General features: G+C 47.1%; 2 protein-coding genes and 1 non-coding gene across 4 annotated transcripts; 1 reads left to right on the top strand and 2 right to left on the bottom strand.

The window, feature by feature from the left end:
• Positions 1–29,355: 29,355 nt before the first annotated feature.
• Positions 29,356–56,395, bottom strand: C12H17orf58 (chromosome 12 C17orf58 homolog). 2 transcript variants are annotated; one of them, XR_011025176.1, is made up of 6 exons: positions 56,226–56,395; positions 45,316–45,864; positions 43,512–43,595; positions 41,261–41,452; positions 30,554–31,287; positions 29,356–30,369 (listed from the first exon to the last, which is right to left on the bottom strand). XR_011025176.1 is itself a non-coding variant. In XM_068262801.1 (5 exons), the coding sequence occupies exons 1-5, from the start codon at positions 56,383–56,385 to the stop codon at positions 31,097–31,099; spliced, it is 1,176 nt and encodes a 391-aa protein (XP_068118902.1). In that variant the 5' UTR covers positions 56,386–56,395; the 3' UTR covers positions 29,356–31,096. The 2 variants fall into 2 exon arrangements, 1 of the variants encoding a protein (XP_068118902.1); XM_068262801.1 differs by having other exon boundaries at positions 29,356–31,287.
• Positions 56,396–72,850: 16,455 nt separating this feature from the next.
• TRNAR-CCG (transfer RNA arginine (anticodon CCG)) lies at positions 72,851–72,923 on the bottom strand. The gene has a single exon. It is a non-coding gene; the product is annotated as a tRNA-Arg (tRNA).
• Positions 72,924–95,532: 22,609 nt separating this feature from the next.
• On the top strand, positions 95,533–117,572 carry KPNA2 (karyopherin subunit alpha 2). Its single transcript, XM_068264312.1, has 11 exons — positions 95,533–95,632; positions 101,248–101,353; positions 101,433–101,573; positions 103,083–103,171; positions 104,885–105,153; positions 108,423–108,517; positions 111,646–111,909; positions 112,532–112,765; positions 115,313–115,495; positions 115,578–115,727; positions 116,978–117,572. The coding sequence occupies exons 2-11, from the start codon at positions 101,285–101,287 to the stop codon at positions 117,068–117,070; spliced, it is 1,587 nt and encodes a 528-aa protein (XP_068120413.1). The 5' UTR covers positions 95,533–95,632; positions 101,248–101,284; the 3' UTR covers positions 117,071–117,572.
• Positions 117,573–120,960: the final 3,388 nt, after the last annotated feature.

The raw sequence follows: 120,960 nt of genomic DNA, 5'->3' as shown, positions 1-120,960 counted from the left end.
CTCTTCAAACTGATCATTCTTTCTGCTTTCCGCTCTGCACTCTGATCATTCTTTCTGCTCTGCAGTCTGACTTTTTATTCGGCTCTGCACTCTGATCTTTCATTCGGCTGCCCACCCTGCATTCTGATCATTCTTTCTGCTTTCCGCTCTGCACTCTGATCATTCTTTCTGCTTGCCGCTCTGCACTCTGATCATTCTTTCTGCTTTCCGCTCTTCACCCTGATAATTCTTTCTGCTTTCCGCTCTGCACTCTGATCATTCTTTTTGTTTTCCGCTCTCTGCACTCTGATCATTCTTTCTGATTTCCGCTCTGCACTCTGATCATTCTTTCTGATTTCCGCTCTGCACTCTGATCATTCTTTCTGCTTTCCGCTCTGCACTCTGATCTTTCATTCTGCTTTCCGCTCTGCACTCTGATCATTCTTTCTGCTCTGCACTCTGATCATTCTTTCTGCTTTCCGCTCTGCACTCTGATCATTCTTTCTGCTTTCCGCTCTGCACTCTGATCATTCTTTCTGCTTTCCGCTCTTCACACTGATTATTCTTTCTGCTTTCCGCTCTGCACACTGATCATTCTTGCTGCTGCCCACCCTGCACTTTGATCTTTTATTCGGCTGCCTGCCCTGCACTTTGATCTTTTATTCGGCTGCCCGCCCTGCATTCTGATCTTTCATGCGGCTGCCCGCCCTGCACTCTGATCTTTCATGCTGCTGCCCGCCCTGCACTCTGATCTTTTATGCTGCTGCCCGCCCTGCACTCTGATCTTTCATGCTGCTGCCCGCCCTGCACTCTGATCTTTCATGCTGCCGCCCGCCCTGCACTCTGATCTTTCATGCAGCTGCCCGCCCTGCACTCTGATCTTTCATGCTGCTGCCCGCCCTGCACTCTGATCTTTCATGCTGCCTCCCGCCCTGCACTCTGATCTTTCATGCTGCCTCCCGCCCTGCACTCTGATCTTTCATGCTGCCTCCCGCCCTGCACTCTGATCTTTCATGCTGCCTCCCGCCCTGCACTCTGATCTTTCATGCTGCTGCCCGCCCTGCACTCTGATCTTTCATGCTGCTGCCCGCCCTGCACTCTGATCTTTCATGCTGCTGCCCGCCCTGCACTCTGATCTTTCATGCTGCTGCCCGCCCTGCACTCTGATCTTTCATGCTGCTGCCCACTCTGCACTCTGATCTTTCATGCTGCTGCCCACCCTGCACTCTGATCTTTCATGCTGCTGCCCACCCTGCACTCTGATCTTTCATGCTGCTGCCCACCCTGCACTCTGATCTTTCATGCTGCTGCCCACTCTGCACTCTGATCTTTCATGCTGCTGCCCACCTTGCACTCTGATCTTTCATGCTGCTGCCCACCCTGCACTCTGATCTTTCATGCTGCTGCCCACCCTGCACTCTGATCTTCTATTTGGCTGCCCACTTTGCACTTTCTTTCCTTAAGGCAAATTCCTCGGGCAGTAAATCCTGACTCCGGCGACCCAGAAGAGGGCCCGGGGGGGCTTTTAGGCATAATTCTGGGGGCAGAAATGAGAACGGGGGAGTGACAAGCATCAAGAAAGTTTCTCTTACTATTTTCACATCTGGTATCCTTTAAGAAGATGGACTAGTTCTGAAACCTGTTGGTAAGAGGTTCAGGGTGTCAAAATCGTAATTTTGTGGTGGCTGCATAGAAAAAGAAAGTATTTTATAGTATATTCTACTCTGGGGCAAAGGTATTTCTATATATGGTCGTGTATACAGGGATTTTAAATTTAGCAGAATTTTGTGATCATGGTCCATTAAATGGTAAATCCTGGTTACTACCATAGAAAACCCTCCTGGTGCAAATTCCTGGCCCTCTGCCAGTGAGGGCCCATGTAAAAACTTCAAAAATAAAAAACTGCAGATGTTTTAAAAATAGCTTTGATGATATTGTTTTAGCCACATGGGACCCCTCTACCAGTAAGGCTGTTAAAGGGAACTGAGCAGAAGGGTTTTTTAATTAAATGAACCTCCCTATAAGGGACATAATAGAGTGTGCCGTTTGGTTGAGTCTCACCATTTACATAAATATGGGATGCGCTATCTTCTCCATCCGACCGGCCACATCCGCTGAATTTTGTAGTTCCTAGCAATGTCTCTTGTCTGCCGTAGTGCATGGTGGGAGATGTAGGCCTTTAACGTGAGAGCATCTCTGTACTCGCATCCACGGACTACATCTCCCAGCGTGCATTACGGTGCCTGAGTCACAGCTGGGAATTAAAAAAACCAGCAGATGCAGCCTGTCTGGCGGAGTAGATAATGCGTCCCATACTGGGCGGGGGCCAGAGCAGCTGCACCCTGTAGGTAAGTAGGGAGGCTCACCCCGAGTCGTCTCTGCAGTGCAACATACACTGTACAATTATTATTTCGTATTTATATATTATTATTATTTAGGATTTATATAGCGCCGACATATTATGCAGCGCTGTACAGTGTGTATATATATATATATATATATATATATCTTGTCACTAACTGTCCCTCAAAGGAGCTCACAATCTAATCCCTACCATTGCCATATATCTATATTATGTAGTGTAAGTACTGTAGTCTAGGGCCAATTAACTTATCCATATGTTTTTGGAATGTGGGAGGAAACCGGAATGTCCGGAGGAAACCCACACAGACACGGGGAGAACATACAAACTCTTTGCAGATAGTGCCCTGGCTGGGATTCGAACCAGGGACCCAGCGCTGCAAGGCGAGAGAGCTAACCACTACGCCACTGTGCTACCCAAATGCATTAGCATTTAGCACATCACACAAGCATAAGGTAATCTGGCCCTAGCTCACTCCTGTTTTCATAACAGTACAGGGTTTGTGGCCATATTGATTTTTGCATTTCAGTAGCTTCAGCAGGAAGTTACAACAGCCAACACAGAAGTAAAGGTACAAAAATATATTCAATATACACCCTATGTTCCTTAGATATTGCTGCAACAACTGCTGTGTACACAGTTTGTAAGGATGAAGACTGCATGTTGTGCCTATGAGAAGCACTTTAAAGAGACACTGTAACGTCAAAAAGATCCCCTGGGGGGTACTCACCTCGGGTGGGGGAAGCCTCCGGATCCTAATGAGGCTTCCCACGCCGTCCTCTGTCCCACGGGGGTCTCGCTGCAGCCCTCCGAACAGCCGGCGACAGAGCCGACTGTCAGTTCAATATTTATCTTTGCAGGCTCCAGCGGGGGCGCTGTGGCTGCTCTCGGCTCCGAACTACACGGAAATACCCGATCTCAGTCGGGTCCGCTCTACTGCGCAGGCGCCGGAAACTTGCGCCTGCGCAGTAGAGCAGATCCGACGGCGATCGGGTATTTCCGTGTGGTTTGGAGCCGACAGCCGTCGGAGCGCCTGCGCAGGAGCCAGGAAGGTAAATATTGATGTCATTATTCTCGGAGGGCTGCAGCGAGACCCCTGAGGGACGGAGGACGGCGTGGGAAGCCTCATTAGGATCCGGAGGCTTCCCCCACCCGAGGTGAGTACCCCCCAGGGGATGTTTTGATGTTACAGATCCTCTTTAAAGGGACACTGTAGGGGGGGTCAGGGGAAAAATGAGCTGAAGTTACCCGGGACTTCTAATGGTCCCCCGCAGGCATCCTGTGCCCGCGCAGCCACTCACCAATGCTCCAGCCACGCCTCTGGTTCACTTCTGGAATTTCAGACTTTAAAGTCTGAAAACCACTGCGCCTGCGTTGCCGTGTCCTCACTCCCGCTGATGGCACCAGGAGCGCACAGCGCAGGCATAGATCATACTGGGACTGCGCAGTACGCTCCTGGTGACATCAGGGGAAGCGAGGACACGACAACGCAGGCGCAATGGTTGTCAGACTTTAAAGTCTGAAATTCCAGAAGTGAACCAGAGGCGGGGCCGGAGCATTGGGGAGTGGCTGCGCGGGCACAGGATGTCTGTGGGGGACCATTAGAAGTCACGGGTAACTTCAACTCATTTTCCCTACAGTATCCCTTTAAACGGGAGTCCTATGTGAGGGAGAAGAGTACACTTCCGGAAAGACATTTTCTGAACTCTGCAAAAAACAACCAATTGTAATTTGGGGTAACAAAGTGGAATTTAGAAAAGTGTTTCCTCTCTCCTTAGTTCTAATGATCAGCAGCAGCACTCTTGAAGAAATATCTCTATTCAGACACGTAATCAAAATCTAATTACGTGTCTGAATAAAGAGCTTTTTCTTCAAGAGTGGTGCTGCTGATCTTTGTTACTTGAATTGGCGACACTTAGGCATCAGGGTCATATCAGCTTTAGCACACTCTATCTCCACTGTGTGTTCTAATGTAAAGTCTCAGTTAACATGTTAATCAGCGTCAATTTTAAATATTATTATTTTTGCGGTTTACCAATTTTCTTCCAAAATATGTATTAACAAACCACTCCAGCAAAAAAAAAAAAAAAAAAGTAAGCAGTTAAAATCTGGCAAAACCGAGAGGTTTTGGACTAGTTCATCTCCTCATGGGAGATTCTCAGGGTTTTCTTTGTTTTCAAACCATTTCCTGAATGGCAGTTGCTCAGTCTGACAAAATAGTGCGGGGGAGAAGGGAGGCCGGCTGGTGTTTTACTATTTTAGCCGTTAAAACTGACATTCCGGAAAAACCCTGAGAATCCTCCAAGAAGAGATGGACTAGTCCAAAACCAGTTGGTTCTGCCCGATTTTAACTGCTTACTTTTTACAGCTGGAGGGGTCCTTTAACCACCTTAGCGGTATGGACGAGCTCAGCTCATCCATTACCGCCAGAGGGTGCCGCTCAGGCCCTGCTGGGCCGATTTTGATTAAGTAAAGTGCAGCACACGCAGCCGGCACTTTGGCAGCCGCGTGTGCTGCCTGATCGCCGCCGCCTGAGCCCTGCGCAGCCGGAACAAATAGTTCCGGCCAGCGCTAAGGGCTGGATCGGAGGCGGCTGACGTCAGGACGTCGGCTGACGTCCATGACGTCACTCCGCTCGTCGCCATGGCGACGAAGTAAGCAAAACACGGAAGGCCGCAATGAGTTACTTTTGGCCGCCGGAGGCGATCACAAGAACGCCTCCGGAGCGCCCTCTAGTGGGCTTTCATGCAGCCAACTTTCAGTTGGCTGCATGAAATAGTTTTTTTTTTATTTAAAAAAAACTCTCCCGCAGCCGCCCTGGCGATCTTAATAGAACGCCAGGGTGGTTAACTAAACTTTTCAAACTGAGAAACCCATTGTGTATCCTTGGTTTCCTACAGCTGTGCACCTGTACAGACAGGCTTGAGGCCTGGAATCCACTAGAGCGATTCTGTGAGAGTTTAGTGAGCGATTCAAACCGCTAGCGATTTCCCTAAACGCTCAGCTAATGTTAATGAATGGTCCAAATGCCACTGGAGCGATTGGGATTACCAAATCGCAAAACGCAGGACATGCAGCATTTTTAACGTTAGCGTTTCTGCAATGTAAAGTATATAAACGCTGGCATAATTGCTCATCAAAACAGAGCGATTTTGCTAGCGTTTTGAAGTTACTGCACACTGTAAAATAATTAAAATTAATTGAAAGGAACAATCAGAATTAAAAACGCTAATCGCTACACAATTGCTGGCAAAAAACTTGCACTTTTTAAAATCGCTGCCAAAAACGCTCATGAAATGGCTTACAAAACGCTAGCAATAGCGATTTGTAGTGGGTTCCAGGCCTAAAGCAATCTTGAAAAGGCATAAAAAGGTTTAAACGATACCTCGTTAGTGGGAAACCTGGATAACGCAGTCTTCCTGGATCCCTCTCCATGTCAAGCCTTGGGTCAAATAGGCTTCTTCTGGCTAGAACTGCGGCGTGAACAAGCACAGCCGTACTAAGCATGCATGACTAAGGTTTGGGCATGCCTAGTAGAGGGAAGCACTTGTGCACAAAGGAAGAAGAATCTGTACACAAGCTCCTCCTGGGCATGTGCGGACCATACTAGTGCATGCCCAGTGTGGATTCACTCGTCCTCTGCTGCGCTCCCAGCCAGGGCGTACATTTGAATACGGCGCTGGTAGACTTGGGCGCAGGATCCAGCTGTTAAATGGCTGGTCCTGCTTCTGCACAAGTCCGGGGCGTTTTAATTACTATTCCCCCTCCAGGCCGACATGGATAGTGGGGGAATGAAATAATTCGGCTTCCAGCGATTGCTGGAGGCCGAATTATTGTGTTTTTTAAACAACTTCGGCTCCGTCTTCTGACGGAGCCGACCTTCCTCACTGAGCGCCGCTATAGACTGATTCCCATTACAGTCTATGGCGGCGCTGGCTGCGCCCAAAGCTAGCAGCGCTGAAAAGCACTGCTCCGCAGCCAGGAGATAACGAGTGACCCAGGGCTGGTATGGTTACCTGGGAAGGATTCGGGAAGCCTCTAGGATATCCAGGAGCTTCACATTAATAAGGCAAGTATCTAACATTTACTTTATGAACTGCTTGAAACCTATAGTAGTTACCTGTAGGAAGAATTAGGTGTTATCACTTATTTTCAGTGAACCTCAAGTCCCCTGCTTCCTCCTGTAGACACATGGTTTATTTAAAGCGGATCCGAGATGAAAAACTAACTATAACAAGTAACTTGTCTCTATATGTTATCTAAAGTTTACATCGTTTACTCAGCAAATTTAGCTGCAAACAGCTTCAACAGTTTATGATTATTTATTCCTGTGATACAATGAGGGCAGCCATGTTCTGTTTGTCACAGGCTGAGGGCTGGAGATGCTATCAGCTTGCCTGTGTGTAAATTCAGCCTCTGAAGCGGCGGTGGGGTAACAGAGGATTGATGAGGACCAGCGGGGGGGGGGGGGGGGGGGGGGGGGGGTTGTTGGCTGGTAGAAGCCTCAGATAACTGAAACTCTTTATTTACGACCATTTAGATTCACTTTAAGGGCCCTTTTCCACTAGCAATCGCTAGCGTTCACGCTGAACGCTAGCGATTGCTGAATCGCAATTAGCGGCGATAACCCCGACGTTCGCGGCCGCGATTTTGCTATGCTATGCATTGCATAGCAAAATCGCGGCAAATATCGCTCCGCCGCACGTTCGCGTTCCCGACAAAAACGAATCGCGGTAGTGGAAATGACCTACCGCGATTCCTATGTTAAAAAGCAAACCGTAGCGATTGTAAAATCGCTAGCGGTTTGCGTTTTTGCGATTCAGCCAGCGCAAACGCGCTGGTGGAAAAGGGCCCTAAAGCAGTAGGATCAGCCATACTATTCCAGGGAAAAAAAAACACATATATAAGTAGATAAATACTTGATCTTACATGACACATGTATTGTACTGTCCACATTTTGATTTCAGTGATTGTTCTAAAGTAAATGACGAGAATTCTGTTCCTGGTGGGGGCCATGTCTTTTGCCCACAGTTAAGGCTAACTCGTGATGTCATTTCTGCCCTTTACTTTTTTTCTTTTCTCCTCCAATTGCTGAGTCACCTCAGCCTTGCTTGTAAACACAAGTGAGAAAAGGATCGTGTTTCAGATAGGCAACTAGGCAGGGAAATAAAGGGAAGAGGAGGAATATATTATAGATAAAAAGAACCCCCAGCATGCAATTCTTTGGCACCGACTACTAAAGAGCCAGGGATACTGTAGGGTGGTCGGGGGAAAATGAGTTGAACTTACCCGGGGCTTCTAATGGTCCCCCGCAGACATCCTGTGTTGGCGCAGCCACTCCCCAATGCTCCGGCCCCGCCTCCAGTTCACTTCTGGAATTTCTGACTTTAAAGTCAGAAAACCACTGCGCCTGCATTGCTGTGTCCTTGTTCCCGCTGATGTCACCAGGAGTGTATTGCGCAGACACAGACCATACTGGGCCTGCGCTGTGCGCTTTTGGTGACATCAGCGGGATCGAGGACATGGCAACGCAGGCGCAGTGGTTTTCTGACTTTAAAGTCAGAAATTCCAGAAGTGAACTGGAGGCGGGGCCAGAGCATCGGTGAGTGTGATAACTCCAAATCATAACAGCAGAAAACGTTTTGAATGCAGAATTAGCATCTTTATCACTTAATACACTCAGACCAGTTGCTGTTGAAATTTGATTTTTATGGTGACTATACCGCTTTAACCTCTTGACGACCAGCTAACGGCGATTGGCGTAAACTGGTCGTCTGCGGGTTACCATGGAAACGGCCGCTCGATCGAGCGGCCTTTCCATGTCAGTTCACGGAGGGTGTCTCCGTGAACAGCCGGAGAGCCGCCGATGGCGGCTCGCCGGCAAAATGTAAACAGGCGGGGAAGAAATCCCCGCTGTTTACATCATACGGCGCTGCTTCGCAGCAGCGCCGTAAGGCAGATCGGCGATCCCCGGCCTCTGATTGGCCGGGGATCGCCGGCATATGATAGGCTGAAGCCTATCCTTCAATGCGCAGGACGGAAATTCGTCCTGCGCAGCACACAGGGGAAGGGAGAGGGATCAGACCCCCCCAGCAGGACATCCCCCTAGTGGGAAAAAAAGGGGGGGTAGTCTGATCGCCCTGCTGCACTCCTGATCGGTGCTGCGGGCTGTAGAGCCCACGCAGCACCGATCAGTGTAAAATCCCCTGGTCGGCAAGTGGTTAAAGCACACCTGTAGTATGAGATATGGAGGCTGCCATATTAATTTCATTTTTAACACAGAAGATTGTCTGGCTTGTCCTGCTGACCCTCTGTGCCTGTGGCTAATACTCTTGACCATGGACCCTGAACAAGCATGCAGATCAGGTGTTTCTAACTGATGTGTGATTGGATTAGCCACTTGCTTGTTTCAGGTGTGTTATTCAGACACTACTGCAGCCAAAACGATCAACAACTGGTATGAATTCAAAGGAAATGAATATAGCAGCACCCGTATCCCTCTCACCTCGGGTTCCCTTTAAGTTTCACATGGTAACACCTGATCCACCTGCCCTCTAGCTGACATGGATGGGAGTCAAAATGAGCAGTAGGAAATAAAGCTATTGTCAACCATTTTGCTTTTATAAACTTTATATTGTTATCAACTTAATTCCTTTTAGAATGTCTTGAGTGTTTAGGTTTTTCTGAATATTGCACAATGAATTCCATTGCTTATCTTGCGATATACATTTATACCCTATTTTAGTTATTAATTGGCCATGGCAAAATCTTACCTTACCTTGATTGACATTCTTAAAGGATACCCGAACTGACGTGTGACATGATGAGGTAGACGTGTATGTACAGTGCCTAGCACACAAATAACTAGGCTGTGTTCCTTTTTTTCTTTCTCTGCCTGAAAGAGTTGAATATCAGGTATGTAAGTGGCTGACTCAGTCCTGACTCAGACAGGAAGTGACTACAGTGTGACTCTCACTGATAAGAAATTCCAACTATAAAACACTTTTCTTGCAGACAATGTCTTCTGAGAGCAAGAAAGAGATAAAAATGGGAATTTCTTATCAGTGAGGGTCACACTGTAGTCACTTCCTGTCTGAGTCAGGACTGAGTCAGCCACTTACATACCTGATGTTTAACTCTTTCAGGCAGAGAAAGAAAAAAAGGAACACAGCCTAGTTATTTGTGTGCTAGGCACTGTACATACAAGTCTATCTCATCATGTCGCTTCGGGTATCCTTTAAATGTATCAGACGCTGGCATCTTTATTGCTGGCAAGGTGAATCCTGGTGGAATAGTTTTTATTTCCTTAGTGAAGTGAGCAGGAATATCACGTGATCTCCCAGGGTGCACTGGGGAGAAGGCTGTGTGACCCCCTAGACGCAGTGTTTCCCAACCCTGTCCTCAAGGCCCACCAACAGTGCATGTTTTGTAAGAATCCACAGAGGCAGTTAATCAGCTCTGCTGAGACACTAATTACCTCACCTGTGAATGTTTGTGGTTTTCTGCAAAACATGTACTGTTGGTGGGCCTTCAGGACAGGGTTGGGGAACTCTGCCCTAGAGACTATACATTGCTGGGAGTGCAGGGCTACACACCAATATACAGCAATTTGTAGAAGAAAGAAGTAGCTCTGATGCCGAAACCATGAACGTTAAAGTAAAAATGGGTATCCTGCTTGATTTATTACTTTTTGCTATATGTCATTAGGTTTAGGCCAGTCCATCTCCTCATGGGAGATTCTTAGGATTTTCTTTTTCAGCAGCATTTCCTGAACAGCAGTTTAAATGCCAAAATGGTAAGATACCAGCCGGCCTCCCTAATCACTTGCATATTATTTTGTCAGTTAGACTTTGCAATTGCTGTTCAGGAAATGCTGTTGAAAACAAAAAAAAAACCTGAGGCCTGGAACCCACTACAAAACACTATCGCTAATCGCAATCGCTAGCATTTTTCTATGAGCAGTTTGTAAGAGATTTCATTAACGTTTTAGGGAGCAATTTTAAAAAGTGTAATCAATTTGCCAGCGGTTGTGTAGCGATTAGCGTTATAAAGTCTGATTGGTCCTTTCAATTAATTTTGTTACTGTGTGCAGTAACTTTAAAACGCTAGCAAAATCTCACCGTGCAGGTTTTGATGAACGATTACGCCAGCGATGATATACTTTACATTGAAGCGCAAACGCTAACAAAATGCTGCATGTCCTGCGTTTGCGATTTTGCTAATCGCAATCGCTTCTGTGGAATTTGCACCATCCATTTACATTGGCCGAGCGTTTAGGGAAATCGCTAGCGATTTCTCACGCTCCCTAAACGCTCAAAAAATCGCTCTATTCGGTTCCAGCCCTGAGACTCCCCCATGATGAGATGCACTAGCCCAAAACCTGTTGGTTCTGTCAGATTTTAACTGCATATTTATTTTGGTCCTTTTTAAAGCGGGATTGTCACCATAAAAATCAAATTTCAACAGCAACTGGTCTGAGTGTATTGGGTGATAACGATGCTAATCCTGCATTCAAAACTTTTTCTGCAGTTATGGTTTGGCGTTATCACATACCTTAGGAGCACTGGCCCTTTAGTAGCCATTGCCAAACAGTTGCATGCTGGGAGGGGGGGGGGGGGGCTTTTCATCTATGATATATTCCTCCTTTTCCCATTACAGTATATTCTGGTGTATAAGACTACTTTTGAAACCTTGAAAATCATCTGAAGAGTCAGGGGTCGTCTTATACGCCGGGTGTCATTGATGCCGGGTGATGCGCCCTGTCTTGTTACCGACTCTAAAATCTTGCTGCTGAGGACTGTAGTGAAGCAGCGCAGGCACACATGTGCGAGATCTGAGAGGCAGAGAAGGAGGTAAATAGGATACAAGGGCGGGCCAGATGGGTGAAAGAGGCGTGTTTTATGGACACTGCGCAATCTATTCTTCCATACCGCTCTGATAAAAAGGGAGACACGGAGAGTTGACCTTAGGAAGAGTTGACCAATCCAACCAGTCAATTGACTATATACTGTTATATACTAGGTACCACATACAGTACAGCACCGGTATCTGTGCATACATAGCACCAGTATATGATGATTTTTTTTATTTGGTGTGCGTTGGAAGAGGGGTAGTCTTATACAGCGAGTATATCCCAAACTCTATATTTTAAATGGAAAGTTGGGGGGTCGTCTTATACGCCCAGTCGTCTTGTAAGCCGGAATATACGGTATTTCCCTGCCTAGCTGAATCATGATCCTCTGATCACTTGTGTTTACAAGCAAGGCTGAGGTGACTCAGCGATTGGAGGAGAAAAGAAAAAAAAGTTAAAGGAAGAAATTACATCAGGATTTAGCCACAAACTATGTGGGCAAAAAGACATGGTTCCCACCAGGAACATAATTCTCTTCATTTACTATATACAATTCACTGAAATCAAACCGTGGACAGTACAATACATGTGTTATGCAAGTAGATCAAGTATTTATGTACTTATAGTGTATGTGTTTTTTTTCCCTGGCAGTATGGCTTATCCTCCTGCTTTAAGCAGGGCTAGTGTGCAATCTTGTTGACTCTCTTGTTATTATTGGCTGTTGCAGCCAACGATCCTGTTTGCTGATTGGAGGATGACTGCAGTCTCATTTCCTGTTCTGTGTCACAGGCTGATGAAAGCTTCCGTTGCAGAAACCTTTCTGAAAATTTGTCATGCTGATCCTCTACTTTGTGTCAACAGGTCACCTGATCTGCGTGATTGTTCCAGATGAGGCTGGGAGCACACTCGGATGTGCACAAATCCATGTGTTTTCCGCATTTTACATTCCTGCATTTTTCAGTGTGTTTTTTTGAATGCTTTGGCCATTGTTGTTTTTGGTGTGTTTGCGGTTTGCGCCTTTTCAATATTTTTCCCTTTTCAATGAAGTAAACTGCAATATCAGGTTAATTTAATAATAATTGCATTAAAAACGCATGTAAAATACATGGAGTTTTAGACGCATTTTACAGAAATGTGCAGCAAGTTGTGCATTTTGAAAAAACATGTTGTCAAATGCATATATATGCATTTTTTGGGAGGGGGGGTGTTATATGGTCCATAGACCTTCATTAAGGGAAATAGGAGTAGGTTGGGTACGGTAGCCTCTGTATATGTCACACTAGCAGCACTCTGTAGCCTGGGAGTAGGTTGGGTACGGTAGCCTCTGTATATGTCACACCAGCAGCACTCTGTAGCCTGGGAGTAAGTTGGGTAAGTTAGCCTCTGTATATGTCACACTAGCAGCACTCTGTAGCCTGGGAGTAGGTTGGGTATGGTAGCATCTGTATATGTCACACTAGCAGCACTCTGTAGCCTGGGAGTAGGTTGGGTACGGTACCCTCTGTATATGTCACACTAGCAGCACTCTGTAGCCTGGGAGTAGGTTGGGTACGGTAGCCTCTGTATATGTCACACTAGCAGCACTCTGTAGCCTGGGAGTAGGTCGGGCACGGTAGCCTCTGTATATGTCACACTAGCAGCACTCTGTAGCCTGGGAGTAGGTTGGGTATGGTAGCATCTGTATATGTCACACTAGCAGCACTCTGTAGCCTGGGAGTAGGTTGGGTACGGTAGCCTCTGTATATGTCACACTAGCAGCACTCTGTAGCCTGGGAGTAGGTTGGGTATGGTAGCCTCTGTATATGTCACACTAGCAGCACTCTGTAGCCTGGGAGTAGGTTGGGTACGGTAGCCTCTGTATATGTCACACTAGCAGCACTCTGTAGCCTGGGAGTAGGTCGGGCACGGTAGCCTCTGTATATGTCACACTAGCAGCACTCTGTAGCCTGGGAGTAGGTTGGGTACGGTAGCCTCTGTATATGTCACACTAGCAGCACTCTGTAGCCTGGGAGTAGGTTGGGGATGGTAGCATCTGTATATGTCACACTAGCAGCACTCTGTAGCCTGGGAGTAGGTTGGGTATGGTAGCCTCTGTATATGTCACACTAGCAGCACTCTGTAGCCTAGGAGTAGGTCAGGTATGGTAGCCTCTGTATATGTCACACTAGCATCACTCTGTAGCCTGGGAGTAGGTTGGGTACGGTAGCCTCTGTATATGTCACACTAGCAGCACTCTGTAGCCTGGGAGTAGGTTAGGTATGGTAGCATCTGTATATGTCACACTAGCAGCACTCTGTAGCCTGGGAGTAGGTTAGGTATGGTAGCCTCTGTATATGTCACACTAGCAGCACTCTGTAGCCTGGGAGTAGGTTAGGTATGGTAGCATCTGTATATGTCACACTAGCAGCACTCTGTAGCCTGGGAGTAGGTTGGGTATGGTAGCATCTGTATATGTCACACTAGCAGCACTCTGTAGCCTGGGAGTAGGTTAGGTATGGTAGCCTCTGTATATGTCACACTAGCAGCACTCTGTAGCCTGGGAGTAGGTTAGGTATGGTAGCATCTGTATATGTCACACTAGCAGCACTCTGTAGCCTGGGAGTAGGTTAGGTATGGTAGCATCTGTATAGGTCACACTAGCAGCACTCTGTAGCCTGGGAGTAGGTTGGGTATGGTAGCATCTGTATATGTCACACTAGCAGCACTCTGTAGCCTGGGAGTAGGTTAGGTATGGTAGCCTCTGTATATGTCACACTAGCAGCACTCTGTAGCCTGGGAGTAGGTTGGGTATGGTAGCATCTGTATATGTCACACTAGCAGCACTCTGTAGCCTGGGAGTAGGTTGGGTACGGTAGCCTCTGTATATGTCACACTAGCAGCACTCTGTAGCCTGGGAGTAGGTTGGGTACTGTAGCCTCTGTATATGTCACACTAGCAGCACTCTGTAGCCTGGGAGTAGGTCGGGCACGGTAGCCTCTGTATATGTCACACTAGCAGCACTCTGTAGCCTGGGAGTAGGTTGGGGATGGTAGCATCTGTATATGTCACACTAGCAGCACTCTGTAGCCTGGGAGTAGGTTGGGTATGGTAGCCTCTGTATATGTCACACTAGCAGCACTCTGTAGCCTGGGAGTAGGTCAGGTATGGTAGCCTCTGTATATGTCACACTAGCATCACTCTGTAGCCTGGGAGTAGGTTGGGTATGGTAGCATCTGTATATGTCACACTAGCAGCACTCTGTAGCCTGGGAGTAGGTTAGGTATGGTAGCATCTGTATATGTCACACTAGCAGCACTCTGTAGCCTGGGAGTAGGTCGGGTATGGTAGCCTCTGTATATGTCACACTAGCAGCACTCTGTAGCCTGGGAGTAAGTTGGGTAAGGTATCCTCTGTATATGTCACACTAGCAGCACTCTGTAGCCTGGGAGTAGGTTGGGTACGGTAGCCTCTGTATATGTCACACTAGCAGCACTCTGTAGCCTGGGAGTAGGTCGGGCACGGTAGCCTCTGTATATGTCACACTAGCAGCACTCTGTAGCCTGGGAGTAGGTTGGGGATGGTAGCATCTGTATATGTCACACTAGCAGCACTCTGTAGCCTGGGAGTAGGTTGGGTATGGTAGCCTCTGTATATGTTACACTAGCAGCACTCTGTAGCCTGGGAGTAGGTTGGGTATGGTAGCATCTGTATATGTCACACTAGCAGCACTCTGTAGCCTGGGAGTAGTCGGGTACGGTAGCCTCTGTATATGTCACACTAGCAGCACTCTGTAGCCTGGGAGTAATTTGGGTACGGTAGCCTCTGTATATGTCACACTAGCAGCACTCTGTAGCCTGGGAGTAAGTTGGGTAAGGTATCCTCTGTATATGTCACAACAGCAGCACTCTGTAGCCTGGGAGTAGGTCGGGTGCGGTAGCCTCTGTATATGTCACACTAGCAGCACTCTGTAGCCTGGGAGTAAGTTGGGTACGGTAGCCTCTGTATATGTCACACTAGCAGCACTCTGTAGCCTGGGAGTAGGTCGGGTGCGGTAGCCTGTGTATATGTCACACTAGCAGCACTCTGTAGCCTGGGAGTAGGTTGGGTATGGTAGCATCTGTATATGTCACACTAGCAGCGCTCTGTAGCCTGGGAGTAGGTCAGGTACGGTAGCCTCTGTATATGTCACACTAGCAGCACTCTGTAGCCTGGGAGTAGGTTGGGTACGGTAGCCTCTGTATATGTCACACTAGCAGCACTCTGTAGCCTGGGAGTAAGTTGGGTAAGGTAGCCTCTGTATATGTCACAACAGCAGCACTCTGTAGCCTGGGAGTAGGTTGGGTACGGTAGCCTCTGTATATGTCACACTAGCAGCACTCTGTAGCCTAGGAGTAGGTCAGGTATGGTAGCCTCTGTATATGTCACACTAGCATCACTCTGTAGCCTGGGAGTAGGTTGGGTATGGTAGCATCTGTATATGTCACACTAGCAGCACTCTGTAGCCTGGGAGTAGGTTGGGTATGGTAGCCTCTGTATATGTCACACTAGCAGCACTCTGTAGCCTGGGAGTAGGTTGGGTATGGTAGCATCTGTATATGTCACACTAGCAGCACTCTGTAGCCTGGGAGTAGGTTAGGTATGGTAGCATCTGTATATGTCACACTAGCAGCACTCTGTAGCCTGGGAGTAGGTCAGGTATGGTAGCCTCTGTATATGTCACACTAGCAGCACTCTGTAGCCTGGGAGTAGATTGGGTACGGTAGCCTCTGTATATGTCACACTAGCAGCACTCTGTAGCCTGGGAGTAGGTTGGGTGCGGTAGCCTCTGTATATGTCACACTAGCAGCACTCTGTAGCCTGGGAGTAAGTTGGGGATGGTAGCATCTGTATATGTCACACTAGCAGCACTCTGTAGCCTGGGAGTAGGTTGGGGATGGTAGCATCTGTATATGTCACACTAGCAGCACTCTGTAGCCTGGGAGTAGGTTGGGTACGGTAGCCTCTGTATATGTCACACTAGCAGCACTCTGTAGCCTGGGAGTAGGTCGGGCACGGTAGCCTCTGTATATGTCACACTAGCAGCACTCTGTAGCCTGGGAGTAGGTTGGGGATGGTAGCATCTGTATATGTCACACTAGCAGCACTCTGTAGCCTGGGAGTAGGTCGGGTGCGGTAGCCTCTGTATATGTCACACTAGCAGCACTCTGTAGCCTGGGAGTAAGTTGGGTACGGTAGCCTCTGTATATGTCACACTAGCAGCACTCTGTAGCCTGGGAGTAAGTTGGGTACGGTAGCCTCTGTATATGTCACACTAGCAGCGCTCTGTAGCCTGGGAGTAGGTTGGGTACGGTAGCCTCTGTATATGTCACACTAGCAGCACTCTGTAGCCTGGGAGTAAGATGGGTATGGTAGCCTCTGTATATGTCACACTAGCAGCACTCTGTAGCCTGGGAGTAGTCGGGTACGGTAGCCTCTGTATATGTCACACTAGCAGCACTCTGTAGCCTGGGAGTAGGTTGGGTATGGTAGCCTCTGGATATGTCACACTAGCAGCACTCTGTAGCCTGGGAGTAGGTTGGGTATGGTAGCCTCTGTATATGTCACAACAGCAGCACTCTGTAGCCTGGGAGTAGGTTGGGTACGGTAGCCTCTGTATATGTCACACTAGCAGCACTCTGTAGCCTGGGAGTAGGTTGGGGATGGTAGCATCTGTATATGTCACACTAGCAGCACTCTGTAGCCTGGGAGTAGGTTGGGTACGGTAGCCTCTGTATATGTCACACTAGCAGCACTCTGTAGCCTGGGAGTAGGTCGGGCACGGTAGCCTCTGTATATGTCACACTAGCAGCACTCTGTAGCCTGGGAGTAGGTTGGGGATGGTAGCATCTGTATATGTCACACTAGCAGCACTCTGTAGCCTGGGAGTAGGTCGGGTGCGGTAGCCTCTGTATATGTCACACTAGCAGCACTCTGTAGCCTGGGAGTAAGTTGGGTACGGTAGCCTCTGTATATGTCACACTAGCAGCGCTCTGTAGCCTGGGAGTAGGTTGGGTACGGTAGCCTCTGTATATGTCACACTAGCAGCACTCTGTAGCCTGGGAGTAAGATGGGTATGGTAGCCTCTGTATATGTCACACTAGCAGCACTCTGTAGCCTGGGAGTAGTCGGGTACGGTAGCCTCTGTATATGTCACACTAGCAGCACTCTGTAGCCTGGGAGTAAGTTGGGTAAGGTAGCCTCTGTATATGTCACACTAGCAGCACTCTGTAGCCTGGGAGTAGGTTGGGTATGGTAGCCTCTGTATATGTCACACTAGCAGCACTCTGTAGCCTGGGAGTAAGTTGGGTAAGGTAGCCTCTGTATATGTCACAACAGCAGCACTCTGTAGCCTGGGAGTAGGTTGGGTACGGTAGCCTCTGTATATGTCACACTAGCATCACTCTGTAGCCTGGGAGTAGGTTGGGTATGGTAGCATCTGTATATGTCACACTAGCAGCGCTCTGTAGCCTGGGAGTAGGTTGGGTACGGTAGCCTCTGTATATGTCACACTAGCAGCACTCTGTAGCCTAGGAGTAAGTTGGGTACGGTAGCCTCTGTATATGTCACACTAGCAGCACTCTGTAGCCTGGGAGTAGGTTGGGTATGGTAGCATCTGTATATGTCACACTAGCAGCACTCTGTAGCCTGGGAGTAGGTTGGGTATGGTAGCCTCTGTATATGTCACACTAGCAGCACTCTGTAGCCTGGGAGTAGGTTGGGTATGGTAGCATCTGTATATGTCACACTAGCAGCACTCTGTAGCCTGGGAGTAGGTTGGGTATGGTAGCCTCTGTATATGTCACACTAGCAGCACTCTGTAGCCTGGGAGTAGGTTGGGTATGGTAGCATCTGTATATGTCACACTAGCAGCACTCTGTAGCCTGGGAGTAGGTTAGGTATGGTAGCATCTGTATATGTCACACTAGCAGCACTCTGTAGCCTGGGAGTAGGTTGGGTACGGTAGCATCTGTATATGTCACACTAGCAGCACTCTGTAGCCTGGGAGTAGGTTGGGTGCGGTAGCCTCTGTATATGTCACACTAGCAGCACTCTGTAGCCTGGGAGTAGGTTGGGTACGGTAGCCTCTGTATATGTCACACTAGCAGCACTCTGTAGCCTGGGAGTAGGTTGGGGATGGTAGCATCTGTATATGTCACACTAGCAGCACTCTGTAGCCTGGGAGTAGGTTGGGTACGGTAGCCTCTGTATATGTCACACTAGCAGCACTCTGTAGCCTGGGAGTAGGTCGGGCACGGTAGCCTCTGTATATGTCACACTAGCAGCACTCTGTAGCCTGGGAGTAGGTTGGGGATGGTAGCATCTGTATATGTCACACTAGCAGCACTCTGTAGCCTGGGAGTAGGTCGGGTGCGGTAGCCTCTGTATATGTCACACTAGCAGCACTCTGTAGCCTGGGAGTAAGTTGGGTACGGTAGCCTCTGTATATGTCACACTAGCAGCGCTCTGTAGCCTGGGAGTAGGTTGGGTACGGTAGCCTCTGTATATGTCACACTAGCAGCACTCTGTAGCCTGGGAGTAAGATGGGTACGGTAGCCTCTGTATATGTCACACTAGCAGCACTCTGTAGCCTGGGAGTAGTCGGGTACGGTAGCCTCTGTATATGTCACACTAGCAGCACTCTGTAGCCTGGGAGTAGGTCGGGTAAGGTAGCCTCTGTATATGTCACACTAGCAGCACTCTGTAGCCTGGGAGTAAGTTGGGTAAGGTAGCCTCTGTATATGTCACACTAGCAGCACTCTTTAGCCTGGGAGTAGGTTGGGTATGGTAGCCTCTGTATATGTCACACTAGCAGCACTCTGTAGCCTGGGAGTAAGTTGGGTAAGGTAGCCTCTGTATATGTCACAACAGCAGCACTCTGTAGCCTGGGAGTAGGTTGGGTATGGTAGCCTCTGTATATGTCACACTAGCAGCACTCTGTAGCCTGGGAGTAGGTTGGGTACGGTAGCCTCTGTATATGTCACACTAGCAGCACTCTGTAGCCTGGGAGTAAGTTGGGTGTGGTAGCCTCTGTATATGTCACACTAGCAGCACTCTGTAGCCTGGGAGTAGGTTGGGTATGGTAGCCTCTGTATATGTCACACTAGCAGCACTCTGTAGCCTAGGAGTAGGTCAGGTACGGTAGCCTCTGTATATGTCACACTAGCATCACTCTAGCCTGGGAGTAGGTTGGGTATGGTAGCATCTGTATATGTCACACTAGCAGCGCTCTGTAGCCTGGGAGTAGGTTGGGTATGGTAGCCTCTGTATATGTCACACTAGCAGCACTCTGTAGCCTAGGAGTAAGTTGGGTACGGTAGCCTCTGTATATGTCACACTAGCAGCACTCTGTAGCCTGGGAGTAGGTTGGGTATGGTAGCATCTGTATATGTCACACTAGCAGCACTCTGTAGCCTGGGAGTAGGTTGGGTATGGTAGCCTCTGTATATGTCACACTAGCAGCACTCTGTAGCCTGGGAGTAGGTTGGGTATGGTAGCATCTGTATATGTCACACTAGCAGCACTCTGTAGCCTGGGAGTAGGTTGGGTACGGTAGCATCTGTATATGTCACACTAGCAGCACTCTGTAGCCTGGGAGTAGGTTGGGTGTGGTAGCCTCTGTATATGTCACACTAGCAGCACTCTGTAGCCTGGGAGTAGGTTGGGTACGGTAGCCTCTGTATATGTCACACTAGCAGCACTCTGTAGCCTGGGAGTAGGTTGGGGATGGTAGCATCTGTATATGTCACACTAGCAGCACTCTGTAGCCTGGGAGTAGGTTGGGTACGGTAGCCTCTGTATATGTCACACTAGCAGCACTCTGTAGCCTGGGAGTAGGTCGGGCACGGTAGCCTCTGTATATGTCACACTAGCAGCACTCTGTAGCCTGGGAGTAGGTTGGGGATGGTAGCATCTGTATATGTCACACTAGCAGCACTCTGTAGCCTGGGAGTAGGTCGGGTGCGGTAGCCTCTGTATATGTCACACTAGCAGCACTCTGTAGCCTGGGAGTAAGTTGGGTACGGTAGCCTCTGTATATGTCACACTAGCAGCGCTCTGTAGCCTGGGAGTAGGTTGGGTACGGTAGCCTCTGTATATGTCACACTAGCAGCACTCTGTAGCCTGGGAGTAAGATGGGTACGGTAGCCTCTGTATATGTCACACTAGCAGCACTCTGTAGCCTGGGAGTAGTCGGGTACAGTAGCCTCTGTATATGTCACACTAGCAGCACTCTGTAGCCTGGGAGTAGGTCGGGTAAGGTAGCCTCTGTATATGTCACACTAGCAGCACTCTGTAGCCTGGGAGTAAGTTGGGTAAGGTAGCCTCTGTATATGTCACACTAGCAGCACTCTGTAGCCTGGGAGTAGGTTGGGTATGGTAGCCTCTGTATATGTCACACTAGCAGCACTCTGTAGCCTGGGAGTAAGTTGGGTAAGGTAGCCTCTGTATATGTCACAACAGCAGCACTCTGTAGCCTGGGAGTAGGTTGGGTACGGTAGCCTCTGTATATGTCACACTAGCATCACTCTGTAGCCTGGGAGTAGGTTGGGTATGGTAGCATCTGTATATGTCACACTAGCAGCGCTCTGTAGCCTGGGAGTAGGTTGGGTACGGTAGCCTCTGTATATGTCACACTAGCAGCACTCTGTAGCCTAGGAGTAAGTTGGGTACGGTAGCCTCTGTATATGTCACACTAGCAGCACTCTGTAGCCTGGGAGTAGGTTGGGTATGGTAGCATCTGTATATGTCACACTAGCAGCACTCTGTAGCCTGGGAGTAGGTTGGGTATGGTAGCCTCTGTATATGTCACACTAGCAGCACTCTGTAGCCTGGGAGTAGGTTGGGTATGGTAGCATCTGTATATGTCACACTAGCAGCACTCTGTAGCCTGGGAGTAGGTTGGGTACGGTAGCCTCTGTATATGTCACACTAGCAGCACTCTGTAGCCTGGGAGTAAGTTGGGTACGGTAGCCTCTGTATATGTCACACTAGCAGCACTCTGTAGCCTGGGAGTAGGTTGGGTATGGTAGCATCTGTATATGTCACACTAGCAGCACTCTGTAGCCTGGGAGTAGGTTGGGTGCGGTAGCCTCTGTATATGTTGCACTAGCAGCACTCTGTAGCATTGAAGTAAGTTGGGTACGGTAGCCTCTGTATATGTCACACTAGCAGCACTCTGTAGCCTGGGAGTAGGTCGGGTAAGGTAGCCTCTGTATATGTCACACTAGCAGCACTCTGTAGCCTGGGAGTAAGTTGGGTAAGGTAGCCTCTGTATATGTCACACTAGCAGCACTCTGTAGCCTGGGAGTAGGTTGGGTATGGTAGCCTCTGTATATGTCACACTAGCAGTACTCTGTAGCCTGGGAGTAGGTTGGGTACGGTAGCCTCTGTATATGTCACACTAGCAGCACTCTGTAGCCTGGGAGTAGGTTGGGTACGGTAGCCTCTGTATATGTCACACTAGCAGCACTCTGTAGCCTGGGAGTAGGTCGGGTGCGGTAGCCTGTGTATATGTCACACTAGCAGCACTCTGTAGCCTGGGAGTAGGTTGGGTATGGTAGCCTCTGTATATGTCACACTAGCAGCACTCTGTAGCCTGGGAGTAAGTTGGGTACGGTAGCCTCTGTATATGTCACACTAGCAGCACTCTGTAGCCTGGGAGTAGGTTGGGTATGGTAGCCTCTATATGTCACACTAGCAGCACTCTGTAGCCTGGGAGTAGATCGGGTGCGGTAGCCTCTGTATATGTCACACTAGCAGCACTCTGTAGCCTGGGAGTTAGTTGGGTACGGTAGCCTCTGTATATGGGCTCCCTGTCATCCTACACTGACCCCGAGTCAGCATCCATCTACTACTCCACCACAGTCACCGCTGTCCTGAACACAGCCGCCCCTCTCACCAACTTCCGCCCCCGCCGCATCAACAGACAGCCCTGGCTGACTGATCCCATCAAACAACTGAAAAGACAGTCCAGGGCAGCAGCACGGCAGTGGAGGAAAAGCTCCAATGCAGATGACTTCGCCCACTATAAAAACACGCTGCTGCAGCTCAGGGACGCTCTTTCACTTGCAAAGCAGTCATACTTCTCTACACTCATTTCTTCACAATCCCATAACCCTAAACAACTTTTCAACACTTTCAGCTCTCTTCTCCACCCCCCGCCTCCCCCTACAACCACAAGCTTGTCTGCAGAAGACTTTGGCCTCAATTCACGGAGTATTATCAAATGTTTATCAAACACTTTATCAAACGTTTGATAATTTACCTCATGGGTAAAATCTCATTTTAAATTCACTAAGGTGTTATATATTTATCGAATGTTTTACTGATAAAATGTTTAACAAATATATAACACCTTAGTGAATTCAAAATGAGATTTTACCCATGAGGTAAATTATCAAACGTTTGATAAAGTGTTTTATAAACGTTTGATAATGCTCTGTGAATTGAGGCCAGTGCAGCATATTTTGTGAGCAAAATTGAAACACTACAGAACAGCTTTCAAAAGCAACCCTCTTCACCTGTCCAATCACCTCTTCCTTTTTCCTCTCTGCCCGGCAGCTCCCCTACTACCAACTATCCCTCTCCTTTTAACCACTCACCCACTCAAACCTCCTCACCGCTAACAATCTTCTCAGCCTTAACTGAACAGCGTCTTTCTTCACTAATCTCTAAAGCTAATCTTACTACATGCGCCTCAGACCCTATTCCCTCTCATCTTCTCCCCCAGCTCTCCTCCCCCCCTCATTCCTGCTTTAACAACACTGTTTAACCTTTCCATCTCTACTGGCATTTTTCCTTCTTCATTTAAACAAGCTATCATAACACCACTAATCAAAAAACCCTCTTTAGACTCTACTGCCCTTTCTAATAACCGCCCAGTCTCTCTCCTTTCCTTTGCCTCCAAAGTTCTGGAACGCCACATTTACTCAGAGTTGTCTAACTTTCTCTCTGCTAATTCCCTGTTGGACCCCTTCCAGTCTGGCTTCCGCCCTCAACACTCTACGGTAACCGTTCTCACTAAGGTTGCCAATGACCTCCTAGCTGCTAAAGCCAAAGGCAGATTTTCTGTACTAATACTCCTAGATCTGTCCTCTGCCTTCGACACTGTTGATCATACCCTACTTCTCCAGACCCTCTCAACACTGGGAATCAAGGGCCTAGCACACTCATGGCTCAACTCTTACCTGTCTGGACGTTCTTTCATGGTCTCCTATGCCAATACCAACTCCTCTCCACGCCCACTGTCTGTGGGAATACCACAAGGGTCAGTCCTTGGACCCCTCCTCTTTTCCATTTACACCCATGGCCTGGGACAGATAATAAGCTCTTTTGGGTTTCAATATCACCTCTATGCTGATGACACCCAAATGTATTGTTCTGCCCCAGACCTCTCCACACTACTATCAAAAATCCCAGAATGTCTATCTGCTGTATCTACATTTATGTCATCCCGCTTCCTTAAACTCAATATGAGCAAAACGGAGATTGTGATATTTCCACTTTCGCTCTCTGTTCCACCTCCCATTGTCACAATCAATGTAGATAACACCCCAATAGCATCAACCCCTAAAGCTCGTTGCCTAGGGGTAACTCTGGACTCTGAGCTTTCCTTTAAACCACATATTAACACTTTAACTACCTCCTGCTACTTCCATCTCAAAAACATTTCCAGAATCCGTCCCTTCCTTTCACAAGAAGCAACTAAAATGCTTGTGCATGCCCTAATCATCTCCCGTCTTGACTACTGCAACACCCTACTCTGTGGTCTACCAAAAAGCAGACTGGCACCTCTCCAATCCCTACTAAACTCTGCGGCCCGTCTCATCCACCTCTCTTCTAGATCCTCTGAGGCAGCCCCTCTCTGCCAATCCCTCCATTGGCTACCAGTTGCCCAAAGGATCCAGTTTAAACTTCTCACACTTGCATACAAAGCTCTACACAAGCTATCACCTCCATACATTTCCTCTTTAATCTCTAGATACCTCCCCGCCCGGACCCTCTGTTCCTCACAAGAGACCCTGTTGTCCTCCAGCCTAGTCACCTCCTCTCACTCTCGCATCCAAGACTTCTCACGGGCTGTCCCTCTCCTTTGGAACTTCCTCCCTCAGCCGGTTTGTCATGCCACGAGTCTGGAAACCTTCAAACGTACTCTGAAAACACACCTGTTCAGACAAGCCTTTAATTTGCTCTAGGCAGCACTGAAGGCACACTGGCTCACCCACTAATCCTTGTGTTTCCTTCCCTGTTGTTTTCTCCCCACTACCCTCTAGATTGTAAGCCAGCAAGGGCAGGGACCTCCTCCTAGTGTTTCTCATACTGCTGTAATTATAACATATGTACATGTACCAACTACATATCAACTATGTATTTATCTATATTTATTCTATACAATGTCATGACTGTACAGTGTCTTGTATTTCTTATGTATATTTGTTCCCCATTATTTGTTTGTATTATGTACAGCGCTACGGAAGATGCTGGCGCTATATAAATAAAAAATAATAATAATAATATGTCACACTAGCAGCACTCTGTAGCCTGGGAGTAGGTCAGGTATAGTAGCCTCTGTATATGTCACACTAGCAGCACTCTGTAGCCTGGGAGTAGGTTGGGTACGGTAGCCTCTGTATGTCACACTAGCAGCACTCTGTAGCCTGGGAGTAGGTTGGGTACGGTAGCCTCTGTATATGTCACACTAGCAGCATTCTGTAGCCTGGGAGTAGGTTGGGTGCGGTAGCCTCTGTATATGTCACACTAGCAGCACTCTGTAGCCTGGGAGTAGGTCTGGTGCGGTAGCCTCTGTATAAGTCACACTAGCAGCACTCTGTAGCCTGGGAGTAGGTTGGGTACGGTAGCCTCTGTATATGTCACACTAGCAGCGCTCTGTAGCCTGGGAGTAGGTTGAGTACGGTAGCCTCTGTATATGTCACACTAGCAGCACTCTGTAGCCTGGGAGTAGGTTGGGTGCGGTAGCCTCTGTATATGTCACACTAGCAGCACTCTGTAGCCTAGGAGTAGGTTGGGTACGGTAGCCTCTGTATATGTCACACTAGCAGCACTCTGTAGCCTGGGAGTAGGTCTGGTACGGTAGCCTCTGTATATGTCACACTAGCAGCACTCTGTAGCCTGGGATTAGGTCTGGTACGGTAGCCTGGGAGTAGGTTGGGTACGGTAGCCTCTGTATATGTCACACTAGCAGCACTCTGTAGCCTGGGAGTAAGTTGGGTACAGTAGCCTCTGTATATGTCACACTAGCAGCACTCTGCAGCCTAGGAGTAGGTTGGGTACGGTAGCCTCTGTATGTCACACTAGCAGCACTCTGTAGCCTAGGAGTAGGTTGGGTACGGTAGCCTCTGTATGTCACACTAGCATCACTCTGTAGCCTGGGAGGAGGTTGGGTACGGTAGCCTCTGTATATGTCACACCAGCAGCACTCTGTAGCCTAGGAGTAGGTTGGGTACGGTAGCCTCTGTATGTCACACTAGCAGCACTCTGTAGCCTGGGAGTAGGTTGGGTGCGGTAGCCTCTGTATATGTTGCACTAGCAGCACTCTGTAGCCTGGGAGTAAGTTGGGTACGGTAGCCTCTGTATATGTCACACTAGCAGCACTCTGTAGCCTGGGAGTAGGTTGGGTACGGTAGCCTCTGTATGTCACACTAGCAGCACTCTGTAGCCTGGGAGTAGGTCAGGTACGGTAGCCTCTGTATATGTCACACTAGCAGCACTCTGTAGCCTGGGAGTAGGTCGGGTGCGGTAGCCTCTGTATAAGTCACACTAGCAGCACTCTGTAGCCTGGGAGTAGGTTGGGTATGGGAGCCTCTGTATATGTCACACTAGCAGCACTCTGTAGCCTGGGAGTAGGTCGGGTGCGGTAGCCTCTGTATATGTCACACTAGCAGCACTCTGTAGCCTAGGAGTAGGTTGGGTACGGTAGCCTCTGTATATGTCACACCAGCAGCACTCTGTAGCCTGGGATTAGGTCTGGTACGGTAGCCTCTGTATATGTCACACTAGCAGCACTCTGTAGCCTGGGATTAGGTCTGGTACGGTAGCCTGGGAGTAGGTTGGGTACGGTAGCCTCTGTATATGTCACACTAGCAGCACTCTGTAGCCTGGGAGTAAGTTGGGTACAGTAGCCTCTGTATAGGTCACACTAGCAGCACTCTGCAGCCTAGGAGTAGGTTGGGTACGGTAGCCTCTGTATGTCACACTAGCAGCACTCTGTAGCCTGGGAGTAGGTTGGGTACGGTAGCCTCTGTATATGTCACACCAGCAGCACTCTGTAGCCTGGGAGTAGGTTAGGTATGGTGGCCTCTGTATATGTCACACTAGCAGCACTCTGTAGCCTGGGAGTAGGTCGGGTACTGTAGCCTCTGTATATGTCACACTAGCAGCACTCTGTAGCCTGGGAGTAGGTCGGGTGCAGTAGCCTCTGTATATGTCACAACAGCAGCACTCTGTAGCCTGGGAGTAGGTTGGGTATGGTTGCCTCTGGATATGTCACACTAGCAGCGCTCTGTAGCCTGGGAGTAGGTTGGGTACGGTAGCCTCTGTATATGTCACACTAGCAGCACTCTGTAGCCTGGGAGTAAGTTGGGTACGGTAGCCTCTGTATATGTCACACTAGCAGCACTCTGTAGCCTGGGAGTAGGTTGGGTACTGTAGCCTCTGTATTGTCACGCCAGCAGCACTCTGTAGCCTGGGAGTAGGTCTGGTACAGTAGCCTCTGTATATGTCACAACAGCAGCACTCTGTAGCCTGGGAGTAGGTCGGGCACGGTAGCCTCTGTATATGTCACTAGCAGCACTCTGTAGCCTGGGAGTAGGTCGAGTACGGTAGCCTCTGTATGTCACACTAGCAGCACTCTGTAGCCTGGGAGTAGGTTGGGTATGGTAGCCTCTGGATATGTCACACTAGCAGCACTCTGTAGCCTGGGAGTAGGTTGGGTACTGTAGCCTCTGTATATGTCACGCCAGCAGCACTCTGTAGCCTGGGATTAGGTCTGGTACAGTAGCCTCTGTATATGTCACACTAGCAGCACTCTGTAGCCTGGGAGTAGGTTGGGTATGGTAGCATCTGTATATGTCACAACAGCAGCACTCTGTAGCCTGGGAGTAGGTCGGGCACGGTAGCCTCTGTATATGTCACACCAGCAGCACTCTGTAGCCTGGGAGTAGGTTGGGTACGGTAGCCTCTGTATATTTGACACTAGCAGCACTCTGTAGCCTGGGATTAGGTTGGGTACGGTAGCCTCTGTATATGTCATACTAGCAGCACTCTGTAGACTGGCGAGCTGTGTTGTGAATGTGGATTATACATAAACTCATACACCATTTGATATAAGTAACTGGTGTCTTTTATTACATTTAGGAACATAAACATACATTTTAATGGGATGTATTCATTCTGCTGCCAGCCTTTGATTCTCTAAAACTGGTGCGATTTTTTTCAAATATCACTTCCTTCCAGCTGAGTTATTATTAATATGCTATGTACAGGAATTCCAAGACTTCTCACCTCTCTGCTTGTGTAATTGGAGGTTTGCTTTTACATTTGTTGCACTGAGGACTCCATTTATGCCGAGCAATTAGGATGCACATCAAATCTAATACTGCAGGTCATCTGACAGGCCTTCCCGTTTGGAGCTTTCTCTTCCATTTTTGGACCTATATATATTGCCAGCCACAGCTCCAATGCTGGGAATACACATGTCGATTCTGCGCCTGAGCATTCTGCCTGCTGGATTCTCTTATCTTCTGCTCATTTTTCTTATCTTTTTTTCAATTCATTTAAATGATGAATCGAGCAGCACAACGATCGAACGGTGATCGGACATGTTGAAAATGATCTATCGAGCCATCTTAATGGCTCAAAATCAAGCCATGCATTCCCAGCATAGGACTGCACCGCAATCTCTATAGCCAGGCTGGCATTCAGTGCTATGCCCTGACACAAATCTACAGCTTGCATAGCTACTGAAAGAGCATGTCAGAAACCCCGCTATCCAACTGCTACACAAGTGTTTCTTTACGTGCATCACTTGTGCAGAGGAAGGAGCCTGTGCGGGTGATATCTGACGCTGAATGTGGGAGAAAGTGATTATAGACACGCCCGGCTGACTGATACAAGGGAGTTTTGGAAACGGGCACACATGTCATGTGACAAGCTTTTATGTTCTGCAGAAATCTAATTGGACTTTATTATTATTATTATCAATGAGGACTGTGGGAAGTGGGGGAGCAGATTTGCAGGAACTTTACAAACACCTTAAAGCGAACCCGAGGTGGGTTTGAAGAATATTATCTGCATTCAGAGGCTGGATCTGCCTATACAGCCCAGCCTCTGTTGCTATCCCAAACCCCTCTAAGCTCCCCCTGCACTCTGCAATCCCTCATAAATCACAGACGCGCTGCTGACGAACAGCTTGTCAGAGCTGGCTGTGTTTATCTCTATAGTGTCAGTCTGCTGCTCTCCCCGCCTCCTGCAGAACTCCAGTCCCCGCCTGCATCCCTTCCCTCCCTGCTGATTGGAGGGAAGGGACGGGGGCAGGGACCGGAGCTATGCAGGAGGCGGGGGAGCAGCTGAGACTGACACTACAGATGTAAACACAGCCTCACAGCACGACTGTGATTTATGAGGGATTGCAGAGTGCAGGGGGACCTTAGTGGGGTTTGGGATAGCAACAGAGGCTGGGCTGTATAGGCAGATCCAGCCTCTGTATGCAGATAACATTCTTTAAACACACCTCGGGTTATCTTTAAGTATGCTAAAATGCTCACAATATATAATGTGTTTAGTACTACAGTATTACCCCTTGTGAATACTGTACCATTCACAGCACCCTCTATGGCTTGGGAGTACTAGCGGCATCTCACGCAGATTCTTGTTTTGGCTGTAGGAAATATTTTTTTGTTGACTTTATAGAACGCTGTAGGGCATTTAATCCTATTATATGGTCTTGGCTACAGTGTCCCGTCTAGAGTCTGGGTTATAGTGACCTCTTCCCTCCTGTGTAATGGTAGTGGCAGGATACGTGAGCAGAGTCTGGGTTATAGTGACCTCTTCCCTCCTGTGTAATGGTAGTGGCAGGATGTGTGAGCAGAGTCTGGGTTATAGTGACCTCTTCCCTCCTGTATAATGGTAGTGGCAGGATGCGTGAGCAGAGTCTGGGTTATAGTGACCTCTTCCCTCCTGTGTAATGGTAGTGGCAGGATGTGTGAGCAGAGCCTGGGTTATAGTGACCTCTCCCCTCCTGTGTAATGGTAGTGGCAGGATGTGTGAGCAGAGTCTGGGTTATAGTGACCTCTTCCCTCCTGTGTAATGGTAGTGGCAGGATGCGTGAGCAGAGTCTGGGTTATAGTGACCTCTCCCCTCCCGTGTAATGGTAGTGGCAGGATGCGTGAGCAGAGTCTGGGTTATAGTGACCTCTTCCCTCCTGTGTAATGGTAGTGGCAGGATGTGTGAGCAGAGCCTGGGTTATAGTGACCTCTCCCCTCCTGTGTAATGGTAGTGGTAGGATGTGTGAGCAGAGTCTGGGTTATAGTGACCTCTCCCCCTCCTGTGTAATGGTAGTGGCAGGATGCGTGAGCAGAGTCTGGGTTATAGTGACCTCTCCCCTCCTGTGTAATGGTAGTGGCAGGATACGTGAGCAGAGTCTGGGTTATAGTGACCTCTCCCCTCCTGTGTAATGGTAGTGGCAGGATGTGTGAGCAGAGTCTAGGTTATAGTGACCTCTTCCCTCCTGTGTAATGGTAGAGGCAGGATGTGTGAGCAGAGTCTGGGTTATAGTGACCTCTCCCCTCCTGTGTAATGGTAGTGGCAGGATGTGTGAGCAGAGTCTGGGTTATAGTGACCTCTTCCCTCCTGTGTAATGGTAGTGGCAGGATGTGTGAGCAGAGTCTGGGTGATAGTGACCTCTCCCCTCCTGTGTAATGGTAGTGGCAGGATGTGTGAGCAAAGTCTGGGTTATAGTGACCTCTTCCCTCCTGTGTAATGGTAGTGGCAGGATGTGTGAGCAGAGTCTGGGTTATAGTGACCTCTCCCCTCCTGTGTAATGGTAGTGGCAGGTTTGGTGAGCAGAGTCTGGGTTATAGTGACCTCTTCCCTCCTGTGTAATGGTAGTGGCAGGATGTGTGAGCAGAGTCTGGGTTATAGTGACCTCTCCCCCTCCTGTGTAATGGTAGTGGCAGGATGTGTGAGCAGAGTCTGGGTTATAGTGACATCTCCCCTCCTGTGTAATGGTAGTGGCAGGATGTGTGAGCAGAGCCTGGGTTATAGTGACCTCTCCCCTCCTGTGTAATGGTAGTGGCAGGTTTGGTGAGCAGAGTCTGGGTTATAGTGACCTCTTCCCTCCTGTGTAATGGTAGTGGCAGGATGCGTGAGCAGAGTCTGGGTTATAGTGACCTCTTCCCTCCTGTGTAATGGTAGTGGCAGGATGTGTGAGCAGAGTCTGGGTTATAGTGACCTCTTCCCTCCTGTGTAATGGTAGTGGCAGGATACGTGAGCAGAGTCTGGGTTATAGTGACCTCTCCCCTCCTGTGTAATGGTAGTGGCAGGATACGTGAGCAGAGTCTGGGTTATAGTGACCTCTACCCTCCTGTGTAATGGTAGTGGCAGGATGTGTGAGCAGAGTCTGGGTTATAGTGACCGCTTCCCTCCTGTGTAATGGTAGTGGCAGGATGCAAGAGCAGAGTCAGTGTTATAGTGACCTCTCCCCTTTTGTGTAATGGTAGTGACCGGTTTTATGAGCAGAGTCTGGGTTATAATGACCTCTCCCCTCCTGTTTAATGGTAGTGGCAATTTTGGTGAGCAGAGTCCAGGTTAAAGTGACCTCTCCACTCCTGTACAATGACAGTGACAGTTTTCAGGGACAATATGCAGTATTGTCATTTACATTTGGAGTGGGCAGCCGCCAGCACCTTGCGGTCCTTCTTGCGGTTATATCTCCTCACAAAGCTGCTGCTGCTGGTCACCAGTCCATCTCCAGGCCTCAGCCGTCCATTCACTGTCCTCTGTAAGGATGGCGGCAGCTCCATTCTCTTGTGATAGATCTGTCCCATGATGATGTAGCGACCCCCTATTTACAAGATAACAGTTTACTAAACTGGGCAAAATGATACACAATAACAAAACAGTGCACTTCTATGTGGTCATTTCCTACACATTTTGCTATCTGAAATTCTATATACATGTATTAAAATATGCGCCATCCAGAGCTGATGTTTAAAAAGGTAAATCATTTAATGCATTTTTTCTTTCTTTAGGGGTCTAGTGATGTTCCCAGGTCTTGATACCTGCTGTGCTCCGTAGCAATGATCAGGTCTAGGAGAACACAAGGAGAAGCATGTGATCAGTTTGGTCAGGTGATCAATATTAGAAACCGTTTTGATCCTTCTCAAGTCTCATTGAATGATAGAGATCAGGGCCCGTATGCAATTCATTTTTTCACCTTCTCTGTAAATATACATTTTCAGCATTTTACAATGGAAGACATACCCAAATGTTGGGGGAAAAGTACTCTAGAATATATTTTGAGTATTTTCTTGCTTACTGGTGGTTTAAAAGGCATTTTATTGACAAGGTGTGAAAATATCAACTTAGAGAAAACTAAAAAGTGAATTGCATATGGGCCCAGGAGAGCAATGATGCAGAATAGTTAGACAAAAGGATGTAAGCACACGTGTATTAGTATTATACTCACAAGAGAGGGTTGCAAAACATGCAACTGCCTGCTGGAGTGTTACCGTCCTAGCTCGGAGTCCCAGGTCTGTTGGTGCAGATGCTGGTCGGTCGCTATCCTGGATTAGTTGTGAGGACTAAAGGGCCTCGTGTCTTAACCACTTGCCTCAGGACTGCCTAACACCGATCGGCGGAAGGTCCTTGGGGTATGGTTTGCAGGAGATTGCGTGCACCGATGCATGCTTCCCTGCTTGGATGGCAGAGCTCTGCTCCGCCTTCAGTCTCTCAGTGGCGATCGCGGCTAGGAGACTGTTAGCAAAACCGTCAGGGGTCGAGTGGGGCGTGGACGCAGGTGGACGACGTCCACGTGCTTTTTTCAGAGGGTGGACGCCGTCCACCCTGGCATGTGTGGAGGGGAGCAGCGCAGTGGAAGGAGAGCTGTGCGGACATTGGGGAAGGGTGGACATCTCCCCCCCCCCCCCTTCCCTCACCGTAGGGCTCTCCATCCCTCGCTGTCCCCTCCAGAACTAATGTGCGGTGGCTGGCAGTGGGCGGGACTTACCTCTTCCTAGATCCAGGTAAGATCTGCATGCCGCTACTCTGGTCTAGACCAGACTAGCGGCAGTAGATAGCTCCCTCTTGCGCCGGAACAATGAAGAGGTAAGTCCCGCCCGCTGCCAGCCGCCCACACATTAGTTCTGGGGGGGAGAGCGAGGGATGGAGAGCCCTAAGGTGAGGGAAGGAGAGGGGGAGATGCCCCCCCCCCCCTTCACCGCATAGCTCTCCTTCCACTGCACTGCTCCCCTCATGCTGGGGGGACACCTGACTACCTATTCTGGGGACATATACCCCTGCCTACATATACTGGGCACATATACCCCTGCCTACATATACTGGGACATATATCCCTGCCTACATATACTGGGACATATACCCCTGACTACATATACTAGGCACATATACTCCTGACTACATATACTGGGACATATACCCCTGACTACATATACTAGGCACATATACCCCTGACTACATATACTAGGCACATATACTCCTGACTACATATACTGGGACATATACCCCTGACTACATATACCCCTGACTACATATACTGGGGACATATACAGCTGCCTAAATATACTGGGACATATACCCCTGCCTACATATACTGGGCACATATACCCCTGACTACATATACTGGGCACATATACCCCTGACTACATATACTGGGCACATATACCCCTGACTACATATACTGGGACATATACCCCTGCCTACATATACTGGGACATATACCCCTGCCTACATATACTGGGACATATACCCCTGCCTACATATACTGGGACATATATCCCTGACTATATATACTGGGCACATATACCCCTGCCGACATATACCCCTGCCTACATATACTGGGACATATACCCCTGCCTACATATACTGGGACATATACCCCTGCCTACATATACTGGGACATATACCCCTGACTACATATACTGGGCACATATACCCCTGACTACCTATACTGGGCACATATACCCCTGACTACATATACTGGGCACATATACCCCTGAATAGATATACTGGGACATATACCCCTGCCTACATATACTGGGACATATACCCCTGACTACATATACTGGGCACATATACCCCTGACTACATATACTGGGCACATATACCCCTGGCTACATATACTTGGGACATATACCCCTGCCTACATATACTAGGCACATATACTCCTGACTACATATACTGAGACATATACCCCTGACTACATATACCCCTGGCTACATATACTGGGCACATATACCCCCTGGCTACATATACTGGGACATATACCCCTGCCTACATATACTGGGACATATACCCCTGCCTACATATACTGGGCACATATACCCCTGACTACATATACTGGAACATATACCACTGACTACATATACTGGGCACATATACCCCTGACTACATATACTGGGCACATATACCCCTGACTACATATACTGGGCACATATACCCCTAACTACATATACTGGGAACATATACTGGCTACATATACTGGGGACTACTATACTCCTGACTACATATACAGGGAGTGCAGAATTATTAGGAAAATTAGTATTTTGACCACATTATCCTCTGTATGCATGTTGTCTTACTCCAAGCTGTATAGGCTCAAAAGCCTACTACCAATTAAGCATATTAGGTGATGTGCATGTCTGTAATGAGAAGGGGTGTGGTCTAATGACATCAACACCCTATATCAGGTGTGCATAATTATTAGGCAACTTCCTTTCCTTTGGCAAAATGGGTCAAAAGAAGGACTTGACAGGCTCAGAAAAGTCAAAAATAGTGAGATATCTTGCAGAGGGATGCAGCACTCTTAAAATTGCAAAGCTTCTGAAGCGTGATCATCGAACAATCAAGCGTTTCATTCAAAATAGTCAACAGGGTCGCAAGAAGCGTGTGGAAAAACCAAGGCGCAAAATAACTGTCCATGAACTGAGAAAAGTCAAGCGTGCAGCTGCCAAGATGCCACTTGCCACCAGTTTGGCCATATTTCAGAGCTGCAACATCGCTGGAGTGCCCAAAAGCACAAGGTGTGCAATACTCAGAGACATGACCAAGATAAGAAAGGCTGAAAGACGACCACCACTGAACAAGACACACAAGCTGAAACGTCAAGACTGGGCCAAGAAATATCTCAAGACTGATTTTTCTAAGGTTTTATGGACTGATGAAATGAGTGAGTCTTGATGGGCCAGATGGATGGGCCCGTGGCTGGATTGGTAAAGGGCAGAGAGCTCCAGTCCGACTCAGACGCCAGCAAGGTGAAGGTGGAGTACTGGTTTGGGCTGGTATCATCAAAGATGAGCTTGTGGGGCCTTTTCGGGTTGAGGATCGAGTCAAGCTCAACTCCCAGTCCTACTGCCAGTTTCTGGAAGACACCTTCTTCAAGCAGTGGTACAGGAAGAAGTCTGCATCCTTCAAGAAAAACATGATTTTCATGCAGGACAATGCTCCATCACACGCGTCCAAGTACTCCACAGCGTGGCTGGCAAGAAAGGGTATAAAAGAAGAAAAACTAATGACATGGCCTCCTTGTTCACCAGATCTCAACCCCATTGAGAACCTGTGGTCCATCATAAAATGTGAGATTTACAAGGAGGGAAAACAGTACACCTCTCTGAACAGTGTCTGGGAGGCTGTGGTTGCTGCTGCATGCAATGTTGATGGTGAACAGATCAAAACACTGACAGAATCCATGGATGGCAGGCTTTTGAGTGTCTTTGCAAAGAAAGATGGCTATATTAGTCACTGATTTGTTTTTGTTTTGTTTTTGAATGTCAGAAATGTATATTTGTGAATGTTGAGATGTTATATTGGTTTCACTGGTAAAAAATAAATAATTGAAATGGGTATTTATTTGTTTTTTGTTAAGTTGCCTAATAATTATGCACAGTAATATAATATTCAAAAATATTCAGCTTTGATATTAAAGAGGATCTGTAACATGAAAAGATCCCCTGGGGGGTACTCACCTCGGGTGGGGGAAGCCTCCGGATCCTAATGAGGCTTCCCACGCCGTCCTCCATCCGTCAGGGGTCTCGCTGCAGCCCTCCGTGGAGTCCGGGCAGCGGTGACGTCAATATTTACCTTCCTGGCTCCTGCGCAGGTGCTCTGACGGCTGTCGGCTCCGAACTACACGGAAATACCCGATCGCCGTCGGGTCCGCTCTACTGCGCAGGCGCAAGTTTCCTGCGCCTGCGCAGTAGAGCGGACCCGAATGAGATCGGGTATTTCCATGTAGTTCGGAACGGAAAGCCGCCACAGCGCCCCCGCTGGAGCCAGCAAAGGTAAATATTGAACTGACAGTCGGCACAGTCGCCGGCTGTTCGGAGGGCTGCGGCGAGACCCCCGTGGGACAGAGGACGGCGTGGGAAGCCTCATTAGGATCCGGAGGCTTCCCCCACCCGAGGTGAGTACCCCCCAGGGGATCTTTTTAATGTTACAGAGTCTCTTTAATGAGTTTTTTGGGTTCATTAAGTACATGGTTGTTCAATAATAAAATTATTCCTCAAAAATACAACTTGCCTAATAATTCTGCACTCCCTGTACTGGGCACCTATACCCCTGGCTACATATACTGGACACCTATACCTCTGGCTACATATACTGGGGACTACTATACTCATGACTACTTTTACTGGGGACACCTATAGACCTGGCTACCTATGCTGGGGGTACCTATTTTGGGGGAACTGCTGTTAGATTATCTGCATTTTTGTGGAACCGCTGTTATGTATTTTGGGGAACAGCTGCCAGATTATGTGTATGTTAGGGAAACGGCTGCTGCCATATTACGTGTATTTTAGGGAACTGCTGCCAGATTGTGTATGTTTGGGGGACCACTGCTGCCAGAGTATATGTATTTTGGGTGTTGCGTGTATTTTGAGTGATGCACTGCCAGGTTTTGCGTATTTTGGGGAACTGCTTCCAAATTATGTGTATGTTGTGGGAACTGCTGCTGCTACATTGTCTATTTTGGGGGAACCATTGCCATATTATCTGTATTTTGGAGGAACTTCTACCAGATTATGTGTCTTTTTGGTGAAATGCTGTCAGATTACATCTATTTTTGGGGGACACACTACGGCAGAGCTCAAACTTCCCTGGCAGACCTTTTACATCACTGTTAAGGTCATATATATTTGGCTCCACCCACGACCACACCCACATTATGCTTGCCCACGCCTATTTTGGGCACACCGCAGGGGTTTTTAGGGTGAGTCCACTCACCTCTTTTTCCAGGACTAGACCCCTGGAAACCATCGTCTATTTACTAGGTACAGCGCTGCAATCTAAGGCAGCGCTGTACAGGCAACAGCCGTGTCACTCGGCTTTCCCCTCTAGAGTCACAGAAGCGATTGTGCTGATAGGCTGACGAGGTGAGGGAGGGAGGTAGATAAAAATATATTTAAAAAAAGACTACATTTATTTAAAAATAACAAAAATATTTGTTAAAAAAAACAACACTGGGGGAACGATCAAACCCCTTAACAGTAAGGAATCACTTGTGTGCTGTGTTGTGCGGCCCTGCAGCAAGGACTTAAAGCTGCAGTTGCCAATTTAGAGAATAATGGCTTGGTCTTTAGGGTGGTTTAACACTGCGGTCCTCAAGAGGTTAAAAAACCCTATGGGGTATGGACTATACTAACAAAACAAACAAAAAAAAACACTGGTGGAGGAGCCTTTGATGATATGACACTATTAGATGTTGTATATATGAGAAGCGTGAATTCTTACCTTCCCAGAAGGGCAGACCATTATTTAATGGTAACAGTTATGTTTATTCATGCACAGTAGACAACCCGTTTCACTTTCCCTAGTGTGTTCCAGGGCTTTATGGTGACTTCGCTGCTTGAGATGGTCAGTGAGATGCTAATTATTTATTACAAACTTGTATAATAGCTCACCCGTTAAACCAGTACTAGGCCACTGCTGCGCCTCCCCATCCGCAATGTGGCCACAGCCGCCTGTCCATGACCGTTGCCCGATGTCCACTTGCGTGCTGCGCATGCGCACCTGGCACAATGGACACAGGAGGATGCGGGGACAGTGGTTTTATTATATAGAACTAGTGACTTAACCCGTTTAAATATGGGCTAGGTCTATCACTAATACCGCTGCGCACGCGCGCTCGCCTGCCGCACGCATCCGTCGCGCACACGCACGACCGCCCCTTCTGGTCCCGGCCTCCTTTGGCTCTCCGCAGTTTCTCTGCGCATGCACAGTGCAAAAAATCACTGACACAGGGACGGATGCAGGGACATTAGGGTTTTATTAGGTAGGATTGTATGCAGAAGCAAACACACACGTTATTCCACTGCGCTCAAACAATGATCCAACCACAGTGATGCGTCAGGTCGTCCACCAGAAGCTGCTCCAATATACTCTGGGACCAAAGTATTATGCTAGTGAAAAAATAGAACAAGAGAAGAGAAAGAGCGCTCTCTGGTGCATTAACCTTTTTAATCTTTCTCTCTTTCGCAAGATAAAAAATAAAACGTACACAAATTAAATATCAATAAAACTTGTCACACTCAAGGTGTATATCACCATGTCCTGGAGGTGGTATCGCCTGCTAGTTCGCCTCCACTCTATGGCCAGTAGCAGCAGGGATCCGGAGGTCCGGTAGCACCAGCGGGGCCAGGAACACGGGAAGTATCGGCAGCTGCCCTGCGCCTAGTACGTCATGACGCGTTTCGGCGCTCTACGCCTTCGTCAGATGAAAGATTAAAAAGGTTAATGCACCAGAGAGCGCTCTTTCTCTTCTCTTGTTCTATTTTTTCACTAGGATTGTATGCAGCCTGGAATTGAAACCAATTCCACACGCTTCCTGCCATTTTTGATCGGCCCAAGTCCAGTCTGCCTGCAAAATTAGCATCTTGTTGGCGGTCTCTTGTAGCTGGTGTCACATGATTGATTGAGTTGCTGTGCTGGATGGAAGATGCCAGCAGCTGTCACACCAACACAGGAAGTGTTGCCGTATTGTATTTCCAGCAACATCTGTATGGATACAGAGATGGATTAGGATGTAATGGGGGCCCTGGGCAAGGTAGTAGATTTGGGACCTCCTTGTGGGCCTTTTGGTAATGCTGAAGTGGAGAGAAGTCGCAGAAGGTGGCAGGTGGGGCCCCTTAATGCTAACTGGGGGGCCCCAAGCAATTGCCTAGGTTGCCTGGTGGATGATCCTGCTCTGCATGGATATACAGTAGGTAGCCAGTATGCAAGTAGATAAGGAGACAGCCGGCACCATCAGTAGTAAAATTTCTGCTCTTTTATTGCATATGAGACTCCAGCAGTCATAGCAACGTTTCAGGGTAGCAAACCCCTTTGTCAAGCTCACTGGAAATCAAGATACATATTGACTAGTAACAGACATCTTTATATAGTACACATGGTTGGCAGCATCCAATAAAATTCAAACCTGTCAGCCCCAATCATAATGGTCCGTTTCTAGTGGACCTGATGGGGAACTTAAATGTAGCTGCCACGATAGGCTGCTTGAACATGAAACCACCCACCTTGTATATTCCCCACTGTCTGGCCAGCCACCGTCCCCCTTGGTCCGCCGGAACTCACAGCGGGTGCCGCCCTGCACGACCAGCGTTGCCGGCGGATTCCCTACGTGGATACACGCAATGGGCGGAGCCAATGCTCCGTCCCAGCGTGACTCGGCGGACTCTAAGGGGACGCCAGCGGCTCTCAGCCGCTGACGTCACCAGTGATATTCAGGGGGAGCGGCGCCGTCAGCCAATCAGGAACCTCCCAACTCCTATCCAATCCTAAGAACGTGGTCGTCGCCTGGCAACCATGGTAAACATGTAGCCAGTGCGGCGCCACCATAGTATCAGAACACTACGTAAGCATACCATTATTTGTCATAAGAATCACAGGCTTCAATATTAGCACAGGAAAGAAGCATCTAGGCAGGAGAAAAACGGCAGAGGGGGGAGAGAGGAAAAGTTTTTTAAAAGTAGTGGACAGCAGCTAGGGGAAGAGAGGAGGGGAAAAAAAGGGGAAAAAAAGGGGGGAGTGATCAGCTAAAGTGTATATAAGACACAGAGAATTACCCAGATCTCACAGAGACAATATATATACTAACCACAGCCCAGATTATATCACAATAAAATATACCAAATACATTAAGGCTGGGCACAATAGGGCCTCCCAGAGGAGAACAGAAACTATAATGCACATCTATAGAAAGGGTAATAAATCCAGTTCCCTATTAAGTCCTCTTGGCTCCATTGTGTCCAGCCTCTTAATCCAATATGCCTCCCTCCAGAGTAGTTTTTTAATACGGTCACCAGGTAGCCAGTATGCAAATATACATCAATAACTTTAGAATAAATAAACAAATTTTGTATGTAGAAACATTTTGTTCAAGAGTTCCTCTTTAATTTCATATTTAACCGTCTAAGCACGGTGGGAGTAGTATTGCATCCTGTATGAGGAATGGTGAGCGGAGCTTTGGAAAAGACAGAAGTCTTCTCACTCTTAGTTTTCCCTTATTCTCTAATAATGCAGCTGAGTCATCTGTTCTTTCTGCTACTCATTCACAGTTGGTTTATTTTTGTGAAAGTCCTGCGGTTCAGGTCACCGCCTCCCATCAACAATCCTCCTGTCTGGCCGGCAGCTCCGCACCCTTCTTGGAACTATTTGTCCAAATAATATTCCCAATGACTGCACTTGGCATGTGTGTGAAATAGCTGCCATCCTTGAGGCCAGGAGGGGAGGGTACTTTTTTAGATTCAGTTAAGAGAATTACAGGCAACTGTATTGAAAACTAACAGTTGTGTAAATGTCTGGACTGGTATAATTAAAGTACACCTGTAGTATTAAAAAGTTACATACCTACCTCAGTAGTTGGAACCCTCTGGTTGCTCCAGACACTTCCTGGATCCTCCTGGAGACCACCGATCCAGTGTAGGGACCCACTACCATTTTAAATATAGTGCAAGGCGAATTGTTTTTTTCCTGGCCAGGGATAAGCGCATTTGTAGTGGGCATGCATGAGTAATGAGTATTTCTCATGCATGGAGGAAAACAGCATGAAGCTCAAGCTGCTTCATCTTGATGGACATGTGAGGACCTTATTTGTGCAAGTCCAATATGGGTGTGTTTGTCCACAGCCAGAATCGTGGACAGAGAAAAACGATTCATCTCACGCTGAGTCAAATTTCTAAAGAGGGTGCCTATGCTAGGAAGCTTCTGGACAGAGCAGTCACAGGGCCAGATTTATCAAAGCATTACCGACAGTTTTTTCTTCTAAAACTGTTCTAACCAGCAGAACAGTTCTGCATGATAATAAGAAACTTTCCAAAGCCTATGTAATAGCGGCAGTTTAGCGAGGATTTCTAGAGCTACACTGCAGTTAAGAAAAGTGTAAATCCATTCCTTAACTGCTGCAGATTAAGAAGTGCTCATTAGCAGATGATAGTGCTGGCTAGATGTGATTTGTGAAGGGCTCCTCCCCCCTCACTCAGAGCTTGCTGACAGCAGGTGTGTTGGTTACCTCAGCAACAGCAATTCCCCTCACACACTGCACTGTCTGAGAGACCTTCCTAGCTCCTTCTATTCCTTACAGTTTAAGAAGGAATCTGCACTGTCTAATGATTTCTTAAGATGCCTGAGACAGTTCTGCATGGATTTCTAAAAACCTACTAATATTTTGTCTCAGACACTCTTGATAAATCTGGCCCACAGTACTGCAAGTGGAAGCTGACATTGACAGCATTATACATTATCTCAGGATCATTTTATGAGAGCCCACAGCTTTAAGATGTAGGACGTGTATCAAGTTATCTTACCTAACTTGAACTCCAGACAGGGTTTGGGGCAGTTTAAGTTGTCCACAGCCAGGACCTTGACTCTGAAGAAAAAGCCGTCAGGTGTTATGTAGAGGCGATTCATCTTGTACAAGCCCCCGCTGTTCACCAGGATGGTCAGGATTTGGATCCCCCGACTGAGAGTGTCCACATCATGTACGATTCCATTCACCGCTACCGGAACAAAGAGAATCAGCAGTACTTAATAAAATATGACGTGCAATTCAAGCTTCTAGCTCTTCCCTATGAAGAAGCACTTTCCAATCTGGCTCCACCACACATGAATACACTCTTTTCCAGACATCATCCTAACTGTGCTATCATCTACCCAGATCATCTCTTCTCCCTCCCACATACGGGATTTCTCACATGCTTCTCCACTCTAATGCCCCACTTTCTAAATCTGTGTCATATTCATCAACCTTGGCATCTATAAAGTTGTCCTAAAGATTGGGCAGTTCACGCTTGTTTCAACAAAGTATGTTTTCAGCTTTTTAACAATATGTAGGAGCCTCGACAGATAGCGCACTGCAAATGTTTCTCAACTGTGCATGGTCAGAATGTTCTTGTCTGTGGCCGTTGCTCCAATGTGCCAAGTGGGAGCATTGAATGGGTAGCATAGTTTCAAGACTAGGGAGAGGCCCACAAAATGGAGAAACCACTAAGATTATGGAGGCACTGAAGAAGCTCCAGGTATGGCCACCTCATACTTTTTTTTCTTATTTCATAAACCCTTAAAGGGAACCTTAACTGAGAGGGATTTGAATGTTTCCTTTTAAACAATACCAGTTGCCTGGCAGTCCTACTGATCTCTTTGGCTGCAGTAGTGGCTGAATCACACACCTGAAACAAACCTGCAGCTAATCCAGTCTGACTTCAGTCAGAGCACCTGATCTGCATGCTTGTTGAGGGGCTGTGGTTAAAAGTATTAGAGACACGGGGTCAGCAGGATAGTCAGGCAACTAGTATTATTTTAAATGGAAAAATCTATATCCTTCTCAGTTTAGGTTCCCTTTAAGGATTGGAGAACAGAGATGGGTTAACTCTCCTGGCGGTTTATTAAAATCCGGCAGGGGGCAGCACAGTCATTTTTTTTTTTATATCATGTAGCGAGACAAGGTCTCGCTACATGATAGCCGCTGCTCAGCGGCATCCCCCCAGCCCCGGCGATCGGAGATCAGGAGATCCCGTTCAAAGATCTCGTTCCATGGCAACGGGCTTCCCCCGTTGCCATGGCGATGGGCGTCATCGATGTTGTGACGTCAAAGGGGACTCCGATCCACCCCTCAGCGCTGCCTGGCACTGATTGGCCAGGCAGCGCATGGGGTCTGGGGGGGGGGGGGGGTCGGCTGCGGCGCGACGGATCGGCGGGGAGCGGCGGCGATCGGATTGCACACGCAGCTAGCAAAGTGCTAGCTGCGTGTAGCAAAAAAAAATTATGCAAATCGTCTCAGCGGGGCCTGAGCGGTGCCTGGAAACTTAATTTTTGGATGCATGGCAAAAAAAAATAAAACACAGAACATATGGTTCTTTTTATTGCTGTTTGTGGCAGAGTTTTTCCTGTATCAGTAATAAGCCATCATCAGGACGTCCTGTAGATGGAATTCTCTTGCAGTGGGGTCACCTGATTGGCTCTCCCCTTCTATAGTCTATCTATATGCAAAAAGAGCTCTGGGGAATAAATTATTTTTCAACGTGACCCTCACTCTCTCCTGTATAACTGTCTACCCCCAACGTAACTGTTGCTCCCCAGGGCCCCTGTAGAGTTTTAGGCAGAGCAGCATCTCACCTATCCCGATGGGCGCCCTCCTCTGTCAGTCTGTGGCTCTGTGCACACCAGTCTTCATCCCCCTCTGGTTGCACTTCCTCTGTGACCTGTGGCGTGTTATTACATAATAATATGCGCTGGGTCATGGGGGAGAGGCACCCCTGTGAGAATGAAGTTGGGGAGTGCATGGATACACAGCCTGACAGAGGAGCTCGCCCGCCAGAACAGGTGAGATGCTGCTCTACCGAATACTATGCAGGGGCCCCATTTAGCAGTTAAGGTGGGGAGAGTTTATAGAGCAGCAGCCGGCTCAGGGGCCCTGGGAGGTAATTTGGTTGCAACAAAGGACCCCGCATGCAGTTTTCTGGCTGGGGAAGTGTTTGTTGGGGTTGCCCCGGGGATCCATTGTTACTAGAACTGGCCCTGATATCTGTATGAATGTTGGTTGACACTACAACTACTCACCAAAGTCACTGTTACAGTAAGCTTCTTTCTCGTCTCTCTCCTTGTAGCATTCACTCAAGCAGTTCCTTTCTTTATTCTCAAATTCTGCAAAGCAAACAGCAGTTCATAGCAGGTGTATATTGTCTGCATCTATGCTATCGAACATTAACATCAGATCAGAGTGTATGAACCTTTATAGCCCTGCTTATCACTACGTTACCAAGATACCTAAACCTCAGTACCTAAACCTCAGCTGACCTAACAACTATACAAAGTCGGCATCTGTAATGACCGTATCTAACCCTCTGTGCTGGGAAGTATAGGTGAAACCCATACTGAAATCCTGTAATCAAGTAGACCACAATGAACATTGTTGCTACTACCTCTTTAAGAAATAAAATCACTCCTACCAATGCTCATTGCCCTCCAGCAAAACAGATACTGAAAACAGGTATTTACACAACTGCAGCTGCTGTAGCCTCCTGGCCTAGACTGCCTGAACATGACCAGGCAACCCTTGCTGTCCGGGACACACCCCTTCCAAAACAACAACAAAACATTTGTAAAGCGCTTTTCTCCCGTTAGATCCCAGAAGCATAAGGCCTCTTGCACACTGCATGCATTTCCAATTCAGATTCCGTTTTTTAATCGGTTTTTATATCCGATTCAGATTTTTAATCTTTACTGCATGCTGCGTTTTCTGATCCGTTTTTCTGTTGAAGGCTCCCTGCACACTGCAAATCCGTTTTCTGATTCCGATTCCATTTCTGATTTTAAATTACGATCTTCCCTGAATACATTCAACAGAAAAACGGATCAAAAAACGCAGCATGCAGTAAAGATGAAAAATCGGAATCGGAGGTAAAAACCGATTAAAAATCGGAATTGGAAATGCATGCAGTGTGCAGGAGACCGAATGTATTCAGGGAAAATCGGAATTGAAAATCGGAAACTGAACCGGAATCAGAATCGGAAAACGGATTTGCAGTGTGCAGGGAGCCTTAGAGTACTATAGGTGGATTATTTACACCCTGCCCTTAGTCAAGGACATTGTACATTTCCCACAGTGGTATGAGAGAAGAAGCGAAGGACAGGGCCGGCCCGCTCATGAAGCGGGGTGAAACATTTGCCTCAGGCGGCACATTGGGGGGGGGGGGGTGGCACCCGCCTGTCCGTGGGTGGGGGGCCGTAGCCGAGCTGGAGGAGTAGTGGGCAGAAAGGGGGTATTGGGCCTAGCGGTGGGGAGGGGGGTCGGACCCCCCCCTCCCTCGGCTGGGTCCCCCGATCTGCGCTCCCCTCCAGCTGAAAATAGTTAAGTTCCAGCGTATAGATAAGAGGCAACGGGCGGGGATCACTCACCTTTTCCGCGTTCCAGCGAGCGCTCCACTGACGTCACTTCCTGCAACGCCGCCCATTGTATCGTTTTTTTAAATTTTGCCTCAGGCTGCAAAAAGTCTAGAGCCGGCCCTGGCGAAGGAAAATGACTATGGACAATGGACTGCTATTTTACAAGTCCCAAAAAGGCATTTATCAATTTTTCATTCTTTAAAATTCAAGTTCATGTGAACTTGCTTATTTGGTCTATTTCCAAGAAATGTGCCATAATCTGCCAATAAAGAACTCCTTAACTTATATAGCTTTGAACTTGTGCCCCTTTGCTCTGTTTTAACAATACATTCTAGTCTCTGCAGTAATGCCACATTCTTTGATTGGGCTAGAAGACAGGAAATGAACTTCTCAGCTTAGAACATGAAAATGCCGCAGTTGGTGAATCCATTTCCTGAGATGTAAAATCGGAATTGCACTCTTAGTTGTAGGCATGTACCTTTCCTGAAGGCATGGAACTGGTAGAGCAGGCTGGATGGTTGGCGGTTGGTCATCCAGACTGGTTTGCTGTTATTGTGGGAAAGTTCTAGGAGTTTATGTGGGCTGAGCTTGCCTGGCCGGTTGCTTTCATGTTCCGGTAACTCGCTGATTACGCCACTGTTGTGGCTGTCTGTTGAGCTTGATTTTGCAGCATGGGCATTAGGAGACCCAAGAGAAGACTCGAGGAGATTTCTGTCCTGCAGAGGTTTATGTCCATTTCCATATTCATTTGCTGAAGAGTGGCCAGGTAGGACATTGGTTGGGAGTCTATTACTGTGGTCAACATTGGTTTTCCTCAGACCAGTATTATTGTCCAGACTCAGTTTATTTTTTACCTTCTTGTCAGGAGGTCCCATGGCTTTCCTGCCCTCTCCTGACTTTATTGCGGACAGCAGTCCGTGGTTAGGGAACCTGCCTAAGGAGATAGTCCAGGGAAGCTCCATCTGTTCTGGAGGCAAACCTCTCGATGGGTTCCATTCAAGGTGCCATGTTGTATTCTGCCCAACATCTGAAAAAAGAACAGAGCCACAATTTTACAAGAAGGCCATTAACATCAAAATAATTAAATTAAAGGAACATGAGATGATCTAAAGTTAAAAAATTGATACATCAGTAGAGCGAAGCCTCAGGGCTTCCTGAATTCTCCTAATGCCCAGCATTCTAGTACTATTAGTATCTCTAAATATAACCAACAAGAGCTTGTCTGATATGCTCTTTGGCCACACTCCTGTCCAAGTACGAGCTTCTTGTTACTGGGCATGGGTGTATATAGTCTGCACATGCCCAGTAGAGTGAAGCTGTTTGTGCACAGCTTTATTGTACTGGGCATGTAGGGACCATACTCGCTCATACCCAGTACAAAGAAGCTCATACTTAGATAGGAGCGCAGCCATGAAGAATAAGAGTCCTGGGTAGCAGGCGGTATGGGCTTGTGGAGGATCTGGGAAGCTTCAGGGGGACCCTCCACACAGGCTTCCCATTACTGTCGCTGCTCTGAAGACTTAAAGTGAATGGGAACAGCATTTTTAAAAAAATGAAGCAAATACCTAAGGAAAGGGAAGGCTCTGGGTCGTATAGAGCCTTCCGTCTCCTCTCTCTTTGCTCTCTATCCTGTGCTGGCTCCTCCCCATTTCAATCCCCCACCGAAAGGGTATTTGGAAGTCTTCGGGAGCCGTGTCCTCCCGAAGACATGCGGCTCCATACTGCACAGGCGTGAGCGTGCAAGCACAGGGCCGCCCTTCTTCAGGAGCACTCGGGCTCCCTGAAGACTTCTGAAGCCTCCTTTGGCCGGGTAAAGCAGTATTTGACTAATTTAGTCAAATACTGCTACCGGGAGAGCCAGCACTGGAACGAGGGGACCAGGAGAGGCGCCGGAAGGCTCTATAGGACCCAGAGCCTCCCCTCTCCTTGGGTAAGTAGCTGTCTCATTTTTTTAAATGCGGTTCCCATTCACTTTAAAGGGGAACTGAAGTAAGAGGTATACGGAGGCTGCCATATTTATTTCCTTTTAATCAATACCAGTTTCCTGGCAGCCCTGCTGGTCTATTTCTCTGCAGTAGTATCTGAATAACACCAGAAACAAGCATGCAGCTAGTCTTGTCAGATCTGACTTTAAAGTCAGAAACACCTGATCTGCTGCATGCTTATTCAGGGGCTGTGGCTAATAGTATTAGAGGCAGAGGATCAGCAGGACAGCCAGGCAACTGGTATTGCTTAGATGGAAATAAACATGGCAGCCTCCATATACCTCTCAATTCAGTTGTCCTTTAATTGTATCTACAATGAATCTCTTTTAGCCACAGAATCTGAACAAGCATGCAGATCAGTTGTTTCTGACTGATGTCTGACTAGATGAGCTGCATGCTTGATTCAGGTGTGTGGAAAATCTACATCCCTTAGCTGATCTACAACTAATCTAATGGTGTATGGCCGTGTTAACCAGGGCTGTGGAGTTGGTACAAAAATTATCCGACTCCAACTCCTCAGTTTATGAAACTACCGACTCCAACTCCTGGTACCCAAAATGGCTCTGACTCCTTAGTCTAATACTTACCAGGGCTGTTGATTTAGTACAAAAATCATCCGACTCCCCAGTTTATGAAACCTCCGACTCCGGGTACCCAAAATTGCTCCGACTCCTCGACTCCAACTCCGACTCCACAGCCCTGGTGTTACACAAACCGGTCAGTGCACTCTCACGGCAGGAAATGTCAGCACTATACAAATGCATAATACAGAATAACGGGGTGGCTAAATGTGTTTGTATAGCTTTCTGTGTGAGAATAACTCTCATTCCGAGACTGCTGGGCAGCACTGCTTCCTCTGCAGCACAATGGGCTGGTGGTCGTCAGCCTGGCAAGTGTTAACGAGCCCCCCTCAGTTACCAGGCAGAGGCACGGCTAAGAATCTGCGTATTTGGAGGGTGCGCTATTGTCTGCTGTGTTTAGGAGGTTTCATGGCTGTTTGAATGGGCTGTGGAAACAGAACGCACCATTCAGCCGCCTGAATAGGGCCACGGAGGAGAGTACACATTATAAATTACACTTCTGTCCCTGTGTGCAGTTTTGATTTGCTAACACTGCCCAGCGAAATACCTTAAATGAGGTCAGGGTGTCTGATGTGACAAGTAATGTGTGGAGGGAAATGTCTGGCTCCTCGGGAGTCCCAGCCTACAGCTTGTGCTAGCTTCTCAGAAAACAGTGGCATAGCAATAGGGGATGCACTGCACCAGGGTCCCCTGGACCAGAGGGGCCCACTAGGGGATCTCTACCCATCTTAGGGCTGGAACCCACTACAGCGATTTTCTGAGCGTTTAGGCAGCAATTCAAACTGCTAGCGATTTCCCTAATCCAGGGCTGTCAAACTCAAATACAAAGTGGGCCGAAATTGAGTCTAGTGGCCACCTCTCTCCCTGGTGTCTAATAGCCCCCCATCCATCCTCTATACAGTTCCCTGATGTTTAGTGGTCCTTCTGCCCTACTCTATACAGCTTCCTGGTGTCTAGTGGCCCCCTCCTTCCCCTGTACAGTTCCCTGGTGTCTAGTGGCCCCCTTCCCTCTCTTGTACATTTCCCTGGTATCTAGTGCTGCCCCCTCCCCATATGGTTTCCCTGGTGACCTAGGGCTTACCCTCCAATATAGCTTTTCTGGTGGTCTAAAGTGGGCCAAACATAATGCAGTGGGGAATCCACCTGAGGGCCAAATCTGAAGGCTCAGAGTGCCAGATTTGGCCCACGGGCCGGAGTTTGGCATGTATGCCCTAAACTCTCGGCTAATGTTAATGGATGGGCCAAATTCCACTGGAGCGGTTGCGATTACCAAAATGCAGGACGTGCATCATTTTTAGCGTTTAGCATTAGCGTTAGTGTTTCTGCAATGTAAAGTATATAAACGCTGGCCTAATCGTTGATCAAAACCTACACAGACCTATTTTGCTAGCGTTTTGACATTACTGCACACTGTAAAAAAATTTAAAATAATTTAAAGGACCAATCAGAATTAAAACCGCTAATCGCTACACAATCACTGGCTACAACCTTACACTTTTTAAAATCACTACCAAAATCGCTCATGAAATCGCTTACAAAACACTCATACAAAACGATCGTGATTAGCGATAGCGTTTTGTAGTGGATTCCAGGCCTTCTCAGCTTTGCATTGGTGCTATGCTGGTAATGATCACCTCTATACATGCGTTGAATAGTGGTAATCCTTAACAAACTGTCTCCTTACTCTAAATACACCTCACTGACATTGCAGCTGTCCTTAGTAGATTTTGGGGTTCCATTTTTGGGGCCTATTTTGAAACTCACACGCTCCTTAATTATGCCACTGTCAGAAAGCTCCGATATTCTGCAGACTGTCACTCCATTTGATCTGTAGAACGTTGCTCTGTCCCATCTTCCATCGTACGATACATATTGCATATGCAGATCAGCAAAAGATGAAAATGACCTGTCTAATTTAGGCTCCTCCTGCCCTACCGTGCCGTGCCACCATAACGGCTCATACCCAGTGAGGCATGGACTCGGCAAGACTTTTAGGCGCCAGCACAATGTAGTTATGCTCTGCCCTGATATACAGTTAGGGCCCGTTTCCACTAGAGCGAATCTGCATGTGTTTCCTGCATGCAGATTCGCATAGACAATACAAGTGGATGGGACTGTTTCCACTTGTCAGGATTTCTCAGCGTTTTTCTGTGCAGAAAAAATCTGCACGGCAGAGCCATCTGAATTTGCATACCATGTATTGAATAGGAAATTCGCATGCGAATTTTCATGCAAATTAGCATACGATTTCGCATAGAAACAATGGAAAAGCACACAGGCAAATCGTATGCGAATTCGCATGAAAATTCGCATACAACTGCATGCGAAATTGGCATCCGCATGCGAATTTTTTCCGCGGCGATTCCCACCGCACAAGTGGAAACGGGCTCTAAGGGCTCTTTCACATCAGACAACGCGAACAGGAGCCGTTCTCCTGCACGCGTTGTCTGCCTGTGGCGTGTCGTCGGGTATCTGTGGTGCGACGCAATCAGCGGCGGTAGCTGGTAATTAAACCCGACGGAAAACGCTGGCTCGTGGGTGCGTTGGAGGAAAAACTGCGCCCGGGTGCGTCGGAACCGCAACGCATCGAAACGCAGCGTCGAGTGTGAAAGGTAAAATGAAAGTCTATGGACTTTCATCTTACCTTGGTTAACGCAAACGGCTTCCGTTTGCGTTAACGCACAAAGTCTGCCCTAATGTGAAAGAGCCCTAAGGGCTGATTAACACAGGCGACGGCAGGGCGTCCCGCGGCATCTCCATCAAATGCTTATTTGCAAGTCTATAGAAAAGCATTTGATGGCTTTCGGCAGCGATATGCATTTTTCATCCCCGCAGGGGGGCCGGAGACGCGACAGTAAGTGATCCTGGAAGTTGCGTGTTAGTTACCGTTGGGAAAAATCTAGATTGGAATGCGGCATTCGTGCAAACGGCGGTAAAAGTATGGAACAAGCGCTGCCGTTCACTTGTATGGGCATTTTAACCGACAAGCGTTGCGGCTGGTGAAAATGACCCCCAATCGCCTGCATGATCCAGCTCTAAAGTTCCTCTTTTAGTCCTGTAAGTTGTGAGCCAAGGCCGCCATGTATTGGATTTGCTTTTCCAGCACATTCTTCAGATACTCTATTGGATTGGATAATTTGGAGACCAATGAGAATGTGATACAGCCGTGCAGGTCAGTTTCACCCATCGCTCCCACTCCTGTGCTAACATGGTGCTTTCAGCAATGCACAGCTGTCTGCTTAGCCACTCTGGCTGGTTTGCAGCTCTACACGGGAACAGTAAATTCGGGCGCCTGAGGCTAGTGGACAAATCGGGCGCCGCCATTCACTCCTATAATAAATATCGTTTAAAGGGCGCCCGATAGGAAAAAAGGGCGCCGGAGAAAAATAACGTTTTAAAAGCGGCGCCCGGAGACTTAATGTTTTATTACTGCTTCTCATGATTACACATTATTTAATGATTTATACATTTTTAAATATTATTTTTAAACGAAAAACAGTACAATATTTTTTTCAAACATTATTTTTAAACGAAAAACAGTACTTTTTTTTTTTAAACATTTTTAAACGAAAAAACCAACAGGGGGGTCTTAGGTTTAGGCACCAACAGGGGGGTCTTAGGTTTAGGCACCAACAGGGGGGTCTTAGGTTTAGGCACCAACAGGGGGTCTTAGGTTTAGGCACCAAAAGGGGGGTCTTAGGTTTAGGCACCAACAGGGGGGTCTTAGGTTTAGGCACTAACAGCGGGGTCTAGGGGTTAGGGGTAGGTACAGGGAGGGTTACTTAGGCACCAACAGGGGGGGTCTTAGGTTTAGGCATCAACAGGGGGGTCTAGGGGTTAGGGGTAGGTACAGGGAGGGTTACTTAGTAATTTTTTTTTTTAAACGTTATTATACGTTTCAGTATTTAAACGAAAGATTAACGTTTTTACAATTGCCGATTTAATGCACATTATTTAACGATTTATAACTTTAAAAAACATTAATTTTAAACGAAATACAGTACAATACATTTTTAAACGTTATCCATGCTTATCGTTAAAAACCCGGCGCCCTTTTTTCCCAGCGCCCCTTTTTAACGTACGCGCTCTACACTCCCCCTGAGCAGCAAGCAGCAATGCACTGTGTCAGTCTGTGTGTTCTGACTGCCTTCCCTCATGACCTGTCGGATCAGGCAAGACGGGCGAGCCGTTGCACCACATGCGCATTAGTATGCCTTGGATGCACTGCCCATGATGATGCTGGCACTGGATATATTATGATAACCTGTGAGAAAAGGAGTGTCCACCAACTTCAACTTGCTGCACCTTCTAATCCAAACAAGGCCAGTTGCCTGACTTCTGTGCTGAACTTTAGGCTGGGGTCACACACAAAAGGAATAACGTTTCATTTCTGAACCCAGCCTTATGGCCCATACTCACGGGCTACAATTGTCGCTGCAACACGCGTGTGTTGCGGCGACAGGTCGCCCGTGAGTATGAGGCGTTGCACGGGCACGCACCCCGAACCGTCGCTCGTCGCTGATAACGCCAGGCGATTGGCGCGATCAATCGCCTGTCGACAGTTGACGCGCAACTCCGCCGCAACTGTCGCTAGTCCGCGTGGGTATGCGGACTAGCGACAGCAACAAGCAGGGAATACATTGAGCTTCCGGCGGGGGGAGGAACAACAGCGACAGCTTCCGCCGCATCAGTTGCCAGGTCCCTCCGCCGTGTGTATGCGGAGGGACCTGGCGACGAGCTGTCGCCAGCCTGTCGCGCACATGCTCCCGTGTGCTAGCGACAGGCCAGAAATGTTGCCCATGAGTATGGGCCATAAGTTACACATCTGCAACAAGCACACAACCAGTGCAGGCAGGCAGGATAGTATTTAACGCCACCAGGGATTTGAGCAGCAGCGGGGCGAGCTGTCATTCAGTTCGCCCTGCGCCCAACTCACCCAAGCTTTCTAGAAGTTGTAGAACATAATTCAATCCCGTGTCCCCTCCAGACAGACATATTACATATTTGGGTATATTTTGCAGGTTATTGGCCTCTCTAGGGGTCTGCGGAGCTCTGTCCATCTCTTTCCTGACAGATAAATATTGTATGTTTTGCAGATTAATCCATTATTGATCTCCCTAGAGATAGGCGGAATATTGCCATATTATGTCTATATTTCTAAAGTGTCTGCAGAACAAGCCCACCCAGAGACATATCCCGGGATCTCTACCAGGCCGGCATTACATGGTCAAAATACTGGAGTCTGCAAAGAATTTAGTAAATGTCAATCAGCAGTAATAGTGGATAGTGTGGAGCCAGGCACAGGGGATTATCACCTGATATTCAGCAATGCTGGACATTCTGCAGTCCATACACAGGGGGGGGAGGCAATGGAAACATGAGGCCACTATAGCACCAGTGACCATCACACACAGAGTCTCCTATTATTACTTCAAACTAGTGTATCCAGGAGTCCCCCGATCTCCACAGACATGCAGACAACACAATAATACCCAATCACTATTGGTATTCCCTGCTGCGCACTACAGCAGCCCTGCTACATTGAGGCCATCTGCATTAATAGACTTATGTTTTTCCCATCGATTTTATTGATTGCATATGTTTTCACTTCCTTTTAATGTTCCCGGTTGTTTCTGACAATTTTTAGTTGGTAGATTGTTCAGGAAATTGTACCAGTAGTGGCCAACCCAAAGGTGCCCATTAACTATACAATTTTAATGACCGATCAACCTTCTGATCTGATAATTGCGATTGGAGGGAAATGTTCAAAATTCAATTAATGGACCCATCAATGGGATAGAGAATATAACTAATCTGATCATTTCAGATAGAATTGATCCACAAAATGGATCAATAAAAGAATGGATCATTTTGTTTGTTGTTGATTGGCACCATAAACACTATCCAATCTGATTGATCAAAAGGCTGCTAAAATTGGACCATTAAAGGCCACCTTAAAGCGGACCTGAACTCAGAACTTCCTCTATGCTGTAAAAGATAAGCAACAGCATAATTGCCTTTAAAGAAAAACATTTATTTGTTGCAGCTCACAGAACTCCTGCAATAAATCTGCAGTGTGTCTACTTGATGCTTTCATGTTTCATGGAAGCAGACAAAGGGTTAACATCCTGTGTTTACAATTTAGCCGAGGCTGCCGAGATTCTTTTGTTGACACAGCCGAGAGCTCAAATTACACTTGTGATTACTTGCAGCTGAGGGGGGTGTTCACTCTAAACACAAACAGGGTGGATTAATCTGAGTTTTCCTTGTGTCCCATGCATGCGTTCAGGTTCACTGACTCCTGAACTGAGAGGGATATGGAGGCTGCCATATTTCTTTGTTTTTAAACAATACCAGTTGCCTGGCAGTCCTGTTGATCCTTTGCCTCTAATAGTTTTAGCCATAGACCCTGAACAAGCATGCAGATCTGGTGTTTATGAGTGAAGACTGACTATTCTTTAACCACTTCGGGACCGGCCGCCTAACCCCCCTTAAGGACCAGGGCATTTTGCGGTGGAGGGGGGTGCGCGCGTTTGGGGGGGGGGGGGGGGTTGGGCAGCCGGATCCCCTCTGTGGCTGGCTGGGCAGTGTCCCCCCCATGGTGGCAAGTGTCCCCCCTGTGCGCAGCAGCCATCATCACTTACCTTTCAGGCTCCAGCGATGAGCCGCAGTAGCCCCCTTCTTCTCCGGCCGGCATCTCCGCTCCAAATGACGCTCAGGTCGGGTCGCGGCTTGATGACGTCATCAAGCCGGGACCCCGCGCTGACGTCATATGGAGCAGAGATGCCGGCCAGAGCAGAGGCGGGTGCCGATCGTCGCTGGAACGGTACGGAGGTGAGTGGATCCTCTTCTTTTCCCCCCTGCCGCTGCCGCCGCTGTCAAAGTGATCACTACGATCCGACGGCGATCGTAGTGATCACGTGATCAGCAGCCATACACGATGACTGCTGATCACTGAGGGGAGATGTCAGCTGTCATATGACAGCTTAATATCCCCCTCCGGGTGCGCACGATCGCGTCGGGAGCGGTTCTTTAGCGCGGACGTTGAATCAACGTCCGGTCAGAGCGGTACCACCACCTGCCGGACGTTGAGTCAACCTGCGGCGGTCCCCCATAGGTTAAAAGGAAATAAATATGGCAGCCACGATATACATCTCTTCCAGGTGTACACGCCTATTTAAAAATACCAGAAACTTGAAACATGAAAATTGTTTCCTTAAGTTATGATCAGACTGAATGTTGGGGCAACAATATTCAGTGCTTTCCAGCACAGTGATCGAATCTGCCAGGGAATGTCTCATAGTTTTAAGGCCACCACTAGAGGAATCTCTCATTGGGGAGGAAGGTGGGTTTACTTATTGTCATTTTGACAGAAGGAGGAAAAAAACCTAAAATATTGTAGACAAAACACAGTTTAAATGGGTAACATCAAATAATAAGTAAATCAATACATTTATATTTAAAGATGCTAGGCTTTGAAAAGCATTTCTCTAAGTTTGTCTAAAACGATTACAATACTAAACTATTTTTGCTTCTGACCAACATTGCACAATATTTACTTAACTGTGAAAAGGAAGATCTCATCCCTGCTTACAAACACTGGAGGTAACATTTTTCATACATACAAATTTGTCCTCATAAAGAAAATGTACTCTGCTGGTTTTATTATATATATTTGTTGTGTGTGTAATGCTGTTGTGTAAACTGTTGTAAGTTATTTAAAGCCCATTGAAAACAACCAAATAAAGATTGTTTATCCAAGCAGTCCTAATTACAAACAACGCGAGTTACAACTTTTCAGGGATAAAAACAAAGTTGTCTCCATTTATAAAATATACAATACTGGTTTTATTACATATTTTTGTTGATATCTTACTGTATTGTATAAACTGATGTTAGTAGTTTAAACACATTAAAAGCACACTAAAAACCAAAACAAAAATAATTTATACTATATGTCCAAATTCAAACTTGTCCAACAGTAACATTTTACCATTTTTAACACAGGACTCAATTTACATACAAATTCAGCTTACAGTCTCCCGATACAGAACCAGTTTGTAAGTAGGGACTGGCTGTATTGTGTGTCCAAATTCAGAGTTGTCTGAAAATAAATCAGGTACCCGCATGTACCATTATATAATATTCATCTTACAAACATCCTCCCAGAAAGTAACCTGTTTGTTAGCAGGGGACCGCCTGTAGTTATGGAATTGGTGAAAGAATGAGACGTCTATCTGGACTATTTCCAATAGTCACACAGCTAAATAATCGCTGGGCAAACGCTATTATAGAATTATTAAGGCAGGGGACACACTTGTCTTTCAGTTTTCTGCACGCCATGTGTGTTTGTATGCAGAAAAAGTGTGCAATTCTTTCACAGCAGCTAATGTAAGTGATAGAGAAAACTGACAAAATGTGTAGATTTGTGCTGCAGGTTGTCAGTTTTTTCTGCGCACAAAAAAACCAAAAACATTAAGAACTGAGTCACACAACAAGAGCTTTTTAAGAGCTGGAGATGTTAAAAGCTTTTGCTAATACATTTTTACAAAATCACATCGCTCCAGTGTGAACACACACATAGCATTACATTAGCAAGAGCTTTTAAAAATCACAAAGTGCTTAGAAAAGCTCTTGTAGTGTGAACCAATTCATTGATCAATATGATGAGTTCTCAGTTTAAATCAGCTTTTCTGTGCAGAAAACGTGTACAAAAATAGACAAGTGTGTGCCCTGCCTAAAGGGTGCAGTCCATGGCCGTGGCCAGTTGGTGAGTCTCTCCCGGCCGGTGTGAATAAGGGGAGTCCGCAGCCTGTGCTCACCTGTCCTGGCGGCGGAAGCGGTGAAGGCGGCGGACAGTACGAGGACGCTCAGAGCTCCTGGTCTCATTCTAGCAGCGAGGACAGACATACATGAGTGTGGGTCTGCCTGTCTGCTGTCCTCCCAGCAGCATGCTAATGAGAGGCATCCAGGGGGGATCATGAATGGAGAATGAGGAGAGGGGCGGCAGCAGAGGACACCACCGACCGCTCCAATTCTTGTTAACCTCTTTTAATGACCCACAAAACTCCCCTCGGTCTGCTTCCCCCTCTCCACAATTTCTCAATTATCCTTGCTTGCCTGGGAAATGCCGATTATGTATGATAATGAGAATTCTCCCCCCTCTGCATCCCTACACAGCAGAGATCTGCTGAGCTTCACTTCCACCTATAGCAAAGCTGCTTCTTTTCCATTTAGAATCTAATTTTTCATTAACATCTACTGGTGGAATTCAAGGTGTATTTTATACCAGGAGAGCAGGGATGTCCCTCCTGTAACATATAACACAGAGCAGGGATGTTCTTCCTGTAACACATAACACAGAGCAGGGATGTCCCTCCTGTAACATATAACACAGAGCAGGGATGTCCCTCCTGTAACACATAACACAGAGCAGGGATGTCCCTCCTGTAACACATAACACAGAGCAGGGATATCACTCCTGTAACCAGGGGCGCCTCTAGGCATAGGCAGTACAGGCCATTGCCTGGAGTACCATTGGTCCTGGGGGGCACCATGTTGCTGGATTAAGCCCGCCCCCAAATTAAGCACCACCCTGGACCAAGATCCACCCCATGGGTGTTCTATTACTTGCTTCTGCTGCATCTGCTTAGCATAAGTTGCAGGAAGCTGCCACCTCTGTGCCTTGTGCATCCTTCTTTCCCCCTTTGTGCCTCCTTCTGTCTCTTTTGTGCCTTCTTCTGTTTTATTGTGCCGCCTTCAGTCCCTTGTCCCATGTCTAACCCCCTGTTTGTCCTTCTGTCTCCCTTTGTGCCTTCTTCTGTCTCCATGTGCCTCCTTCAGTCCCCCCATGCCACCTCTGCCTCCTTCTGTGCCCTTTTTTGCCTCATTCTGTTCCCCTGTGCCTCTTTGCCTTTATTTGTCCCCCTGTGCTCAAGGCCAGATTTAGGCCAAGGCCACCTAGGCCATGACCTAGGGCACCACAGGAGGCACAGGCTTGCAAATTGCAAGCTTGCAAATGCTGCAATGCAGGGAGATCAGGCGAGCGCCTGACCATGGTACCTGTGCAGCCGCCACTATGCTCTCTGTGCACGTTTACATTGTGGCTGGCGGCCATAGACTTAGACAGCATTAGAGACAGAAAGGAAGAGGAAGTGACACAGATGGCTGCTGTGGTGTGAAGGTGAGCTGGCTACCTATACTGAAAGGTTGGGGTGGGAAAAGGAGGGATTAAGGGAGTCATCTGGCTACCTATACTGGAGGGAAAGGGTGAGGAGTCATCTGGCTACATATACTATAGGGAAGGGGGAGGGGTCATCTGGCTACCTATACTGGGGGGTCATCAAGCTACCTATACTGGAGGGAAGGAGGGAGGGGTCATCTCGCTACCCATACTGAGGGGGGTGGCTGGTGACAGTGGACTAGGGCGATAAAGAGTACAAATTCGACCCGCCTGCGCTATCTCTGCCCCCTGTTCCTCCTTTAGTCCCACTCTGCCTCCTTCTGTCCTCCAGTGCCTCTGCCTGTCTCCCTTTGTGCCTTATTCTGTCTCCATGTGCCTCTTCAGTCCCAGACTCCCCGTGTGCCACCTCTGTCTCCTGCGCCTTCCTCTGTGCCCCTGTGCCTCCTTCTGTGCCCCTTTGTGCCTTCTTCTGTCTCCCTGTGGCTCTTTCTGCCTCCTTCTGTCTCCCTGTGCCTCCTTACACCCCCCTCTGCCGTCTTCTGTCCCCCTTTTGTGCCTTCTTCTGTCCCCCTTTATGCCTTCTACTATCTCCCTGTGCTTCCTTCTGCCCCCCTTTAAGCTTTTTTTTCTGTTCCCCATTGTGCCTCCTTCTGTCCCCTGTGTGCCTTCTTCAGTCCCTCTGTGTCTCCTTCTTTCCTCCTGTGCCTACTTTTGTCCCCCTTTGAGCCTCAATCTGTCCCCATTGTGCCACCTTCTGTCCCCCATTGTGATTCATTTTGTCCCTCTGTGTGCCTCCTTCAATAGCCCTGCGCCTCCTTCTGTCCTCTTTGTGCCTCCTTCTGGCCCTCATGGCTTTTTCTGTACCCCTGTACCTCCCGCTGCCCCTCTGTGTACCTCCTTCTGTCCTCCTTTGTGTCTCATTCTGCCCCCCATTGTGCCTCCTTTTGTCCCCCATTGTGCCTCATTCTCAGGGGTGCAGCTAAGGTTTCTGTGGCCCCAAGCGGACTGCAGGAAGTGGCCCTATCCTGCGGCTTGCGAAGCGCGCCGCGGCAAAAAATGGGTGTGGTTATCCCGCCAAAAGTGGGCGTGGCATAACAGGTGGGTGGAGCAGGGGGATGGGACGGGGCGTGTTTGCGCGGAAAAGTGGGCGTGGGGGGTGTTTGCCATGGCCGTTGCCATGACATTGAAAATAAATGCAATGTGGGCAACATTTTCAGCAGAAAACGCAATTTGGGCAACATGTCAGCAGAAAAATGCAATTTAAGCCACATTTCAGCAGAAAACAAATGCAATTTGGGCCACATTTCAGCAGAAAACAAATGCAATTTGAGCCACATTTCAGCAGAAAACAAACGCAATTTAGGCCACATTTCAGCAGAAAACAAACGCAATTTGGGCCACATTTCAGCAGAAAACAAATACAATTTAGGCCACATTTCAGCAGAAAACAAATGCAATTTGGGCAACACTTCAGCAGAAAACAAACGCAATTTAGGCCACATTTTAGCAGAAAACAAATGCAATTTGGGCCACATTTCAGCAGAAAACAAACGCAATTTGGGCCACATTTCAGCAGAAAACAAACGCAATTTAGGCCACATTTCAGCAGAAAACAAACGCAATTTGGGCCACATTTCAGCAGAAAACAAACGCAATTTAGGCCACATTTCAGCAGAAAACAAATGCAATTTGGGCAACACTTCAGCAGAAAAACGCAATTTAGGCCACATTTTAGCAGAAAACAAATGCAATTTAGGTCACATTTCAGCAGAAAACAAACGCAATTTGGGCAACACTTCAGCAGAAAAACGCAATTTAGGTCACATTTCAGCAGAAAACAAACGCAATTTGGGCCACATTTCAGCAGAAAACAAACGCAATGTGGGCCACATTTCAGCAGAAAACAAACGCAATGTGGGCCACATTTCAGAAAAAAAAAAAAAAGAATTTACTCACCTGACAGAAGTCTTCTCTCCCGGTCAGCCTCTGGCGCGCAGCTTCCCCAGACTGCAATCTCCCGCGCTGAACTGAATAGCAGGGCTACGGGAAGATGGCGCCCGAAGCCCTATAATGGAGACACAAATAGTCTTCAGTACAGGGCTTCGGACACCATCTTCCCGTAGCGCTGCTCTGCCGGGCGCAAGCCCAGTGCGGACAACAGTGTGACCCAGAGGCGTAGCTAGGGTTTTCAGCGCCCGGGGACAGACAGTTTTTTGCGCCCTCCCCATCCTGACAGTCCTGCGGTGAGCAAAAATGGGCGTTTCCACGCATCACAATGTGGAGCTGGGGAGGGAAGGAGCGCACGACCGAGGGGGCTGGGGAGGGAAGGAGCGCACGACCGAGGGGGCAGGGGAGGGAAGGAGCGCACGACCGAGGGGGCTGGGGAGGGAAGGAGCGCACGACCGAGGGGGCTGGGGAGGGAAGGAGCGCACGACCGAGGGGGCTGGGGAGGGAAGGAGCGCACGACCGAGGGGGCTGGGGAGGAAAGGAGCGCACGACCGAGGGGGCTGGGGAGGGAAGGAGCGCACGACCGAGGGGGCTGGGAAAGGGAAGGAGCGCACGACCGAGGGGGCTGGGGAGGGAAGGAGCGCACAACCGAGGGGGGGTGGGGTGTTGAGGCTGGTAAGGGAAGGAGCGCATGGCTGGAGAGTGAAGGTGTGCACGACTGGGGGGGGGGGGGGGGGGGGAGGTAAGCTGGGGAGGAAGTGAGGGAAATTCGAGGTTGCTTGGAGGTGAGAGAGTGAGGGCACATTGAGGGTACTTGGGTGGGCACTTTCTGGATGCAGGGGGAGGATGAGAGAGAGTGAGGGCACACTGAGTGGTGACAGAGCAATAGAGCATTGTAAGTGGTGGGTAGGAGTACATGAGGGCACATTGGGGGTTCTGAGAGGAAAGTGCTGGTTATAGGGCACTATAGCAGGATGAGAGAGCATGGGCTGATTGAAGATGCAGGGGACAAGAGAGGCAAACAGTGGAGGCTGCTGCATGGAATGAGACTAGAGACCAATCTTACCTGGTTCCCCAGACCAGGCTTCTGTGTAACTTCTGCGACGCGGTCACGTGTTCCCCGCACCGGAGGTGTACAGCACCAGTCCTTTACATTTTAAATCTCCCCCAAGCTTTGTGGCTCTGCTCCGTCAGGGACCTGGCTAATCCGTGCAGTTGTGGATTCTCTCGCCCTGTATGGCAGGCGGGGGAAGTTGCTAGCAGGCACTGAGCTAGCACGTGGCCTGGCTGAACCCATCCAATAGGCTTCAATGGGGGGGCGGAGTTAATGTTACCGCAGTCGGACAGTCCTCCTCCTCACCCATCACCAACGAATGGATCTGGCTGGCCTGGCTCTGCGTTCCACTGAAAATTCACGCTGCGCGGTGGTGCGGCAGCTGCGTGTGACGTCACTGGGGACGTCACAGAGGGAGACACGGCCAGGGAGTTCCGAGCAATGCAGGGGGAGAGCGGAGGAAATTAAAAAAACGTCACAATGACGTCACATAGCCTCCGAGGCCCCTAAAGACATGAGGCCCCAAGCGGCCGCTTGGTCTGCTTGGTGCCTGGCGGCGCCCCTGCTCATTCTGTCCCCCTGTGTGCCTCCTTCTGTCCTCCCTTGTGAGTTCTTCTGACCCTCGTGCCTCCTTTTGTCCCCCTGTGCCTTCCTATGCCTCCCTGTGTGCCTTCTTCCTTAAATGTATTTTCTGGTGAAACGCTTCCAGAATAAGTGTAATTTCTGGTGAAACGCTGCCGCATTTCAATTATTCTCTGGTGAAACATTGCCGCATTACTGTTATTTCCTGGTGAAACGCTGCCGCATTACGATTATTTTAATGGGGGTGGGGTGCCATGGGGGTGGGGTGAGGCATGCCACAGGTTTTCTCGCCTGGAGTGACAAAATGGCTAGAGGCGCCCCTGTGCCTTCTTGAGCAGGGGGACCTTGCGAGCCCTGCAGGATTTTAATCCATTGCGGTCTAATGTGTTTCCAATGGTTTTCTTGGTGACTGTGGTCCCTGCTAATTTGAGGTCATTCACTAACTCCTCCCGTGTAGTTCTAGGATGCTTTTTCACCTTTCTCAGAACCATTGACACCCCACGAGATGAGATCTTGCGTGGAGCAACAGAGCGAGGTCGACTAATGGTCATTTTAATTTCAATAGGTTTTTATTTGAAGAAATTTTTGTTCGTAAAAGACAAAAAAGGTGAACATTTCAGAACAGTACATTCCAACACATATAGCAATCAGAATAAAATATCATACGGTAGCATTTGTAACAGGGTCTTGGTTATATACTAGTTGCTGATATAAGGTTACAGGCAGATAATTTGTCAATTTATTGAACTATTTCTTAATAGATTCAGGTCAAGAATAGCTTGTCGTAATGCTAGAGCATATTTAGCATATTAGAACATTAGAACATATTTAAGTCAGTTGTAAAGAGTAGAAATTGAAGAACTAAAAACTAAAAACTATAAAACTAAAAAGACACCCGTGCCGAACCGAGGTATGTGCCACATAGATTGCTATAATTTATAAGAGAGTATAATGTTGATGATACCATAAGCATGAGGCCTATATTTTCCCCGTTTCTAAAAGGAATCTAATAAATGCTGGGCATCAGCAGAAGAGGTAACCTGAATCCAGGGTGTCCAGATCCTATCAAACTGATGAGTCCTGTCCAGCAGGTTGGCTTTAATTTTTTCATTTAACATTGTAGTATGGATGCGATCAAGGACGCAGCGGAAGATCAGGGTATTTTGCTGCCATTGGGATGCTATGTAGGTTTTAACAGTGTTCATAATGTGTTGGATAAGCTTATGCTGAGCATATGGAATTTCGTCAGGATGCAATCCCAGGAGACAAATAGCAGGATCTAATGCTAGTTGAATGGAGAGGGCTGAGTTGATTTTGCGTATAACTTTATTCCATAGTGCAGCCACCACTGGACAGGACCACCAAGTATGATACATTGAACCCAACACCAAACAGCCTCTAAAACATAGCTTTGATTTGTTTTGGTATATCTGATGAAGCCGCTCGGGTACCAAATAAGATCTATGTAGTACACGTAGCGAGGTCTCCATGTGCACCACACATAAACTTCCTCTAGAAAGTGTGTCGAAACATTGCGACCACTGGTTGTTGTCTAAGCTGGTACTCAGATCGTCTTCCCAGTTAAGCTGGTACTGGAGTTTCGCGTCTGATGGTCTAAGATTTAACATGGAGTATAGTAAGGACAGTGTTCCTTTGCGTAATGGATCAGTTAGGCAGAGGGTCTCAAGAGAGGTGCTTCTGAGTTCTTGTCCAACTTTGGCCATAGAAAGTATATAATGCTGAATTTGGTGCAGCCTGAAACCCTCGAGAGCAGGAACAGCAAGATTTTCTATCAAAGTTTGTTTTGTGCATACCTTCCCCTGGTGAAGGAAGTGCTCAAGGCCTGTGTGATTGTTCAGGGACCACCAGCTGAAGGCCTTAGGGTTTTGACCTGCCGGGAAATCAGGGTTACCCAATAACTCCACCAGTTTTGACGTTTGCGACTGCAGTTTATATTTGTAGCGAACTTTTTTCCATAAGAGGAGCGAATGGTGGGTAAATGGAGATAAGGATTTAATTGTACCACACTGTTGTGATTGTGCCCATAGGATACCTTTTCAGTTTAAGGGATGGAGTAAACTATTCTCTAGAGTTACCCATCTAGGGATTTGGATGTCTGCATAGAGCATAGGAATGAAGGCCAGCTGGGCAGCAAATTAATATTTGTGCAAATTGGGAACTGACAGTCCCCCTTCATTTTTGTGAAGTAGCATAATTCTGCGCTGGATTCTGGGTTTCTTTTGGGACCAGATGAAGGTGAAAATCAATTTTTGAAGGGGTTCCAGTGTTTTTTTAGATAAGAACACTGGTAGAGTGCGAAAATAGTATAGCAATTTAGGAAGATTGATGGTCATTTTGTGCTCCTTCCATTTTCGAACAATCGCACCAACAGTTGTCACCTTCTCTCCCAGCTTCTTGCTAATGGTTTTGTAGCCCATTCCAGCCTTGTGCAGGTCTACAATTTTGTCTCTGACATCCTTGGACAGCTCTTTGGTCTTTCCCATGTTGGAGAGTTTGGAGTCTGCTTGATTGATTGATTCTGTGGACAGGTGTCTTTTAAACAGGTGACTAGTTAAGACAGGTGTCCTTAATGAGGGTGACTAATTGAGTAGAAGTGTCTAACCACTCTGTGGGAGCCAGAACTCTTAATGGTTGGTAGGGGTTCAAAAACTTATTTCACTCAATGAAATGCAAATCAGTTGCTATCTTTTATTTAAGGTTATTTTTTCGATTTTCCTTTTGATGTGCTATCTGCCACTATTAAAATAAACCTACCATTGAAATGATACTGTTCTGAGACTTTTCATTTCTTTGCCATTGGACAAACTTACAAAATCAGTGAGGGGTCAAATAATTATTTCCTCCACTGTATAACACAGAGCAGAGATGTCCCTCCTGTAACATAACATAACACAGAGCAGGGATATCACTCCTGTAACATAACAGAGAGCAGGGATGTCACTCCTGTAACATATAACACAGAGCAGGGAAGTCACTCCTGTAACATATAACACTGAGCAGGGATGTCACTCCTGTAACATTTAACACAGAGCAGGGAAGTCACTCCTGTAACATATAACACAGAGCAGGGATGTCACTCCTGTAACATATAACACAGAGCAGGGAAGTCACTCCTGTAACATAACAGAGAGCAGGGATGTCACTCCTGTAACATATAACACAGAGCAGGGATGTCACTCCTGTAACATAACACAGAGCAGGGATGTCCCTCCTGTAACACATAACACAGAGCAGGGAAGTCACTCCTGTAACATAACAGAGAGCAGGGAGGTCACTCCTGTAACATATAACACAGAGCAGGGAGGTCACTCCTGTAACATATAACACAGAGCAGGGATGTCACTCCTGTAACATAACACAGAGCAGGGAAGTCACTCCTGTAACATAACAGAGAGCAGGGATGTCCCTCCTGTAACACATAACACAGAGCAGGGAGGTCACTCCTGTAACATATAACACAGAGTAGGGATGTCACTCCTGTAACATATACCACAGAGCAGGGAGGTCACTCCTGTAACATATAACACAGAGCAGGGATGTCCCTCCTGTAACACATAACACAGAGCAGGGAAGTCACTCCTGTAACATAACAGAGAGCAGGGAGGTCACTCCTGTAACATATAACACAGAGCAGGGAGGTCACTCCTGTAACATATAACACAGAGTAGGGATGTCACTCCTGTAACATATAACAGAGAGTAGGGATGTCACTCCTGTAACATATAACACAGAGTAGGGATGTCACTCCTGTAACATATAACACAGAGCAGGGAGGTCACTCCTGTAACATATAACACAGAGCAGGGAGGTCACTCCTGTAACATAACACAGAGCAGGGAAGTCACTCCTGTAACATAACAGAGAGCAGGGATGTCCCTCCTGTAACACATAACACAGAGCAGGGAGGTCACTCCTGTAACATATAACACAGAGTAGGGATGTCACTCCGGTAACATATACCACAGAGCAGGGAGGTCACTCCTGTAACATATAACACAGAGCAGGGATGTCCCTCCTGTAACACATAACACAGAGCAGGGAAGTCACTCCTGTAACATAACAGAGAGCAGGGAGGTCACTCCTGTAACATATAACACAGAGTAGGGATGTCACTCCTGTAACATATAACACAGAGTAGGGATGTCACTCCTGTAACATATAACAGAGAGTAGGGATGTCACTCCTGTAACATATAACACAGAGTAGGGATGTCACTCCTGTAACATATAACACAGAGCAGGGAGGTCACTCCTGTAACATATAACACAGAGCAGGGAGGTCACTCCTGTAACATATAACACTGAGCAGGGATGTCCCTCCTGTAACATATAACACAGAGCAGGGAGGTCACTCCTGTAACATAACACAGAGCAGGGAGGTCACTCCTGTAACATATAACATTTAGAGAAAATTCTAGCTATCCTGTAATGCAGGGGTCCCCATGCACCGATCCGCGGCCCACTGCTGGTCCGTGGGACGTTTGCAGTTGGGCCGCGAGACTTTCCTCTTACCAAGCGCCCCCCCCCCCCCCCCCCCCCCGTCCATCTGTTCCCGCGGCCGCTGCTGCTTTTACCTTAGCCGGCGGCCGCTTCCTTATATTCCCCTCTCCTGCGTGTGTAACTGATTCCCAGCAGCGTGTCTCCTGGCTGCTGTCTGTGAGGAGGCAGGAAGCAGGAGAGAGCGGCTCCCATAGTAACGGCAATACACATCGCGGATACAGGAAGCCGCTACCCTGCTTCCTGCCTCCTCACAGCCAGCCAGCCAGGAGACACGCTGCTGGGAATCAGTTACACACGCAGGAGAGGGAAATATAAGGAAGCGGCCACTGGCTAAGGTAAAAGCAGGGACGGGCGGGGACGGCTATACTGGGGCACTACCTACCCATACTGGGTCGCTATACAGGGCACTATACTAGCTATACTGGGGCACTATACTAGCTATACTGGGCACTATACTAGCTATACTGGGGCACTATACTAGCTATACTGGGGGCTGGGGCACTATACTAGCTATACTGGGCACTATACTAGCTATACTGGGGCACTATACTACCTATACTGGGCACTATACTAGCTATACTGGGGCACTATACTAGCTATACTGGGCCACTATACTAGCTATACTGGGCACTATACTAGCTATACCTGGGCACTATACTACCTATACTGGGGCACTATACTAGCTATACTGGGGCATATACTGGGGCACTATACTAGCTATACTGGGCACTATACTAGCTATACTGGGGCACTATACTAGCTATACTGGGCACTATACTAGCTATACTGGGGCACTATACTAGCTATACTGGGGGCTGGGGCACTATACTAGCTATACTGGGCACTATACTAGCTATACTGGGGCACTATACTACCTATACTGGGCACTATACTAGCTATACTGGGGCACTATACTAGCTATACTGGGCACTATACTAGCTATACCTGGGCACTATACTACCTATACTGGGCACTATACTAGCTATACTGGGCACTATACTAGCTATACCTGGGCACTATACTACCTATACTGGGCACTATACTAGCTATACTGGAGCACTATACTAGCTATACTGGGACACTATACTAGTTATACTGGACACTATACTAGCGATACTGGGCACTACCTAACTATACTGGCTACTATACTAGCTATACTGGGCACTACCTAGCTATACTGGGCACTATACTAGCTATACTGGGCACTATACCGGCTATACTGGGGCACTACCTACCCATGCCGGGCACTATACTAGCTATACTGGGCACTATACTCGCTATACTGGGGCACTCCCTACCCATACTGGGCACTATACTAGCTATACTGGGCACTATACTAGCTATACTGGGGCACTACCTACCCATACTGGGACTATACTAGCTATACTGGGACACTATACTAGCTATACAGGGGCACCATGCTAGCTATACTGGGGCACTATACTACCTATACCGGGGTAGCTATACTAGCCATACTGGGGCAACTAAACTCCCTATACTGGGCCAACTATGCTAGCTATGCCGCCGCACCCCAGACCCAAGCCCCCTCCCCCCCGTAACCCGCTGCGCACGACACTGTCCACTAGGACGTGCCTGAGGGGATAATAGGGGCAGTGCTTTGGGGCTCTCGGTGTGCCACATGACCTGACACAGGTCGATTGACTTGCCAGTAGCTGTACACGGAGGACATCTGGAAGCCGCTAGGAGCTACAAGATAGGAAGAAGGGGGGGGGGGGGGGGAGTTTGCTCTTTTTTGGCTGGTGCCGGATACCAGGAGTCTTGCTGTACCAGGGATTGTGCTTAGTTAGTTAAGTGTATAATGTTTGCTTGTTATTGTTCCACTTTTGTTTGCCCTATCTTCACCTGTTTATATAAAGCACTTCTCCTTAAAGGAGTTCTGTGTTAGTCAAAAAGTAAAACAAGCTGACACTTACCTGGGGCTTCTATTACCCCCTGCAGTGGTAATGTCCCACGCCGTCCTCTCCCGATGCACCGTTCCCCGCCGTCGTTCCCCACGTAATCATGCGAGTGATTACACTGCGGTTGCGCGGCCAAGCTCTCGCTCCCGCATGCGTCATCAGAGCTTACTGCAGTGCAAGAAAACTTCGTACTGCGTCTGTGCAGTAAGCTCCTGATGACGCGAACAGGATAGTGTTGTCCGGATCATGAACGATTCGGATCTTTGATCCGAATCTCTTTTGCGAGTCGAATCATCCGAAACATCAAAATGAGTGATTTGGATTGCAAAGGGGGCGGGGCCAGGAGCGGCACGCCCCCCTCTCAGCGGGCAGCGGGGTCCTGGAAGCAGAGCAGAGATGGATCGCTCTGTTGGAGGGGAGCCAGCCTTGCAGGGACAGGTAGATGAGAGAGAGGGGACATCGGTGCCACTGCCAGATACGTGTAGAGCACACATACTGGCTATAATGTGCTGCCCATTATAGGCTGTCTGTTCCGTAGTTGTGCAGTGAACAAATTGGAAACTTTTGGCACAGCTCAGTAATGTTACAGACAGCGTGCTGGGCTAGGGCAGGGCAGGCACTGTGATTTCTGTGCAATATGATCCTCCTGCACTGCTCTAAACAGCTGCACTTCACTTCTGGGAATGCTTTGGGGAATGCTTTCTTTCACTGTGCAACGTTTGCATGCAAAGTATACAGATGAGCATATAGGTGAAATATATGTAAAGCATATGATTGCAGCATGTGGGTATTGTGTGCAAACAAACATTTCTGCTCTCTGCTCGTCCCTCCTCCCTTCTCTGTCCATCTTCTCCCCTTCTCTGTGTGTCCACCTCCCTCCCCTTCTCTGTCCACCGCAGGGAAAGTCCAGCAAGCTCATGGTGACCCAGAACTCATTGGAGTGTGTAAGGGACTACAATGGTCCAAAAAGCCCCCTTACTAAGACTCCAACCTGAATTATCGCAAATTATTTCTGTTTTAGGAAAGCAAACTTTTGTTTTTCTTAACATCTTAGTAAGGGGGCTTTTAGGACCATTGTAGCCTCTCACACACTCCAATGAGTTCTGGGTCACCATGAGCTTGCTGGTTAGTCTGTACCTCTCGGTGTCACAAGCCCTACTCCATAGAGCCAAATTAATCCATGCCATGCACTGATGAGGATCAAACAATCTGAACCAGTCTGTATGCATGTTGGATTATTATGGCTCTGTACAAATTAACAAGCTGACACATCATTGCATTCCAGCGGTTCTGGAGGTGTGTTTAGCTTCTAAGGGTAGAATGGTTAATTTGCATATTTCAGCAGTGATGCTCTGGGAGACATCTCAAGCTCACTCCAACCTGAATTATCACAAATTCTTTCTGTTTTAGGAAAGCAAACTTTTGTTTTTCCCCTTATAACAGGCAGGCAGAGTCAGGCTTTTCACTCACTCGTGTGTCTGTAGTAATTAGTGAAGGGACAGGTGCTGCTGCTGCAGTCAGACTCTCATAGGGAAAGCTTAGTTAGGCTCTTGTAGGCTTCTTAGCTTGCTCATTGCTGATTCTTATTGCTACAAAAAGCACCCCTCAACAGCTCTTTTGAGAGCTAATCTTGTTCTTGTGATCTAATTTTTTTTTGTGGCCCACTTGCATATACAGCCCTGTCAGTCAGCCGCAGCTGGCCTTTGGCCCCTTGGTGGTAATTCCTACTGTGCCACTGCCAGGCCCAGCACATTCAGTGACTACCTGTGTGTGTGACAGGCAGCTGCACATTTGTAATCCCAATCACTGCACCTGTACACTGTTCAGCACACCTACCTACCTACGTGAGTGCACACATTTATTTTATTTATTTATTAAAGTATTTATATAGTATTTATATCACATTGTATTTATATAGTATTTATATCACATTGTTAATACCACCAGTCATTGCACCTGTTCACGGTACGTGTGTGTGTGTGTGAGACAGGTGCACATTTGTAATACCCAGCAGCACTGCATATACCTACCTGTTGTTCAGTGCACCCACCTACCTACGTGAGTGCACGCAGTGTGATATTTAATACCAACAGTCACTATACTTCACTGTACTGTTGTTCTGTCATTGAGCTACCTCAGCCTGGCGACCATATGGGCTTGAAAACCGCTATCGCCTGCACTCTCACCATGGTGCGCACCAGTCCAGCACGGCCGTCACTACACAAACAGCTGTTTGCGGTGCGTTACACAGTGAGTTTGGTGTGTCAGTGTGAAGTAGTAAACTAATTACACTACCTGATTGATGTATACACATGCAAGATGTTTTAAAGCACTTTAGGCCTGCAATTTAGCATTCAATGTGATTTCTGCCCTTAAAACGTAGCTTTGCGTCCAATCCTGATTTTTTCCGTGGACTTTTGGCATGTATCCCACTCCGCCATGTCCCCCTCCAGGTGTTAGGCCCCTTGAAACATCTTTTCCATCACTTTTCTGGCCATCATAAATGTTTCTAGTTTTCAAAGTTCACCTCCCCATTGAAGTCTATTGTGGTTCGCAAAAGTTTGTAAGTTTACGAACCTTTGCGGAAGTTCGCAAACCGGTTCGCAAACCTAAAATCAGAGGTTCGGGCCATCTCTAGTGACATGATGAGATAGACATGTGTATGTACAGTGCCTAGCACACAAATAACTAGGCTGTGTTCCTTTTTTTCTTTGTCCATCTGGAAAAGTTAAATATCAGGTATGTAAGTGGCTGACTCAGTACTGACTCAGACAGGAAGTGACTACAGTGTGACTCTCACTGATAAGAATTTCCCCTTTTTATCTCTTTCTTGCTCTCAGAAGGCATTTGCTGCAAGGAAAGTGTTTTATAGTTGGAATTTCTTATCAGTGAGAGTCACACTGTAGTCACTTCCTGTCTGAGGGTCACACTGTAGCCACTTACATACCTGATATTTAACTCTGTCAGGCAGAGAAAGGAAAATAAGGAACACAGCATAGTTATTTGTGTGCTAGGCACTGTACATACACGTCTATCTCATATCACGTCACTTCAGGTATCCTTTAAATATTACACAGCCACATCAACCACATGTAGACAGCCTGTTTCAGACTTTTGGTACTCATCAATACATGGCAGGGATTGATATGGCTGTATGGGATAGGGGCTTGGACCAGTACAACAGAGTAACCAAGCAGCTCGGGGTGACCCAAACCACTAGTAATGTATAGGGGGATAAAAGAGACTGAAAAGCCCTCCTACTAATAAGCAATGCTCGGTGAAATTTACCTTCTTAAAGCAGAAGGAAACTTGCAATAATTCAGCTATAAGTGAACATTTGTGGATACCCACAATGCACCACTACTGAATATGCAATTCCTAGTGGTGTATGCCAGGATCCATGGATGTGAGTTCTGTACTCACATCCACAGACTACATCTCCCAGCATGCATCGCTGCGTGCACGTGACCCTGCCGGGAATTACAAATTCCAGCAGAAGCTGACGTTCAGGTGAAAAAGATGACGCCATGTCCTACGGGGCGGGGCTAGAGGAGCAGCTCCCTCACAAATACCAGCAAAACATTCCCCTGATGCTGCTCCTGTAAGATATACAACATTTGGAGGATGGTGATGTCACTCCTGTAAAATGATCTTACATCTGGAGAGCGGTGATGTTACTCCTGTAAATAATCGTATATCTGGAGAGCGGTGATGTCACTCCTGTAAAATAATAATTTATAGCTCTGTTCACACTGATGACAATGAACAATTAGTGATTTGTCATGTCGGTCGTTCAAACCGCCGGGGCGCCATCGCAGACTGTTCGTTTATCTGTCGCTAGTGCTTTGGACTTTCAAACGGCATCTGAAAGATAAGTCGTTCAGTGTTCGTTTTAACAATTTCTTCTCCCTATGTGTATGAGGCTTCACTTGTATCTGCAGAACTGTGATGCCACTCATTTTAAATTAATATAATGCTAATCAATCATTCTAACAGCATTAATATAATATAATACTAATGATCATATGTGCAGAAATAATCAAAGTAATTTAATAACATAATGGTGCAGCATGGTGGCATAGTGATTAGTGATTCTGCCTTGCCGCGCTGCCTCCTGGTTTTGAATCCCATCCAGGTCAACATCTGCAAGACTGCAGATTTTGTATGTTCTTCTCGTGTCTGCGTGGGTTTCCCCGAGCACTCCGGTTTCCTCCCACAACCCAAAAACATACAGATAAGTTAATTGGCTTCCCCCTAAATTGGCCCTAGACTATGATACACACACTACACGATATAGACATATGACTATGGTAGGGACTAGATTATGACCCTTCTCTGAGGAACAGTTAGTGACAAGACATACTCTGTACAGCGCTGCGTAATATGTCTATAAATACTTAAAATAAATAATAGCAAAATATTATGGATAATAGGAATAATAACAGCACTATAGTAAAAGCAACAACAATTTATTATTAATGACAAGAGTAATACTGTAGCAATAAAATACAATTATATGAAATGGATAAAAAATATAATTCAGTATTGCTATTATTTTGAATATTAAAACTAAATCATTGTTTTTTGATCATTTTAATGATGACGATAATACTACTAATAATAATAATAATGAAATAACAGATAATAATAAGTAATAATTGAACTCAGTCATTTGCATTGTTTCCTCCAAGTTATTGAAGACTGATTGGTTGCTAAGGGGAGCCGTTGCCAGGTTTCCTCCAGACGCAGCGCTTTCCATGCATTATCTGTATGGCGATACTGACACCTGGCGGCTATCTGTGGTATTGCACTTTTCGGCATTTTTTGCCCCAGGAGATTGCTCCGTAAATGCGGGGTGAAATAAGGCCTCAATTTGGGCAGGGAGAGGTACGGATAAAGCCTGAGGGGGATTTCGACCAGAAATGACTGAAACTGATAAGAGGAAGGCTTTAGTTAGTGCGGTAATAATGACGTCATCAGCAGAATCGATGCTGTTTATAATAACATTTAGGGGTAATGAGTAACATCCCCCCCAAAAATGAGGGGACTTGACATCATCAGTTACATAAACATAATAATAATCATAGCTGGGTTTGCAGCAGCAGTGACGTCACAGCCCGCTGTACACGCCGCACACAGCATTACCGCAGCGCGAGGGGACACTCGGCCGCACATCGCGGTATTTCTCGCTCGGCAGGCGCCGCTCGTGTCTCCCTGCTAATTTACAAAACGGATCTCCGCGCGACCCAGATGGGACTCGAACCCACAATCCCCAGCTCCGGAGGCTGATGCCTTATCCATTAGGCCACTGGGTCACCGCATGTCTGCCAGCCCCAGCCACGTCTCTTACGTCTGACGCCTCAGAGCGCCCCCTCCTGGCCCCGCCCATTATACTCTGCTTGTATCAGTATCACAGCACTTGGTGGCCATCTTGTCCCATCAGTCTCTGAATATGGCTGAGTGCTGCTGTTTTATGTGATGTAGAGATGATGCCATTATTACCGTTTTGTATGACAAAGCCTTGATGGAACCTGCGACTATAATAAATACATGCCTTTAACAGATACATGCTTCTTGTGACGTTTCTTCTTAATGTGACAATAAGACTCAGCTGTCTCTGAGTGTGACTACAGGTTAACAGGAACTGTAGTGAAAATAACATAATGAACCATTTTATTTTAACAATATTTAATTTATAGATAATTTTGCCAGCGTTTGCCCATTGTAAAATCTTTCCTCTCCCTGATTTACATTCTGAAATGTGTCACTGGTGGTCACATCTTTAGTTCTGCCAGGTGATCTGTACAGAATGTTCGTTAGGCCCAGTGCACACCGAGCGGTTTTGGATGCAATCCGCTGGCCGCATCCGCCTGTCAAACCGCTCGGTTAATGTATCTCAATGGGATGGTGCACACCGGCGGTTTGAGGATTGTAGCAAACCGCAAACGTGCCTTCTGCTGCATGTTTGCGGTTTGCAGAAGCGTTTCTGCCTCAATGTAAAGGATAGGAAAGACGCAAACCGCTCTGAAAAACGCTACTTCAGAGCGGTTTGCCAGGCGTTTTTGTTACAGAAGCTGTTCAGTATAGCTTTTACTGTAACAATTTGTGTAATCTGCTACACAAATACACAGCCAAAACCGCTAGGTATGTTTAGAAATCCGCTCTAAACATGCCTAGAATCGCTCTGAAATCTGCTCCCAAAACCGCTAGCATTTTGCAGATCTGCTAGAGGTTTTGGTGTGCACTGGTCCTACTGAGAGTTATATGCACAGAGGGAGGCCCAGTGCACACCAAAAACCTTCAGCAGATCTGCAAAACGCTAGAGGTTTTTGGAGCAGATTTCAGAGCGATTCTAGGTATGTTTAGTATGTTTTCTAAACATGCCTAGCGTTTTTTGGAGTGTTTTTGTGAAGCAGATTCCAAAAATTGTTACAGTAAAAGCTGTAAGGCCCGGTTCACATTAGCGTTCCAGGTCCGGCTTCCTCGGACCTGAAACGCTCCGTACACAGCGGATGGTGAACGGATACATTGTTAATCAATGTATCCATTCACACTCGTGCGCCGTCCGGATCCGATCCGGGAATACAGCTCCGGGACGGTCCGGCTTTTTTTCCAACATGCGCTATTTTTCAGTCCATCCTGGTGCGGCTGCGGACCGGATCCTGACCCTTCGTATGCGGCCATGCTGTGCAATGGGAAACGGATGTTTCTCATCACACTGGCAATAGGACCGGATGCTTCCAGCACCGGTCCTATGCCACTTGGGGGGCCCGGACTACACGCCGGTATCCTCCATGCTTGCAGTGCCTTTCTGGCACTGCAATGTATCTAGTTCCGGCTACTTTATTGTAGCCGGAACTGAAACATTCCGGATCCTCAACTTGTGCCGCCTCGTGGCCACCGCAGAGACCCGTGCGGTCTCTTTGCGGCCACCGGACCCGGACCCCCGGACACTTGCGGACTCGAACCGCAAGTGTGAATAGGGCCTTACTGAACAGCTTCTGTAACAAAAACGCCTGAAAAACCGCTCTGATCTAGCGTTTTCCAGAGCGGTTTGAGCTTTTGCTATACTTTACATTGAGGCAGAAATGCTACCGCAAAAGTGCAGCAGGAGCCACATTTGCGGTTTGCTAAAAACCTCAAACCACTGGTGTGCACCATCCCATTGAAATACATTAGCCAAGCGTTTGCACAGGCGGAAGCGGTTTGGAAAACGCTCGGTGTGCACCAGGCCGTAAAGACTGCATGCTTGGCAGTTGGAAAAAGCCGTTCTTTCCTACGATGCAACAAGATTCACAGACAGCAAGCTGTCAGGACCATGGTCTTGACATCACACTGTGGGAGGGGTTTCACCACAATATCAGCCACACAGGCCCTCCTGATGATCTATTCAAAAAAAAGGTAAAGATTTCTGGTGGGAAAGGGGGTAATAAAGTGGACCCAAACTAAAAATACAAGATTTCAGAAATAAAATCTATTTTCTAAATTATAATTATAAATAGCTGCCTTTTTTCAGCTGCATCATGACAAATATAAAATATTTTACATTTAGGCCCGGTTCACATTAGCGGTGGCCGTCCGGAATCGCCGTGCCGGAGCCGGACCGCTTTCAGAACGGACGGAACGGACGCACGGCATGGCAATGAAAGCCTATGCGTCCGTTCACATGCGTCCGTTCTGCCGGACCGGAGCCGGACCGGATCCGGACTCCGGCGTCCGTTCCAACATGCGCTATTTTTTGGTCCGGCTCCTCCGGCAGCCGTATCCGGAGCGGAGCCGGACTGCACCATCCGGCCAATACAAAGCAATGAGAGCCGGAGAGCGCACAACACACTGGCTACAAAAACCGGACGTTCTACCCCACTTCCTATGCATTTTGGATGGGGACCACATGGGCCCAGCGAAGAGTGGGGCAGCAGCGATTTCATGCTGGAGCTCTTTTTGCCAGCAACATGTCTGATATGTCTGAAGGAGGCGAACAACAGAGAGAATTCCCAGGTTTACGAGTAAAAAATGCCTGGATCCATGGTCCCAACTGCAGTCTCTGTATCCACGGATGGTCTCCACACGTCCACCTGTCTCCAACAATGACCCCAGACCCTTCTGCTGACCTCCCAGACCCCAGGTAATTAAAAGGAAAACGAAAATAGAAATGAGAATTGGCTCTTGGGTGCATGAAAAGGACAGAAACTTTATTCATATATCAAACAATGTCAACCAGCATGAAAAATGTATATATACAATACAAATATCCCATAAAAATTCAAAACACCCCCATAAAAATTACTCCTCACAAACCCCGTAACATCTCAGGGGCTGCAGTCCCCCGTAAATGATATGTACATATTTTGTAATAACCTGCACCATGGAGATTTGGTAATAGTGCCACTCATATAAATGAAACGGCCAGAGATTCAGCCCCGGCCTGTAATGAGCAATTCATAGCCAGCATTTACAAGCACAGCTCATGGATGATATTCCTGAAGCATGTAAAGGACACAAGGGAGCAAGTTGAGCAGCAGCATCCAGAAAAGCACACGTAAGCACAAGACCACACACTGAAGCTTGAAGCAGATGAACAGCATCTAAGCAAAGAAATGGCAAACAGTAAACATAGCCAATGATGTAGCCTAGTGATAGGCAGTAATCCCTGTAGACAGACAGTCCTCCAGTTGCAACCTATACATAGGTGAAGCAAAGCTGAGAAATCTCACAGGTGAAAGCAAGGCATGTGTGGCAGATGCAGTTAACAGTCCCCCAATCGCAGGGCATGTGCAGCCAGGCAAGCGTGTGTGTGCTTAGAATGGTGTCCACCTCATAGTTACCATACTTCAGAAGCAAAGTTCATGTGGCAATCCAGGTACATGTTGAGCTTCCCTTGTGCTGACAATCGGCTGGCTTGAGTGGCCTGTATATGCAAAGTCCATGGGACCAAGGAGGTGCAGGCTGGAGGGGATGTGGGAGTAAAAAGAACGCTGTCAGGAGAAGCCTGACATGTTTCGCCGCATCTAGCGGCCTTTTCAAAGGCAGACAGCGTGGAATCTACATGGACGCCATAATGGCGTCCATAAATGCTGAATGCGGCTGCGCGGCCCGCCCCCCGACCCACCCCCAGTCACAGACATCATCCTCACACGCCCACCAAACTTGTGGGCGTGTATATGGCCAGCAGATGGAGCGCAGTGCGTTCCAACACATGCGTCTCACACAGCGGCGCCCGACGGCGCCGGGTGGATGACGTCACAAGAGGCCGCCAGATGGAAGGATGGAGGGACAGGACAGTGAGCCGAGGCGGACAGCGCAGCAGCACACAGAGCACCTTCTATATAAATAAACAGCAATGTGTGAATATTAAATTGAAACTAGTAGTGAGAAACAAAAAACAAAATTAATAATACTATCACAAAATTTCTGAAAAAATATTAATAACGTCATGGACCTGGACATATAGATGTACTTAAATGTACCATAGTCCATAACATATACGAGTATCAATTAATGAGAGGGAGATGGAGAGAGACCCATCCCCGCAACAGTAGTAAAGCGGTACTAACATGGGTGTATACATATCACTCATGTGTATATATAAATGGCCTCCTACAATAATTTGCTACATATAGGACGAGAGAAGCATTCAGCAGGGGGGGATAGGGGGCCTGAAAATGTATATATAGGACCTCCTAGGAGTTACTAAACATGCAACCAGAAAAGGGGGGCCAAGATAGAACCAAGGGGGGGAAAAAATTTTTTGCAGAGCAAAAGACCCAACAAAAAGCTCCAGGAACCCTGGCCAGAATTCCCCAGAAAAACTAATTGGGTAAAAAAACCCGATAGTTAATACTATCATTTAAACCCTTAGGTTCAGTTGCTTTAAGATCGAAAATCCAACGGGACTCAAGCTGTAAGAGGGCTTTGTCAATGTCGCCACCTCTAGGGTGAACATGGACCCTATCTAGGCCTATAAATCTAATAAAACTGGGATCCCCTCTATGTTCAAAATGGACGTGTCTAGAAATGGGGGATTTGAAGTTGCAATTTGCAACATCCCCCACATGATCTTTAATCCTTTCCTTAAAGGCCCTAGATGTTTTGCCGACGTAAAAACTTCCACATCTGCAATACATGAGGTAGATCACGCCCACAGTGTTACAGTTGACAAAATGTTTTAATTTCCACTGTCGCCCATTGGGCAATGTTATAATCTTCCCTATTTGTAGATAGCGACAATAGACGCACCCCCCACAGCTATAAGTACCCGTGACTGTACAGTGCTTCCGGGGGCCGCTTTTGCCCCAGAAGTGACTTGATGTAACATAATTTCGCAGGGTTTTGCTTCGTCTAAAGGTCACCTGTGGAGTAGGTGATACAAACTCCCTTACCACTCTGTCATTTGTTAGCACATGCCAGTGTCGGCGGAGTATCCCATCAATCTCTCTGTTTTGATCATTGTACCGAGTGATTAAGCGCGTATAACTACTAGAGATGTCCTTATTTTTCCCAATAGAACTGTGAGCGAACAGATTAACCAACAATTCAGGCCCAGGTCCGCCTCATTCCCTCCCTTCTCCCTATGCCCTAGCGTCCATACGTTTGTCTCACTTGTTGAAAGGGACATTCGAAATCTATGGATAGCAAAGAGTCAAACTCCTAATTTGTCTGATGAGGAAAATCACGCACTCTCTGAGTTGCGTGAAAATAAACAAATCATCATTAAACCCTCGGATAAGGGAGGGAATGTGGTTGTCATGAGGGTGGAGCAATACGTGTTCATGTGCCATAAGATCCTCAGTAACAGGGAGTGGTATCGGAGGGTCTCCGCGTCCAGGGTCATCACCAATCAGCGCATGCTGTTTGACCTCATTGACACCGCCATTGGTCGGGGAGTCATTACGGCAGAGGTCGGATCCACTCTTAAAGTGGAGAATCCAACCACGCCTACATTTTACGCCCTACCTAAGGTGCATAAGAATCTTAACAGACCACCTGGACGACCCATTGTCTCTGGCAATGGGTCACTAACTGAACGCATAAGTGTATATGTGGATAAGCACTTGCAACCACATGTCCATCGATTACCCTCATATGTCCGTGATACATTGCACCTTTTGGGCATTCTTGAGGGGCTGCAGTTACCCGTCGGTTCTTTGCTGGTGACCCTTGACGTGGAGGCCCTCTACTCCAGCATCCCACAGGAGAGGGGGGTCGAGGCTGTAGGCAAATTCCTTTCAGAGATGGAAATTGGGGAGATGCCCCACAACCACTTTATTCTTGATCTCTTGACATTCATTCTGCAGAACAATGTGTTTGTGTTTGATGGCGTTCACTACCTCCAGGTGCAGGGGGCCGCGATGGGGACCACTTGTGCCCCTTCGCTGGCAAACCTGTACCTGGGGGATTGGGAGCGCCACCTTTTTGGCAGTGATGCCCTCGTCATGTACCTGTGCCACATTGTGTCGTGGCACAGGTACATAGACGACGTGCTCCTGTTTTGGACAGGTGGCATTGACCTATTGAATGATTTTGTGGCTACACTGAATCACAATAGTTGGAACTTGAAATTTACAATGGATTATAATGCGCACTCTCTGTCTTTCTTGGATCTCATGATCAGTGTCGGGTCGGATGGCTCCCTATCAACCAATCTGTATCGCAAACCGACCGCTTCCAATGCGTACCTCCATGCTAGTAGTGCACATCCTATCCATACGATCCGTGGGATCCCTACGGGCCAATATTTGAGGGCACGCCGAAATTGCAGTGATGAAGCCACCTTTGAGAAGGAGGCAAAATCGCTGCGTTCTCGCTTTAAAGAAAGAGGCTATAAGGACCGTTGGTTGAAAAAGGCCTACAAACGAGCGAAGATGTCAGATCGCACCACTCTTTTGACTAAGAAAAATAAGGACATCTCTAGTAGTTATACGCGCTTAATCACTCGGTACAATGATCAAAACAGAGAGATTGATGGGATACTCCGCCGACACTGGCATGTGCTAACAAATGACAGAGTGGTAAGGGAGTTTGTATCACCTACTCCACAGGTGACCTTTAGACGAAGCAAAACCCTGCGAAATTATGTTACATCAAGTCACTTCTGGGGCAAAAGCGGCCCCCGGAAGCACTGTACAGTCACGGGTACTTATAGCTGTGGGGGGTGCGTCTATTGTCGCTATCTACAAATAGGGAAGATTATAACATTGCCCAATGGGCGACAGTGGAAATTAAAACATTTTGTCAACTGTAACACTGTGGGCGTGATCTACCTCATGTATTGCAGATGTGGAAGTTTTTACGTCGGCAAAACATCTAGGGCCTTTAAGGAAAGGATTAAAGATCATGTGGGGGATGTTGCAAATTGCAACTTCAAATCCCCCATTTCTAGACACGTCCATTTTGAACATAGAGGGGATCCCAGTTTTATTAGATTTATAGGCCTAGATAGGGTCCATGTTCACCCTAGAGGTGGCGACATTGACAAAGCCCTCTTACAGCTTGAGTCCCGTTGGATTTTCGATCTTAAAGCAACTGAACCTAAGGGTTTAAATGATAGTATTAACTATCGGGTTTTTTTACCCAATTAGTTTTTCTGGGGAATTCTGGCCAGGGTTCCTGGAGCTTTTTGTTGGGTCTTTTGCTCTGCAAAAAATTTTTTCCCCCCCTTGGTTCTATCTTGGCCCCCCTTTTCTGGTTGCATGTTTAGTAACTCCTAGGAGGTCCTATATATACATTTTCAGGCCCCCTATCCCCCCCTGCTGAATGCTTCTCTCGTCCTATATGTAGCAAATTATTGTAGGAGGCCATTTATATATACACATGAGTGATATGTATACACCCATGTTAGTACCGCTTTACTACTGTTGCGGGGATGGGTCTCTCTCCATCTCCCTCTCATTAATTGATACTCGTATATGTTATGGACTATGGTACATTTAAGTACATCTATATGTCCAGGTCCATGACGTTATTAATATTTTTTCAGAAATTTTGTGATAGTATTATTAATTTTGTTTTTTGTTTCTCACTACTAGTTTCAATTTAATATTCACACATTGCTGTTTATTTATATAGAAGGTGCTCTGTGTGCTGCTGCGCTGTCCGCCTCGGCTCACTGTCCTGTCCCTCCATCCTTCCATCTGGCGGCCTCTTGTGACGTCATCCACCCGGCGCCGTCGGGCGCCGCTGTGTGAGACGCATGTGTTGGAACGCACTGCGCTCCATCTGCTGGCCATATACACGCCCACAAGTTTGGTGGGCGTGTGAGGATGATGTCTGTGACTGGGGGTGGGTCGGGGGGCGGGCCGCGCAGCCGCATTCAGCATTTATGGACGCCATTATGGCGTCCATGTAGATTCCACGCTGTCTGCCTTTGAAAAGGCCGCTAGATGCGGCGAAACATGTCAGGCTTCTCCTGACAGCGTTCTTTTTACTCCCACATCCCCTCCAGCCTGCACCTCCTTGGTCCCATGGACTTTGCATATACAGGCCACTCAAGCCAGCCGATTGTCAGCACAAGGGAAGCTCAACATGTACCTGGATTGCCACATGAACTTTGCTTCTGAAGTATGGTAACTATGAGGTGGACACCATTCTAAGCACACACACGCTTGCCTGGCTGCACATGCCCTGCGATTGGGGGACTGTTAACTGCATCTGCCACACATGCCTTGCTTTCACCTGTGAGATTTCTCAGCTTTGCTTCACCTATGTATAGGTTGCAACTGGAGGACTGTCTGTCTACAGGGATTACTGCCTATCACTAGGCTACATCATTGGCTATGTTTACTGTTTGCCATTTCTTTGCTTAGATGCTGTTCATCTGCTTCAAGCTTCAGTGTGTGGTCTTGTGCTTACGTGTGCTTTTCTGGATGCTGCTGCTCAACTTGCTCCCTTGTGTCCTTTACATGCTTCAGGAATATCATCCATGAGCTGTGCTTGTAAATGCTGGCTATGAATTGCTCATTACAGGCCGGGGCTGAATCTCTGGCCGTTTCATTTATATGAGTGGCACTATTACCAAATCTCCATGGTGCAGGTTATTACAAAATATGTACATATCATTTACGGGGGACTGCAGCCCCTGAGATGTTACGGGGTTTGTGAGGAGTAATTTTTATGGGGGTGTTTTGAATTTTTATGGGATATTTGTATTGTATATATACATTTTTCATGCTGGTTGACATTGTTTGATATATGAATAAAGTTTCTGTCCTTTTCATGCACCCAAGAGCCAATTCTCATTTCTATTTTCGTTTACATGTATTTTGTTGGCATGTGCATGACGAGGACATTTATTATATCTTTTATGTCCATGGTATCACCATTTCATTTTTAGATCTATCATATCCCCATTTGACACTGCCCTACAATTGAGGCATTTGTAATTAAAAGGATGTTATCTCCTTAAGAAACCGGATCCGGACCGCAACCGTGTTCACACCGCACGGAAACCGGATGCAAACGGACCGGATCCGGACCGGATCCGGATAGGAACCGTACGGATCAGGTCCGGTCCGGATACGGTGCGGTCCGGACATCCGGTGCGGTTTTTACTAAACCGCAAGTGTGAACGGGGCCTTAGGCTGCTTACACACAGGCACGTTACAGGCGCACGTTAGTGCAGCCTGTAACGCTCCCCCAACGCACAGCAATGTAACACAAGTGGGCTGTTCACACTGCCCACGTTGCGTTACATGTAACGCTGCACGTTCTTCAGAAAGTGCAGCATGCTATGGCGTTACAGCGGCTTAAGCCGCGTTAGACTGTCTGCACATGCTCAGTCATGTTGGGGAGGAGCGGAGAGCGGCCAGGCACATGGCTAAATAATATTCACTGCACTCAGTGACGTACAGTGTTTACTTCCTGGTGCGGCCGCTCTGTGCGGCAATTGGCCGGCGGGACCACGTGATGCCGCATGCGTCCAAGAGTACGCATCACGGCATCACAGACGCCAGAGTGAGCTGCACAACGCGGCTCACTCTGACGTCCACTTCGAAGAGCACCAGGCGTTGCATTAGGGGCACGTTATGCGCCCTTAACGTAGCACCTAACGCAACGTCTTGGTGTGCAAGTAGCCTTAATGGCGGAACCGCTCCCTTCCTTTCATATTGCCGGGACAGAAACCGTCAAAATGGTGAAGTAGCAGGTGTCTGGTAAAGGAGGAATTGCTAATGGCTGCCCCCTGTATAACCCTAGTTATGCAAAGAGAAGGGTGAAAGCATGCACTGAAATGCTCATAGGCTTGAAGGAGTGTTTATTTATCTTTGTATGTGTCAGAGTGGTGCAACTAAAGATTTTGAATTAAAAAAAATGTTTGGTTTGGGTCCGCTTTAACTACTGATTAGGAGGAAGTTCAATCCTTGGTTAAAGTTCCTCTATATAAGGTGCCCATATATCAACCAAGAGACAGTGATTGATTCTGATCAGAGAGAGTTCTGTTGCCTGCCTATACACCGCAGGCTGATTATCGATTTTAGCATGAAATCTCTCGTGATTCGACCTTGTGATCCCGTCTCTTGCATCTAGGCTGGACACAGCCGCGGCGTGGTAACCGCATATGGCACATGGCGTGTGTGACATCACACACACTCGCCTGGCAGCACTCAGGAGAACCAGCGAACGAGACTGGGAAACGCTTCCCATCCCGCTTTGCTCGATCCCGCCTCGATCGATCTGCAAGGAAGTCCCACAAAATGTCTGATCAATTGGCCCAGAGAGTTGCACTACATCAAACAGCGCAATGCTGCAGGTTGATCAATTTTCAATAGATTCCCTGATGGAATGTATTGTACTCGATGTGCAGTGTGTTGGCAAGGTGGCCACACAATTATTAATTTCTCCCATTGGTTCCTGCCAGATTCAATCACTTTAATCACTTTTATTTCCACTAGCCTGCGTTTTGCTATCCAACTCCGATCGCTAACGGATCACACAACTCAGGGTGCAGTTTAAAGTAATGGAAATGTCCGCAACCGCTTCCATTAATGCAATCTAATTGCAGCGCGATTTTCCCCAAAAAGCAATCTTTGTCCTGCCACAGCTGATTGAAGTTTTTATACTTTGTTTAGAACCGCAATCGCAGTAGCAGAAATTAGGAAGAAACAATCCTATTGCGATTGCGTTTCCTAGAAGAAAGGAGGCCCTTAGGCTCTTTCTCCACTTGCAAGCGTTATTGCAAATGTCTTTGCGCTTGCAAAAGCTTTTTTTCCCCTTGACGCGATTGCAACATGATCCGTCATGAGCAAAACTCAATCGCAGCAATAATCGCACGCCACTACGATTGCGCTTGGGGAAAATCAAAACGCGCTTATGGAAAAAGTGCACCACAAATAACATGTAAATCACGGTGCACTAGCAATTGGCAAAGTGTATTGCAGCTACGGGAAAAGGGCCCTTATTTTGAAGCCAGCTACAGGGACACATTTGGTGTGTGTGACAGACAAAGGCCATCCCATGAAATATGGCACACCTATGCTGACCTGCGTGTCACAATATAACTTGTCCTTTGTGTGAGACAATATAACGTGTCCTCTGTGTATGACAACATGTTTGGTTTGGGTCCGCTTTAAATGCCCTGTTGAAATGCCCTGAACTATTTACACTGGCATTCCACAAAATAGTCAACGGCTCCTTACAAGAAGGGTGGTTTCCCTCTACTCTGAAAGAAGCAATCGCCAGGCCTCTACTCAAGAAACCATCCTAATGGCCCATACTCACGAGGGACTTTTGTCGCCTCAACACGCGGCGCGCGCGTGTTGCGGCGACAGGTCGCCCGTGAGTATGGGCCGTTGCACGCGCGCGCACCCCGAACTGTCGCCCGTCGCTCATGTCGCCATGCGATTGAAAGTTTCAATCGCATGGCGACAGTCGCCGCCGCACCTCCGCCGCAACTGTCGCTAGTCCGCGTGAGTACGCGGACTAGCGACAGCAACATGATAGTAAATAAACGGCGCTTCCGGCGGGGGGAGGGACAACGGCGACAGCTTCCGTCGCATCAGTTGCCAGGTCCCTCCGCCGTGCGTATGCGGAGGGACCTGGCTACTAGCTGTCGCCAGCATGTCGCAAGCACGCTCCCGTGTGCTTGCGACATGCAAAAAAGTTGCCCGTGAGTATGGGCCATTAGACTCAGATGCTCTAAACAGCTACAGACCTGTCTCAAACCTCCCCTTTCTGGGAAAAGTTATTGAAAAGGCTGTCTACCTCCAACTTGAAGCCAGGCTCTCCAGAAACAACATCCTTGACCCTCTTCAATCTGGCTTCAGGAAATATCACAGCTGTGAAACAGCCCTCACCCAGATTTGCAATGATCTGCTCATTGCAAGAGACAAGGGTCAATGTTCCATCCTGATTTTGCTCGACCTCTCAGCGGCTTTTGACACAGTCGATCATGAAATCTTGCTCAACAGGCTACAAGAGTACTGTGGCATAGATGGCATTGTTCTCCGGTGGTTCAACTCCTTCCTGGCTGGCAGAACACAAAGGGTAGCCTTAGGGCCCTTCCTCTCCAACCCTGTACCACTAAAATACGGTGTACCTCAGGGCGCAATATTATCCCCTTTACTTTTCACCATATACATGCTGCCACTTGGAGAAATCATACAAAAACATGGCCTGACATATCATTGCTATGCTGATGACACCCAGCTATATTTGTCATTCAAACCTGACGTCACAGACCCTACTCCACAAATAAACGCATGCTTAGCTGAGCTTCAGGAGTGGATGAATAATAATTGGCTAAAACTTAATGGTGACAAAACTGAGGTTCTTGTTATCGAGGGCCAGGGCTCAACAGCAAAGCAGCCACCGTCTCAACCAACACCGCTAAGGATAGGGAGCTCAGACCTGAACAACTCAGACTGTGTGCGCAGCCCTGGAGTACTGATTGATGGGAAACTAAGCTTCAGGAATCAAATCTCAGCTGTTGTGAAACATTCCTTCTTTCACCTAAGGATTAAACACCTAATTCCTTCAGAGGATCTTCCAACCCTAGTTCATGCCTTCGTCACATCAAGGTTAGACTACTGCAACGTCCTCTACACAGGCCTGCATAAGAAATACTTACGCCGCCTGCAATTAGCACAGAATGCCGCCGCAAGGCTGTTAACGAGCCAACCCCGCCATTGCCACATAACACCAACCCTGTGCTCACTCCACTGGCTACCGATAAAATGGAGAATTCTGTTTAAGATTGGCTTACTGACATTCAAATCCTTGCACAATCTGGGCCCTGGGAAGGACTTATTGCAACTGCATCACACCCCCCACAATCTTAGATCAAAAGGACGTAACACCTTGGTCACCCCCAGAGTCCACCTCAAAACCTTTGGAGACAGAGCCTTTTGTCATGCTGCCCCTACACTTTGGAACTCCCTGCCACACCCAATCAGGACATCTCCATCCCTGGAAGCATTTAAGTCTAAACTGAAAACCTACCTCTTCAGTCTGGCATTCATGAACATCTGACTATCTCCTCTGTAACACAACCCAGCCTGCAACCCTGTATTAATCTGAGACACAGCTATGCGCTTTGAGTCCTATGGGAGAAAAGCGCTTTACAAATGTTATTGTTAACATCCAGTGGCGTAGCTAAGTAGCTTTGCCCCCCCCCCCCCCCCCCCTCCAAGCATTGTATACATAATTCATATGGCACCGCAAAACCTGCCAAGGACATCTACAGTATGAGAGGTGTAAGCAGAGGAGGGAAAAAGTTAGTTAATGATAACCACTATCATAGCTCCCTTCTGTCCCTCTTTTGGAGGGACAGTCCCTCTTTGGGAGCCCTGTCCCTCTGTTCTTCTTTCACCCTCATTTGTCCCTCTTTCAGGACTTTGTCCGGTGAAACATGTCGTGGCTACATGTGGTATGATTGGCGAGTGGCTGGCTGCTACTCTGACGCTCCCGCCCGCTCTCTGCACCAGCGGACCTGCTCAGCTCCCCACAACTCCTGCAACAATCTGGGTGTCACTTGCATGGCACTCAGACTCCATTACTCTGCAACCGCATGGGATTTGCCTGGGACTATATATCTTGCACACATCCTGTGGATACAGTGACTCAAAACTTGGAGGCTGGACACCGAGGACTCGGTACTGTATAGCACAAACTGTTAGCTTGCATGAACTGCTTCTGCTTGGCTTTGCTTATCTGCATACAGCGTCGGCTTCCTGTCATTTATGCACTCTGTGCTTGCATCTATATCTTAAGTGCTTTACTTGCTATGTTGGCTCATGAACGCCTGGATTAATGACTGCATGCAGCTGCATCTAACAAGTTACCACTATCTGCTGGCTCTGTGTTAAACTGAGCCTTGGTGAAGAGGGCAGTCATCGGTTGCCCTATGGACATGCACAAATTCCTTTGCGGATTAGGAAGGTGTTTCTCTCCGTTGCTTGAGTGACATTCTCAGGGGAATTGCTATATAGCATTAAAACTCATTATGTTTGTTGGGGAGAGCTGTGGCTGGCTGGGTGATTGGAGTGCGTCGTGTGAGTGCGGGGTGGTCTGATCAACCACCGCCGGTGTTTTAGGAGAATAATCTTGTTTTATTCACTTTTTGATATTCTAATAAAAATTATGATATTTTATTGATTGAACCAGTCTGTGTTATATTCTCTGGGGTATACGTGCTCCGTATCTTTCCTCCAAGTTTTTTTTATGTATGTAAATATATATATTTCTCTACTAAAGAAAGGTATTTGATTGACTCTAAACGTTATTCCCATCCTTTAAATTGAGATATTACTCATTTTAAAATGTTAATATGAAGGAAAATTAACCAGGATATAAAGGACCAGTGTGGTTTGAATTCTAAAACAACATATTTTTCTTTTAAAAATGTTTATGGTATGCGTGACTAGGGGTGTGACGGGGGCGTGATCAGAAGGCAGGGGCGTGATCAAGGGTTTGGCAGGGGCGTGGCTTGAGTGTCCCTCTTTCTTCTCTCAAAAAGTTGGGAGGTATGCACTATTCAAAGTATATATAGAAGTGATCATTACCAGCATAGCACCATTGAACTGTGGTTGAGGGAGAGCCGCTAGTAATGAATGGGCTCACGAGTAGTTACGACTCGTAGAGATGTCGCGAACGGTTCGGGAACCGTTCGCCGGCGAACACCTCATCCTGTACTACTTCCGGGTCGCTATGACCCGGAGTAGTACGGCTGCGCTAGGCCGGCGGTGCGCATCTTTGATCGCGCGCCTGTTGCGGGCACTTTCTGTGCATGTGCGTGACGTCATGAGTGACGTCACGCTCATGCGAAGAGAGTAGCTGGCAACAGGCGCGCGATCAAAGATGCGCACCGCCTGCCCAGCGCAGCCATACTACTCCGGGTCATAGCGACCTGGAAGTAGAAGCGGCCCATAGGGGTTTGCCGGCGAATGGTTCGCCTACATCCCTAGTTACGAGTAGTTACTTACTCTAATTCGTGATTCAAACGAGGCTTAATTGCCTCAGCTGTGTGCATGGGAGACGGGGGTTAATTACCCAGAATTTGTTGTCTTCTATGCATCCCAAACGTGTTGCACATGGCCTATGGGGCGCGTTGCAAGTCTCAGTGCCGCGCACTTCCTCCTTCAAGCCGGAAGGAGGAAGTGCGGTAGTGAGTCTTGCAACGCGCCCCATAGGATGCGTGCAAGACGTTTAGGACGCATAGAGGACAACAGAATTCTGGGTAATTAACCACCCGTCTCCCATGCACACAGCTGAGGCACTTAAGCCTCATTTGAGTCACAAATTCAAGTAAATAACTACCGTGAGCTCATCACTATCCCCTAGTGGGTCCCTCTGGTCCAAGGGCCCTGGTGCTGTCACAACCTCTGCATCTCCTACACTGCTGGCCGTGTCCCTTAAGGGTGGCAACATGGATGTGCTGTACCCTGTATGTGTGATTATGGCAGGGCCTGGTGTTCTGATTGAGATTGCTATGTTCGGGGCACATATACACACATTCGATTGTTGCCTTTTTGGCCCTGAACCGTGAACAGCAGCCTTGGCCAACTTCAGTCTAGCATGGGTCCCAGGCTAGTGGCAGTGTAGTGCTATAGTTGCCCAGCTATAGAGCCAGGGGCCGCAGTGTACACTTCCCTCTCCCTTCCCCCAGCAGTATATGTGTAATAATCACATGATAGAGATGACCAAAACTGGCTTTCCAAGGACAGCTGCTGTGTAAGCTGATGGTTAATGATTATTACAAGTCACAGCATATACAGACCATTACTACAGCACCAATAAACAGCTAGTACAGTGATAGAGGAAGGCAGCATGTGGGCCCTTTATGTCTAGGGGTCCTGGTGCAATCACAACCTCTGCATCCCTTAAAGGATACCAGAGGTGACATGTGACAGGATGAGATAGACATGGGTATGTACAGTGCCTAGCACACAAATAACTATGCTGTGTTCCTTTTTTTCTTTCTCTGCCTGAAAGAGTTAAAGGGACCCGAGCTTAAAAAATAATCGAAATTGGTACTTACCTGGGGCTTTCTGCAGCCCACCGTAGGTCGGGAGGTCTCACGGCGGCGTCCTGGCTCCTCTCCCATCTCTCCGCACAAATGGCTCCTGGCGACACCGGGCCCGAGTGTCGGGCCCTCTCTTCCTGGAAGATGACGTTAGTCGTCATTACGCCGGCCGCCTCGGGTCATCACGGTGGCCTGCGTGACTCTACTGCGCATGCGATTATTTTCAGAGGTCAGGGTCCCTTTAAATATCAGGTATGTAAGTGGCTGACTCAGTCCTGACTCAGACAGGAAGTAACTACAGTGTGACCCGCACTGATAATAAATTCCAACGATAATACACTTTCCTAGTAGAAAATGGCTTCTGAGAGCAGGAAAGAGATAAAAAGGGTCAATATTTCATAAATTTTTGCTCTGGCATATTTTAATAAATGTGTCATTGAGCAAAAACAATAAAACTGTTAAAACTTAAAAAGTAGATTTAAACATAAAATAAAACTGTGGAATATCTTAAAAAGTCATTTTTAGGAAAAGGAAGATAGATATAATTGCTTATTTCATTTGTTTATTTTTCGCCTCGGGTGTCCTTTAAGGAGGCCATACACGCAAAGATTTTTACTGGCAGATTTGATTATCTGTGGTGCAATGAGCCGCGTCAATTGTAATTTTGATCTGTATACAGAGTATGGTTGAGATGGTATCAGTGCTGATGTATATAACATGCAGAGTGATGTGTGATATGACATCAGTGCTGGTATACAGAGGGGTGGTGATTGCGATATCAGTGCTGGTATACAGAGGGCTATGGTGGAGATGGTATCAGTGCTGATGTATATAACATGCAGAGAGATGTGTGATATGGCATCAGTGCTGGTATACAGAGGTGTGGTGGAGATGGTGTCAGTGCTGATGTATACAATATGCAGAGATATGTGATATGATATCAGTGTTGGTATACAGAGGTATGGTGGAGATGGTGTCAGTGCTGATGTATACAACATGCAGAGATGTGTGATATGATATCAGTGCTGGTATACAGAGGGCTATGGTGGAGATGGTGTCAGTGCTGATGTATATAACATGCAGAGATGTGTGATATGATATCAGTGCTGGTATACAGAGGTATGGTCGAGATGGTGTCAGTGCTGATGTATATAACATGCAGAGATGTGTGATATGATATCAGTGCTGGTATACAGAGGGCTATGGTGGAGATGGTGTCAGTGCTGATGTATACAATATGCAGAGATGTGTGATATGATATCAGTGCTGGTATACAGAGGTATGGTGGAGATGGTGTCAGTGCTGATGTATATAACATGCAGAGATGTGTGATATGATATCAGTGCTATTATACAGAGGTATGGTGGAGATAGTGTCAGTGCTGATGTATACAATATGCAGAGATGTGTGATATGATATCAGTGCTGGTATACAGAGGTATGGTGGAGATGGTGTCAGTGCTGATGTATATAACATGCAGAGATGTGTGATATGATATCAGTGCTGGTATACAGAGGGCTATGGTGAAGATGGTGTCAGTGCTGATTTATACAACATGCAGAGATGTGTGATATGATATCAGTGCTGGTATACAGAGGGCTATGGTGGAGAGGGTGTCAATGCTGATGTATATAACATGCAGAGATGTGTGATATGATATCAGTGCTGGTATACAGAGGGCTATGGGGGAGATGGTGTCAGTGCTGATGTATATAACATGCAGAGATGTGTGATATGATATCAGTGCTAGTATACAGAGGGCTATGGGGGAGATGGTGTCAGTGCTGATGTATACAACATGCAGAGATGTGTGATATGATATCAGTGCTGGTATACAGAGGTATGGTGGAGAGGGTGTCAGTGCTGATGTATATAACATGCAGAGATGTGTGATATGATATCAGTGCTGGTATACAGAGGTATGGTGGAGATGGTGTCAGTGCTGATGTATACAACATGCAGAGATGTGTGATATGATATCAGTGCTGGTATACAGAGGGATGGTGGAGAGGGTGTCAGTGCTTATGTATATAACATGCAGAGATGTGTGATATAATATCAGTGCTAGTATACAGAGGGCTATGGTGGAGATGGTGTCAGTGCTGATGTATATAACATGCAGAGATGTGTGATATGATATCAGTGCTGGTATACAGAGGGATGGTGGAGAGGGTGTCAGTGCTGATGTATATAACATGCAGAGATGTGTGATATGATATCAGTGCTGGTATACAGAGGTATGGTGGAGAGGGTGTCAGTGCTGATGTATATAACATGCAGAGATGTGTGATATGATATCAGTGCTGGTATACAGAGGGATGGTGGAGAGGGTGTCAGTGCTGATGTATATAACATGCAGAGATGTGTGATATGATATCAGTGCTGGTATACAGAGGTATGGTGGAGATGGTGTCAGTGCTGATGTATACAACATGCAGAGATGTGTGATATGATATCAGTGCTGGTATACAGAGGGATGGTGGAGAGGGTGTCAGTGCTGATGTATATAACATGCAGAGATGTGTGATATGATATCAGTGCTAGTATACAGAGGGCTATGGTTGAGATGGTGTCAGTGCTGATGTATATAACATGCAGAGATGTGTGATATGATATCAGTGCTGGTATACAGAGGGCTATGGGGGAGATGGTGTCAGTGCTGATGTATATAACATGCAGAGATGTGTGATATGATATCAGTGCTAGTATACAGAGGGCTATGGGGGAGATGGTGTCAGTGCTGATGTATACAACATGCAGAGATGTGTGATATGATATCAGTGCTGGTATACAGAGGTATGGTGGAGAGGGTGTCAGTGCTGATGTATATAACATGCAGAGATGTGTGATATGATATCAGTGCTGGTATACAGAGGACTATGGTGGAGATGGTGTCAGTGCTGATGTATATAACATGCAGAGATGTGTGATATGATATCAGTGCTGGTATACAGAGGGATGGTGGAAATGGTGTCAGTGCTGGTGTATACAACATGCAGAGATGTGTGATATGATATCAGTGCTGGTATACAGAGGTATGGTGGAGAGGGTGTCAGTGCTGATGTATACAACATGCAGAGATGTGTGATATGATATCAGTGCTGGTATACAGAGAGGTATGGTGGAGATGGTGTCAGTGCTGATGTATGTAACATGCAGAGATGTGTGATATGATATCAGTGCTGGTATACAGAGGTATGGTGGAGAGGGTGTCAGTGCTGATGTATATAACATGCAGAGATGTGTGATATGATATCAGTGCTGGTATACAGAGGTATGGTGGAGATGGTGTCAGTGCTGATGTATACAACATGCAGAGATGTGTGATATGATATCAGTGCTGGTATACAGAGGGCTATGGTGGAGATGGGTGTCAGTGCTGATGTATATAACATGCAGAGAGATGTGTGATATGAGATCAGTGCTGGTATACAGAGGTATGGTGGAGAGGGTGTCAGTGCTGATGTATATAACATGCAGAGATGTGTGACATGACATCAGTGCTATTATACAGAGGTATGGTGGAGATGGTGTCAGTGCTGATGTATACAATATGCAGAGATATGTGATATGATATCAGTGCTGGTATACAGAGGTATGGTGGAGATGGTGTCAGTGCTGATGTATATAACATGCAGAGATGTGTGATATGATATCAGTGCTGGTATACAGAGGTATGGTGGAGATGGTGTCAGTGCTGATGTATATAACATGCAGAGATGTGTGATATGATATCAGTGCTGGTATACAGAGGTATGGTGGAGATGGTGTCAGTGCTGATGTATATAACATGCAGAGATGTGTGACATGACATCAGTGCTATTATACAGAGGTATGGTGGAGATGGTGTCAGTGCTGATGTATACAATATGCAGAGATATGTGATATGATATCAGTGCTGGTATACAGAGGTATGGTGGAGATGGTGTCAGTGCTGATGTATATAACATGCAGAGATGTGTGATATGATATCAGTGCTGGCATACAGAGGTATGGTGGAGATGGTGTCAGTGCTGATGTATATAACATGCAGAGATGTGTGATATGATATCAGTGCTGGTATACAGAGGACTATGGTGGAGATGGTGTCAGTGCTGATGTATATAACATGCAGAGATGTGTGATATGATATCAGTGCTGGTATACAGAGGTATGGTGGAGATGGTGTCAGTGCTTATGTATACAACATGCAGAGATGTGTGATATGATATCAGTGCTGGTATACAGAGGGCTATGGTGGAGATGGGTGTCAGTGCTGATGTATATAACATGCAGAGAGATGTGTGATATGAGATCAGTGCTGGTATACAGAGGTATGGTGGAGAGGGTGTCAGTGCTGATGTATATAACATGCAGAGATGTGTGACATGACATCAGTGCTATTATACAGAGGTATGGTGGAGATGGTGTCAGTGCTGATGTATACAATATGCAGAGATATGTGATATGATATCAGTGCTGGTATACAGAGGTATGGTGGAGATGGTGTCAGTGCTGATGTATATAACATGCAGAGATGTGTGATATGATATCAGTGCTGGTATACAGAGGTATGGTGGAGATGGTGTCAGTGCTGATGTATATAACATGCACAGATGTGTGATATGATATCAGTGCTGGTATACAGAGGTATGGTGGAGATGGTGTCAGTGCTGATGTATATAACATGCAGAGATGTGTGACATGACATCAGTGCTATTATACAGAGGTATGGTGGAGATGGTGTCAGTGCTGATGTATACAATATGCAGAGATATGTGATATGATATCAGTGCTGGTATACAGAGGTATGGTGGAGATGGTGTCAGTGCTGATGTATATAACATGCAGAGATGTGTGATATGATATCAGTGCTGGCATACAGAGGTATGGTGGAGATGGTGTCAGTGCTGATGTATATAACATGCAGAGATGTGTGATATGATATCAGTGCTGGTATACAGAGGACTATGGTGGAGATGGTGTCAGTGCTGATGTATATAACATGCAGAGATGTGTGATAGGATATCAGTGCTGGTATACAGAGGTATGGTGGAGATGGTGTCAGTGCTGATGTATATAACATGCAGAGATGTGTGACATGATATCAGTGCTGGTATACAGAGGACTATGGTGGAGATGGTGTCAGTGCTGATTTATACAACATGCAGAGATGTGTGATATGATATCAGTGCTAGTATACAGAGGGCTATGGTGGAGATGGTGTCAGTGCTGATGTATATAACATGCAGAGATGTGTGATATGATATCAGTGCTAGTATACAGAGGGCTATGGTGGAGATGGTGTCAGTGCTGATGTATATAACATGCAGAGATGTGTGATATGATATCAGTGCTGGTATACAGAGGTATGGTGGAGAGGGTGTCAGTGCTGATGTATATAACATGCAGAGATGTGTGATATGATATCAGTGCTGGTATACAGAGGTATGGTGGAGATGGTGTCAGTGCTGATGTATATAACATGCAGAGATGTGTGATATGATATCAGTGCTGGTATACAGAGGTATGGTGGAGATGGTGTCAGTGCTGATTTATACAACATGCAGAGATGTGTGATATGATATCAGTGCTAGTATACAGAGGGCTATGGTGGAGATGGTGTCAGTGCTGATGTATATAACATGCAGAGATGTGTGATATGATATCAGTGCTAGTATACAGAGGGCTATGGTGGAGATGGTGTCAGTGCTGATGTATATAACATGCAGAGATGTGTGATATGATATCAGTGCTGGTATACAGAGGTATGGTGGAGAGGGTGTCAGTGCTGATGTATATAACATGCAGAGATGTGTGATATGATATCAGTGCTGGTATACAGAGGTATGGTGGAGATGGTGTCAGTGCTGGTGTATATAACATGCAGAGATGTGTCATATGATATCAGTGCTGGTATACAGAGGTATGGTGGAGATGGTGTCAGTGCTGATGTATATAACATGCAGAGATGTGTGATATGATATCAGTGCTGGTATACAGAGGTATGGTGGAGATGGTGTCAGTGCTAGTGTATATAACATGCAGAGAGATGTGTGATATGATATCAGTGCTGGTATAGAGGTATGGTGGAGATGGTGTCAGTGCTGGTGTATATAACATGCAGAGATGTGTGATATGATATCAGTGATGGTATACAGAGGGATGGTGGAAATGGTGTCAGTGCTGGTGTATACAACATGCAGAGATGTGTGATATGATATCAGTGCTGGTATACAGAGATATGGTGGAGATGGTGTCAGTGCTGATGTATACAACATGCAGAGATGTATGGTATGATATCAGTGATGGTATACAGAAGTGAGAAGATATCAGTTCTGGTGAATATACTACAGATGGCCGTATGATGTGACCAGTGACGGTATACAGAGTATGATGCGTTTCTATCACATTTGTCCCCCCGCCTTCTCCCTCCGGCGGGTACAGACGTGCGCTACTCTCGCGAGATCGCACCCGGCAGCTTTCAAACCGGCCAGTAAGCAGCTTGCTGTTGCTCGAATCGGCCAATGGGCGCGCAGCCGGGGAGGACATTTAAACGGCGGAGCCGGCAGCGTGCGCACAGTGTCTGGAGAGGTGAGCGGGGACCGCGCTGCTCGGGGACCGGGATGGATGGGGGTCGGATTGTTGTACATCGGGTGACCGGCTTCTGTGCAGCGATCAGGGTGCCTCGCTGGTGTTACGTTTATGCTGCTCGCACTTCCGGTTATGTGTCCTCTCTGTAGCCGTGTATGCGGGGCTGTGGGCTGGGATTGATGTCGGTTGTGGGTTGTTGCTGTCTGTGGGAGACTTTGGTGGTCGCTGCAGTTGTGCACATTGTAGAGGACAGTCTGGCAGATAGTGGTGGTCCTGCTATACTGTCCCCTACACACTTGTGGCATCAGCTGAGCTTGCTTGTAATATGCTGATAAATCCGAGGGTTTGAGGGTGTATTATGTGTGTCCTGCTAAATGTAAATGATCAGATTTACGTGAATAGTCTTGGTTTAGCTGTAATGGCTTCCTAAAGGTGGCCATACACTCGTTAGATTAGCAGCAGATAGATCATCAGACAGATTTCTGATCTATCTGATGTGTTTAGGAACAGATTTCCAATAGAATAGTTTGAAATCTATTGAAAATCTAATGGCATTTTTTTTGCCATCAGCTTTCCATTAGGGCCAATGCAAAATAAGCATTCTCAACAGATCGACCTAGATTTTCCAGCCTGCCAAATCGATTGAAATTGATAAAGATTGAAATTGGCTGCAAATTGGTCGGTTGGTTGACTGCTTTTGATTGATCGGCCAAAAATTGGCTGAGTGTATGGGTCCCTTAAGTCTTTATTCAGGGTTTATTCTTCAATGTGATGTGTGTTCCTGTCAGATTGATGGGTTGAATTATGGTGTCTGGCACCTTTGCTGGAGCTCTGACCTGGTCCCCGGCGGTGATGTCAGAGCGGCCTGGAGGTCGCTCTGTACTGTGCCTGTGCGATCGGCGTTGTCAATCACCGCCATGTGGCCCGGAGCTGACTGCGCAGGCGCAGTCTGCTCCGGCCCATGTGGCAATGATTGATAGCGCCGTTCGTGCAGATGTTGTCTACGGGGACCGGGTCGGAGCTCTGGCAAACGGCTGCGGGCAGAGCTGTGGCAAGGGAGGTCCTGGGAGCTTGTGGCTGGAGGAAGCCCCCGGTAAGTACCATTCATTTTACTTTATTCACCTGACAACTCCTTTAAGAGGCCCATACACTGGTTGATTTTAGTGAACAATTCATTCTCTCAATTGATCAATTTGTCGATTTTGATCTGACAGGATGGAAAATCTAGGCATTGAATATTTTGGTCCCATAATGCATTTAGATTGACTTCCAATAGATTTCTTTCTGAAATGTATTGGAAATCTGATCCTAGTGTGTGTGGCACACATCAGATTCCTGTCAGATTTGACTTGATGGGAATCTGACAGAAATCTAATGGTTGAATCTGCTGCATATCTAGAAGTGTATGGCCACCTTTATGCTCCTGGTTGAGAAAGGGATTGATTTTATTCAGTGCTGATCTGAAAATCAACCAATTTCTTTATTATAAGCAGATTGGATGTTCTAGGATTTTTTGAATAACATATCAATCTGATGGGAACTGCATCAGGTGCCTTGAGATTTCCTGGCAGGAGTCTTGCCAGATCAATTATTGCTAGAATGTCTGATCTTATTTGATTGGTTTTCTGGTAGTTTTCAGTGATCGGTTCTATAGAATTGATTAGAAGTTTATTCTTTTAAATTCCCAGTTTGATCTATGGCCGATTTTGATCTATCTGACAGGGTGGAAAATCTAGGTAGATCTGTGGCTGGCAGCAGATTGATGGCCCAGAGTTGCAATGCATCTAATGGTCCAATAACGCATTTAGATTGATTTCCAATAGATTTCATACTGAAATCTATTTGAAATCTGTTCATAGTGTGTGGCACACATCAGATTCCTGTCAGATTTGACTTCAGGCATCTGACAGAAATCTAAATGATCGAATCTGCTGCAAATCTATAAGTGTATAGCCACCTTTAGACATGCTGGAAATCTTCCAGAAATTGGTCATTAGCCAAGGTGTCTCTTGGATGTTAGATCAGAAATGATTGGTCGTGTTCACTAATGGAAGGATAACTATCATGTTTTCACATGAATGGGATCAATTACAAAAAAGTATTGCTTGATATTTTGATTGAATGGGAGGATTGTTTGTCTGAAGATTTGGATTGGTAAGGGCCTCAATATCATCAAATGCTAGGTACTCATTCAATTTCCTGTTGGATTGGTGTATTTCTGATTACTAATGTGTTCCTGATTGATGATGGGATTGGTTTTTAGATCAATAGTGCACAAAATTGATCCTGTTATCGGATTGGACATGTTGGCAATCGTGTCTGCCTGCCAATCTGATGGGACATTGGTGTTTACCTAGCATAACTCTTATCTGAGTAAATATATATATTGTCTGAAACCTGTCAGGAGGCATAACAATCTGGCAATTAAGAGATTGGTGTTACTGTTTAGTGAGGTGATTCTGTAAATTTTGAATTTGGATGAGATTTTGTTTGGTCTAGGGATGTCTGTATAGCAACTGCATGACTTGTTTAATTTTTGTTTCTGCTGTAATGAGGGCTTTAGAATTGTTAGCTGTAACTTTTTTTCAAGTATGTATTTTTCTTTGTTAGTAATTGTAGTCCTGGTTTTTAAATTCCCTTCTTGGGAGGGGTTGTTAGGGCTCCTGCCAGTAGTTAGCTGTGAGCTTCCTGTAAGCATGGTGCAGCTTCTAGGAAGTGCTGACTGGGCCCAGGCAGAGGGGTTGGCCTTGCTATAGTGTAAGACTCCCAGCCTTGTCATTCAGGGGACCACCTCTTATCCTTTGTCATAAAATGGGGGAAGGGGGAGGCATAGTTCCCACCCTAAGAACTGGGATGGGGGTTTTCTGCTGGCAGGGGGATCCTTTTTTGTATAGTTTTACTCATCTAAAAAAAAATTCTGTCGTTTGTTGTGAGAAAATCTAATCCACTTGTTGAAATCAGAACAGTTTAGATTGTTTTATAACAGTTGAGTGTCTGTCTCTTCTGTAGGACTGGTGGGGAGATGGCTAGTAGTGTAGCTGGTCACTAAGATGTTAAAAATACATCATGCTGCAGTGCAAATGCACTGTCCGTGCAAACGTGTGGGCATGTTCACAGCTCAGCATTGTAACAGACTGCATTATAGCTTTTTCATGGCTAATGTATGAATTGTTCACACTATAGAAAAATGCTACACACCATGTTAATGGATCAGCCTGGAAGTGATCAGAACTGATTCCGTGCTCACTTGGAGATGGAGTTTGCTAGCTGATAAATGCAATCTGATTTCTTTAAGGCTACCATAGTGCTTAAAATATATTAAAATATGCCTACTGTGTGTGTGGTTCTTTACAGGTGCATCCACACCTTCCGTGCCCCAGTGTCACCCTCCATTATCTGGTAATGGACCCCGTTCTTCCTGGTTGGTGCAGTATGTCCACTTCGGGTGGAGCGCACGAGCCGGGTACATAATGTGACAGGCGTACACGCGTACAAGACGTCAAAAGGCACCCCAAGCGGTCCTACTGTAGTTGCGTGACGTAGTATATTTCTGGTCACAGGGCACCAGCCAGGAAGTAAGGATCAGGGCCCGATTACTGGAGAATAGAGGGTGATGTGGGCACAGGAGGTGTGTAGGAAGCACCTGCACAACACCACACAGTAGGCATCCTTTTTAAAAAAATTAAATGCTAAGGTTTTTTTAACCACTTAATTCCACCATTGGTGGCATTAAGTGGCTGTGGCACCTGCGGGCGTATTCCAATCGCCTATTGTAATACAAATGTTTTAAAGGAGTCTTCAGGCAAAGTTATAGGAAATCAGCTTTTCTCAACTGGGTTTTCAGCCCCTTGCAGCAGACTGTCTCACGCTGACAGTTCTGCTGTCTGCGGTGGGCCTAGGGTCCCTGCATGGTCCCGAGGCCGACCTCGAGGTTGTCCTTGCTGTGCCTGCGTGAAACGGCACTGTCAATCAAGATCAAGTACGCGGCGTATTCACAGGTGCAATAGTTCTGTGCAGTAAGCCGCAGACAACATGGCCTTGATTGACAGTGGTGCAGTAGAGGAAGCCTGGTGAGATCCTGTGCGGGGACCCTGGGCTGGTGGCGGGAGAGCGGAGCTGCAGCATGGGACAGTCGGCTGCAAGGGCCTGGAGAAAGACCCAGGTAAGTAAATCCGCTTTGAAGTAATTTGCCTGAATCTTTTTAGGATGTATTTTGCACTGAAAAGTGCTAAAAACGGTTATTTTTATACTTCCATTTCGTATTAAATGGTTATAGGGCACTTAAGGTAAAATTAGTGGCTGTTATGATGGATGTGGTGAGATATTTGGTATTTATGTACTGCTGACATCTTCAGCACTGTAGAGAATATTGTCTTGTTAGTTCACTGTCCCTCAGAAGGGCTCACAATCTAATCCCTACCACATATATATGCATCACCCAGTGTAGCTATTGTAGTCTAGGGTCAATTAACTTATCTGTGTGGGAGGAAACCAGAGTGCCTGGAGGAAACCCATGCAGGCAGAGGGTATAAAACCTGTAGATGGTGCCCTGGCTGGGTTTTGAACTGGGGACCCAGCACTGCAAGGAGTGCTAGCCACTATGGCACCATTCTACCCGTTAAATACTTACCTGATCCGACATCTTCGGGTCATATGTGTTGCTCCACCCACTCCTCAGCAGTGTAATAGTGTCCATGTTTCTTATGACTGCATCAGCTCCTCGTAAACCTGCAGCCTGCCCCGTCTCAGTAGCCACCATTTAAACCTGGTGCCTGGGGGTGAGCTACAGCAATGCAGATAGGTGGTCAGTCTGGCATCAATTTTAGGAAGAAAATAAATCTCCAGGGCCCATTCTCTGAGATGGGCAGAGGGGTGATGCCAGATCAGGTAAGTATTTTAAAGGGATACTGTAGGGGGGTCGGGGGAAAATGAGCTGAACTTACCCGGGGCTTCTAATGGTCCCCCGCAGACATCCTGTGTTGGTGCAGCCACTCCCCAATGCTCCAGCGCCGCCTCCGGTTCACTTCTGGAATTTCTGACTTTAAAGCCAGAAAACCACTGCACCTGCGTTGCCGTGTCCTCGTTCCCGCTGATGTCACCAGGAGTGTATTGCGCAGACACAGACCATACTGGGCCTGCGCAGTACGCTCCTGGTGACATCAGCGGGATCGAGGACACTGCTACACAGGCACAGTGGTTTTCTGACTTTAAAGTCAGAAATTCCAGAAGTGAACCGGAGGCGGGGCCGGAGCATCGGTGAGTGGCTGCGCGGGCGCAGGATGTCTGTGGGGGACTATTAGAAGCCTCGGGTAAGTTCAGCTCATTTTCCCCCGACCCCCCCCCCCCTACAGTATCCATTTAACTTCAACCCTACCCCGCCATTAAGACAGAGCCTGTCATGGCAGGCTGTCATTTTACCTTAGGTACTCTAAGCAGCAGCTATTAATGTGCTGCTGTTGAATAGTGGCATTCATTCATTAACATTATGCCTGCTCTTCTGGCTCAGTAGTGATGTTTATAAGCTCTTGGGATGAGCAGAAAAATAAAGGAAGCTTGTTGCCCTTTGGCGGAAGGAAGGAGTCTCCAGGTTGTGTAACCTGTCTTTCTCCTCGCAGGTTCTGTCTTGTCTGCTTCTGACTTCACACCGTGAACATGTCTTCTAACAACGAGAATGCCACAGTCCGCCTCAACCTCTTCAAGAACAAGGGCAAGGATGCCTCTGTGAGTATCGTGGAAGATGGGATCTGTCTGGGAATGATGCATGTTACTTCAGCTTTGACTTATTCCCTTCTGTCTTCAGGAATTGAGGCGCAGGAGGGTGGAGGTGAATGTGGAATTGCGAAAAGCTAAGAAGGATGATCAGATGCTGAAGAGGAGAAATGTCAGTTCCTTCCCTGATGAGCCAACCTCACCCCTTCAGGAGAAGACTCAGAATGGGCAAGTGAGTATCCGATCAGTGAAGTAGGTTGAGTAACCGTGTATTGACCAATCAGATGGCCTTGGATTGCTGTGGTGCTGATAGAAAATGTTTTGGGTAGTCCATGTTATCCTTCCATTACCCAGTTCCTGGTCACAATGTCACCAAGTGGATAATTGTTAGAATGACTATCAGCTGACCTGCAGCACAGAGATCTTTTAGTTGATAGAACAGTGTATATAATCTCTTGATAGGGGATTGGGGGCATTAAGATTTGCGGTGTACTTGAGATTAAGTGTCTTCTTCCAGCCACTTGTAGTCTGTCAGCTCTTGGGGGCTTTCCAGTCTACTCCATTGTGCTGCTCTCAGCCCTGAAAAAGGTTAGGGCTCTCATTCATGAGCGGTTAGCTCTATCTGTCTGTTTGAAAATTCCTAGTGTTGTACAGGACACACATCCACTGCAATAGACATAAGGTGACTTGGGAGGATGGATTTGCAGGACTGTGGTTCACTTACAGTATTAACCTTTATGTCCTGCATAGCGGGACATCACAAATTTCCCAATACGCTCGTATGTCCCGCTATGCAGGACATTTCTGCAGCGGCGGTTTGTAGCGCACCTATCCCCCCCCCCCGCGCAAACCCCAAACTCTCTCTGCCTATTAATGGGCATGTAAAACTACATGCCCAGTCAGTACCACTCCTTCCGCAAACCGCAAGTGTGCAATCGGCGCACCAGGAAGTGATAGATGCAATGAAATTTCATTGCATTTGTCTTGTATAATTTTTTCAAATTTCTTGCTTTTTACATATTGATTCCTTGCTGATTCTATATTGCAGATGCCTTTCAGCAGATTACTTTGCAGATTGCTTGCAAAGTTGCATAGAGACTCAATGGCAGTCTATGTAATGGACATGGAAGAGTGTAAATAGTAGCCAGTATTTTATTGCTAATATGCTCGATCGAAATGCCAAGATAGCATTGTGTAGGCACAGTAAGACACCGGGTGGCAGGCATAAAACCACCTATTGTGACATTTGCTCATGCAGGCCAGGATTACACCCAGGAAATTGCTGTAAAATTTACCATACCTTGGCTTTCTCCTCTGCTACCAGCCAATAGAAGATGCCAAACTGTCCAAATAAGGTATCAAATTAAACTTAATGTGTTCTTTTAAATGAGATACCATGATACTATGTTATGTTCCATGTTAAAATGGGAGAGTAAGAGGGGGAGAATTTCTGTAAAAAAAAGAGCAGAAACGACTCCGTTTAGGAGAAAACTCTGAGTTGAAAGGGTTAAACAATTTCCACTTCTCTGTAGAGAAATAGATGAGCTGTTGTCTGGTCTTGTACACCTTGGGGAAAGTAACCTACACATTGAGTATAGAATAAGTACTTTAGCAGCTACCTACACCATATTTTGGCACTATGGATGGATCTTGTGAAAGTTCTCAATGTTTTGGCACAGTTATGGGGTCTACAGATTGTTATGACAGTGGCTCTGCTAAAATTCTTAACTTCTGTTTTCAGGCCTCTTCTCAATGGACTGTGGATGAGATTGTGCGAGCTATGAACAATCCCAGCCAAGACATACAGCTGCAAGCCACACAAGCTACAAGGTGAGATCTTCTTCTTGCTGGTGTCATTCCTCTAAATCGGGGATGCCAAACCAGTCCTTCAAGGGTTGAGGTCCTCACACATTTTTGGCAAAGATCAAATTGATGGATCTGAATCAGGAAAGGAGTGGTCAATCAGGTAGAACACATTCCTTTCTCAGTCCATCCTAAACACTGGCTTAGATTTGGCCCTCCAGGCCTGGAGTTCGACACCTGTGCCCTGTGCTCTAAACTATCTACATGGTTCCCACGTTTGGCTGCAAGTACCTGTGAGCTTGTCCTGCATGGCTATGTGCTGAAACTATGAAGGGATGGGCTACTAAAAGCTTTCCCACCAGGAGATCTGAGCATATTCATCAAATTGCTGTAAAATCAGATCATTGTATTGTATTGTGTGGCCACCTTAAAGTGAACCAGAGACTAAGCACCCTTATGTATTTTACCATATATATCAGAGGGAACATTAGAGAAAACGCCTACCCTGCTCTTTCATCCTCACTGCCAAGTGTCTATCAGCTGTGATAAGAATCCCAAACTATTCAGTCTGGCTTTGCTGGGAATGATTATAGCTGAGTCATTATAGCAGAGCAACAAGGGGGCAGGCTTGGGCTTGAAAAGACACCAGAGAACACTCAGCTATAATTCTGTAGCAAAGCCAGACTGGATGCTCAGTCGGGGATTCTTAGAGGTGATAACAGTCAGATTAAACAGAGTACAATGAAACAAAGATCAGATTAGGTGTTTACTGTCATGTTCCCACTGATTTATAAGGTAAAATACATGAGGGTGCTTCGTCTCTGGTTCTCTTTAAGGATGACCCACAACTTTGTCCCAGTTAACTTTTTGTTTGAGACCCCTGCACTAAACTGACCTATAGCTATTTCTTTGTCATGTATTAAAGAGAACCCGAGGTGTGTTTAAAGAATGTTATCTGCATACAGAGGCTGGATCTGCCTATACAGCCCAGCCTCTGTTGCTATTCCAAACCCCCCTAAGGTCCCCCTGCACTCTGCAATCCCTCATAAATCACAGCTGTGCTGTGAGGCTCTGTTTACATCTGTAGTGTCAGTCTCAGCTGCTCCCCCGCCTCCTGCACAGCTCCGGTCCCTGCCCCCGTCCCTTCCCTCCAATCAGCAGGGAGGGAAGGGATGCAGGCGGGGACTGGAGTTCTGCAGGAGGCGGGTAGAGCAGCAGACTGACACTATAGAGATAAACAAAGCCAGCTCTGAGAAGCTGTTTGTCAGCAGCGTGGCTGTGATTTATGAGGGATTGCAGAGTGCAGGGGGACCTTAGGGGGGTTTGGGATAGCAACAGAAGCTGGGCTGTATAGGCAGATCCAGCCTCTGTATGCAGATAATATTCTTCAAACCCACCTCGGGTTCTCTTTAACACTGAATTGTTGTACCCTGCCAGTCACCTCAGGCTGACGGGCAATGTGGTTGCCAGCTGATCAGTGGCTATCGGTAGAGGGTGACTTAAAAGTAGTTAGTTGGATGGCAGCAGAACCACACTAAACCAGCAGTAACTGGGGCATTAGTAATTTACTGTAATAGTATTAGGGAGCTAGTCTATCTTCTGACCCACAAAGGTGGAATGTAAATAGTAGGGCAGTACCAGTTTGGGGTTTCTAATCTCTTTTGAAAAATCTTTTGTGGGGTTTATCATGAGCTCTAAAAGATCAGAAACCTAATCATTTAACTGTTTATCTGTTCACAGAAAGCTTCTGTCCAGAGAACGGGAGCCACCCATAGACCGCATTATCCAAGCTGGTCTCATCCCGAAGCTGGTGTCCTTCCTGGGCCGAACTGACTGCAGTCCCATCCAGTTTGAGGCCTCATGGGCTCTAACCAACATTGCCTCTGGTACCTCGGATCAGACCTGCGCTGTGGTGGATGGAGGGGCTATTCCTGCCTTTATAGCTCTGATTGCTTCACCTCATCCTCATATCAGTGAACAGGCTGTTTGGGCATTGGGCAACATTGCAGGTAATAAAAGCTTTTTCCTCAATTTTTGTAGTGATTTAATGTACTGGTGTATATAGCATTTTGCAAGCAGGACTCTTCTCATTCACCCCTACAGACTCCATACGATGAGAGGGACTTGAGATACTTCCGTTGGTTTATGTGAACAGTAATCATGTAGACTTTTTTTTTTAGATGTTCTTCGTAATCTATTGGTTAACCACTTTAGCTCTCGGTCGTTTTCACTTTATGCATCCGAGCAATGTTCACCTCCCATTCATTAGCCTATAACTTTATCACTACTTATCACAATGAACTGATCTATATCTTGTTTTTTCCGCCACCAATTAGGCTTTCTTTGGGGGGTACATTTTGCTAAGAGCTGCCTTACTGTAAATGCATTTTAACAGTAAGAATAAAAAAAAATGAGAATTCATCAGTTGTCAGTTTTCGGCCATTCTAGTTTTAAAATACATGCCTCCATAATTAAAACCCACGTATTTGCCCATTTGTCCCCATTTGTCAGTTATTTCCCCGTTTAAATTATGTCCCTATCCCAATGTATGGCGACAATATTTTATTTGGAAATAAAAGAGCATTTTTTCCGTTTTGCATCTATCACTATTTACAAGCTTATAAAAAAATAGAGAAATATTTCATCTTTACATAGATATTTAAAAAGTTTAGACCCTTAGGTAAATATTTATGTGTTTGTTTTTTTTTTGTTTTGTTTCAATAATTTTTATTGGTTTTAACATAGTACCAGAGTGACATTACATTTACAGTAATGGACCATGAAATATATTGCTGTTTACAACATATGGTACTGTGAATACAGTGCAAATTAAAGTAATAACATGACAACATGAGTCTTGAAACTGTGGTAGCCTGGGAGGATTGTAAAACATTTTATGTGGGCATTTTTGGGAGGGTGGGAAATGGTGTTTTATTTGGGGAAATATTTGTGTATTCTTTTACTTGTAGTTTTACTTTTTGGCCACAAGATGGCAATCTCGATTTTGTTTACATGACGTCACTCTAAGCGTACAATGTACACTTAGAGGGACATAGCTTCAGAAAAAGCGAAGCTTCCGAGAGAAGCTGTCGCTTTTTCAGCGGGGGAGAGGAATCAGTGATCGGGCACCATAGCCCGATACATTGATTCCTGGGCTACTGAATCCGTGGCCGGGAGTGCGCGTGATCGGCCACGGGAGCGCGCCTGTCCTCCTCATTTTTATACGTCGAGGACAAAGTGGTTAAGCATCAATTGTCACTATTGAGTGGGTTTATGAGCCTTGGTTGATTCTTGACAAGTTGATCCCTGCAGATTTCACTCAGCATTTTCTCCTAAAATTAATGAGGAACGTGCACAAAGGGATATAGTACTAACATTTTATGAGCCTCATCCCCAGGTTTTGCTAGTATCAAAGGTTAGGAAGGCTATAAAGTGTACCTGTAGGAGGGGAAAAAGTTGCCCCTAGGGAGTCCTTGCTTCAGGAGGGGGAATCTCCTGGTCCAAGAGGCTTCCCGGTCAATCTGCCTGTTCCAGCATTGGGTCCTCCTAAAGACACTTAAGGTTGCACATGCATAGAAGCTTACTGGCTCCTGTGGGGAAAGCATGCTTTGGTCTGTGCTGCAGCACATGCATGAGCTGTCTGCACTGTAGTGTGGATCCAGTCATCCTTGGGTTTTTGTTTTTCTGCAAGAGCTCGTGCAGGTCCATGCAATTGGGAGTGCAGCAAGATTTAAATGACTAATTCTGAAATATCGAAGCTGATCTACATTCTGACGTATGTGCTTAATTACACAAGCAATTTATATAGGAAGCATTTGCATAATTGGCCTGCCTATAAAGGCCCATACACACGTCTGTTTTTTTTTTTTTTTTTGGAACGACGGGTCGTTTGAACGTCCCGTTGTGACGTCCACCCGCTAGATCGGGCGTGTACAGACTGTCGGTGTGATAAGACTGAGTTTGAGCGATCCGCCCAGCACATCGCTCAAACTCAGTCTTATCACGCGAACGACAGTCTACACATGCCCGATTTGGTGGGCGGACCTCTGAACGACAGGACGTTCAAATGACCCGTCCCAAAAAATCAGACGTGTGTGGGCCTTAACTGGCAGGACATATTACAAAACTGATTTGACAAGTCAGAATTTAAAAATGGAAAGTCCTGTGTTGTAATCCACTCAAAACTGGAACACTACTTGGAATGTAAGCAGGAAATGCAAACTGTTTAATACAGACAGCTATCCTTAAAGCAGCAGGGACAGCCATACTATCCCAGGAAACACAAGTAGATCAATACTTGCTCTATGTACAGAACTAATGTATTGAACTGTCCATTTATTTCAGTGCATTTTATATAGTAAAGAGAACTTTCAGGCATCTTCCATTTACTGCTTCTGACTGAAGCCAATCCGGAATACTTAAACTTTTTACCTAGAAACTGCAGTCATATATAGCATGCTTTGTAAACACATGGGAGCACAGCATAGATGTTTTCATCATCTTCACACTGAGCTTCCCTCAGCCAATCAGTGAGGAGCAGGTATGCGGGAGGAGAGTCGAGCTTTTTATTTTGTAGACCATGTACAAAATAGAGCCAGGCTGACTGAGAATTGATTACAGCAAAAACCTTTAAAGGGATACTGTAGGGGGTCGGGGGAAAATGAGCTGAACTTACCCGGGGCTTCTAATGGTCCCCCGCAGACATCCTGTGTTGGTGCAGCCACTCCCCAATGCTCCGGCCCCGCCTCCGGTTCACTTCTGGAATTTCTGACAAGTCAGAAAACCACTGCGCCTGCACACCCGTGTCCTCGCTCCCACTGATGTCACCAGGAGCGCACGGCGCAGACATAGACCATACTGGGCCTGCGCTGTGCGCTCTTGACATCAGCGGGATCGAGGACATGGCAACGCAGGCGCAGTGGTTTTCAGACTTTAAAGTCTGAAATTCCAGAAGTGAACCAGAGGCGGGGCCGGAGCATCGGGGAGTGGCTGCGCCAACACAGGATGTCTGCGGGGGACCATTAGAAGCCCCGGGTAAGTTCAACTCATTTCCCCCGACCCCCCCCCCTACAGTATCCCTTTAAGTTTGGAATGCTTGCAATACAGGGTCAGGTTACAGGCTGCATAATAGAGAAGTGGGTAAATGGAATTTAGTCTGTGGCTGACAAGCCCACTTTTAAATTGCCTCTTAAATGGAAGCCATATTTCTAATGTACATGGCTGTAATTGGCAGCTAGTGGCAGTTGCTCCATTTTTCACTGCAATGGTTTCTCCTTAGGTGACGGCTCTTCTTACCGAGATCTGGTTATCAAGCATGGAGCCATAGCACCCCTGTTGGCACTGCTGGCTGTTCCTGACATTTCTGTAATTCCTGTGAGTATACATTTCATCTACTACAAATTTAAAACCACCTGTCGTGGATTTAAAAGGTTCTGCAGTTAATGGGGGTCTGAAAAATTGTCCCTATCCTTAGAGCCCAAGGTGGGCTCAAAATATAAAAAAAGCTACCTGATCCGCAGGACTGAGTGGATCAGGTAGCCGGAAAAAAAGCCGTCCCTGTGTGCTGCTCTTGCCCATTTTCATGATCTATAGGTCATGCCGCAACAATGAGATTGTCTGTGCAGGGAGGTGGGTGTTTCCAGAGCTGCCATTGGAGAGCTCTCTCCCTAACCGTTCCTCCTGCCGCTCGTAGGAGGCACGGTTAGGGAGAGCTCTCCAATGGAAGCTCTGGAAACACTGTAGGAATGCCCCTGGCAGGCATTTTGAACAGGGAATTACACTCAATGTTTACTACTTGGCATCAAATATTTGCCGCTAATGTCATGGTGCTGTAATGATGTGGAGACAGAGGCATGTCAGGAGGAACGTGCCTCTGTGTCCCATTTGCCCACCTTGGGTTCTCTTTAAAATTGGCATACGGTGAAAGTACATTGGAAGGGGGGGGGGGCATGAAGTAAATTCTAGCTCCTCCTGAAGTAACTCTGGCTCAGCTTAAAGAGTCTGAAGCGAGAATAGATCTCGCTTCAGACCTCCTAAATAGCAGGGGCATTTGTGCCCCTGCTAAAACGCCGCTATCCCGCGGCTGCACGAGGGTCCCTGTCCCTCCAAATCCCCTCCGTAATGCGGGGGAGCGCTTCCGCATTGGGGCAGGGCTAACCGCCGCAGCCCTGCCCCACGCGCGTCTGTCAGTGCGTATCTCTGCCTCTCCCCGCACCTCTCAGTCTTCCTTCACTGAGAGGGGCAGGGGAGAGGCGGCGATGCGCCGCTGATAGACGTGACTGGAGGCAGGGCTGCAGCCGTTAGCCCTGCCTCCAGGAGTGACCAAATGCACGACCAAGTCGTGCTGGGGTGGGTTTAGAGGTGAAGGGACCCCCTTTGTGCAGCGCGATAGCGGCGGTTTAGCAGGGGCACACATGCCCCTGCTAACTTTGAAGCAAGATTTATTCTCGCTTCAGTCTCTTTAAATTTGCAGTGACACTTGTATCTCCTTGATCCGTCCCAAATTCAGCAGCTTACAAGTCTAGATCACTTTTTTTTTTTTTTTTTTACTATAGCCTTGTGGTAATTCATTTAGTTACAATTTGAATTCCTGGACTAAAACTGAGGGCTTGACATCACCCAGTGAGGTCAGAGTGACAGTCCTAGTCGTGCTGTCACAACAGCCTCTGTTATTAAACATTGTTTTTGTAATAGTATATTCCAGTTCCCCTGCTAGATTTAGCTAGTTAGATCATCCCAACTGTCACTCCCTGCTCAGCAGCAATTTCCAGATCATTCTGTAGTGGAGTCAGTTGATGAGGTAAACCTGCACGCACCTTGCAATCGCATCGGTTTTACCTATGAATATGCTCTAAAAACATCCCTGTGCTTTAAATGCAAGTAAAGATACTTCGGATTATACTTGAAGTTTTGTTCGAGTTAAACTGCATGTGGAGGTTTCTAAATCAGTGTGGAGTCCTATTCCTATAGGCTAGGTCTTCTGGAGTGTGCCTCACACATAGCGGGAATCAAAACTGAGCAGTCGTATATAGCTTCAAAGCTGAACTTGGTTTGCCGTCCACCAGAAAAATAAATTTAGGGTTTTAAAGGTACATAAAGCTTTACATTAAAGCTGAAGATTGCATTGTCCATATGAACAGCAGACCATGTTCCTAAGCCCCGCCAGATGCAGGGATAGAGCAACTTTACGTACAGCAGAGGAGACGAGCAGATGCCAGCTGGGTGCCTACTGAAATTAGCCAGGTGAAGCACCCAGCTAAAAGAGCCTGGGGAGAACACTGGGCACAGTGTATGTGTACCATACATAAGGTACCATCCTTTTCACATGACCTGAGCCTTAACCACTTAAGGACCAGGGTAGTTTCGATCTGTGCTGCGTGGACTCTCCAGCCCGCAGCACCGATCAGGAAATAGCCAGGGCGATCAGACTCCTGCCCCCCCCCTTTTTTTTTTCCCCACTAGGGGGATGTCCTGCTGGGGGGGTCTGATCGCCGCCGGCTACCCGCACTTTCCGGGGGGGGGGGCTCTTCAAAGCCCCCCTCCGGAGTGCTTTCCGCCCTCCCCGGCTTTCCCTCCCTCTCCCTTACCCTGTGAGTGGCGCAGGACGGAGTTCCGTCCTGCACCTGATAGGATAGGCTTCTGCCTATCAGATGCCGGCAATCCCTGGCCAATCAGAGGCCGGGGATCGCCGATCTACGTCACGGCGCTGCTGCGCAGCAGCGCCGTGTGATGTAAACAGCGGGGACTTCTTCCCCGGATGTTTACATTATGCGTGCGAGCCGTGATCGGCGGCTCGCACACTGTTCACGGAGACAGTCTCCGTGAACTGGCATGTGTTTCCATGCTATACCACTAACGACCCGCCGACGCCTATTGGCGTTAGGCGGTCGTTAAGTGCTTAATTGGCTTAAAGAGACTCTGAAGCGAGAATAAATCTCGCTTCAGAGCTCAGTTAGCAGGGGCATGTGTGCCCCTGCTAAACCGCCGCTATCGCGCGGCTAAACGGGGGTCCCTTAACCCCCAAACCCACCCCGCATACCTTGGTCGCAAACTTGGTCGTGATTTATTTCTTCCTGGAGGCAGGGCTAAAGGCTGCAGCCCTTCCTCGAGTCGCGTCTATCAGCGGCGCATCGCCGCCTCTCCCCGCCCCTCTCAGTAAAGGAAGACTGAGGGGCGGGGAGAGGCGGAGATGCACGCTGACAGGCGCGCGTGGGGTAGGGCTGCGGCGGTTAGCCCTGCCTCTATGCGGAAGAGGGGATGTGCTGCACGGAGAGGGATTTGGGGGTGAAGGGACCCCCGTTTAGCCGCGCGATAGCGGCGGTTTAGCAGGGGCATACGTGCCCCTGCTATCTGAGGTCTGAAGCGAGATTTATTCTCGCTTCACTCTTTCAATGTTATGCTGAAATTCCACAGCCCTAGACTTGTAAGTTGAAGGCTTGTTGTTACAGTTGGTATAGATCTAAGCAGAATGAGACTTACACATTTTATTCTGATTTGTTTAGACTGGCTATGTACGCAACATCACCTGGACTCTCTCCAACCTGTGTCGCAACAAGAACCCAGCTCCCCCCATGGATGCTGTGCAGCAGATCTTGCCCACTCTGGTCAGGCTGCTGCACCATGATGACCGGGAGGTATTGACAGACACCTGCTGGGCCATCTCCTACCTCACCGATGGCTCCAATGACCGCATTGATGTTGTCGTAGGCACAGGAGTGGTACCCAGGATTGTGCAGCTGTTGGGGTGTAAGGAGCTTAATATCATGGTGAGTGAAGATTGATGGGCCTCAAACATGTAAAGGATATGTCTCCGAATTTTTTTACCTTACCAGAAGTGTAAGGTCCCACGGTGCGGTTCCACTGTCAGTCCGGGCTCCTTATCTCCCCTCCGGTAGATCACAACCTGCAACCAGGTTGGGATCTTCTGCATGGCCACACAATGCATTTATATAGCCATAACTCTCCCAGTGACTGGAGTGCTCTGCACTTGTGCAGTTCAATTTGAATTGTGCAGAGCTCTCCCGGTGAGAGCATGAGATGCACAGCATGCTTGCTAAGTCTTGACATTAGCGGTGCATTGTAGTGTTACAGTAATGCACTGCTGCAGTGTTGCCTCTAAACCCACATGTTACCAGGTAAGTAAAGACATTGACTGTATGCTTTATGTACCTACATAATGCAACATTAATCTGCAATACAACTATTGCTGCATTGCAAATTTGCATTGGAACTTTGAAACGTGATACTGCTTGCTTTTTAGCCTAACCTGAGTAACTTTTATATAAAGTTAATTCAGGAGAATGCTTTATTTCACATACAAAAGTTTAGGGTTAAGATGTTTATGTAGCAGGTTTTGAGCTTGTGTAACAAGGTCTTCTCTCCTGGCAGACCCCATGTCTCAGAACTATAGGAAACATTGTGACTGGTACAGATGAGCAAACCCAGGCAGTCCTGGATTCTGGTGCCATGTCTGTATTCCCTGAGCTGCTCACACATCACAAGAACAACATTCAGAAGGAGGCTGCCTGGGCACTGTCCAACATCACTGCTGGTCGCCAGGAGCAGATCCAGGAGGTGGTGAACCAGGGCCTAGTGCCATACCTCATTGAAATCCTGAAGAAGGTAAGTGTGGCTATATGTGGTATTGGCATTGTTAGAATGGGACTGTAAAGGGCTACTGGAAAACTGTATTTTTTGTAGACTGTAAAACATGTAGCAGCAGATCAGATTAGTTCTGGACTTTTGGTACTTGCTGCTGAAGCTACACTGCTGTATTAAATCCCCACTTCAGTCTACTAAAGCTATGGCTGTGCCAGAATTATTACTGCCTTCATGGTATGAAAGGCCAAATGACTACTTGTACCTCCAGCCCTATTACTGTGTAAGAGGGGGAGCCTTATGGCCATTGCTAAGCATACTAGTGAAATCTCCTAAGTGCAAGCCTGGCATGCGATCTGCACATCACCGCTCTTCAGGCTGCCCACCGCTCTTCAGGCTGCCAGTCATCTTGGAACACCAGTCATAACTACAGAAATCCATCTGGATCCTGACGGATTGGGGCCAAATTGAGTGACATTCATGTAGGGGGGCATGGGAACAATGCTATTGGCTGTCACTTGGCCAACTAGATCTGCCAGGAAGGATTACTGGCTGGGTGGTTAGTGCGGGAGGGGGGGGGGGGTTTGGGGGAGAAGGGGGTGGAGGAATGTTGCAGCTGTGGTACACGTGCTGGATTCTTGGCAGAGGTCTTTATCGATCACCTCACCTGAGTTTCATGTGGCACATGTACAGGGCTTAAAGGGATACTGTAGGGGGGTCGGGGGAAAATGAGCTGAACTTACCTGGGGCTTCTAATGGTCCCCCGCAGACATCCTGTGTTGGCGCAGCCACTCACCGATGCTCCGGCCCCGCCTCCAGTTCACTTCTGGAATTTCAGACTTTAAAGTCTGAAAACCACTGCGCCTGCATTGCCGTGTCCTCGATCCTGCTGATGTCATCAAGAGCGCACAGCGCAGGCCCAGTATGGTCTGTGTCTGCGCAGTACACTCCTGGTGACATCAGCGGGAGCGAGGACACGGGCGTGCAGGTGCAGTGGTTTTCAGACTTTAATGTCAGAAATTCCAGAAGTGAACTGAAGGCGGGGCTGGAGCATCGGTGAGCGGCTGCGCGGGCACAGGATGCCTGCGGGGGACCATTAGAAGCCCCGGGTAAGTTCAACTCATAATCCCCTGACCCCCCTACAGTATCCCTTTAAAGTGGATCTGAGATATAAAAAAAACTATAACAAGTAACTGCTTTTCTAAAGTTTAGTTTACATAGCATATCTAGCTGCAAAAAGCTTCAACAGTTTATAATTATTCCAGTTATACGAGAGCGGCCATGTTCGTTTTGTCACATTGTCACAGGCTGAGGGCTGGAGATGCTATCCGCTTGCCTGTGTGTAAATTCAGTCCCCTCTCCTCCGCCTCTGAAATCTCTGGCTAGTAACCTCTTCCTCCTGCCCAGACTGAGCTTCCATAAGCCCTTGCTACGGTGCCAAGGCACTGTGAAAAAGCTGTGGGTGAGGCTTGTTTAGTTTATAGGGAATTGGGAGTATTAAAACAAAAGTATTTAGCGTGAGGAATGCCCTATAAACAATATGAAAGGAACATAATTATGCAGTGAGTAAAAGTTGTTTATCTTGGATCCACTTTAAACTCTTCAGGACCAGAGGATTATACCCCAAGTGACACTTCGCGCAATTAACAGTTAAAGCTGTGCAATGCTGGTCATACAACTTGGAACTCCAGTTAATTTTACCTCCTTTTCTCCCCCCCTCCCCAATAGAGCTGTGTTTTGGTTGTCTGACTGCTGCAATCTAGTTTTTGGTTTTTTAAAGATCCTTTTTGTTTAAATCTTTCTTCTATCCCCCTCCTGCTAAATTGTCAGACTGCAAAGCATAAATATTATACATGCATAGGCATCAGCCTATACATGTTAGGTGGCAGGAATGCCCTGTGTACAGCACGGCTCTAATCACAGCGCTGTGCACATTTGTGTTTTTTTTTTTTCAGCCTGCCAGCTCCGAACGCGGCTGGCAGGCTGATCTGTCCCCTGATTAAGAGCAGGGAATGCATCCAAGCCACCAAACTTTGATGCCAGTTTGCATTAAGCGGTCCCCCAGCAGCATCGCTCCTGCTGCCTATCAACGTTGGATGGTCAAGAGCTGGTAAGAGTTAGGAAGGGCTCACTCAAACCTTTGCATGTGAATTTGCACATTAAAGAATCGCACTTCTGCTGAAATTGCATTCATGTTTTTGAATGCGCAATTTTTTTGCAACAAAATATTTTAGTTTCTATTAACTTATCTCTAATAAAATGCTAATTTTAATGCAAAAAGCCCTGTTTTTCCTAATTGTGAACCCTGCCTAAGTGCAGCAGCTTGGAGGATGGGTGGGTTTTGTGGTCTTGTCCTGGAATATAGGGATGCCAAGATGAGCACAGAATTTGGTGCAACTTTATGCATCTCTACCTATTTGCTCAATGGTGATGGCTGTTACTGTTGGTCTAAGGTGTTTTTTTTTTTTTTTTAGAAGTTGTTGTTTGTTTATAATAGGACAGCAAATGGGAAAGTTGCAAGCTACCAGTCCATTTATAAAGCCCTAAGTAACTGACATTTCTTTTTTACAGGGTGACTACAAGACACAAAAGGAAGCAGTATGGGCCATCACAAACTACACCAGCGGTGGCACCATCAACCAGATCATCTACCTGGTACAAAGTGGTGTCATAGAGCCTCTGAGTAACCTGCTTTCAGCAAAGGACAGCAAGACTGTTCTGGTTATCCTGGATGCCTTTACAAATATCTTCACTGTAAGTCATGTATGCATGCAGTTCAGCTGTCACGCAGTTGTGGTCCTGAATGGTTTTAACCTGTGGCTGGTTTCCCTGACAGGCTGCAGAAAAACTTGGTGAGACAGAGAAGCTCTGCTTAATGGTGGAAGAGTGTGGAGGCCTGGATCGCATTGAGGCACTGCAGACACATGAGAATGAACAAGTGTACAAGGCAGCTGCTGCTATTATTGAGAAATACTTTGCTGCAGAGGTCAGTGATGGGTGTAAAAATCTGCTATTATCTGTTATTTATAAACCACTGTCCCATGGCTTCCTATAAGAACGGTGCATGCCTGTTAAATACATCAGCCACCACCAGGAGCCGCACTGGCACACAGCTGCCACTGGCTACATATAGTGCATATATGCACAGTGCACACATGCTTATTGTAGTAGCTGCTCATTTAATAGTGATAAGCTATGCAACTAAAATGCTTTGCCGTTTCACAGGGGTCAGAATCTAAGTAAACCAGAGCTTTGCAGCTGGCAAATCTTTCGGCAATGATAGGAGTAACCTTTTCCATGTCAGAGTAAAGACAAGTAGTTTCAGCTCTACACTGAGCTAATCATAGTGGATTGGTAGTAGTGCAAACGCCTTGTGGGATTTGGGCACGGTTGGGCTGCAGACTTAGTATGCAGAGCTAGATTGTCAATATAATGGAAGCAGTTGGTGGTGGTCAAAGCTATTTCCTACAAAATGTAGAACTCCCTAGATGGGGTAATGTCAGCTTAACCCTCCTGGCGGTCTATTAAAAACCGCCAGGGGGCAGTGCAGCAGTAACTTTAAATAGTTTTTTTTTTTTAATCAGCTCAGGGGTCACTACATGATTCCCCCCCCCCCCCCCCCCCGCTTCGATCGCCTCCAGCATCTTTGATCAGGAAATCCCGTTCAAAGAACGGGATTTCCTGGAGGGCTTCCCCGTCGGACGGGCGGGGTGACGTAATTGGGAGTCCCAATCCACCCCTCAGCACTGCCTGGCACTGATTGGCCAGGCAGCACAAGGGGGGAGGCGGCGATCGGAGTGCACACGCAGCTAGCAGTGCTAGCTGCGTGTTGCAGAAAAAATTATGCAAATTGGCCCAGCAGGGCCTTAGATCCTACTGCGCGGGGTTACCGCCAGGAAGGTTAAAGGAATACTTTCAAACTATGGCAATTTGTGGCAACAGTATAAATGATTGTATGAATAGGTGTAAAGATGAGCAGAGTAAATATTAGCATGGTAGTATTAGTGTGTCAATAGGACTGTAGGATTAATACAATCATTTATACTGTTGCCACAAAATGCCATAGAAGGATTTGGCATGAATTTCTTACATTCTTAAAGGAATACTATCTGTCGGGTCACAAATCTCTTCCTAAAAGGATTCATTGAGTTCTGGCTAAAATGTACATCTAATTCTATACCATGTTCACATGCGCTATGTATTGTCTGCTGTACTGACCTGTAGCTTTGCTTGTAGGAGGAAGATGAGGAAGGCCTGGCACCAGAAGCCACATCAGAGGGCTACAGCTTCCCAGTGGCCAGCGGCACTCACACCACCTTTGACTTTTAAGCACTTTGGGTTTTTCCTGTTGTCTGTCCTACACATTTCCATGTGACCTCTCCTGACATTTTCTATGTGGCACTTTCTGAACTCTGTACATACTGTGAATCTTGTCTTGTGTAAATAGTTTTACTTCATTCTAGGCTTCTGACTCTTTTACTTTCTCTTGCTCTTTTTACACTAATGACCACTGCTATGGCTGGAATGCCGCCCCCATTGTGTTGGTCTCAGGCTGGCTAAACAGCTTAAAAACTGCTGGTATAAACTTTGCCCTGTTGCTGCTTGCGGTTTCAGGGCAGGATTCTTTCTGTGATAAGACCTGTCTTGCCCTCCCGTCTCCTGGAAGCTGTGAATATGGTTTGGCCCCAGTGAGGGGGAAGGCACTAATTAAAGTTCAGCTTTCCCCTCTATGCAGGTGTGACAGGTCCCTGCTGTCTTTGAGGGAAGGTTTTCAATTTTGAAATGTGACTGTATAGTCTGGACAAATTTAATAAATTTTGTAATTAAAAGACCTTTTTGTCTTGTGGTCAATGAAGGTTTTAGATGGTTTTTAAAATATAAAAATTGTGCTTCAGCTTAAAACATCAAACGGGACTAGTAGGGATTGCCCTAATGCACAGGTGTTTAACTCCAGGCCTGGAGGGCCAGATCCATGCCAGTGTTTAGTATGGACAGACATGTTTTCTACCTGATGGACCACACCATTCCTGATTCAAACCATCAATTTGAGCTGTGTAAGAACCTTGGCCCTCAGGAGCGGCTTGACATCACTGCCCTAAATGGCAGATCCCCTTTTGCTTACTGGCAGAGGTAATTATGTATATCTCACGTGAAGCATCCAGTCTTGGCTTTTCTGGAGTAAAACTGGTAACTTAAAGTGAACCAGAGACTAAGCACCCTCATGTATTTTACCATATATATATCAGTGGGAACATTAGAGAAAATGCCTACCCTGCTCTTTCATTCTTTACTGCTCAGCCTGCTTCTAATCAGTCCTGATAAAATCCCTCAATGAGCATTGTCTGGCTTTGCTCAGAATCATTATAGCCGAGTCATAGCAGAGCCAGAAGGGGGCGAGCTTGAAAAGACATCTAAAGACACTCTGCTATGATTCCTGAGCAAAGGCAGACTGAATGCTCAGTCGGATTTTATCAGGGCTGATAACAAGCGGGCTGAGCAGTGAAGGATGAAACCGAGCAGGGTAGGGGTTTTCTCTGTTCCCACGGATATATGGTAAAATACATGAGGGTGGTTCATCTCTGGTTCACTTTGTTTAGCGCTTCTGTTGACAACTTGGATTGTACTCAACAAAAACCCGAAGTAAAAAATTCCTGGTGAGACCTATGTATAGAACTAGTCCTACTAACATCATTCTCATTGTCGAAGTGCTAAAATGCTTCTCAAGGCACATGAGCATGGTTTCCTGAAAAGTAGGAAGCTGCTTATCTCAAACTCAAACCCTACTGATGGGTTGTACTGTTATGCAGCTGAATGAAGCAGTTTTTACACCAGATGGTTATGGCTACTGCTTAGAATTGGTCCTAAGAGTGAATCCTTTAAAGTAACTAAAGTCAGATACTTGCCTATGGTTACAGAAGGCTCTGGATTCTATAGCCCGTTTCTGGCCTCTTGTTCCACTTAATCCAGTACGGTCACCCCAGTTAGCCAGCTCCCTAACACTGATCAGCAGTCGGAGTGCGGCACTCTGGGGACAGCCTAATACCTGGCTTTCTGCATTGGCCACATATGCCTGGCTAACCTATATTGGGGGCACCATGCCTGGCTAACCTATATGGGGGGGGTGGAGGAGGTAAGTCCACTTGACGTGTTAGTAGGGGGATGAAATCTTCATTTGCTCAGGGAACCTGAAAAGTGCATGGTGGTTTCCATAATTCCATTTAAATACTAGTTGTCTGGGTGTCCTGATCTATTTGGCTACAGTAGTATCTGAATCGCACCAGAAAAGCATGCAGCTAATCTTGACAGATTTGACATCACGCCTGCTGCATGCTTGTTCGGGGTCTATAGCTAAAAGTATTAGGCCCGGTACACATTAGTGTTTTTTCCAGTACATATACTGTACAAACGGAACGGATGTTTACCTATGGATCCATTCACATGCGTCTGTTGGTACGGATACGTTAAGGTCCAAAGATCTAAAAAATGCTGCAGGCCTCCTGCAGCCGTCCTGTGCCCGCCCAGCTCCTCCAGTGTCCTCCAGTCCCCCGCTGTGGCTTAGTTTAGTTTTCATCCGACTGCCAGTCGTCCTCCTGCAACGCATCCTATTCCGCATTCCCCGACATAGCGTGTCCCTGGAACGCATTCCCCGCCGTAAAGCGCGTCCAAATGACTTGCTTTACGCCACTTTACCTTGGAATGCGGAAGAATAGGACGCGTTGCAGGAGGATGACTAGCAGTCGGCCAGAACGAAACTAAGCCGCGGCGGGGGGACTGGAGGACACTGGAGGAGCTGTATGAGCAAAGGATGGCTGCAGGAGGCTTAGAGGAAGCCCCAGGTAAGTGAAACGTTTTTATTTTTTATCCACGGTTAAGGTTCCCTTTAAGGCCTTTCACGGTGAAACGTTAAACTCTTACATTAGAAAATGTGTTAATGCAGACTAACGCACAGCAATACTAAGTCTGTGTGACATTCACAGTGCACACGTTGAGTTTGTGTGTAGTGTTAGAAAGTGCTGCATGCTGTGCAATTGCAACATTAGCCGCGTTGGACTTTTTGCACAAGCTCCGTAATGACTTGGAAGCATACTTTTCATTGCCTGTATGTGATTTTTTTTTTTTGGGGGTGTTATTTGCTTTGTGACTTTAACATCGCATCAAAACGCAACATCCTACTGTGACAGGGCCTAAAGCAGAACTGAAGATTCAAGAGTTCCCCCTTACCTGGGGCCTCTCCCTTCCCCTGCAGCCATCCTGTCCCACACCAGTCCTCTTATCTTATTCTCCCACCATGGTGCAGTTGTTACTGCCGACTTAATGGCAACGGTGCCTGCGCAGCCCTGGCCACACGTATCCTTCGCATTTCCATCCACATTCCTGCAGGATGGGAAGGCAAATTAACGCAGTTGCTGTAGACTTGCAAGTTGGCTGTAATAAAGCTGCACCATGGCAGAACGGAGGATCGTTGAGGACAGACATGGGACAGGACAGCTGCAGGGGGCTGGGAGAAGCCCCAGGTAAGTGAAAAATTTTGTTTTAGTAAGACCCGGTTCACATTAGCGTTCCCTGTCCGGATTTTCCTGATCTGATCCGGACCGTATACTGTACAAACGGAATGTATGTTCCGCATAGCAATGTAAAGTCTATGCGGACGTTCACACGTCCATTCCGTATAGTACGGAGCCGGATCCAGACACTTTCCAACATGCGCTATTTTTTGGGTCTGGATCTCTGGCTCATGCACCCGGACCGGAGCCGGACTTGAGCCTGACAGCACCATCCGGAAATAGAAACCAATGGGGAACGGAAGGCACAGAACACACTGCCTACAAACACCTGACATTCTACCCCACTTCCTATGCATATCCAAGCGGCCATTTTGGATGGGGACACATGGGCCAAGCATTCCTGGAGTGGAGCAGCAGTGACAGACGTGCTGGAGCTGTTAGGCAGAATGTTGGAGGTGGAGGTGAGGCCTACAGCGGAGGAACCTGATTCTACAGGTGCACCTTCTGCTGACTCCAACATTTTTATTTAAATTTCACTATTTTTTTGCCCACGGTTCCGGATGGTAGCCTGATGCATGCCTGATACAAACGGACCGGGTCTGGATCGGAACCATACGGTTCTGATCAGGATTAGGTCCTGATACGATCAGGATCTGGTCCGTTTACTTGCCAAAACGCAAGTGTGAACAGGGCCTTAACCTTCAGTTCTGCAGT

This window comes from Hyperolius riggenbachi, chromosome 12, assembly GCF_040937935.1.
Source record: "Hyperolius riggenbachi isolate aHypRig1 chromosome 12, aHypRig1.pri, whole genome shotgun sequence".
Lineage (NCBI taxonomy): Eukaryota > Metazoa > Chordata > Amphibia > Anura > Hyperoliidae > Hyperolius > Hyperolius riggenbachi.
This window is presented reverse-complemented; position numbering and strand designations above follow the sequence as displayed.

What these genes read in the sequence shown, in the direction of transcription:
- C12H17orf58 (XM_068262801.1), bottom strand. Translation starts at nt 56,385, where the DNA reads ATGATCCCCCCTGGATGCCTCTCATTAGCATGCTGCTGGGAGGACAGC. An exon ending in CGCTTCCGCCGCCAGGACAG is followed by an intron (nt 45,865 to 56,225) that starts GTGAGCACAGGC and finishes TTCTTTTTTCAG; the next exon opens with ATGTTGGGCAGAATACAACA. An exon ending in TTACTGTAACAGTGACTTTG is followed by an intron (nt 41,453 to 43,511) that starts GTGAGTAGTTGT and finishes TTGTTCCGGTAG; the next exon opens with CGGTGAATGGAATCGTACAT.
- KPNA2 (XM_068264312.1), top strand. Translation starts at nt 101,285, where the DNA reads ATGTCTTCTAACAACGAGAATGCCACAGTCCGCCTCAACCTCTTCAAG. An exon ending in GTAAGGAGCTTAATATCATG is followed by an intron (nt 111,910 to 112,531) that starts GTGAGTGAAGAT and finishes CTCTCCTGGCAG; the next exon opens with ACCCCATGTCTCAGAACTAT. An exon ending in CCTTTACAAATATCTTCACT is followed by an intron (nt 115,496 to 115,577) that starts GTAAGTCATGTA and finishes TTTCCCTGACAG; the next exon opens with GCTGCAGAAAAACTTGGTGA.